This window comes from Pipistrellus kuhlii, unplaced genomic scaffold, assembly GCF_014108245.1.
Source record: "Pipistrellus kuhlii isolate mPipKuh1 unplaced genomic scaffold, mPipKuh1.p scaffold_m20_p_2, whole genome shotgun sequence".
Taxonomy (NCBI): Eukaryota; Metazoa; Chordata; class Mammalia; order Chiroptera; family Vespertilionidae; genus Pipistrellus; species Pipistrellus kuhlii.
Genome location: NW_023425515.1, coordinates 92417753 through 92561931, shown reverse-complemented (window position 1 = coordinate 92561931; position 144179 = coordinate 92417753). Strand labels below are relative to the sequence as shown.

The 144179-nt window shown below is 38.4% G+C and overlaps 1 protein-coding gene and 1 long non-coding RNA gene across 12 annotated transcripts; one reads left to right on the top strand and one right to left on the bottom strand.

Moving 5' to 3' along the window:
* Nucleotides 1-52664: 52664 nt before the first annotated feature.
* On the top strand, nucleotides 52665-120259 carry TSC22D2 (TSC22 domain family member 2). 11 transcript variants are annotated; one of them, XR_004989732.2, is made up of 4 exons: nucleotides 52666-55631; nucleotides 68216-68287; nucleotides 84355-84512; nucleotides 111934-111985. XR_004989732.2 is itself a non-coding variant. In XM_036448698.2 (4 exons), exons 1-4 carry the CDS (start codon nucleotides 53674-53676, stop codon nucleotides 113169-113171), a joined length of 2343 nt encoding a protein of 780 aa, XP_036304591.1. In that variant the 5' UTR covers nucleotides 52669-53673; the 3' UTR covers nucleotides 113172-114487. The 11 variants fall into 11 exon arrangements, 7 of the variants coding, with proteins under 7 accessions (XP_045440045.1, XP_036304593.1, XP_045440046.1 ...); XM_036448698.2 differs by lacking the exon at nucleotides 84355-84512 and adding an exon at nucleotides 112911-114487 and having other exon boundaries at nucleotides 52669-55631; XM_045584089.1 differs by lacking the exons at nucleotides 84355-84512; nucleotides 111934-111985 and adding an exon at nucleotides 69437-69526 and having other exon boundaries at nucleotides 52665-55631.
* LOC123652657 lies at nucleotides 97453-118365 on the bottom strand. The gene is made up of 3 exons (XR_006742107.1): nucleotides 118234-118365; nucleotides 112328-112332; nucleotides 97453-97499 (listed from the first exon to the last, which is right to left on the bottom strand). It is a non-coding gene; the product is annotated as an uncharacterized LOC123652657 (long non-coding RNA).
* Nucleotides 120260-144179: the final 23920 nt, after the last annotated feature.

Below are 144179 nucleotides of genomic sequence, written 5' to 3'. Positions count from 1 at the left end.
CTCCATCCCTGCTTGAACACCTCCCCCTCAGTTCCCCAACCCAGACCCAGCTATAGGTCAAAATGAAGGCAGCTGCCAACACTATGATGCTAGCTTGTTCACACTGACTAATGCTTTTCACATGGTAGGTTACAGAGCAGTAGGGGAAAGGGAAGTGGTGATATAATATCTAATAAGCATGCTGGGGGACCAGAAAGTTGTTAGGAAAAAAATAAGGTGCAGACAGTGGAGGGTAGAGTGGGGTCCTTCTCACCTACAGTCATATTGTAGAATGTGCACGCAGGTGCTATGCATGTTACAGAGGAACAATAAATGATGATACAAATGAGCTTTCATGTATGCAAGTTATTTGAAAACCCAGAAATTCTCCAAATATGAGGGATTAATTACAACTATGAAGATAAATGCTTTAGGGACTTTCAGGGCAACTCATATATTTAAAAAGATATAAAAACTCAGGAAATTAACAGGCATCCTAGACATTTCCCCAACAGAAACTCTGAAACCTGCATCTAGACTTTCCATTTCAGAGACAAGGATACTGAACCTAGCCAAGTGAGTAGAAAGGTCACCTCCCCCAAATCTGCAAATGTCTAAAATCCCCTCATGCAGGTGAGACTCTAGGCCAGAACCAGGAGCTCAAGACTCAGTGAGGGAAGCTGCTCTCTTGGTCCTGTTGACACAGCAGCCCCACAATACAACACAGCAGAGGAGGACTGTGTCTGGCTTGACCATCCTGCTAAACCAGGTAGGGGTGAGAAAACGGCCTCAGGGCACTGCAAGGTTTGAGTATTTGATGTCTGAGGGTGAAGCAGAGAACAAAATGATTTGATAGCAAAACTATGTAGGCAGATGAGAGAGACAAGATAGAAGAGGGTTACTAACTATGAGAAAGTGATGGTCAGCACGTTGAGAGACAGATGACAGAAATGGGTGGAGAAGTGGGGAAGGATAGAGGGGAATGAGGAAAATAGCCTCAGAAGGAGCAGAATTCACTGCAGTACACAATTGAGCCCCACATCTGAAACTGTTTAGGCCCAAGAGCTATAGTTTGGGATAACCTTATATTGGCCTGAGGGGTTTCTTTTTAAATAAATTAATCATAAATGATTCAAAATATTTTTAAAACTTTTTATTACTGAAAATTGAACGTCCAAAAAAAGCAAGCAGGACATAGTAATGACTTTCATGTACCCATTATACTGAATCAATAATTGTCAAATCCCAATTAGTTATGTATCATCCAACCTCTATCCATTTCCCACCTCATATTAGTTTCTTTAAATTGTTGTGGTTAAATATAGTTTCATATTAGTTTAAAATGCATTCTATATATTGTTTCATTCCATTCATAAATATTACAGTATAAGTCTTTTAAAAATAAGGATAATTTTTATCTTTTTAAATAATCTTATCATTATTGTATCTTAAAAGTTATTATATGCTAGAGGCCCAGTGCATGAAATTCATGCATGGTGTGGGGGAGTTGTCCCTCAGCCTAGCCTGCACCCTCTCCAATCTGGGCTCCCTCTCACAATCCAAGACTGCTGGCTCCCAACCGTTCACCTGCCTGCCAGCCTGATCACCCCCTAACCACTCCACTGCCAACCTGATCGACACCTAACTGCTCCTCTGCCAGCCTGATTGCCCCTAATTGCCCTCTCCTGCTGACCTTGTCACCCCTAACTGTTCTCCCCTGTCAGCCTTGTCACCCCCTACTGCCCTCCCCTGCTTACCTGGTCACCTCTAACTGCTTTCCCATGATGGCCTGGTCATCCCTAACTGCCCTGCCCTGCAGGCCTTGTCCCCCCCCAACTGCCTTCCCCTGCAGGCCTGGTTCCCCCCAACTACCCTTCCCTGCAGGGCTGGCCCCCCCAACTCACATTCCTTGCAGGGCTAAGTCCCCCTACCCCAGCTGTCCTCCTCTGCAGGCCTGATCACCCCAATTGCTCTCTCTTTCAGGCCTGGTCCCCCCAACTTCTCTCCCATGCTTGCCTGAGCTCCCACAACTGCCCTTTCCTGCCGGTCATCTTGTGGTGGCCATCTTGTGTCCACATGGGGGTGACCATCTTTGACCACATGGAGCAGCCATCTTGTGTGTTGGAATGATCACAATTTGCATATTATCTCTTTCTTTGGTAGAATTATTGTATTCTTCAATATCAGGAGATATTTTGGAGAAATTTCCACAGTAAAGCCTCTTCCATTACTATACCTGCATTGAGAGTAGCTTAGAGGGTGAGAGAATATGTTACTGTAAGCAGGGGCCAGGACAGGGAAGTGTATCAAGAACTCAGGGAAGGGCAGAGGTTCAGCAAGAGAATCTATATTCTACAGCTTCTCATATAATACTGCTTCTTCTGGGGCTGCATAGTGGAGGACAAACCTTTTATGGTTCCATACATTGCTCTAGAACTGTGGTCAGCAAATTGTGGCTTGCAAGCCACATGTGGCTCTTTGGCCCCTTGACTGTGGCTCTTCCACAAAATACCACAGCCTGGGCAAGTCTAGTTTGAAGATGTGGCGTTAGAAGAAGTTTAAGTTTAAAAAATTTGGCTCTCAAAAGAAATTTCAATCATTGTACTGTTGATATTTGGCTCTGTTGACTAATGAGTTTGCAGACCACTGGCCTAAAAGACTGCAATTATCAGTTGGCACAAAAGCCAACATTTGAGCTGCCTTTGGTGACAGTAAGAATTGAGATCTAGGTGATGGGAAAAAGATGTTCTATGTTCTGCCTATCTCAAAGGTTGTGAACATTTTAATGGTGTATCCCCATCTGAAAAAAAGGGGGGCTATTATAATAATACTAGAAGCCCGGTGCATGACATTCTTGCCTTTGGGGAGTGGGGGTGGTCCTCAGCCCAACCTGTGCCATCTCATAGTCCAGGGATCCTCAGGGGATATCCTACTGCTGGCTGGGGAGTGGGCCTAACTCAGCAGTCTGACATCCCCCAAGGGGTCCTTAGTGCTGCCACGGAGGTGGGAGAGGCTCCCACCACAGCCATTGCACTCACTAGCTGTGAGCCTGGCTTCTAGGTGAGCAGCGTTCCCCCTGTGGGAGCACACTGACCACTAGAGGGAAGCTTCTGCTTTGAGCTTCTGCTCCCTGGTGGTCAGTGCATGTCATAGCAATCTGTTGTTCCACTGTTTGATAGATTTGCATATTAGCCTTTTATTATATAAGACTAGGGGCTAGGTACCTGAAATTTGTGCACTAGGGGGAGGTTTCTCAGCCCAACCTGCCCCCTCTCACAGACTGGGAGCCCTCAGGGGAGCAGTCCTAAGCTATAGTCTGGCCTCCCTCTGTGGGAGGCAACCAAGCTGATCAGGGGAAGGCACTAACCCCATCACTCCATTGCTGCAGCCACTGCCAGCCACTGCCAGCCACTTCAGCCACCAAGGTTTTTTCATCAACATGGATTCCAGTCCCTTCACCATGAAAAAATGACAACTTTCTTTAGGCATTTTCAAGATATGTCTTTCATAGGAAATGACATTTCTTTCTTTTTTTTTTTTTTTTTTTTTCCTCAACTGAGGATATGTTTCCATTGATTTTTAGAAAGTGTGGAAGAGAGAGGGAGAGACAGAGAGAATCATCAATGTGAGAGGGATACATTGATTGGTTGCCTGTTGCATGAGCCCTGACCTGGGCCCTGGCCAGAGAGAAGCCTGTAACCTACATACATGCCCTTGATCAGAATCAAACCCAGACCCTACAGTCAGCAGGGCAAGGCTCTATCCACTGAGCCAAACTAGCTAGGGAAGAATATGACATTTCTTAGCCTCTCCAGCAGTGGGCCTTCATTTTTTCCTCCAGAAGTATAGTGGAAAAACCCTAGATCACTTTCTTGGATTCTTATAACCCAAGTTACCAAGAACACTGTAAGTGGCAGCATACAGGAAGCTTAGCCAATCAGCAGTCAGAAAAGGTGTTTACGCTTGACTGGTTTGACTCAGTGGATAGAGCGTTGGCCTGCAGACTGAAGGGTCCAGGTTTGATTCCTGTTAAGGGCATGTACCTTGGTTGGGGGCACATCCCTAGAGGAAGTATGCAGAAGGTAGCTAATTGATGTTTCTCGTCGATGTTTCCAACTATCTATCCCTCTCCCCTCTTCTCTGTAAAAAATCAATTAAAAAAAATTTTTTTAAAGAAAGAAAAGGTGTTTCCCCTAAAGCTCATGAGCAAGGGACCCCCTGCTTTGTGTCCACTGGGCTAGGGGGGTGTCCCCATGGCCCGGGGGGGGGGGGGAGGGGAGTGAGGGTGCAGGCCCCCCCAGGCCAGCAGACCTACATTGTAGGTGCCACGTTGGGGGAAGTGCGGCATTACGGGTGCCAAGCTAGGGGGCGTGCAGACCCAGGCCATGTGGCAGCCACCGCTGTCCGAGCACACACCCCAGGCTGGCAGCCCCATGTTGTGGTCACTGAGCTGGGGGGCATACGGCATTGTGGGCGCTGGGCTGGGGGGCATGCAGACCTGGGCTCTGCATTGTGGTCACCAGGCTGGGGGACATGGACCCGGGCCGCTTGGCACCAGCACATGCACAAGCAGCCACAGAGCAGAAATGTTAAGCAATTGGCACCTATGCCTATAGGCCAGAATGTTAGGGGGCATTTTGGGTCCCCGGCTCCTCAGGGCGTACGTGTGGGCCTACAGACTAGGAGCAGCCTGGGTCCCAAGGATGTTCCCAGGACCCAAGCCACCTGCTCAATGCCTGTGTATGCAAATTAATCTGCCATCTTTGTTGGGTTAATTTGCATACTCATTTCTGATTAGCTGGTGAGCATAATGGAGGTACGGTCAATTTACATGTTTCTTTTTTATTATATAGGATAGTATGTGCACTATAAAGTATTCTAAACAAAAATAATGTTATGAGAATAAAAAAGAGACAGACATCCTCATATATTTCCCATACTCTAATAAAGCATCTTGAGTCCCTTGCTTTGAGTCCCTTACCACCCACTTAGCAGTTCTAAGTGGGTGGTAAGGAATCAAGCTAGGCATGTTGAAAATGACCCTGGGAATACCTGTACAAAGGACAATAGAGGTCAGTGGTCTCAACTCTGCTGCTCATTAGAGTCACCTGGGAAAGTTTTAAGACGTGTGAACATTCAATCCCCACCCCATACCAATCAAATCAGTAATTCTCAGGGTGGAGTCTGTGTTGTTATTTTTTTAAAAGCACCCCACATGATTATAAAGCACAGGCAAGGTTGAAGAACCAGTGGTATAGGTATTTAAAAACACAATTGCTTAGTTGAGAATATTATTTGTGGCTTGAAAGCATCCCATTGACTACTTTCCCATTTAAGACTAGGGAGGCCTAGCAGGTTTGGCTCGGTGGATAGACGATGGCCCATAGACTGAAGAGTTCCAGGTTCTGTTCCAGTCAAGAGCACATACCTCAGTTGCAGGCTCAATCCCCCAGCCCTGGTCATGACTCATGCAGGAGGCAACCAATTGATGTGTCTCTTTCACATCAATGTTTCTGTCTCTCTCATATCAATGTTTCTGTCTCCCCTCTTTTTCACTTTCTCTAAAAAAATCAATGGGAAAATATCCTTAGTTGAGGATTAACAAAACAAAAACAAAAGAAGACTAGGGAAAATGTTTCACTCTCCAATAAGGGATGCTGGAAGTAAGAAGAAAGAAATGCAGAGAAACTTAACAATAAAAAGTAAAAATCATACCTAATAAAATAATAGTGAGGTTCAGAAAAAGGAAGGTTTTCATTTTATATTTCAGATTCCAATTTACTACATCTTAATCTGTTCCAATTTTGACAGACCTTATTTTCATTTAACCAAAAACACAGATGCTATTATATTATTAAAATTATCTAATGACTATTTCATATTGCAGGTATGGGTATTTCCTATGTCAGAATAATTAATTCTGGTTACTTAAATCTTTTCTGTTTAGTCAGTTTATCTCTCAATTGGGGAAAAAAATAAAAACAAACTGACCTTCAAAAATAAAAGACGTTTTCTATCTCTGAGGAACTGATATCATCACATTATCCTGGAGGGAAAAGCAAGTATAAAAATGTGAACTACAGGCAGCTGGAAAGCAAGATTCTGTACAATGAATGACACACCAAATCCTGCAGGGAAATGTGCACTACAATACATTATTTCCTGTGGCTTCCTGCCTCCGGAACACTGAAGAACAATAAAAATTATTCCTGAAATTATTTCCTCAGCTGTGTCATTGATGGATTTAGCATAGGTATTTTGTTAAATCCCTATCAAATCTAACCATGTTTGTTTACAAACGTTTTCATATCTAATCATTGGTTCCTCAAAATGAAAGTTAAACTCAATCTTGATTCCATTTTGTTACCAGCCTGGATGCTGAAAATGCTGTGTCAAAGCCTGTGGCATCTTTAGCCACATCTTTAAATTTCACCATTTTACCAATTCCACCAAAGATTTATTGACATTTTCTTTTGTGCTAAAAGCAGTTAATTGGCTTCTGCAGGACAGTTAAAGAACACCAAATGGTCAATATAAGTTTACTTCATAATGTTTAAAGAGACTAAAATGAGCTTGTTCCACAAACAGCCTTCATAATCAATTCTGAGAAGTCACGAGGAGACTGATTGAGGTGTATACCTACTGTAGATGGCATTGTGCTTTAGATTGGTCAAACAAAATATTTATTAAACTGAAGATGGATGCCATAACAGACTCCAAGTAAGGACAGATAATAACACCAATAATAAATATATATATTTATGATATACCAATAATAAATATATATATTTATGATTTTACATAGTACTTTACATTTTAAAATGATTTTAATTACTTATCATTCCCCTCCTTGCCATGCTTATTATCATACTTCAGGACCTTCCTATATCTCACCTGAGCTACTCCTAGCTACTCTCTCACCTCAATACATTTTAGAGCCTACCACTCCTCTTACTTACCTAAAGGATTTTCTATCTCCTGTTTCTCACCTCTCACATCTTCCCTTATGCACTCCTTACCCTAACACAGTGGTCAGCAAACTCATTAGTCAACAGAGCCAAAATCGACAATACAATGATTGAAATTTCTTTTGAGAGCCAAATTTTTTAAACTTAAACTTTTTCTAATGCTACTTCTTTAAAATAGACTCACCCAGGCATGGTATTTTGTGGAATAGCCATACTCAAGGGGCCAAAAAGCCACATGTGGCTCTCGAGCCGCAGTTTGCCGACCACGGCCCTAACACATGGTTTCTCATGCCATTGTCTCAACATACTGCTCGGTTCTAAACTTGATTCCTTACCTTATGCTGTTCCTTTGCTGTCCTTCACAAAGGTTCTCAATGTCCTGTTTGCCTGACTGGCAAATTCTTGCAAGGCTTTTGAGACCAAGCCAAAACTTAACCTCATCTGGGGGGGCCTTTCTGGAAAGCCCCAGAATTGCTAGTTTAACCTTTGTACCTGCTTTTATTGTAACTTTTATCATCATGGTCTATTACCAAATCTAGTGTCCTCTCCCTTCACCATTATCCCTAATTAGAAAATGAGCTCCTCCAAGCCAGCTGCTACTCTGTCACAGTCATTTGGTATCCCCAGAGTCCATGAGGTGCTCAATGCAGGGAACTGATGAATTCAATTAATAAAATATTAGAATAATTTTTATTTTTATAAATTTATTTGAGCCAAACTGATGAAACATACTGGGGAGCAAGATCTCAAATGCTCCTGAGAACAACAGTGATGTAATTTCTTTTATGCATTTGGCATTAAAGAGGGAACATACATAAAGGCAGGAGAAAGCAAAGCAGGGATTGGATTATAAAACAATTAGATGCTTTCTTGGGGGTGGTTAACTATTTCAAAGGTGTGAACAGGACTTGCTTAAGTTAAAGATAAATCTTTTACTAAAAAGTTATATGCCTAGAACATAACTACTCATCATAACCTGCCCAGGAATTTATGATAAGATCAACATGTGAGGTTACTTTCCATAGAACCCCCTTTCTTAGTCCACAGTTCTCTCTTTTAATCATAAGTCAATCCAAAAAATACATTGATGACCAACCCTTTAATCAGATGGTATAGTCTCACGGTGCTAGGAAGGCTCATTCTTCAGAAGTCTCAGTATTGACATCATCTTAATGACCATTGGGTCAGAAGCAATACCATATCCCTAAGATCTGAGTTGAGGCCAAATTTTTTCCCAAAAATGGAAGAGCAGGTAAATGGAAGGAAGCCAAATCTTTTGGTCTTCATTAAGAAAAAACACTCTGGGTCTCAGTTGGGTAGCTCCACTGGTTAGAGCATCATCCCAATAAGCTAAGTCTGCAGGTTCAATCCCAAATCAGAGCACATACAAGAATCCACCAATGAATGCATAAATAGTGGAACAACATATCACTATTTCTCTCCCTCCCTCTCTCTCTCTCTCCTTTTCTCTGTCTCTCTAAAATCAATGTATAAAAATGTAAAAGGAAAAAACATACGCTCCAGGTCATTTCTATCCTTTGAACTATCATGATCCAAGTTTTGCCATTCATCTCTTTTTTTCGTGTTTGGCATGTCCTATAAAATTTACATTAGCCATGAAAGGGTATTTAGAGTTATCTTATACATATTCAGTAACCATAAACACTTGGATTACATAGAAAAACTCAAATAACAAGTGTAACTATTATTATGACTTAATATCATCAGCAGACAGGTAAAGACAATCAAACTAAATAGATTCTGAATTGAATGCCAATCCATAGATATGCAGGCTTGCCAATATCTTGAAAAAGCTGATTGAAAGGATTTTTGTTTCTGTTTTAGATTTAAGAAAAGGGGGATGGGGGCTTAGGGAATAATACTAACTAGGAACTCGTCCCTGGCCATTGTGGCTCAGTGGATTAAGCGTCCTTCTCTGCTCCAAAAAGTTGATGGTTCGATTTCTAGTTCAGGGCACATATTCAGGTTGCAGGTTTGATCCTCAGTTGGGTGTGTGTGGGAGGCAACTGACTGATGTGTTGTTGTTTTTTTCACACTGATGTTTTTCTCTCCCCCCATCACTTATGCTCTCTCTAAAAAATCAACAAAAACATTTTTTTAAAGTAGGAACTCAGTGCTCTTTCACACAGATCAAAAGTGAGACATCTGGAAATCCATTTGGGACAGAATCACAAAACTGAGTAAGTGGCAGGTTGCTCTTCATCAACCAGGATCTTTTATTCTTGGCATCTCTACTGTGAAAGACCATGGGCCACATGGTTCCTGTCCCCTAGAAAGACTTTCCTTCAAAGGCATATCTCCTTTTGCCATTCATCCCTCTTGCAAAGGGCCTCTTCAGCCTCTTTTTCTAAGTGGATTTTTCTTCACCCTCCCAGCTCTCTGTCTTTGTGAGCCAGTTGCTAGAGTTAATACTTAGCAAGACAAAATAAAGAAGGAAAGGGGGCGGGGGGATGGAGAGAGGGAAAGGGAGGGAGGCAGGGAGGAAAAGGGAGGGAGGGAAAGAAAGAAAAAGAAAAAGAAAAAGAAAAAGAAAGAAAAGAAAAGAAAAGAAAAGAAAAGAAAAGAAAAGAAAAGAAAAGAAAAGAAAAGAAAAGAAAAGAAAAGAAAAGAAAAGAAAATTGCTCTTTAACAGCCTCACATAAATAATACCTTAAGGCTTAAAGGAAATACTTGTATTTATGAATAGTTGTTTATAAACCATGATCCACAAGGTCTCAGGGGTTATGGAGCAACTTGGGAGACTGGCTGGATGGAGCATGTTTTAACTATTTCATCACCTACATGCCTTGATCATTTCTGAACTCTTTAGGTTGTGTCTACCGAACATCAAAATAGTTATTTAATTTGTGCAAATCAATTTTTTATCCTTACCCGAGGACATTTTTTCCATTGACTTTTTTCTTAGAGAGAGTGTAAGGGAGGGAAGAGGAAGGAGGGAAAGGAAGGAGAGAGAGAGAGAGAGAGAAAGAGAGAGAGAGAGAGAGAGAGAGAGAGAGAGAGAGAGAGAGAAATATAGACATATCGTGCCCTGGTCAGGGTCTGGGACTCAACTTGTAACCAAGGAACATGCCTTTGGCCAAGAATCAAACCAAAGACCCTTTGGTCTGCAGACTACTGCTCTTACCACTGAGAAAAGCAGGCCAGAGTGACCAAGTCAATTATTTTTAAAGTATATTCATCTAGCATGGCTGCATGAGAGAACTAGTTGTTTTTGCATCATGTAAAAGGTAAAACAAGCATGTACTTAAATATATATCTTAATTCTCTACCTGATTGTATTAGTGTTAAATAGACACCATCACAATAAGATTCAACTGATTACTGCTCTGAACCTGTGAGGGGAAGGAACTAATATTTTTTGAGCTTAGTATTCTGTCCTTCACACTTCATCTCTGCCAGTGGCACACAGAGTTATAAGGAACCCAGAAGAGGAGCAAGGGAAGTGCACTCAGGCCTTACCCCATAACTGCACATGAGGCCTGCCAGCCTGTTAAGTTAGTCCCACACAGCTTCAGGAAAAAAAATGCCTCATCTGTTCAGAAACCTCTATAGAACAAACCTTACCAGAACACAGCATGAGCCAAAATCCTGACTTCCCACATAACCAGTAGTTGGTTACCACCCTGAGAAAAGACAAATTTCCCTACATTTGGATATTATTAGGTCATCTCTTAATTATATTGTTATGTAGTTATATAATTTGATTTCTTTTTTCCCCCACTTATTTTAATCAAAGTTATACAGTACATACACATCGTTTAAAAAAAATCCAATTTAGCCCTGGCTGGTTTGGCTCAGTGGATAGAGCATTGGCCTGCAGACTTAAGGTTCTCGGGTTCAATTCTATGTCTGAGTTGCAGGCTAGATACCCAGTAGGGAGTGTGCAGGAGGCAGCCAATCAATGATTCTCTCTCATCATTGATGTTTCTCTCTCTCTCTCCTCTTCCTTCCTCTCTGAAATTATATACATATATATATACATATTATAAATTATATACATATTATCAACTATATATATATATAGTTGATATATATATAGTTGATATATATATACATAGTTGATATATATATATATAATTGATATAATATATATATATATAGTCCAATTTAGCTCAGCCCATGTGGCTCAGTGGTTGATAATCGACTTATGAACCCGGAGGTCATGATTTGGATTTACAGTCAGGTCACATGCCCGGGTTGTGGGCTCAATCCCTGGTAAGGGTATGCAGGAGGTAGCTGATCAATGATTCTCTCTAATCATTGATATTTCCATCTCTCCCTCTTCCTTCTCTTCCTCTCTGAAATCAAAACATATTTAAAAAAAAAAAAGATTACCTTGTGATTACTGAATTTGGTATTCTGAATTCCTTCCTATCACATTTGTGTATTATATTATAGTTATATATTTATCTTTTTTGCCCACATGCGTTACTATTTAGGATTAACAACTTTCAATTTTTGCCAAAGTCACTGTGAATTCCATTTGTATATTCTAAAGTGCTAATAATCCTGTATCTTAGCATCAGCCATAAACTGAGTTCATAAATATAATTTAAAGTACTAATAAAGCATACAAAGTGCACGACTGGCATGGCTCAGTAACTGAGCGTATCTATGAATCAGGAGATCACGGTTCTTTTCCCTGGTAGGGCAAATGCTTGGGTTGCGAGCTCAATTCCCAGTGTGGGGCATGCAGGAGGTAGCCAATCAATGATTTTCTCTCATCATTTATGTTTCTATCTCTCCTTCTCCCTTCCTCTCTGAAATCAATAAAAATACACATGATTTTTAAAAACATACAAAGTACTTCTAGAATTTCAAACTTGCTTCCATCTCTTCTAAAGGCCAATTCAAAATTACAGTGGTGCCTCACACAACGAACTTAATTCGTTCCAGGAGCAAGTTTGTTATGCGAAAAGTTCGTTATGTGAAACGCGTTTTCCCATAACAATACATGTTAAAAAAAATAATTCGTTCTGTAGCATAAAATATGCTAAGATGACATAAAAAAAGATAATTTTTTTGTTATTATTTTTATTTAGATACATCTAAAAACATAATTTTTAAAAAAAAAACCACACATTTTTTTAATTTTAAGACAGACTAAGTAGAGTCTACCGAATCTTGCACATCTTCATCCATTTTCTGCTTTTTGGCCGATGGTTTCATGAAAAACCTGTCCAAAGTCGTTTGTTTTTCTCTTTTCTCCAACATCTGCCGGAAATAAAGGACAAGAGTATCGGAGTAAAGATCGTTGATCCTGTTTGCTTCAGCTGAATCCGGATAGTGGGCATTGGTAAACTCCTGAACTGCTTTCCATTTGACCAGGATGTTCTTGATGTCAGCAGTTGGGATTGGTTGATTGTTTGATTGTTGCTCCTCGTTATCAGATGACGCTTCCCTTTGAGCATTGTCCTGTTTTTTAGAAGCCATGATATAAAAAAAATATTGAGTTTAACTTAAAAGGACGACTGCCGTGATACGTGCGTGATTTAATTCGTAATGAAGAACGATTGCCGCGATACGTGCTTAAGTTAAGCGCAGTGACTAACGACTGCCTGCAGTGCCTGCGCGGACAATACATCGGCAGCGATTGTGGAAGCTCGGGCGAAGCAGTCGTGGAAGCTCAGGCAAAGCAGTCGTGGAAGCTCAGGCGACTTCGTTGTGTGAAACGAAGTTCGTTGTGTGCAGCGTTCGCTGTGCGAGGTGTTCTTTATGCGAGGCACCACTGTATTTCAAACCATTAAACCATGAAAAGGCTTGATACATCTGACAATTGTTTTCTTCATAAAGAAAAGACTACTTTGACAGCTGAGTTTCAAGGTCTGAGTATTTTTTCAAGAGTGTTCAGTTTCTGCTTTTGAAAACAATCTCTTTCCTTATTCAAAAAATTGGGTAGTACAAAATTCTTTTCTAAGACCGTAAGTATCCATTCTGTTACTATTAAACAGATACAATTAAAGAAGCAGCAAGATATGGTGAAAGACCACTTGCTTGAAGAGTGAGAAGGTTAATTCTACTAATGCTTGTCTGTGATCCAGTATTTGTTGGATTTACTAATAATCCAATAGTTACAAATCGATCATATGTGTATTGAAAATCTATTGTGTTCCAGTTTCTGTGCTAGGCACTGGGCCTACAGACTAAAAAGGATAGACAAGAAAAAGTCCCAGACTTTGTTCAATATGGCAATTACTGACCAAGTAATAACCAGTTGATTATTATAATAACTTAATCTCTATGAGACTCAGTTTCCTCATGAGTAAAATAAAGGAAATAATATCACCTCATTGATTCATATGAGGTAATAGAGTAGAAAACTGACGAACAACATCTTCTGCTAGCTTTGATTTTCCCGGGGCAGAAACATATCTAACTCATCTGTGTAACCTCAGCAAGTAGGCAGTGCTCATTAAGTTAGCAAGAACTCAACACAGATGTGCTGAGCAAATGCAACTCTAGAAGATACATCCATATTTTCATACAACTAAAAGTCTTTTTATTTTCTTACCAAGATTTCCTCCCATTTGTGAACTAATGAGCCTTATGCAGTAGAAAAGCATACACTGATACTATAGTAAAACATTTCCATTTAGCATGTAATCATCATTAAAGTGTATGCTTCAATAACAAAAATACCAAAACATTTAAATTTTTATTTATTCACTTTCGTATAGCAAGCAATTGTCCCTAAAATAACTTCCAAGGGCAGAGTATAATTTTTGGAGTGTTTGGCAAAATCATATGAGATTTAAAAAGCACCAATGTTAGATAATACAAATAAGTCAATTACTTGAAATTTCAAAATGAGATGTAAAAAATATCTTTCTAAATTAACTTCCAGCAAAGTTTCAGCCTACAAACAATTATCTAGCAATGCTAAAATACATTCATATGTGTGTAGAAATATCAATGACCTGCTTCCTGTCAGGTCTGCAGGATTAATGGACTTTAAATTTTTTAGACACTAAAACTTAAATAGCAGACAGAGACGTTTACCATGGAAGGTACTTGTTTTGGTTTTATTCCCCTAGATGCACATGTGTCAAACACAAGGCCCGCGGGCCAAATCCGTCCCGCCAGGCCTTGCAATGTGGCCCGCACCGCACTGTCATCACTGCACTCCGCTGCGTTTCCATCACAATGACAGTTTATGACTGTTCAGTAAACCATTCGGCCCGCGATTTAGGCTGGATTTTAGATTTTGGCCCCTTCTCTGATTGAGTTCGACAACCCTACCCTAGAGTGTCTAAGGGATAAACTGTGATTACTGTTCTTTGGGAATCACAAAGCGGAAGATCTGGAAGGGGGTCTAGGAATTGGTAAGATGATTTGCCAGTTGCAGACCTGGGCCTAGAACCAAAGATTCCTCTTCCCTGGGACAGGAAGCAGCAGCAGCCTGCTGAAAACATTGCCTGTATCCTGGGAATTTGCTTGTCCGCTATGTAGAGATAGTTTGACCCTGGAGTGTCTAATTTCAAGACAAGTACACATGCATTCCAGCTAAAGATGCATTTTTATTTTACTTGAAAGAGAATGGCAGACCAAATACCTCCAATTGTTCTGTGGTTTTTTTAGAACTAAAAAAAATAAAGTTATCTCATATTAAGCTCTACACCTTAATATAAGTGCACAGACAGTCTTCCAGAGAGTCTCATCCAACAACAGTAGTTCCAACCACCAGCCTAATTACTTGGTACAACCCAAAGACTGCACTGGTTCATTCCTGATTTCACATGGCAAGCAGCTACCTCCTGCCCACTTCCTTTCCCACTTAAGAACCTCACTGCAGCAGTTCATCTCTTTGAATTCATCTACAAGAGTTTCAACACTTTTTTTTTTATCTCTTCTTCCACCACCATAAGATCTCAAGATAAAACAAAAACCTGCAAAGTAGTTCCTCTTCACAAGTTTTGGAACATCTAATCTGGTGGCTCATATATTATAAAATGGGATAAATGGGGAACATGGACCCAGGGAGCATTCAAGACCAGTTCAAACATGGCTCTGATCCTGAACTCTTGAGGAAGTACTCAATATCTTTGAGGTTCAATTTCTTTATTTCCAAACTAAAGATGACAATGCTTATCTCATGGAGTTGTGGTAGTATCATAATTAAATGAATACAATTTAGTAAGTATCCTGCACACTGGCACATACAAAACACTCATTCTTTTCCATTTCTCCCTGATGCTCACTTTTTTCTCCAGTTTCTAGGAACCCAACTGAAAATGTAAGTATTGTCATTATTATACAATTCTTTCAACTTTATATATAGTATTAAAATTTCTATTTTAAAATTTTTAATAAAATAATTTAAAATGATCATTTCTGATGTTAGCAATGTTTAGTAAGTACAAATAAAGTAGCAATCACATGGGTTTGGGTAACAATATATTTTTTAAAGAACAATAATTTGCCCTTGCTCCAGTGGCTCAGTTGGTTGGGCCTCATTCCGTGCACTGAAAGGTTACCAGTTCAATTACGGTCAGGGCACATGCCTGGGTTGTGGGCTCAATCCCTGGTAGGGATCATGCAGAAAGCAGCTTTCCCTCTCATATCAATGTTCCTCTCTCTTGCTCTCCCTTTCCCTTCCTCTCTCTCTAAACAAATCAATATATTTTTTTAAAAGAACAGTAATTTAGAAGCTTGAGAATATCATTTCATATAAATTGAGATATTAAAAATAGTTAATGTTCTTAAGAAGGTCTTATTTTAATAGTAAATCGTATCACTAACACCTTCACTATTGCTTATGAAATAGTTTTCTGGTTATATATGAAAAATACTATTTTTATAAAAAATATTATTTATTTCTTCCATTTATGCAAATTATAACAATTATGGGAATAATTACCACCCAAAATGGTTATTTTTCAAACAAATTGGTTTTGTTATCAGTTGTCAAATGTAACTTGAATGTTGATCAATAACTGATGAAATCATGTTCAGTTTTATGGACTTAAATAAAAGTATTGAACTCGTGGTTCAGAATGAATATTTTATTATATTTTTTAGAAAATACTATTACCATTTAAGAGAAAACAATTTGTCCTTTGTCATTAAATCTCATGATTTTTATCAAAGTTGTAAAATATAAACATTTTAATTAAACCTTTATTGTTGAAAGTATTACATATATCACCCTTTGACCCCTTTCTAGCCCACCCCCACTCCCACCCCAGGCCTTCACCACCTATTGTCTGTGTCCATGGGTTATGCATATATGCATATAAGTTCTTTATTGATCTCTTCGCACCCACCCACTGACCACCCCCTGTACCTTCCCTCTTAGATTTGAAAACTGTTCCATGCTTCTATGTCTCTGGATCTATTTTGTTCAATTGTTTATTTGTTCATTAGATTCCACAAGTAAGTGTGAAACTTGTCTTTCTTTAACTGGCTTATTTCACTTAGCATAATACTCTCCAGGCCCCACCATGCAGTCTCAAAAGGTAAGAGATCCTTTTATATATATCTGCATAGTTTTCCATAGTATAAATGTACCATAGCTTTTTTTTATCCACTCATCTACTGATGGGCATTTGGGCTATTTCCAGATCTGAGCTATTATAAATTGTGCTGCTATGAATACAGTGGTGCATACAAGTATATTTTTTTCAGATTGGTGTTTAGGGTTTCTTAGGATATATTCCTAGAAGTGGGATCACTGGGTCAAGTGGTAAATGCACATTTAATTTTTTGAGGAAACTCCATACTATTTTTTTAATATATATTTTATTGATTTTTACAGAAAGGAAGAGAGAGAGATAGTTAGAAACACCGATGAGAGAGAATCATCGATCAGCTGCCCCCTACACACACCCACATTGGGGATGTGTGTAAGGTACATGCCCTTGCCCAGAATCGAACCTGGGACCTTTCAGTCCGTAGGCTGACACTCTATCCACTGAGCCAAACGGTTTTGGTGCCATACTATTTTTAATAATGGCTGTACAAGTTTGCATTCCTAGCAGCACTATACTAGGGTTCCCTTTTGTCCACATCCTCACTAGCAGTTGTCATTCATTGTTTTGTTGATAGTAGTCATTCTGACAAGTGTGAGATGATACCTCATTGTCATAATTTGCATCTCTCTGATTATCAGTGAATTTGAGCATTTTTCATGTCTTTTGGCCATCTGTATGTCCCCGTTAGAGAAGTGTCTATATACGTCCTTTGCCCATTTTCCCCTCATTTTTTTAATAAGGAATTATACATGTACATATCTTGCCATTGCCTCTCCCCCGCCCCCTTCCCCTGTCACTACTGTCCATACATGCCCTCTACCCCAATGTTTTTCATCCACTGGTTATGCTTATATGCATGCATACAAGTCCTTCGGTTAATCTCTTATCTCCCCCACCTCTTCCTAACCTTCCCACTGTAATTTGACAGTCTGTTCGATGCTTTACTGTCTCTGTACCTATCTTTTTGTTCATCAGTTTATAATGCTCTTTATTATACATAAATGATTGAGGTCAGGTGGTATTTTTCTTTCATTGACTGGCTTATTTCACTCAGCATGATGTTCTCCATTTCCATCCAGGTTGCTGCAAATGGTAAGAATTCCTTCTTTTTTATGGCAGCATAGTATTCCATTGTGTAGATGTACCATAGTTTTTGGATCCAGTCATCTGCTGAAGGGCACCTAGGCTGTTTCCAAATCTTAGCTATTGTAGATTGTGCTGCTATGAACATAGGGGTGGATATTTCCTATCTGATTGGTGTTTCTAATTTCTTGGGATATATTCCTAGGAGTGGGATCAGTGGGTCAAATGGGAGTTCCATTTTCAGTTTTTTGAGGAAACTCCATACTGTTCTCCACAGTGGCTGCACCAGTCTGCATTCTCACCAGCAGTGCACAAGGGTTCCTTTTTCTCTGCATCCTTACTAACACTTGTCGTTTGTTGATTTGTTGATAACAGCCATTCTGACATTTGTGAGATGGTACCGCATTGTCATTTTGATTTGCATCTCTCGGATAATTAGTGACTTTGAGCATATTTTCATGTGTCTCTTGGCTTTCCTTCTGTCTTCTTCCCAAAATATTCTACTTAGGTCTGTTGCCCATTTTTTAAGTTTGATCATTTATCTTCCTTTTATTAAATTGTATAAGTTGCCTGTAGATGTTGGAGATTAAAACTTTATCAGTTTGCAAATATGTTCTCCCAGAGAGTGAGCTTTCTTGTTGTTTTGTTGATGGTTTCTTTTGCTGTGCAAAAGCTTTTTATTTTTATGTAGTACCATTTGTTTATTTTATCTTTAGCTTCCATTGCCCTAGGAGCATATCAGTGAAGAAGTTCTTTTGGCATATGTCTGAGATTTTGCTGCCTCTGGTTTCCTCTAGTATTTTTATGGTTTCCCCTCTTACGTTTAAGTCTTGTATCCATTTTTAGTTTATGGTGTAAGTTGGTGATCTAGTTTCATTTTTTTTTGCATGTATCTGTCAAAGTTTCCCAACACCATTTATTGAAGAGACTGTCTTGGCTCCATTGTATGTTCATGCCTCCTTTGTCAAATATTAATTGAGCAGTTAATTGGGTCAATATCTGGTTTCACTATTCTATTCCATTGGTCTATATGTCTCTTCTTGTGCCAGTACCAGGCTGCTTTGAGAACAGTGGCTTCGTAATACAGCTTGAAGTCTGGTATTGAGATCCCTTCTACTTTATTCTTTCTCAGGATTGCTGTGGCTATTCGGGGTCTTTTTTTATTCCAGATAAATTTTTGGAGAGTTCTTTCTAGGTCTGTGAAATATGCAGTTGTTATTCTAATGGGGAGTACATTGAATCTATAAATTGCTTTGAGTAGTATGGACATTTTAATGATGTTGATTCTACCAATCCATGAACATGGTATGTTCTTCCATCTGTTTACGTCTTCCTTTATTTCTTTTTTCAGTGTCCACAGATAAGTCTTTTACCTCCTTGGTTAAGGTTATTCCTAGGTATCATAACTTTTTGGTGCAATGGTAAGTTAGATTGCTTTTTTAGTCTCCTTTTCAGTAAGTTCACTATTGGTATATAGAAATGCCATAGAATTCTTGGTGTTAATTTTGTTTCCTGCTACATTACCGAATTCATTTATTAAGTCTGTTAGTGTTTGATACAGTCTTTCGTGTTTTTTATGTACAATATCATGTCATCTACAAATAAGGACAGCTTTACTTCTTCTTTTCCAATTTGGATGCCTTTTATTTCTTCTTCTTCTTGTCTAATCACAATGGTTAATACTTACAGTATTATGTCAAATAGGGGTGGTGAGAGTGGGCATCCCTGTCTTGTTTTAGTTTTTGTCCATTGAGAATGTTAGCTGTGGGTTATCATATATAGATAGCCTTTATTATGTCGAGGTATGATCCTTCTAGCCTCACCTTGCTGAGAGTTTTTATCAAAAAAGGGTGTTGGATTTTGTCAAATGATTGATCATTTGATATGACTATGTGATTTTTATCTCTCAATTTGTCTATGTCTTTTTTTAAATATTTTTTTATTGATTTTGTACAGAGAGGAAGGGAGAGAGATAGAGAGTTAGAAACATCAATGAGAGAGAGTCATCGATCAGCTGCCTCTTGCACACCCCCTACTGGGGATATGCCCGCAACCAAGGTACATGCCCTTGACCGGAATCGAACCCGGGACCCTTCAGTCCCCAAGCCGATGCTCTATCCATTGAGCCAAACCGGTCTCAGCTGTCTATGTCTTGTATCATGTTTATTGATTTGTGGATATTGTACCATCCTTGCATCCCTGGGATAAATCCTACTTGGTCATGATGTATGATCCTTCTGATGTACTGCTGGATCCGATTTGCTAGAATTTTGCTGAGGATTTTAGCATCTATGTTCAATGAGGGATATTGGCCTGTAATTCTCTTTCCTTGTGTTGTCTTTATCTGGTTTTGGTATTAGGGTGATGCTGGCTTCATAGAATGATCTTGAAAGTGTTCCTTCCTCTTGAATTTTTTGGAATAGTCTGAGGAGGAAGGTTTTAGTTCTTCTTGAATGTATAGTAAAACTCCCCTGTGAAGCCATCTGGCCCCGGGCTTTTGTTTGTTGCAAGCTTTTTGATGATTGCTTCAAGTTCTTCCATAGTTATTGGTCTATTGAGCTGTATAGATTCTTCCTGATTGACTTTTGGAAGATTATATTTCTATAGGAATATCTATTTCCACCAGGTTGTCCAGTTTGTTGAAATAACGTTGTTTGTAGTATTTTGCAACAATCCTTTGTATTTCTGTGGGGCCTGTTGTTATTTCACTTCTTTCATTTCTGATTTTGTTTATTTGGGTACTGTCTATTTTCTTCTTGGTGAGCCTGGCTACAGGTTCATCAATCTTGTTTGTTCTTTCAAAGAACCAGCTCTTGGTTTTGTTGATCTTTTTATTTTTTCTTTGGTCTCTATGTCATTTATCTCTGCTCCAATCTTTGTTATTTCCTTCCTTCTGCTTACACTGGGCCTTTCTTGTTGCTCTCTTTCTCACTCTTTGAGTTGTAGGGTTGGGCAATTTATTACCATTTTTTCTTGTTTTTTTTTTTGTTTTTTTTTTGTTTTTTTTGTTTTTTTTTTTTGCAGTAGGCTTGTAGAGCTTGAACTTCCTCTCAAGACTGCGTTAGCTGTGTCCCATAGATTTTGGATTGTTGTGTTTTCATTGTCATTTGCTGCCATGGTGTTTTTTATTTCTTCCTTGATCTTTCTTATAACCCAGTCATTGTTTAATAGCATGCTGTTTAGTCTCCATGTGTTTGATTTTTTGGATTGTTTTTATTGTAGTTGATTTCCAGTTTTATGCCACTGTTATCTGAGAAAATACTTGGTATGATTTCTATCTTCTTGAACTTGAAGAGACTTTGCCTATGTGGTCTATCTTTGAAAATGTCCTATGTGCACTTGAGAAGAATATATATTCTGTGGCTTTGGGGTGAAATGTTCTGAAGATGTCAATTAATTCCATCTGATCTAGTGATTCATTTAGGATTGATGTTTCTTTGCTGATTTTTTGTTTAAAGGATTTTTCCAATGGTGATAATGTGGTATTACAGTCTCCTACTATGAGTGTATGGCTGTCAATCTCTCCCTTCATATCCTCCAGGAGTGTGTGTGTGTGTGTGTGTGTGTGTGTGTGTATTTAGATGCATATATGTTTACCAGAGTTATTTCTTCTTGTTGGATTTCTCCCTTTAGTATTATGAAGTGGCCTTCCTTGTCTCTTGTTATGTCCTTCACTATGAGATCTAATTTGTCAGATATAAATATTGCTACCCCAGCTTTTTTTTTTTTCTTTTCCATTTGCCTGGAATACCTTTTTCCATCCCTTCACCCTCAGTCTGTGTGCATCTTTTTTTCTGAGATGGGTTTCTTATAGACAGCAGATATATGGGTCTTGTTTTCTTATCTAATCCGTTAGCCTGTATCTTTTGATTGGGGTGTTTAATTCATTTACATTTAAAGTTATTATTGATAGGTACTTATTTGTCACCATTCTTATTCTTTACCCCTGGTTCCTTCTTCACTTTCTATGTTCTTTTTTACAGCAGACCCTTTAACATTTCTTGAATTGCTGGTTTAGTGCTGATAAATTCCTTTAGTCCTTTTTTTGGTCTGTGAAGCTCCTGACTTCACCTTCAATTTTGATTGATAGCCTTGCTGGATACAGTATTCTTGAATTCAGACCCTTTCTTTACATGACTTTGTATATTTCATTCCATTCCCTTCTGGCCTGATGATTTTCTATTGAGAAATCAGTTGCTAGTCTGATGGGGGTTCCTTTGTATGTAACTTTCTGTTTCTATATGGCCGCTTTTAAGATTCTTACTTTGTCATTGGTGTTTGCCAATAATTAAATTATAATTATAATTATAATTATAATTAACATTATAATTATAATTATAATTATAATGTGCCTTAGTCGGTCTTTTGGGGTTCATTCTACTTGAGACTCTGTGAGCTTCTTGGATTTGTGTTGGTTTTTTCTTCCCTGTATCAGGGATGTTTTCTGTCATTATTTCTTCAAACAGATTTTCTATTCCTTGCTCAGTTTCCTCTCCTTCTGTCACCCCTATTATGTGGATATTGTTTAGTTTTGTATTGTCCCATAGTTCCCTTAGGCTCTCCTCCTGCTTTTTATTTTTTTTTCTAGGAGCTGCTCTACTTGGGTATATTTTCCCACCTTGTCTTCTAGCTCATTGATGCGGTCCTCTGCTTCTTCTAATATACTCTTGATGCTTTCTATTGAATTCTTTACAGCAGCAATGTCATTTTTCATTTCTTCCTGGTTCTTCTTCATTTCCTCTTGGTTCTTACTCATATTGTCAGATTTGTCTTCCATTCTTTTCAGCCACCTTATGACCATTTCTCTAAATTCTTTCTCTGACATGCTGTTAGTCTCTTTTGTTTACTTCATTTTCTGGTGATGCCTGTTTTTCTTTCATATTCAGGCTGTTCCTTTGTCTCCCCATGGTCTCTCTTCTCTGGATGTTGGGTTATATAGTTCTCTCTCTCCTGAGGATATTTTCCCACTGATTTTTATCACCTATTATTTGCCAGGCACTGTTCTATATACAGAGGATACACCAGTGAACAAGAGAGAGAAGGTTCCTGCTTTCCTAGAACTTACGTTTCTTATAAAGATCATGGTTGCTCCCGTACTTATTTGTTCTTTCTTCATATCCAATTAAATGAAAATACTAGTTTTTCCGAAGCCCAACTCTCTAGGCTGGTTGGGTCTAGCTCTGGAGAAAGGCAGCGGGATCCATTGGATTTAAACAGTTTGGAGGAATTCTTCTCTAGGCTCTGTCTCGCTATCCGGGGATGTGGTATCAGCTACCTAGGGTATTCTGTTCACGCAGTGCCAGAATTAATCCCTTTGCCCATTTTATATACAGATTGGATTGTTTATCTTTCTTTTGTTAAGTTATATGAGTTCCTTATATATTTTGGAAATTAATCCTTTATTGGATGTATCATTGCCAAATATGTTCTCCCATATACTGGACTTCCTTTTTATTTTATTTAATTATATGTATCATTGCCAAATATGTTCTCCCATTTACTGGACTTCCTTTTTATTTTATTTAATCATTTATTTGTTTGTTTATTTATTTGTTTATTTTTCTGTGCAGAAGCTTTTCATTTTGATGTAGCCCCATTTGCTTATTTTCTCCTTAGTTTCCTCTGCTCTACAATGTATCTGCAAATATATTGCAATGAGAGATGTCTAATATTTTGCTGTCTATGGTTTTCTCTAGAATTGTTATGATTTCCTGGCTTACATTTAAGTTTTTTTTGTTTGTTTGTTTGCTTGTTTTTTATCCATTTGGTGTAAGCTGGTGATCTGGTTTTCTTTATTTTCTTTTCTTTTCCTTTTCTTTTCTTTCTTTCTTTTTTATTTATTTATTTTTTTTATGTATCAAGTCCAGTTTTCCAAACACCATTTATTGAAGAGACTATCTTGACTCCATTGTATGGTCTTGCATCCTCTCTCAAATATTAATTGAGCATAATGGCTTGGGTTAATTTCTGGGGTCTCTGTTCTGTTCCATATATATATATATTCCTTTTCTTGTGCCAGTACTAGGCTCTTTTGATTACAGTGGCTTAGTAATATAACTTGATATCTGGTATTGTGATTCCTCCAACTTTGTTTTCTTAAGATTGATGCAGATATTTGGGGGTTTTTTTGGTTGCATATAACTTTTTTGAGTATTTATTCTAGATCTATGAAATATTTCATTGGTAATTTAATAGGAATTTCGTGGAATCTGTAGATTGTTTTGGGTAGTATGGACATTTTATTCATGTTAATTCTACTAATCTATGAACATGGCATTTTCTTCTATTTGTTTATATCTTCCTCAATCTCTTTTTTAATCATCCTGTAGTTTTCTGAGTATAATTATTTTACCTCCTTGGTTAAATTTATTTTGAAGTATGTTAATTTTTTTGTTTCAATGGTAAATGGGATTATTTGTTTAATTTCTCTTTCTGAGAAGTCATTATCCTATCTAATAAAAGAGTAATATGCAAATTGGCCATCACTCCAGGACACAAGATGGCCGCCCCCATGTGGTCAAAGATGGTTGCCCCCACATGGACACAAGATGGCCACCACAAGATGGCTGGCAGAGGAGGGCAGTTATGGGTAATCAGGCTTGCAGGGCAGAGCAGTTGGGAGTGACCAGGCTGGCAGGGGAGGGCAGTTAGGGGTGACCAGACTGGCAGGGGAGGGCAGTTAGGGGCAATCAGGCCAGCAGGGAAGCAGTTAGGCGACGATCAGGCTGGTAGGGGAGTGGTTATGGGATGATCATGCTGACAGGCAGAAGCGGTTAGGAGCAATCAACCAGGCAGGCAGGCGAGTGGTTGGGAGCCAGCAGTCCTGAATTATGAGAGGGCTGTCCAACTGTCCTTGAAGGATTCCAGATTGGAGGGGGTGCAAGCTGGGCTGAGGGACACTCCCCATCCCCATGCACAAATTTCATGCATAAGGCCTCTAGTTTAATACATAATAGATCTAGATAACAGAGATGCATAATATATATATACCTACTGAATTTTTATATTGCTAGTTTTAATTGTGCTTCTCACTGCTGAGTAGAGTGTTCCCCTTCACTTAATCTCGGTGAAGAGACAACTTAGCCACCATTGGCACAGAGCATTGGCTCACAATACTTTTTTTTTTTTAATCTTTTTTTAAAAACAATTTTTTTACCATTTTTTAAATTAAATTATTATCTTTGTACATATCTTACCATTGTCTCCCCCCCCCAATTCATGCCCTCCCTCCCCAGAGTTTTGTGTCCATTGGTTGTACTTATATGCATGCATACAAGTCCTTCAGTTAATCTATCTCCCCCAGATCTCCCTAACCTCCCCACTGTAATTTGACAGTTGCTTTACTGTCTCTATATCTATCTTTTGGTTCATCAGTTTATAATGTTCTTTATTATCCATAAATGAGTGAGGTCATGTGGTGTTTCTCTTTCATTGACTGGCTTATTTCACTCAGCATGATGTTCTCCAATTCCATCCAGGTTGCTGCAAATGATAAGAATTCCTTCTTTTTTATAGCAGCATAGTATTCCTTTGTGTAGATGTACCATGGTTTTTGGATCCAATCATCTGCTGATGGGCACCTAAGCTGTTTCCAAATCCTAGCTATTGTAAATTGTGCTGCTATGAATATAGGAGTGCATATATCCTTTCTGATAGGTGTTTCTAGTTTCTTGGGATATATTCCTAGGAGTGGAATTACTGGGTCAAATGGGAGTCCCATTTCCAGTTTTTTTGAGGAAGCTCCAAACTGTTCTCCACAGTGATTGCATCAGTCTGCTTTCCCACCAGCAGTGCACGAGGGTTCCTTTTTCTCTGCAACCTCGCCAACACTGGTCATTTGTTGATTTGTTGATATTGGCCATTCTGACAGGTGGCTCACAATACTTTAAAAGCATAGAAAAATATTTTTTATTTCTTTTTAAAGTCAGAAGAGCCCTGTCCAGTGTGGCTCAGTTGGTTGGAGCATCATCCCTTACATTAAAAAGTGGCAGGTTCAGTTCCCAATCAGGACACAAACCCTGGGCCAGGCACGTGCAGGAGGCAATAGATTAATGTTTCTTCTATCAGTGTTTCTTTCTCTTTCTCCAAAATCAATTTAAATAAAATCAGAAAAAAAATAACTTTAAAAAATATTTTTACTGATCTTAGAGAGGAAGGGACAGAGATAGAGAGATAGATGCACCAATTATGAGAGAGGATCATTGATTGGCTGCCTCTTGCACACACCTTACTGAGGACTGAGCCCACAACCCAGACCAGGAATCCTAACCATGATCTCCTGGTTCATAGATGGATGCTCAACCACTGAGTCACATCAGCCAGACAGAACTTTTAAGTTGAAAAAAATATTTTAATACACAATGGAAGTATATTTAAGTTTATTCCAGTGCTGGCCAGGGAGCACTTAGGCATTGATCATGCTGGTAGTGGAGTGGTTAGGGGGTGATCAGGCTGGCAGGAAGAAGTGGTTAGGGGCATTCAGGCAGAGGCAGATGAGAAGTTGGTAGCCAGCAGTCCTGGATTGTGAGAGGGATGTCCGACTGCTCCTTTAGGCCCAATCCCAGATCAGGCCTAAATGGACAGTCAGACACCTCTCAAAGGGTCCCAGATTGGAGAGGGTGCAGGCTTGGCTGAGGGGCACACACACACACGCACACAGACACACACCCATGCATGAGTTTTGTGCACCAGGACTCTAGTCTATATATGTAAAAGCCTAGCTAATGAAATAGCAGAACCACCAGAATGACCAATGGTTATAACATGTACTGCAGCAACCAACCAGCTTATCTGGTCCCCATCAGCCCACAGCACCTTGGTTAGGAGTGGGGTCAGCCGGCCAACCTCCTAGGACCACCCCCTAGCCGTCCCCAACACCTTAATCGGGGGCAGGTATGGCCTGCCAACTTCCTGTGGCCCCTCCCCATCAGGAAGGGCCAGCTGGACTCCACCCATGCACAAATTCATGCACCAGCAGTGCACGAGTTAGTATATAAAAATGTATATATACGTTAGTATATACTCTAGTTAGTATATAAAAATGCCATAATTTCTGAGTGTTAATTCTGTATCCTGCTATATTGCCAAATTTATATATTAAATCTAGTAAAAAAAAAAAAAAAGTAGTTTTTTGATGGAGTCTTTGAGGTTTTCTATGTACAATATTATGTCATCTATAAATAATGACAGTTTTACTTCTTCTTTTCCAATTTGGATGCCTTTTATTTTTTCTTCTTGTCTGATCACTATGGCTAGCACTTCTGGTAATATGTTGAACAGGAGTGGTGAAAGTGGGCATCCCCATCTTGTTCCTGTTCTTAGAGGAAACGGTTTTAGTTTTTGCCCAATGATGTTGGCTGTAGGCTTATCATATAAGGCCTTTATTATGTTGAGGTACAATTCCTCTATTCCCACTTTCCTGAGAATTTTTATCAAAAAGTGGTGATGGATTTTGTCAAATGCTTTTTCTGCATCTATTGATATAATCATGTGATTTTTTTTTTGTCTTCCAGTTTGTTTATGTGATGTATCACATTTATTGATTTATGAATATTGTACCACCCTTGTGTCCGTGGAATTAAACCCAATTGGTCGTGCTATATGGTCTTTTTAATATATTTCTGGATCTGATTTGGTAATATTTTGTTGAGGCTTTCAGCATCTATGTTCATTAGGGATATTTGACTGTAATTCTCTTTCTTTGTAGTATCTTTATCTGGTTTTGGAATTACACTAATGCTAGCCTCATAAAAAGAGGTTGGAAGTGTTCCTTCCTCTTGGATTTTTTTTTCATAGTTTGAGTAGGATAGTTATTAAGTATAAACATTTTAATCCATGGTTCTATGTGTTTCTTGGCATCAATGTGGTTAAATACTTAAAGTCAACTCACATAGGCTCTCTAATTTTATTTCCCAAGTTAGAGAAATAATAATACCTTACATTTATAATAATTCATTTGTTTTTAAAAGTTCATAATGCATTGAACTACTCTGTTATTAATTCTGAATCATTAATATAGACCTTGTAGAGGGCATCTATTAAATTCTGCTTACTAAATGGAAGCCATGCCCATGGGCTGAATGACTTGCACAAGGTCATACAGGTAAAGGGTAATAAGGATCAAATTATATGAAGCATGGCAAGAGTTTGACAATCATAAAGTGTTCCAGCCAAAACCAGTTTGGCTCAGTGGCAGAGCGTCAGTCTGCGGACTGAAAGGTCCTAGGTTCAATTCCGGTCAAGGGCTGGGGCACGATGCAGGCACATCGCCGGTAGGGGGTGTGCAAGAGGCAGCTGGTCGGTGTTTCTCTCTCATCGACGTTTCTAGCTCTCTATCTCTCTCCCTTCCAATCTGTAAAAAATCAATAAAAATATTTTTTTAAAAAGTGTTCCACAAATGAAAGATATGATAAGAGATATAAACAGATCTGTAGTAAGTTCTTACAATTATTGACTGCTATTCATAATAGTTGTTCCCCTGGACTTTCTGGCCATAACTAAAATAATACTTGCCACTACCGAAAAAAAAAAAAAAAAAATCTCATGGAACATAATGAGAAATAAGAAGTTGAGATGTATACAGAACTCCTTGGAAATATGGTGCCATGTGATTTTTATGAATATTAATAATAACCCTGCTATTCAAATAACCCCCACAACTCATTTATTTATTTAAAGAATAAAACCATTAAGTTTGGAATCCTGGTTAAACTCTAATTTGGTGATTAACTTTCAGTACTTCTGAATCTCTCTTCTGCATCTACTCAATTTCCTACTTGGCTGGAAAATTCTTGAAAAATCTTGTGCTTTTAAAGTACTTACTACATGATGGTCTCTACACAGCTACAGAATACCAGCAAGACTTGTGTATTATTCTCCTTTATTTTCAGAACTTTCCAGAATATAATTATCTGCTTCAAAGGTGTTCAGGATGTGCCAAATACCATGGTTGCTATGAAAATTATCAAACAACTAGAAACATTAGCTATTTTATGCCACAAAAAAAAAACCAAGTGTTTTAACAATGATTCACTTTTGGTCATTAACTGATTATTTGGAGTTCTCATTATCTTGAAACTATATTGACCATAAGAAAAAAATGTAATTTTTCATATTTGGCTTCTTTTATATAGTTTCATCTCTCATGTACCAACCACAAATTCTTTGCCTTTGGGACTTCAAATGCTTCAGGATGTAATGGAAAATTAGTATCACATGGCAAGATATTTGTTCCTATTGCAGAGTGGGCCAGCCCTGAAATTCAAGCCCTAATGAGAACAAGTATGTAAATGAGAGCAGCCAAACCAAACAGATGAAAAACAAAGTGAAAGGAGTCTATAAAAGACATTTTTTTAGCCAAGGTATTCATTAATCCACAGCTTTTAGACTGTGAATTCAAAGTAGAGCCCCTTTTCCCAATAATTTGTTACTATAGTAACATATCTATAGACTTACATTTTAAAAAACTAAATGATAACTTTTTATCTAGAGTGACTCTATTTATTAAATTTTATTGTAAAAATGTTATTTAAACTAGACTAGTATATCAAAAAGATTTTAATCACAGTAAATTAAATATGAATAAAAATGGCTTGTATCAAAGGAATGTGTATCTTGATTAAAATTTCAATCTTATGCTTTTACAGAATACTGAAGTGCTACATTCTCAGAATACTAATGATACTTTTTACAGAAACTTCTGAATATGACCTAATATACAGCTTTCATATTTTCTGAAATGTCTGGAAAGAATAAAATTGCTTCAATAAATTTTTATATCTTTATCTAATAATTAAAATGATTTCTTTTTTTCTCTTAAAGATACATCTATACTAATAAAAGCTTAGGTGGGCCTCTCATCCTCATGCGATGCCCTCATGTCATCACAAAATGGCTGCCACAAGACAGCTGCCCTCATGTCATCACAAGATGGCCACCACAAGATGGCAGGCAGGGGAAGGCAGTTGGGGGTGAACAAGCCAGCAGGGGAGGGCAGTTGGGTAGGACCAGGCCTTCAGGGGAGGGCAGTTGCGGGGGGGGGGGGGGAGCCTGGGGGGATACCAGGTCTAAGGGGAGAGCAGTTTGGGGTGATCAGGCCTACAGAAGAGGGCAGTTGTGGGCAACTGGGCTGGCGGGGGAGGGCAGTTGGGGGCAATTGGGCCAGCAGAGGAGGACAGTTGAGTGTGATCGGGCCAGAAGGGGAGGGCAGTTGGGGATGATCACGCTGGCAGGGGAGCAGTTAGATGTCAATCAGGCTGTCAGGGGAGTGTTAGGGTGGGAATCAGGCTATCAGGCAGAAGTGGTTAGGGGAAATCAGGCAGGCAGGCAGGCGAGTAGTTAGGAGCCAGCAGTCCCAAATTATGAGAGGGATGTCTGACTGCCAGTTTAAATAGGCAGTCATATATCCCCCAAGGAATCCCAGATTGAAGAGGGTGCAGGCCAGGCTGAGGGACACCTCCCCCCAGTGCACAAATTTCATGCACCAGGCCTCTAGTGTTTAATAAAAATACCTAGACTATACTAAATGTTACATGATTTTTGGGAATGTTTATTACTTTATTTTCATAATATTGAATGAAAATGCAGGATTTTGTAAAAATGGAAAATGTATTTACTAGTATTTATACAATATTTATTGATAATCTAATATATGCCACATCTGTTATAGGCATTGGGAATATAAGAATGAACAAAACAGATGAAAGCCTTTGTCCTCCTTAGAGTAAGTAATTTTAGTGTGGGAAGATAGACAACAAACAAAATAAGTAAATAACAATATATTGGAAGTTTGAAAGTGCTATAGGGAAAAATATATCAGGAAGAGAGAATTGGAATGAGAGTCTTACAGTTTTGTTTGGGTTATTTTTTGTTAATCCTTACATGAGGATATTTTTTCCATTGATTTTCTGAGAGTATGGAATGAGGAAGGAATAGAGGGAGGGACATTGATGTGAGATAAACACATTAATTGGTTACCTCCCTAACCAGAGCAGTGATCAAACCTGCAACCCATATACATGACCTTGGCTGGGAATTGGACCTGCAACCCCTCAGTACATGGCTGATGCCCTAACTAGTGAGCAGCACCAACCAGAGGAGGCAAGGCTTGTAGTTTTAAATAGTGTAGTCAGGGTAGGTCTCAATGAAAAAGTGACATTTGAGCAAAGACTTGAAGGAGGTGAATAAATTAGGCATAGAATATTTCAGGGAATAAGAGGCAAGTACAGTGAGTGCAAAGGTCCTGAGGTAGAAGAGTACTTTGGAGAATCAAATAATAACTAACAAATGTGGTGAGGGTTACCAAAAATGAAGAAAAAAGTTTTGTGGAGCCATTCATATGCTGGCTGTTTCATGCAAAACTAAGACTCTAAATTTGTCCTTTGAGAGTTTAGATTCATAAAATTATAGAACCAAAAATAGTCTTCTCAACCTCTTTATTTTACAGATAGAGATATGAGGCCCAGAAAGATTATGACCTCTTCAAAAATACATAGCTAGCTGGAATGTTGAAAAGCCCACAAACAGATCAAAAGTTTCCTGATATCCCATTTTCTTTCAATTTTCCTTCTCATATTTTAATTGTTGTTCTGTCATCTGTGTCCTATTAATTCCTTTTTATACTTGATCTTAGCCAAAAAGTTGAGAAGCAATTAATTCATTTTTAATTCCATAAATTAGTGTCTTTGCATTAATTTAATTCAACTGAAAAAATAATTAATTATTCCTAAATGTTATTTTTTGATGGCATTTGAAAATATACTATTCCTGAGGAACAATTTGGAAAGCAATTATAAAGTGACAACTATCACATAACTAAAATTGTAGTCTTGTCTATTGTTATAACTTTACTTTGGGTTTAGTTGATTTATGTCAGTACATTTTTTACATGCAAATCATATGTGATTATTGCAGAAAATGTGGAAAAAATTTAAAAATCAGGCAACGAAAGTCTCTAATTTCATCATCCAGAGATACCCACTATTTAAAATCTGATTTTCCCCAAAATTCTTTTATTTTCTTTTTTCTGTTTATTAAATATTTATTGTTCAGATTATTACAGTTGTTCCTCCCCCCCACCATAGCTCTCCTTCACCCAGATAACACCCCACCCTCTGCCCTTAACCCCCCTCCTCTGTCCTCATCCATAAGTATATGATTTTTGTCCAGCCTCTTCCCGCACCCCCCAAACAATGTTCCCCCCAAGGATTATCAGTCCACTTCCTTTCTTTGTCCCTGATTCTGTTATATTCACCAGACTATTCTGTTCATCAGATTTTTTTATTCACTTGATTTTTAGATTCACTTGTTGATAGATATGTATTTGTGGTTCATAATTTTCTTTACTTTTTTCGTCTTCTTCCTCTTCTTAAAGAATACCTTTCAGCATTTCATATAATACTGGTTTGGCAGTGATGAACTCCTTTAGCTTTTTCTTATCTGTGAAGCTCTATCTGACCTTCAATTCTGAATGATAGCTTTTCTGGGTAGAGTAATCTTGGTTGTAGGTTCTTGCTATTCATCACTTAGACTATTTCTTGCCACTTCCATCTGTCCTGCATAGTTTCTGTTGAGGAATCAGCTGACAGTCATATGGGTGCTCCCTTATAGGTAATTAACTGTTTTTCCCTTTTTCTTTTAAGATTCTCTCTTTGTCTTTTGCTCTTGGCTTTTTAATTATGATGTGTCTTAGTATGGTCCTCTTTGGATTCCTTTTGTTTGGGATTCTGTGTGCTTCCTGGACTTGTAAATCTATTTCTTTCACCAGGTGTGGGAAGTTTTCTGTCATTATTTCTTCAAATAGGTTTTCAGTATCTTGTACTCTCTCTTCTGGCACCCCAATAATTCAGATGTTCATACACTTGAAATTGTCCTAGAGGCTCCTTACACTATCTTCATATTTCTGGATTCTTTTTGCTTTTCTGGTTGGGTGTTTTTTGCTTTTTTGTATTTCAACTCTTTGACTTGATTCTTGCGATCCTCTAGTCTGCTATTGGATCTCTGTATGTTATTCTTTATTTCAGTCACTGTATGCTTAATTTGTAGTTGGTCCTTTTTCATATCCTTGAAGGTCTCACTAAATTTATCAGCCTTTTCTAGGAAATTCTTTAAAAACCTTATAACCATGGTTTTTAACTCTATATCTAGTATTTGATTCTTTTATTTGTGACCTATTTCTTTGTCTCCACATTTTGGCTGCTTCCCTGAGTTGATAGAGTGGTTTTGTGTGCTAGGTATCCTATAGGGCCCAGTGGCTCAACCTCCCCAGTTACCTGAGGTGGAATTTCTTGGTGCACCCCTTTGTGGGCTGTGTGAACAGCAGTTAAGCCTTGATTGCTGTTGGTATCACTGGGAGGAATTGACCTCCAGGACATTTGGCTGTGAGAATCAGCTGTGTCTATGCTGGGAGAACTTCTGTGCTGGAGACACTCTTATGAGGCAAGACTTGCTTCAGTGTGGCTTTGGTGCTCACTAAGTCTGCCTCCTAAGTGTGTCCTTTTTTTTTTTTTATAATATATTTTATTGATTTTTCACCAAGAGGAAAGGAGAGGGATAGAGAGCTAGAAACATCGATGAGAGAGATACATCGACCAGCTGCCTCCTGCACACCCCCCACTGGGGATGTGCCCGCAATCAATGTACATGCCCTTGACCGGAATCAAACCTGGGACCTTTCAATCCGCAGACCAACGCTCTACCACTGAGCCAAACCAGTTTTGGCAGTGTGTCCTTTATAGATATGAGTAGTTGCAATCTGGATGGTCCTACTCTGACCCCTGGGTACACTGGCTCTTGGATCTTGAAGAAGGTGATAATTTAGACTCTGCCTGAGGCCACCCAGTAGGAGCTACAGAGAGATCTGCAGATTCCTCTTTTTTGTTTGAGTTTTGAAGGTGCCCAGATGAGGCCCAGCTGTGAAGCAATGCAAGCTGCTAGGGAACCTTTGGCCTTCTTTTGGATGTTCAGGGTCTCTCTGACTCAGCTGCAGTTTGTTAGGTAATTTAGATTTCAAAGGACCAGGCCATTCATATGTAAAAGCCTCTGCACACAGATTGGATGGGGAAGTATCAGGGCAGAGCAAACAGCAATGGCTTCCTGTCAGCCCTGCCCTAAGAGGTCCCTGGGTCTCAGTGTCCCTTGATAATGGCTGCAGGCAGCCCTGAGAGAAAGCCACCCTCAAGTTCTGCCTGCTGCTGGCAGTCCAGTTTCTCCCTGTATAAGTCTAGATCCCCAGAGTCTCACCCAGAACTGGATTTCAGAGCAGTCAGGAGTTTGTGTCTCCCTCCCACTTGAAAAAGCCAGCCACATACTCAGTTGCCAGTCCTCTCCACATGTGCACCTCCATACCTCTGCACTTTAGTTCCACAGCTCCTCTGAGTCTCAGTATGCTTTTCTCTTCCCTTCTAGTTGTAGAATTTTCACTCAGCCAGCCTTCCTGTGGTTCCGGATGATGTCTGTTTTGTCTTTTAGTTGTAGTTTTGAAGTGGTGTGAGAGGCAGTAAGTTCAGGTGTTTACCTATGCCGCCTTCTTGTTTTCTCCTCCCCAAAATTCTTTTCTATGTATGCAACTTTTTTCAAAGATGAGGTATAATTTTAATGTTGTTTTTTTTTTAAGTATACTTATTGATTTTTCACAGAGAGGAAGGTAGAGGGACAGAGAGCCAGGAACATCGATGAGAGAGATACATCGACCAGCTGTCTCCTGCACGCCCCCCACCGGGGATGCACCTGCAACCAATGAACATGCCCTTGACTGGAATCGAACCCGGGACCCTTGAGTCTGCAGACCAGCGCTCTATCCACTGAGCCAAACTGGTTTTGGCAATTTTAATGTTTTTAAATAGGATATTCTACCATATTTAACATTTTTAAAATATTATCAAATAATAACAAACATTTACCTTTAAAATAGTTTTGATTTTTGAAAATAGAATACAGCTAGAAACAAAGTTCATTAGTAAGGTGGGCTACATAAGTTTGGGTAATATTTTCAACCCATAATAAAGTGCTATTGTAAAGTAATATGATCAATGGTCATAAACTTCATAAATTAGTTGTAAGATAATTTAAAAATTTTAGAATTATATTTAATAAAAATACAATGCTAGAACATGTCATTCCCTCTAAAAGAAAGGCAACCCACCAATAACAAAAAATGTTTAATGTTGCCTCTACCTCTGCCATAAAGTTACCTCCTCTGTGGCTCTTTTAAGACTTGCTGAATGTTTCAAAGCATTCCTAAATTTATCTATGTGTATTTTTATCTATTGGAAAAATGAGGCTCAGCCTTGAAGTTCCCTAAAATTAGCTCTACTTGTTATAAGTTTTTCTTATCAGGTGGCCTACCACTCTTATCTATTACTAATTACATTTAAACAAAATTGTTCCCTTTTTAACTGCTGTTCAGAGTTGCTTGTTGTTGGTTTTCAAGTGGTGCATTTCAAGTTCTTGAGTAATCAGAATCACTGCCTTAAGTTACTCAGGGTTTCGTTGGAAAAAGGATTTCTCTCTTATAGGTATTTAATTAGTTGTTTTGCTGCAAAGTTATTAAACCTCTGTATAAGAAATGTCATGTAAATTCTTAAATATTTCTACCATATTTTGAATGATACAATATTATGTCCCTATAAAGGTAGACTTATATTTGACAATGTAAGAGAAGTTTTGTGGGTTTTTTTTAGACTTTTCTACATAATACTCAACATGTTTTAAACTATGAGAGTTAAAGAAAATAAAAGTGGTTCTTTTTTTAATATAAATTCTCTTTTGGCTTCTCATTACATTTAAAACACACTGCAAGTTCCTTTATTTGGCCACAAGGTTTATAAGATCTGGCTCTTGACACCTCCAGATACCCTCTTAAATGCCCTGCTTCCTTTCAAATGCCCTGAGTTTCCCCACCACACACTAGGTTCTACCACAGGGTCATTGATCCCATCTCTCTCTTCCTTAAATACTGGCTATCCAGGAACTTGCTCTTGGTTCTAAGAGCCTTTCCTCTCAGGTCCAATTACCAGATGCCTAAGGTGCCCTTGTCCTCACTTTCCACTGTTATTTTGTTTCTTCTTAACACTTATAAGTATTTGAAATTACCACATTCAGTTGTTTATTTTTTTGGTATCTGTTACCCTATTAAAATATAAGTCGTATTAAAACAAGGGCTTTCCTTTTGTCGGCTAGTTCATAACTGTTTTCCCCAAGTCTAGCAAAGAGGCCTGCACATAGGAGGTTTCCAAATATATGCTGAATGAATGAACAGATAGTTGGAGCTGCTTGTTCATAATATAAGGTTGTTGTTACTGAATTTTTTTTATTTTTTCTTACACCAAAATAAAATATTTCAAGTGAAATAGTAATAAGCAAAATTATTTTAAACACAGTAGTTAAGCTTAAAGAAATTCAGTGGTGGATACTTGACTAATAAGAATCATCACTACATAATCTATCTTTCTTGAAAAGATGTCTTTTTGTGGGATAGGTTGACTTTTTTTTTCCTTAGAGAGAAGTATTGTATTAATGGTATACGTATAAAATAGTCAAGGATGTAAAATTTATAAACTAAAAATCTAGAATCAGATCAGTTTTTGAATAAATATACATAACATTCAAAAAATAAAGATTAGCATAAGAATCCTGAAAAAATAGGGTGAATATGGGAAAATATTTTAAATATTTGAAGATGAAAATGTATTTTATATATCAATTTAGTTTAAAAATAGATAAGTATCACAAAATGGATATCATAATAATGCTGTTCTAATTACTCATTAGGACTTTGATGACCACAATTGGAATGACCCTATGGCTAATATTTGACCTGAATTTTGCATCTTATCCCTATTTATAACTATCTTCTTTTCCAAAGTCCCATGTTACAGATGGGGAAGCAGAGTATTAATTTTCAGAGAAGCAGCTTATTACACAGCCATTTTAACTATGGAAACATAGATCTTGTATTGAGCCTTTAATGAATATGAATGCTTTCAAAGTAGGATTTCAAGTATTCTAAAGTTATATGGTAAGTGTTTTACTTCCAGTGACAAAAGAACTAGTTATTTTGTAATTAAAACATAACCGGGAATACAAGGTAATCAATACTCTATCTGTACCTTTTAACCTTTATTCCTATGAATGACCTTCACATAGATAATCAATTGAGAAAACAGAGAAAGGACCAAACAAATAAAATTATAAATGGAAGAATAGAAGTAATAACTGAATCTACAGAAATACAAAGGATTGTAAGAAAATATTATATGCCAATAAATTGGACAATCTGGACAAAATGGATATTCCTAGAAAGATACTATCTTTCAATACTGTATCAGAAAGAGTTTGTCTCAGTGGATAGAGTGTCAGTCTGCGGAATGAAAGGTCTCAGTCTATTCCGGTCAAGGGCATGTACCTTGGTTGTGGGCACATCCCCAGTAGGAGGTGTGCAGGAGGCAGATGATCAACTTTTCTCTCTCATCAATGTTTCTAACTCTCTATCCCTCTCCCTTCTTCTCTATAAAAACTCAATAAAATATATTTTTAAAAGAAAATCTGAATATACAGATTACAACTTGTGAAGCAGTATTCAAAAAACTCCCAACAAACAAAATTCATAGATAGGTTGACTTTACAGGTGAATTTTACCAAACATTCTAAAAACAACTTACACCAATCCTATTCAAACTAGTCCAAAAAATACAAGAGGAGGGAAGACTCTCAGGCTCATTTTACAAGGCCAGCATGATCCTAATTCCAAAATCAGATAAAGGGCTCACAAAGAAAAAAAACTGTAGACCAATAACATTGATGAACGTAGATGCTAAAATCCCCAACAAAATATTAGCAAACCGGATCTAGCAATACATGAAAAAAATCATACAACATGATCAGGTGGGGTTTATTCCAAGGATACAAGGTTGGTATGTTATCTATAAATCAATAAATGTTATATTATGTATATATGTATATACCACATACAAAATAAAAGATAAAAATCACATGATCATATTACTATATACAAAAAAAGCATTTGATAAAATCCAGTATCCATTTATGATTTAAAAAATATAAAATCTCAGCAACATGAAAATAGAGGGAATATACTTTAGTGTAATAAAAGCCATATATGACAAATGCTCAGCCATCATCATACTCAATGGGCAAAAACTAAGTTTCCCTTAAGATAGGAAATAAGACAGGGATATCTGCTTTCACCACTCTTATTCAACATTGTACCAGAAGTTCTAGCCACAGTAAGAAAACAAAAAGAAGGAATAAAAAGCATCCAAATTGGAAAGAAAGAAATAAAAGTATCATTATTTGCAGTTAACATGATGCCAAAAAACAACTAAAGATTAGAAAACCCTAAAGATTCTACCAAAAACTACTAGAACTGACAAATGAATTCAGGAATGTAGCAGAATATACAATAAATATCCAGAAACCAGTTGCATTTTTATACATCAATAATGAACTATCAGAAAGGAAAACTAAGAAAACAATTCCATTTTCTTTTCTTTTTTTTTTAAATCAATCTTTATTGTTCATATTATTACAAAGATTCCTCATTTCTTCCCCCCTCCACCAGATTCCCACCCCACCCTCTGCTCCCTCCCCATCCTCCATTGTCCTCACCCATAGGTGCACAGTTTATGTTCAGTCTCTACCTCCCTCCCTTTCCCTGATAGTAAATCCCTTTTCAGATAGTAAATCAGTTACTTAGCATTTTCTCATATCAATAATACCTCCACATGCCCAATGATACACTTCACACTAAAGATATTTCCAAATAGGTCAACCAGCCTCATCCAGGCCCCACCCAAGGCACTCACAGATCAACACCCCAGCACTATACTAACTCAACACATCCAGATCTAAGCCTTCATCACTTGATTCAGCAGACCCTCAAGTTCCCACAAAAGTTTCCAGCCATGTCTGAGAGGCAGCCATGGGGCAGGGGCAGGCGAGGAGTGAGCTGCTCCGGGCCTGGTCTCTATTGCTCTGGTTCATTCCACAACCAGCTGCTCTGGGTCTGGTCACTACAGCTCCCGACCTAGTTGCTCTGGACTTGGCTGCTGCTGCTCCGGGCCTGGCCGCACCCAACCCAGCTGCTCTGGGCCCGGCTTCTCCGGGCCCGGCCACTCCAGGCCTGGCCGCTCCCAGCCTGGCAGCCGCTGCTCCGGGCCTGGCTGCTCCCAGCCTGCCAGCCGCTGCTCCAGGCCTGGCCGCTCCCAGCCTGCCAGCTGCTGCTCCGGGCCTGGCCGCACCCGACCTGGCTGCTAACAATTCCATTTTCAATTGCATTTTTAAAAAAGAAATAAAATACCTAGGAATAAATTTAACCAAAGATGTAAAAGACCTGTTCTTAGAAAATGGTAAGACATTGAAGAAATTGAAGAAGGTACAAATAAGTAAAAGCATATCATATTCATGAATAGGAAGAATTAATATTAAAATGTCCATGCTATCCAAAGCAATTTATATATTCAAGCAATTCCTATCAAGATAACAACGTTGAATTCACAGAACTAGAACAAATATTTTAACATTTATATGTAACCACAAGAGACCCCAAATAGTCACAGCAATCTTGATAAAGAAGAACAAAGTTGGAGGAATCATGCTACTTGATATCAAACTATACCACAAGACCAAAGTAATCAAAAGAAAATTGTGCTAGCATATAAAAAAAAAGATATATAGATCAATGAAACCAAATAGAAAACCCAGAAATAAACCCAGGCCTTCATGGTGAAGTAATATTCAACAAAGGAAGCAAGACCATACAATGAGGTAACAATAATCTATTCAATAAATAGTATTGGGAAAATTGGAAAGATGCATGCAAAAAATGAAATTAGACCATTTTCTTACACCATGCACAAGAATAAACTTGAAATGCATTCAAGACTTAAAGGTTAGACTTGAAACCATGTAACTTCTGGAAGAAAACATAAGCAGTAAAATCTCAGACATTTTCTTATAGCAATATTTTTGTCTGTTATATCACCTCCAGCAGGGGAAATAAAAATAAAACTAGACAAATGGACCTACATCAAACTAAAAGTTTTTGCACAGCAAAGGAAACTATCAACAAAATGAAAAGACAAACCCTGAATGGGGGAACATATTTGTCAATAATACATCTAATAAGGGTTAATATCCAAAATTTATAAAGAACATATAAAATTTGCCGAAACCAGTTTGGCTCAGTGGATAGAGCGTCGGCCTGAGGATTGAAAGGTCCCGGTTTCGATTCCAGTCAGGGGCATGTACCTTGGTTGCGGGCACATCCCCGGGGGGGGGGGGGGGGGGGGTTGCAAGAGGCAGCTGGTCGATGTTTCTCTCATCAATGTTTCTAACTCTCTCTCTATCCCTCTCAATTCCTCTCTGTGTAAAATCAATAATATATATATATATATATATATATATATATATATATATATATATTTTTTTTTTTTAAGAACATATAAAATTTAACACCAAAAAGCCCAAACAATCCAATTTAAAAATTGGCAAAGGATCTGAATAGACATTTCTTCAAAGAAGACATACAGATGGCTAATAGACATATGAAAAGATGCTCAATATCACTAATCATCAGAGAAATGCAAATGAAAGCCACAATTGAGATATCACATGTCAAAATGGCTAGCTAGCATCACTAAATCAACAAACAATAAGTGTTGGCATGAATGTCGAAAAAAGGGAACCCTTATGCACTATTGGTGGAAATACAGATTGATACAGTCACTGTGGAAAGCAGTATGTCATTTCCTCAAAAAATTAAAAAGGGAGCTGCCTTATGACCCAGCAATTCCAGTTCTGGGAATATATCAGAAGAAGCCCAAAACACTGATTTAAAAGAATATAATAGCCATGATTTGGAAGCAGCCTAAGTGTCCATCAGTAAATGAGTATATATAAAAGAGCTGTGGTACATAAACAAAATGGAATACTACTCCGCTGTAAAGAAGAAGGAAATCTTACCTTTTGGGACAGCATTGATGGATCTGGAAATTATTATGTTAAGTGAAATAAGCCAGTCAGAGAAAGAAAAATACCATATGATCTCACTTTTATGTGGAATCTAATAAACAAAATAAATTTTAAAAAATAGAAACATATTCATTAAGAAAACAGACAGCTATTAGAGGGGAGGGAGATTGGAAGGCTGGTGAAAAAGGTGAAGGGATTAAGAAAAAAACACACATAAAACATCATAGACACATATAACAATATGGTGATTACCAGAGGGAAATGGGGTTAAAGGGATGGGAGATGTAAAAAAGATATACGGGGGATAAATGGTGATGGAAAGAAATTTGACTTGGGGTGGTGAACACACAGTACAATATATGAATGATGTATTATAGAATTGTACACATGAAACTTATATAATTGTATTAACCAATATTACTCTAATAAATTCAATACAAAATTATATATATATATATATATATATATATATATATATATATATATATATATATATATATATATATAGAAGCCCTATGCATGAAGAGTCATGCAATAATGGGCCTTCCTTCCCTGGCTACCGGCACTGCCTTGGCTCCAGCTGGAGCTGCCTTTCCACCTTCCCATGCAGCCCAGAGGCCCACAGTGGCTGGGGTGATGTGGAATGCCTGCGTTGTCACCATGGCAATGACACAGGCATCCTGCCCCCGACAGCACAGTGCCTTGTGTACACAAATTAACCTGCAATCTTTATTGGGTTAATTTGCATATTCACTCCTGATTGGCTGGTGGGCATCACAAAAGTACCATCAATTTACATCTTTCTCTTTTATTAGTGTAGATGTGTATATATACATATATAAGAAAAAAGAGCACTTAGACCGTGGCTCACGATTTGTTGCAAATTGTGGCTCACGATTTGTTGCTCTTACACATGGCCTGGGTGAGTCTATTTTGAAGAAGTGGCATTAGAAGAAGTTTAATTTGGCTCTCAAAAGAAATGTCAATAGTTGTACTGTTGATACTTGGCTCTGTTGACTAATGAATTTGCCAACCACTGACTTAGACCATTATTTATATCTAAAATCAGTTTATGCAAGTTTCTACACCAAAATACATTTTCCCTTTTTAAAATTTTGTTTTCAATTACAGTTACATTCAGCACTTTTTTTGTATTAGTTTCAGGTGTACAGCACAGCAGGTACACATTCAAGTTACAAAGTGTTCCCTCTATTAATTCAAGTGCCTAAGATAGTTATTACAGTACTAGAGGTCCAATGCACAAAATTTGTACAGGGGTAGGCCTTCCTTCCCCAGCTGCCAGCACTGATTTCCGTCTGGCACCAGGGACCCTGGGTTCCCTCTGGTCACTGGTAGGCATCTGGGACCCGGGATTCCCTTGCAGCCCAGGCTTCATCCAGAGGTCATCCAGAAGGATGTATGGTCTAATTATCATATTATCGATATGTTTGTATTATTATAGACTAGAGGCCCAGCGCATGAAATTCTGTACAGGAAGGGGTGTCCCTCAGCCTGGCCTACATCCTCTCCAATCTGAGACCCCTCAGGGGATGTTCTTTTCAAAATCTGGGACCACTGGCTCCTAACCACTCACTTGCTTGCAGATCTGATCCCCCTAACTGCTCTCCCCTGCTGACCTGATCACGCCTAACTGCCTCTGCTTAGGCCCCACCACAGTGGCTTTGTCTAGATTATAGGGGTGTCGAACTCAATCAGAGAAGGGGCCAAAATCTAAAATCCAGCCTAAATCGCGGGCCGAATGGTTTACTTAACAGTCATAAACTGTCATTGTGATGGAAACGCAGCGGAGTGCAGTGATGACAGCGCAGTGCGGGCCACATTGCAAGGCCTGGCGGGACGGATTTGGCCCGCGGGCCTTGTGTTTGACACATGTGGTCTAGAAGGATGTCCAGAAAGCCATCCAAAAGATGTGTGGTCAAATTAGCATATTACCCTTTCATTAGTATAGATTGTTAACTATATTCCCTATATTTCAGTGTTTTTCAACCCTTTTTGGGAAAAGGCACACTTGTTTCATGAAAAAAATCACGAGGCACACCACCATTAGAAAATGTTAAAAAATTTAACTCTGTGCCTATATTGACTATATATAAAGTAATTCTCTTGAATAGGAATCAAATAAACACAAAGAAAGTATTTTATAATTACTTTATTATGAAATATTAAGTAAGCAAAATAGTGAAAAATTATAAAATTCTTGTCTTGTCTGCACCTACGGCACACCAGGCAACATCTCGACAGCGGTTGAAAAACGCTGCTATATTTTACCTTACATTCCCCTGCCTATTTTGTAACTATGAATTACAGTATTTTTCGGACCATAAGACGCACTTTTTTCCCCCCAGAAGTGGGGGGAAAAAGTCCCTGCGTCTTATGGTCCAAATATAGCCTACACATATACTTTAAAAAAAAAAGTTTTTTTACTTGCCCGGCTCTGTGTGGTGGTCTCTGTGTGCTTGCCCGGCTCTAAAATGGTTCTAAATGCTGCTGTTTACTTTACAGGGTTGATTACATGTGTTTATGACTGTGATGTTGGGTTTTAATGCACATAAAATATTTTAGGACACTATTTGTTTCAGAATCTTTTTTTCTTCATTTCCCTTCTCTAAAAACTGGTGCGTCTTATGGTCCGGAGCGTCTTATGGTCCGAAAAATACAGTAGTACATCTTAATCCCATCACCTTTTCTTTGCCTCATCTCCCAATACCCCTCTCCTCAGGACTCCATCAGTTTGTTCTCTGTATCTGTAAGTCTATTTCTATTTGATTGTTTATGTTGTTCTTTAGATTCCACATATAAATGATATAAAATGGTATTTGTTTTTCTCTGTATGGCTTATTTCACTTAGCATAATATCCTTTAGGTCACCAATTTTCAATTAGTGTGCCACAAGAATTTTTAAAACATGCAATTCCTGACTATGTAGTCAGGGGTACTGACCTCTTCCTTTTCCATTAGATTGAAAAAAAAAAAATGACAACAGTCAACACAACCATAGTCATCTGGTGTGAATGTCTTGTCTTGAACCATATACATCTTATTGGTCATGTCACATAATAAGGTTGCATCTGATTGGTTAATTCTTGGTACCAGAAATCCTACATACAAGTATAGGCACCTGATTTTTGTTTGTTTGTTGTTGTTTTTGTTGTTTGTTAATCCTCACCCAAGGATTTTTTTTTTCCATTGGTTTTTAGAGAGAGAAAGGAGGGAAAGAGACAGAAAGAGAAACATCACTGTGAAAGAGACACATCAATTGGTTGCTTCCTGCACGTGTCCCAACTGGGGCTGGGGATCCAGCCTGCATCTGAGGTACATGCCCTTGACCAGAATTGAACCTGAGACCCTTCAGTCCACAGGCCGACACTAACCCCTGAGCAAACTGGCTAGGGGAGCACCTGATTTTTTAAAAGTCACTTTGAAGCAAAAAGGGTAGGTAATTACTATTATTTATTTGTTTGTTTATGTAAACACTAAAATTATACCTATTTTTTTGTCAGATTAGCAAAAAGTATATTTTTTTGGTGGGCTGCAGAATTTTAGTAATTAGTTTATGTGTACCACAAGATGAAAAAGGTTGAAAATCAGTTGGTTCCATAGTGTAATGGTTAGCACTCTGGACTCTGAAAAAGGTTGAAAATCACTGATCTGGGTCCATCCATGTTGTCACAAATGATAAAATTTCATTCCTTTTTATGGCCAAGTAATAGTCCATTGTATATATGTACCATAAAAACTTTTTTAAAAAAAATATTCTTATTGACTTCAGAAAGAAAGCGAGAGAAACATCAACAACGAAAGAGAATCATTGATCGACCACCTCCTACATACCCCATACTGGGATCGAGTCCGAAACCCAGGCACGTGACCTGACTGGGAATCACACAATGGCATCTTGGTTCATACATAGGTCAATGCTCAACCACTGAGCCATGCCAGCCAGGCCATAAAAACTTTTTAAGCTGATAATAGTAACATTCAGAAAGAAGTATAACCCAGAAGTCTAGAAATTGGCAATGTCTTTCAATGTTCTTTTATGTTAAAGTTACAACTTAAAATTACAAATATATTACCCACCACTTAGATATACAAAAATCATGCCTACCGGACCTGTTTGGCTCAGTGGATAGAGCTTCGGCCTGCAGACTGAAAGGTCCCGGGTTCGATTCTGGGCAAGGGCATGTACCTTGGTTGTGGGCACATCCCCAGTAAGGGTGTGCAAGAGGCAGCTGATCGATGATTCTCTCTCATCAATGTTTCTAACTCTCTATCCCTCTCTCTTCATCTCTGTGAAAAATCAATAAAATATATTAGAAGAAGAAGGCGGCGGCGGCGGCGGCGGCAGTCCACCTGGCCCCAGCTTTAAGAAAAAAAAAAAATCATGCCTGCTAATACACCAAATTCATATACACAAGAAAGACAAAATAGATGGTGATGACTCACCTTTCCAAAGAATATACTACTAAATATCTATAAATAACTTCATCTATGATAGAATATGCCTTCCTCATAAAATCATGTAGCAGAAACCAGTTTGGCTCAATGGATAGAGCGTCACCCTGCGGACTGAAAGGTCCCAGGTTCAATTCCAGTCAAAGGCATGTACATTGGTGGTGGGGGGTGTGCAAGAGGCAGCTGATTGATGGGCAACCAATGTACATGCCTTTTACTGGAATTGAACCTGGCAGGAGGCAGCCAATTGATGACTCTCTCTCATTGATGTTTCTAACTCTCTATCCCTCTCTCTTCCTCTCTGTAAAAAATCAATAAAATATATATTTTTTAAAAAATCATGTACACCTAGCAACTGTTTTCTTTTTTAACTAACAAATGACATTGAAAATATTATCAACTAGAGGCCTGGTGCATGAAATTCATGCATGGGGCTGGGGGGAGGGTGTCCCTCAGCCCAACCTGCACCCTCTCCAATCTGGGACCCCTTCGAGGGATGTTCAACTGCCCGCTTAGGCCTGATCCTACCCATTTAGGCCAGTAGGATTGGGCCTAAATGGGCAGTCGGTCATCCCTCTCACAATCCAGGACTGCTGGCTCCCAACTGCTAGCCTGTCAGCCTTCCTGATTGCTCCTAACCATTTCTGCTGCCAGCCTGATCAAACCCTAACCACTCCCATGCCAGCCTTATTGATTTCTAACTCCTCCCTGTTTGCCAGCCTGTTTGCCCCCAACTTCCATCCTTTGCAGGTTTGATCAACCTCAACTGCCCTCCCCTGCAGGGTTGATCGCCTCGGACTGCCCTCCTTTGCAGGCCTGGTGCTTCCCAACTGCTCTCCCCTGCTGGCCATGCTGTGGTGGTCATCTTATGTCCACATGGGGGCAGGATCTTTGACCACATGGGGCAACTATTGTGTGTTGGAGTAATGGGGAGTGATGGTCAATCTGTATATTACTCTTTTATTAGATAGGATAGGGGCCTGGGCCATGGATGGGGGCCAGCTGGTTTGCCCTGAAGGGTGTCCCGGATCAGGGTGGGGGTTTCCTTGGGGCATTGGGCGGCCTGGGCGAGGAGCCTATGGTGGTTTGCAGGTCAGCCATGCCCCCAGGCAACCCAAGTAGAGATCCTGGCATATGGAATTTATTTATCTTCTACAATTGAAACTTTGTAGCCTGGAACAGAGCCAAACCTCCTGCTCGCTCTGTGGCCACCACCATTTCTGTTTGGATTTGTTTACCTTCTATAATTTAATCTTTGTAGCCTGGAGTGGAGGCTTAGGCCGACTAGGGCAGGCAGAAAGCTTGACTTCCTCCATTGCCTGGGAAACCCAGGCCTCCCTCTTGCTCTCTGTGGCTGTAGCCATCTTGGTTGGGTTTATTTGCATACTCACTGTGATTGGCTGGTGGGCATGGCTTGTGAGTGTAGCGGATAAATGGTTAATTTGCAAATTACACATATCAATAGTATCACATTGAGTTGTACTCTTTTCTTCCAAACATGCCAAAACACTACCACATGTGTTATATTTTCCCACGCACTCTTTCAATGGGATTGGTAGTTTAAGAACTTATCAGCACCATGTTGCTTCTTTTTAGTAATACAAAACTGAATGACTAATAGGCTTATGAGCAGTCACAAAACAAGTTTATAGAAAAACTGGAGTGGGCTCTTGATCTCAATTTTTTTTCTAATTAGGCAATAGAGATATCTTTAATTTTATCCCAAGTGGTCACATCTATAATATTAGGTCTAGTAATAATTAATGTCGTTTTCTAATACTTTTTTAAATCGAATTTATTTAAACAATACAACAAAATTTAATCAACAATATAGTTGCCGTTGTTTTCTACTACTTGTGCCCAATGCTCAGGAAGAATTTTAATCCCTCTGTTGTAAAATTCTTGTGATTTTGATGCAAAAAGTTCGGTCAATGCATTTTTGAGGCATTCTTCATTATTAAATTTTTTTCCAAGAAGAAAGTTTTGCAAAGAACGAAACAAATGGTAATCGGAAGGGGCAATATCAGGAGAATATGCAGGTTGAGGGAGAACTTCCCATTCCAACTGGCGCAGTTTTTCAGCAGTGATTCTTGCAGTATGCGGTCGTGCGTTATCGTGGTGAAGAATTACGCCGTTCCGATTAATCAGCGCGGGTTCTTTTTCTCTTAAAGCTTGGGCTAACCTTTCCAATTGGGCACTATACACTGCACTTGTAATGGTTTGGTTAGATTAGGGGTGTCGAACTCAATCAGAGAAGGGGCCAAAATCTAAAATCCAGCCTAAATCGCGGGCTGAATGGTTTACTGAACAGTCATAAACTGTCATTGTGATGGAAACGCAGCGGAGTGCAGTGATGACAGCACGGTGCGGGCCACATTGCAAGGCCTGGCGGGACGGATTTGGCCCGCGGGCCTTGTGTTTGACACATGTGGGTTAGATGGTAAAAGTTCATAATGAAGAATTCCTTTAAAATTCCACCAAACACACAACATCACTTTTTTCGCATGCAAGTCAGGTTTTGGCGTGGGCTGCGGAGCCTCATTTTTGTCCAACCATTGAGGCCGCCTTTTCAAATTAACATACAGTACCCATTCTTCATCTCCGGTAACAATTTGCTCTAAAAACGGCAAACGGTTTTGACGAGAGAGGAGCGAACTGCAAATTGTGACTCTTTGATTACGGTTGTTGTCGGTCAACTCATGAGGAACCCGTTTTCCAAACTTTTGGACTTTGCCAAGTGCACGCAATTGATTGGAAATTGTTTTTTGTGAACAATTTAAAGTTGTCACAAGCTCTTGTTGGGTAATTTGAGGATTTTGCACCAAAAGAGCTTGAAGAGCTTCTTGATCAAAATTGGACACACGGCCTCGACCACTCTTGTCATCTAACGAAAAATTTCCCTCGCGAAATTTCTCAAACCAACGCTGGCATTTTCTGGCGCTAACTGCATCTTGACCAAGAGCACTACAGATGTTTTTTGCAGCCTCACTTGCTTTTCTTCCTAATTGGAACTCGTAAAGCATGCAGTGCCGAATATGCTCTTCATCTGCCATCTTCTTAGCCCTAGTTTTGCAACAAAAACCAAACCAAACACAAACTTTTTCAAGCAAAACTTGTTAATTGCACTTCACACATTCTGTAGATACCACGTATTTGAAGGTTATGTCAATACAAGTCAACGCCAAGCAAGATTTCAAACGAATGTTTAAAATCGACATTAATTATTACTAGACCCGATATTATAATAAAAGCATAATATACTAATTAGACCTGACAGCTGAACAACCTTCTGGACGAATCTGGGACTGCAAGGGCCAAGGCAAGCCATTGTGGCTGCAAGGGTTGAGCCCCTTGCATGAATTTTGTGCATCAAGCTCTCTAGTGTAATATAAAAAAAGAAGAAATATAGTCATTATCGGATTTTTCTATTGAAGTTGCATACATTGCAGCATTTAAACTAGATTTCAGAACTGCAGAACTAATATTTTTTATTCTAAATTAAATTCCATAATAAAAGAAAACAGGCTTTTATGGGACATTATATTTATTATTAGTTCAAAATGCATCCCCTCTCCCCCCCCCCCCCCAATTGCTATGTTTTGCCTGACCTTCAAAGGACTTTGGGACTCAAGGAAATCTTCACTATTTAAAAAACATATCATTGTTTCATAGTATAGCAAACTCTAGAAGAGTATCCTATAGAAATTACCTTAAATGTGGAAATTTTACACACTTCATTCTCAAGTAAAATTTGTGCATCTCAATCAGATTATGTTTTCTTTTTTGAAGAACTGACTTTTTAAGTATTTCTAAGTAAGTTTTATATATATATAGGTAGATAGATAGATAGATAGATAGATAAATTATTGATTTTAGAGAGGAAAGGATAAGGATAGAAAGATAGAAACATCAGGCTGCATCCTGTACACCCCCAACTGAGGATTGAGCCCATAACTGGGCCATGTGCCCTGAGCAGGAATAGAACCAGCAATCTCCTGGTTCATGAGCTGACACTCAACCACGGAGCCACACCCGCCAAACAGATTGTTTTCCTTTATAAAAGCGTTCATGGAATTTCATTAGCCATAGTCCTTCTTTCATTGCATTTTTTTTTTTTTTTTAGCTTTTTGGATAATATTACACAATGGCCTTACTGAAAGGGGTTATTAATAAGATATTGTTCCAGAAATGGAACCCAGATCATAGTAATAAATCAAGTACTACTTGTTTAGACAACTCATATTTTTTTCAAGTAAATGCTTTTTGGGACCTGAAAACTATCTTTCATTTTTTATTTTTCTAACAATTTGGTCATAAAAACATAGAAAATAAATATAATCTATGTCTAAATCCCAGAAAAACTTGTTGGCTGGAATACAGGCCATCCAATTCCTTATGCACGTTGGGAGTGCTCAATAAATGTCACTGTCTGAGTGATAGTATTACTTCTTAAGATTTTCTTCTCTTAACCCAAGCAGTTGCTTAATTTGTACTGAAAATCTGGTTTTCTTTTCTCTATCCCAGCATATTTTGATTAATATACCATTACTATTTTAAATTAATATACCATTACTATTTTAATGCATTTATTTTTACACTTGATCTTAGCCAAAAGGCCGAGAAGCGATGATTTTAATGCATTTATTTTTAAAAACAGTTTTTCTTAAATATCTGCAGATCACATTCCAGGATCTTATGACTATGAAGCAATTTACCATCTGGTACTATATCCTATATAATAAAAAGGTAATATGCAAATTGACCCTAATGGCAGCATGACCAGAACGACCAGTCAACCAGTCACTATGAGGCCCACTGAGCACCTCTTGGTCCCTTTCCCAGGAGGCAGGCTCCCATCACCAATGGTGAATGGGGAACCAGTGGTGGATGGTGGGGGACAGAGGTGGCACCAGGCCAAGGTCCCAGAGCCACTGGTCACCCCCACACAAAGGGGGGCAGGGCCAATGAGTGGGCTGGAACAACCAACCTCTCGGCTCCTATCAATGGATAGTCTGATGGCAAACAGGGCGGAGGGGGGCCGGAGTGGGGCCGGCTATGGGCAGCTGGGGAAGATGGCCCTGATCGTAGGCCAAGCCTAGGAACCATACTCCTGCACGAATTTCGTTCACCGGGCCTTTAGTGGTAGGATAATAATCTAGTAAAAATTGGGAGTATGGTATTCTCAACTGATGAAAAGATCTGGCTGCAATAGTTTTTTTCCCAGCAATAAAAAGTCCTTCCTCCACCCCCACCCGTTTTGTTCTTCCTAAATATACTGCCCATATATTGCTTCAAATTAAGTCTTTGAGGGAAATACCAGTTATAGGACAGTCAAATTGGGGGCTCTGGAGCAGTAATCGAAGTTTTTACCTACAATTTCTGGGTGCAGGCATGGAGCTAGAATTGCTTAAGACCCCTGGTTTTGAGGTTTGGGACTCCAGGGACCTCCCCATTTCCAATGAGTTAGGCTACTATGATTATTTGCTATCAATTCTCCACAGATAGAACACAGAGCACCTGGACATAAATCCTGCTTTCTATAATTTTAATTATTTATGCAAAGTCTTTTAATCCTTTGTGAATCAAACATGAATCACATAGCTTTTTGTAGTTTGATAGTTAAATAATTTTTTGTCCTCTGTAAAATGATTTCAAAGCTATTTACAACAATCAAAATTCTTGCCATTCTTCATAAGAGTTTTATGCAATAAATACTCCCACATTTTCAAAGAGCAAATGTATAAAAGAAACTAGGACCTTTTAAACCCTTGGAAAATTTACCTTTAAGAGAACTATTTTATTGGTTTAAACACAGACAAATCTTTGAACATATAAATAAGACATTTAACTTTATAAATCTTATTTTTTGCTAAGATGTCTTTTGACATTTCTAACCCCATCTTACCAGAAATATAGCTCACTAATGATCTCTTCTAAATTATCTTTCTCATCACTTTAATTTCATAATACATCCTTTAAATGTTAATCAAGAAGAAATGGTCTTTCATATTAAGATTTTTCCTTAAACTGTAATTTAGAAGTACCATAACAAGAAATCAAGAAGTTTATGTAAAAAGAAGGTAATGGGACAAGTAGGCAAATGATACTTATTTTTCCAAAAGCTGAATGCATTTATCACCACTTTTAACAATCTGGTAAATCAATACAAAATTACATTAAGCTTTCATAAATTCACATTTTATTTAACCAGTTGATCTAACTTACTGATGAAAAGTATCTTTAACAATTACTGAAATTACAGATTTAAAAGTGAAACATTCCATTAGCTATCTGCCACAAAAGCAGCATAATGTTACACTTTGTTCCTTTTATTCTCCCATCCCCTTAAGAAACAGGAATATTATGCATTCTTATTTCATATCCTGATCTGAGGATGGTTTTAGAAGACATGGTTTTACTAAGATATCAGACATCTCTGTATTATACACACTAAGGACCTAAAAAATTCTCTATAAATTTTAATTATCAAAACATCCTTTGGGTTAAAAAGTCCTTCTATTCTTCAAAGATTAAATAACTGAGTATTATGACTAACTGATTTATGTAAGTGATCATATGACTGTTAAAGCTGTAATAGAAATGACATTTTGATTTGTATCACGATGTCTTAAACTTTACCTAAAAGATGCATTAGAATGTCAAAGTTCAAGAGCCTTTTTTTTAAATTTTTAAATGGCTTTACCATTTTCATTTCCCAGAAAGTCTCCAAAAGATAATAAATTTGCCAGTACTTTCATAGTTGCTCTCTGTACTGGGATAGGAAAGGGTGCTTGCTGAATTGTTCTGGTTTTCATGACCCAATCCAAACCATATAATACTCTGGCTTCAACTAAGAATTTTAAAATAAACAAAAGAAAGAACTGTAACTATTTAACGCAGTAGGTTCTACATTTATGGAGCCCATAAGCTGATTTCCTGGGGAAAGTGAAAACAGTCTCAAGACTTTAAATGAAGTCTTGGATGCTGGAATCACAGCAAATACAGGAAAATTAGGAATATGTTGGTAACCTCTAGTCTTTTTTTAAACTGACCTCACCCTGGGCAAGTAACCATCTCCTGATGCCATTGTTGGAGACAATTTCTGGCTGAAAGATCATTTCTGACTCAATCTGGCTTGCTATTCTTGGTTAATCATCCCCATTTCTCTCATCATTTCACTCCTCAGACTATTACATTTCCTTTCAAGAAAGACTTTTTAAGAGAGTCGGTACTTCCAGCCATCTCCCTCTTTATCCTAGCTAAATCCCCCCAGGCCTCATTCCTATCGCCCTCATTTCACTAAGATTTCGCTAAACATTTTTAGACAGAGCACATGACCTCTATCCAGTCTTTCAATGTCTCGGAACAGACATAAAAACACTTGATTGGTGCGCTTGCAACTTCTTATTCTAAGAATTTAAGAGCCATTAGCTCTTTTATTCTACTCTTAAAGACCTGCAAGGCAAAATTTAAATTTAAAAAATTTTAAATAAAAAACCGCTCCCTTTTTTTTTTTAACCTTTAGCCACGCCCACTGCCTCCCTCAAGCGTCCACGCGAAACTGCAGGAAACCGGAGGGGGCGGGGCGTTACGTCATGACGCCCTGCGTCAAGGAACGCCGGCGGCTGCGGCGCTGGCGGTGACTGCGGCAGCGGCGGCATTTTAGTCGAGCGCGGCGGCGGCGGCGGTGCTGCTGCTCCTCCCAGCATCCCTGGCGCGGCCATTTCAGCCCCATCTTGGCTGAGGGGAGGGAGCTGCAGCCGCCGCTTCAGCAGTTTGAATTTCAGTTTTCCCAGGGCTTTTGAACCGGGCGCACCGAGGAGCAGTCGAAGAAGCTACCGCCGCTGCCTCACCCGACCCGAGCGCCTCTGCTCGCCGGCCGGCCGGCCGCCGCCCCTCACTCAAGAGCTGTGAGGGGAGGCCGGGACTGCCGCCGCCGCCGCCCGCGGGGGTGGCTCCCCCTGTGAGGGGGGGACCGAGCCGGCTCTCCCCTCCCTCCCCCGGAGAGGGTTTCCGCCCGAGACGCTCGACATGTCCCTGGGGCTGAGCTCCGGCTAGTGCCGGGGAGGGAGGGCCTCCCGCCCGCGCCGAAGCCCTGCTGCCGGCCCGCCGCGGACCTCCAGCCAGCCCAGCCCGCGGCTCTGGGCTGAATCCGAAACCCCGGCTCCGGACCCGCCGCTCTTCGCCGTCTCTCAGCGCCCGAGCCCCGAGCTGCCGCCGGCACCAGCCGGAGAAGCCCGAGCGGGCAGCACCGCCCCTCACGCCGCCGCCGCCTCCGCCCTCCGCCCTCCCACTCCCGCCCCCGGCCAAGGCCTGCGAACCGCGCGGCGCTGGACTGACCACGGCGGCCCGGAGACGCGAGGAGAAAGCCGCCGGCTCGCCCCTGGGATCGCACTCGCCGCCGCGGAGGGGATTGAATTGAGGCGCCGCGGCTGCGGGAGGCGAAAGAGGAGGAGGAGCAGCTGCCGCGCCTGTGAGACGGGGGCCGAGCCGGAGACTGACACAGAGAAGTGAAGGGAGAGGAGGATGTCTCCCGGAGCGGGCGCCCGGATCAGCCCGTGACTGCCGGCGGCGGGCCTCACACCAGCGGGGACTCAGACTTTGTCTTTGGGGGCCGCGCTCTGCCCTTCCTGGTTTCCAGCAAGTTCGCAGAGGAGCCGCAGTGCCCCTCTGCCCCAGCCCTCCTCACCATGTCCAAGATGCCGGCCAAGAAGAAGAGCTGCTTCCAGATCACCAGTGTCACCACGGCCCAGGTGGCCACCAGCATCACCGAGGACACCGAGAGCCTGGACGACCCGGACGAGTCACGCACCGAGGACGTCTCCTCTGAGATATTTGACGTGTCTCGGGCCACGGATTATGGCCCCGAGGAGGTCTGCGAGCGTAGCTCCTCTGAAGAGACTCTCAACAACGTTGGGGATGCGGAGACTCCCGGGACGGTCTCCCCAAACCTCCTCCTGGACGGGCAGCTAGCGGCCGCGGCTACTGCTCCCGCCAACGGAGGAGGAGCCGTTTCGGCCCGGAGCGTGATTGGGGCGCTGGCCAATACTGGGGCGACAGCTGCCACCGCAGCCCCCTCTTCGGGGGCACCCGGCGCCCCCCCGGCCGCGGGTTCATCCGCGGGGCCAGCTCCGTCGCAGCCCACCACCACTTGTAGTTCCCGGTTTCGCGTGATCAAGCTAGACCACGGGAGCGGGGAGCCCTATAGGCGCGGCCGATGGACGTGTATGGAATACTATGAGCGGGATTCGGACAGCAGCGTCCTGACCAGGTCCGGTGATTGTATTCGGCACAGCAATACTTTTGACCAGACTACGGATCGAGACAGCGGCCTGGGCGCCACCGGAGGGTCGGTGGTGGTGGTAGTGGCCTCCGTGCAGGGGGCACACGGGCCCGACTCGGGAACTGACAATTCCCTGACTGCTGTGTCACAGCTACCCCCGTCGGAGAAAATGAGCCTGCCCGCTCCGGCCCCGCCGCTGAGTTTTGGCGTCGGGCAGCTCCAGCCGCCGCCGCCGCCGCCTCCGCCCGTAGGTGGGGCTGTGGCTCCAAGCTTGGCTTCGAGGCCATCGTTCCCGGGGGCCGCAACCGGGCCGCAGCAAGTGATGGCGGCTCCGCAGCCCAGCCAGCCCCAGGGAACCGGGCCGGGCGTCATCCCTCCGGGGCCCAATGGACAGGGTCTTCCGCCAACGAATGTAACCCTGGCGCAACCCGGCGTGTCTCTGCCTCCTCAGCCTGGCCTGGCCGCCAGCGCTTCTACGACGCCGCAGCCTCAGCTGTTCGCGTATCCCCAGCCTCAGATTCCGCCGGGGCATTTGCTGCCCGTCCAGCCCTCCGGCCCTAGTGAGTACCTGCAACAGCACGTGGCCGGCCTGCAGCCGTCGTGCCCCGCTCAGCCCTCTGCCGCCGGCGCTGGAACGAGCCTCGCCGCAGCGGCCAGCCTTCCGGTGGGCACTGGCCAGAATGCCCCCTCGGGGACCGCGCCGATCATGGGCCCCTCTTCCCTGCCAAATGAAGCTGTGGCTCCGGGGCCGGGAAACGCGCCAGGCGGACAGGCCGTGCCTAGTCAGCCGGCTGGAGTTCCCCCCGCTCCTGTGGGAGGCACGTTGCAACCGGGCCTGGTTCCTACCGGGGCCGGGCAGCCCCAGTCCGCGCCTTCGCCGCAGGTGGGAGGCAGCGGTGGGCCGACAGTCGCGTCTGGTGGCCCTCACACCACGGTGCCCGGAGTTCCAAACGTGCCTGCCGCCGTGCCCGCTCCAAGCGTGCCCAGTGTGTCTACCACATCTGTTACTATGCCACATGTACCCACGGCGCTGGTCCAGTCGCAGCAGCTGAGCAGCCATACGCCAGTCAGCAGGAGCGGCAGCATAATCCAGCAAGGCACACCCAGTGCACCAACAAGTCTACCACAGTCTGACCTAAGCCAGTTTCAGACTCATACCCAGCCTTTAGTCGGACAAGCTGATGATACTAGAAGAAAATCAGAACCCCTACCTCAACCACCACTTTCTCTCATTGCTGAAAATAAGCCTGTTGTGAAGCCTCCTGTTCCAGATGCCCTGGCAAATCCCCTTCAGTTAACACCTATGAACAGTCTGGCCACCTCTGTATTCAGCATAGCTATTCCTGTTGATGGTGATGAAGACAGGTATGAAAATCTTATATAAAATATTTTATAGGAATGTTTGGTCAAACATTGTAGTTTAGGGTGCAACTTTGGAAGAGTTCTTTTTTCAATTTGAGGCTGTTAGCATTTTAAATATAGCAATTACTGTTTACTAAAGTTGATTTATCAATTCTTAAAAAAATACCTTTAGTTTTAAAGATTGCTCATGTAAAGGTGGCTAATAAGAGAACTAGTCTTGTCACAGTTGCTCAAACATACTAAAATGGATAGGAATGCAACATTGTTTATTCAAAATGATGGATTTTATCTTATTCCTCTCAATTTAAAGGTGGTAACTAGTAGGTTATGCCCCATAGGATTGTCCCTTTTTTAGATGTCAATCACACTTGAACACTTATGGCAGACTTTTGTCAGTGTGAGTTTTGAGATGAAACAATTAGAAGTTTTCCATTCTGGAAAATCAGAAGGCCCTTTAGTACAGAGAGATCCATGTGAGATATATATCTCTGTATCTGGAAAGGCTGGAGAGATAATCTTGAAATGTCAAACCCAGCTTCGAAGATCATATCTTCGTTCAGCCTTTTAATGAAAGAGAATAGAAAGTCAAGAGGCTTCCCAGTGACTTACTTTTTTTTAGATACTATTTTTTTAAAAAGTAAAAGTGTATCTGAAAATACTTCCATCATCAGTCTTTGTACTATAGGAAAGGGTGATATGAGCTGTAGTAAAAACCTGTAGTTCTTTAAATTAGAGTAATTTTATAGTAAAGGGATAAATGTCAGCAATTGGCTCCCTCTAAGGGAAGCTTCTTTAATTGTTTAAGTGAAAATTGGTGTATTTGCCATATCAATCCTACAACAGTTGATGTTTGGTTATTGCTTAATGAGAATTTTAAATGGTTTTGACGAAATTCAAATGAAAAGGACATAATATACTTAACAAAAGTTTTAAAAACGGATTTGTCACAGCTTTAAAGTTATATTTTAAAACTACAGAGAAAGTTCCAGGTACTTCACAGGTAGACATTTGTTTGTTGGAAGTTTTGTTTTCAGAAAGGTTAATATTAGATGTGTTAAAAGATCAAAGCTGTTTTATGGAATAATTGGTATGTAGAATACAATGAGATCTGTTAAAGCTTTTTCTTATGTTTCCTCTGGGTTCCTTCATATTCTTAACTTTTCATTTCTGTTTAGCCTTGTATTTTATATACTTCTGTTGGTTGGTGTGAAAAATGCTTACTGAAATTCATCTTCTCTGCTTTTTGTAATTCAAAGTTCATCTTTTTTTGTAGGTGACTTGCTTGTGGGGAGTCTTTCTTCTATTTGAGAACTCTTAGAGAATTCCACGTGTCCATAAGTGAGCTCAGCTAGCTAGTCATTGTGAAATTTTATGTGGATGGAACTACAAAGTAAAGAAACTGATTCCACAAGCCACTCAGAAAAATCCCTTTTTTGCTCCCATATTTTCACACATAGGGGCACACACCTAAAATGCAGATTGTTCACCTTTGGTAATAGTCAACAGGTGACTTTCCCCTTTCTAGCTGCCAGAAACTTTTTTTTTTTTTTTCTGGTGGGTTAATAAATAAGCATTTGCTTACCTCCCTGTTCCTGTTTTACACTGCCCCCATATTTCTTCAAGAAATAATGACTGGTTTCCTAACCCACTCCCAAAACACCTGCACACCTGTGAATGAAGAATGTATTTTCTATTCTCTTCACACCTCTCTCAGGTTAGAGCATATGTAATTGCATTCCTCATGACTCTAATATGATGATGATAGGGCATGAAACAGAAGTCTATTGACAAATGGAAACTCTGGGATGTATTTTTAGATACACCTCTGGGCTGCACCTCTAAGATGCATTTATTTCTCCTCTCCTTATGAAAAGAGTTGATAATCCCATCTCATTTCTAAACATGTAAATGTTTGAACTGCAGATACTACTGTATCAGTTGTAACAGTTAATCCAATGTAGGAATTTTGATGTGTCTGCAGTCCTATTTTAAATATGGCACTTCCCTCTCCAACCCAGCCTTTTAAAATCTGTTGCTTATCTAATGTTCATTTCTAATTTTTGTTATAGTCTTTCATTGGTTTTCAGTTAAACAAGCTAGTTTCCAAGATGTAATGTTACACATTTGACTATTTTGTCACTGCAACAAACATACCTGGTGAAGGAATAAATCCATTAACTAGAAATAGTTGTGTGTTTTTTAATGGGAAGCCTTTGGAAAAGAGACATTTTAAATTATGTGCTTGAAATTAAATAACACAGTTTTTCTAGGTGTATGTTTAAATTACTGAGTCAAGTATTTTTGAGGATAAGTACTACTAGCACAATCGTAATTTTAATATGGTGATTTTGGGTTGCCTTACTAAATTAAAATCTGCATACAGTTTTTAAAAAGTTGTTTTGAATTTATTGGGGTGACTGATTAATAAAACTACATAGGTTACATACAATTTTATTTACAGTCATTCAAATGTAAAATAAAATGGAGTGAGAAGTCTTGAGTAATTATGACTTAAATTTTATGAATAGGTTGAAACAAATTTTAGATCTTACGAAAATATTTGTAAAGTAAGGTGTTTGCTTTAAAAACATGTTGAGAAAAGAAAGGAAAATGCAAGATTAACAAAAATGATTGAGGTGATTTTGATTGATATATTGAAAACTTTTTGTTGTCATTTTGGTTCCATTACTAATACAAGGCTCTCCATATTGGCTCATTTTGAGACTATTTTAACAAATCAGAAAAGACCTTATATTATTACATCATAATATTATCATGCCTTTAAAAAGGCTGATGTGTGTTTATACAAAGTAAGAAAATATAAAGTTCTTGGTTAAAGTTGCCCTTGGGCCATATATTATTTATCACCATAAAGTTAATCTATTATGTTAGCTTTTCTCATTAGGCAAATGATCATTTGTTGAGATGCACTAAATTGATTTTGTATAAAGTGGAGTCTATAATGGTGGTTGAAAATATAGAAAAATGTGTAGCCATTTTTACAGTGAACGTTATAAAATTTGTATAAACTACCTATATACTTAACAGGCTCCTTTTTGATAAGTGGGTGAGATACAAAATATTACTGGCCTTTTTTTGAAAACGAATGCAGTTCAGATAATTTTCCATAGATAGCTGACCAATGTGAACTCTGTAAGTCACATTCCAGGAACTCATGAATGGCTGCAATTGTGAACTGTCAACTGCAATCAAAATACTGTTGAAAACATGATTGTAAGTCCTAAATCAAGGAAGGGTATTAGAAGGGGTCAGGTTCAGACAAAGAACTGCAGAATCTATAAACCAGAGACAAAGGGACACAAAAATTTTTTTAGATTAATTTTCCTATTAGAGAGAGAGAGCAGGCTTTTCCCATTTGGGACTCCTCCCCAGGGGTTCCCCTTTGGGGATACCCCTGCCCAGATGGAGTTTGTATATGCTTCCAATTAACTTCTACATATTTATTTAAAAACACAAAACAAAACATGATTGTAAGGATCTCTTAGTGGCAAATATCTATATTTTGTTCATGGTTTTGTGTTTGTTATTACTGGTAAGGTATTATAAATTTTTTGTAATACCTTACTAGTAATTTTGTAATTGGTTAGTGATGTGTCCTGGTATGTGCTATAAATAGAAATTTTGTTAGTACAGTTCTAGACATATATATGTAAATGTATATCAGGAGGCAGCACTATAACTCAATAGATAGAGTTTATTTTTCTTTATATTGAATTGTGGAGGTAATTTTGCCCTTCCAGCTTTATAGTTAATATTTAAATCACACAGTAGATGCCATCTATACTTATCTAAGTACTCTTACCAAGGATTTTGTAATCCTAGTATAAAATCATGTGTTTGAGTGACACATTATTTACTAAGAACTGATGTTGATGCACACTCATCAGAGTGCCATGTTGATGACTAAAATTAAGGAAATTATCATTGATTTCCAGAAAGGCTGATGATCACAAAACCAAGAGTTGTATGAGTAGGAATGTGGCCTTTTAAATTCAGAGACACATACATTGTTTAAAAGTTTAGACTAAATCATATAGGCAGAACATTAACTCTTTAGAAAACATGGGCTTGTATGTGTGAGGATAAGACATACTCGAAGTAACTATTTTAGTTACCCCTGTTTTTTCCTTGCAGGGGAAGGAGTGGATCTTGAACTTTTTATAGTTCTGGAAGTGGGGTATATATGTTCTCTTATTCCTGAGAATAAATTTTAATACCAATGTTTTGATATCACTAATTTGGAAATAGTAAAACATAATACTGGATTTATGGATCTGGTACTTGCCAATTTGGAGTGGTGTTTAGTCTTTCTCCATACCAAAGGAGATTGGAAGCAGTCATACTCTCTCTAGTGCCCTCCAGCAGCAAAGAGCAGCCCCACCTATTAGATGATAAAGAAACCAAAATGAATCTCTTTCCTGAGGATTGTTTGCTAGGGAAGTATTAAAAGATCTTGACTTTTCTTTCCTAAAATAGGAAAATTGGGGGGGGGGGGGGGGGCGGGTGGCGGTGGATGTGAGGATAGAAAGGGATGGCAGATAACCAAGACAGAAAATATAGTGAAATGACAAGAAATGTGATCTCAGAAGTAATAAGAGCACTTGTTACTAGTGAGGAACCATGGTCTAATTACTTCTTCTAATAGTTTAACCAGTATGTATTTCCTTTTCTAAACAGAAATTGTTTTTCTTAATTGCATTATTCTTGAGTATGAGGAAGAGAAGCTTTAAATAAACAGGTCTGGTTAAATGTAGCCTGAATGAATATGTATCCTAAGTCATTTCCTATTAATGGGAAGAGCAGATTTTTAATAAGAAATCTTTATAATTGACAGAGTATATGTAACACAATTCTTGAATTAGAATAATTCATTCAAGTTTGTTTGTTTTAAATACTAAACCAGTGGACTTACGATTAGATGGTATAATATGAATTACTACATCCACAAAGAATATGCATAATTGAATTGTTATAATTTAGATCTTTCCACAGCATTCTTGAACATACCAAATTACTCAATATTTATTATATTATTTTTCCCCCATTGACCCTCTCCAGTCCCCTCCCACCCCCCATTCTCCTAGGCCTTCAGCACCCTATTGTCTGTGTTCATGCATATATGCGTACAAGGTCTTGGGTTAATTACCTCCCACTCTCCTTCCCTCTGAGATTCCACACTCTGTTCCATGCTTCCATGTTTCTGGATCCACTCCTATTTATGATATTCTTAATCTTAATTCTTAAGACAAATATTGGGACTCTTTCATAAAGATTTAGCAATAGTAACCAATTTGTATCATTACCTGACATTAACATGTCTATATGTTAATGTATATGTTAATGTATACACTTTAAATTTGACTGATAATGTTAAAGATATATTGATTGCTTTACCTGTAAAAGGTATGTGTATAATTTCTACTTCTAAGACAGGTGAATTAAATTTCACCTGTACACTTGGATTATTTACCTTTCAAATTTAATGTCCAAAATCAGATACAAGTTTTTAGTTTTCTTGTACTCAAGCTAACATCTGTTTTTAAAAATGAACTCTCTTCTATTAAGTAGTACATTTACATATGATGGTTATGTGACAGTTCTGCAGGTCATTGAGTTAATTTTAATAAGTTCATCTAGTATACAGATTATTAGTAAATGCCTTGCTAACATACCAATCAGAGCAGACAAGACAGGTAAGTTTGAATGTTAAGTTGCGTAAAGCCTCTTTTCCCATAAACTTGCTAAAATTTGACTAAAGAATTATTGATGTCTACAAGAGAAACTGATTATTATAAATGCTGTTGGTGTATCTTAAATGTTTTTTTTAATATTTTAGGCTATCTTCGTTATCACACAAGTTAATTATTTAATTTGTGAATGAGGGATACCCAAAACAAAGTTTAAATTAAACTTTGTTTAAACTAGTTTCTGAAGTAGAATTAGAATTTAGTTTTTAGTTTTACTTAATGGTTTTGTAAGGTAAACCAAAACAAATCTTCGCTTGGTATATGGTCTACCTGGATTTTGAAAACAAAACCAAAAAGGAGAGCTGTTGTTCAAAGAAAATCAATGGTGTGCTTAATTATAGCATTAGCATGTTATATGACTGACAATTACAGATTTTGGAGTCGGATATGCCTGGGACAAAATCCAACTTTCTTCATACCTGAGACATCTGTCCTTGAGCTATTTATTTAGTCCTCTAAGCTTCTTGTTTCTTCCTTTGAGAGTTTGAGAAAATTAAATAACTTATGCAATTTGTGAACAATCCGTTATAACATAAGGCAGTATGCATGGCAAGCATACATCATAGAAATGTCAGTATTTCAGTGTCCTAACTGCCCTCCCAGATCACCTCTTACATGCTACAAATCATACCAAGAGTCTTCTGTTTTATCTGAAAGTGTAATTGCATGCATGGTATGGATGTAATCAGAAGAAGAGCTATTGTTTTAGGCCAGAAGTATGGCAAATTCTGTTGTAATACTGGCTCTTCTACCACTTAGCTCGTTTCTTTGGTCAGGTCATTAATGTCTCTCAGTTTTCCTCATTTGTAAAATTAGAATTTGAAACTTGGTCAAGTTTTTTAAGATCCCTATTATGAGTTCATATATTTAGACATATTTCATAATAGAGCTGCCTACTTAAGCCTGCCCCTCGTCAAACTCTTTCCCTACCACCTGATTATTGTTTGACCGAAAAATGATGTTTACAGCCCTGGGTGGTGTGGCTCACTTGATTGAAATGTTGTCCTTAAGAAAGGGTCTCGAGTTCAATTCCCAGTCAGGGCATTGATCCCTGGTGAGAGAGTGTACGGGAGGCAGCCAATAGATGTTTCTCACATCAATGTTTTTCTCCCTTCCTTTCTCTCTAAAAATCAATAAATAAATATCCTTGTGTAGCTAAAAATCAATAAATAAATATCCTTGGGTAAGACTTAAAAGATTTTTTTTTTAAATGAAGTTTACAAATAGTAAGTAGGTTGGATTTCCAAGAAACATTTAAAGCAATGATACATCATTCAATTACCTTTGTGCTCTCTGAGTCTGAGTACTGGGATACAGAGATAGGACCATTCTGTCCTTAAAGATCGCAAGCTGTCTGAAAATAATTAGTAAATATAAGGTGCTGATGGAAACAATTTAGGATATCCATATGTCATTTTGGGGTAGGGAGGATGTAATTAAACTGACTTACAGTTTAATTTACCCTCTGCATAGGTAATAAATATATTTATACAGTTTAAAAGTCAAAATGTAGAAGAGTAAAAATTAAAAGCGTCTCTGACATCTCTTTCCTCTAGCTACCCAGTTTCTGCTTTCAGAAGCAACCCATTATTACCTGTGCATTCTTCTGAAGCTAACTCTTGAACTGAATCTTAAAAGGCTCATTCATATTAGGCCACTGATTGAAAAAGAAAAAAAGGGATTTTCCAAGTAGAGGGAGAAGGCAGTTTGTATAATAGTGTGGAAGAGTGAGACTATGTCAGATTTGGGAAATGATGCGATTAATTTGACAAGAACCAGAGTGATGGGCTAAAATGTCATGGTAAAAAATTGAGATTTTTATCATGACTATGGTTGCTGTTGAAGATGTTCCTTGAAGTGTTTATAATTAAAGTAGTATGTATATATTGAACCCATTGCAGAACACTTTTCAGTGAGTATTCTATTTTTAATTAAAATCTTATGATAAAATTGTGTACTAGTATAAGGAAATCCTAGGGAAGCTCCAAATCAGGATTCTCATTCATTGGAAAGTACTAAATAGCTCAGTATACCTAGTTCTAGCTTAAGTATTCTGTTTACTTTAAGTAGTTTGTTTGCCTAAATATTACCTTAAAATGATTAAATATTTTGATATATGTTAAGATAGTCTACCAAAAAATATTTTAATACAGTATGCCTTGGAAACTAACTCTATATTAAACACAAACCAAGGTTGTTTTAGGCTCTATGTATATGTAATCTGATTTGATCTGTTAAGCAACTCCAAAGTGTTTCTACCCCTTTTTTATGAATTAAAGAAACTGAGGCTCTGAGGATTTGAGTTTCATAGATATTAAGTGACAAAGCATAGATTCAGACTCAGGCCTTCTGACTCAAAGACTCTTGGATATTCCCAGAGTTAGTTTATTATTATTATTATTATTGCTTTGCTGGCTGTAATGAGGAAGGAAAAACTTACTATAGCCACTGATCTGTTGTATTGTTACTTTTTACCTAAAGTACATATTTAATCATTTAAAATCCCTAGATAATAGATAATGTTGGAAGTGGCCCTTGCTATTCTTCTGCTTATTGTATTTCCCTGGTTTTTATTTAGAAATCTCTAAAGTTGAGTTTTGACCTAGAGAAGAAGAAATTTGCTGAGTTCTGGGCTCATGTGTGTACTTCATCCTTTAAACTTCTAGAAGTTTTGTAGCTTAGTTTTGAGGTATAGTATATATGTATGTTTGTTTGTTTTTTTCTGTCTGTTATAGTTAGTTAACCCTACAAAGGTAGTACTTTAGTAAAGCAAGTAGACAAATGTCACATTTGAGTCAACTTTTTGATCTATTACTTTCTCTGATCTATTACTTTTGTGTCCTTGAAAATTAACACGACAGACTATTTAGTATATAAAGTGAGAGAAAAGAATATGTTCATTGGTTTTGAAAATGATCAGGCCTATCTGTATTTACAAATGGCTCTTTTGAAATTCTTGGTCAGCTAGGTTTCACAGACTTGACTCCTTTAACCTATGCCTGTTAATGTTTTGAGACTAATTCTTGTTAAATTTGCTAAAAATCCCTCAGTTAATGGGTAACACCCCAGCTGAAGTATTCCACAAACCCAAAATTTCATATCTTATACTACTGTCTTTATCCTTGGAATATACTGAGTTTTTCTGTAGTACATAGATTGTATGACTTCATATAATTCCTTCATTTTGAATATATGTAGGAAGTGATTAACTGCAAACTTTAGCAACCTTAGTATTAGTTCTGACATTTAGGTTCATTTATAGTAGGGGTGGGGAACTTTTTTTTGCCAATTGCCACTTGGGTATTTATAACATTATTCACAGGCCATACAAAATTATTACCTTAAAAAATTAGCCTGACCGAAGCTGGTTTGGCTCAGTGGATGGAGCATCGGCCTGCGGACTGAGGGGTCCCGGGTTCCATTCCGGTCAGGGACAGGTGCCTTGGTTGCGGGCACATCCCCAGAGGCGGGTGTGCAGCAGGCAGCTGATTGATGTTTCTCTCTCATCGATGTTTCTGGCTCCCTGTCCCTCTCTCTTCCTCTCCGTAAAAAATCAATAAAGTATATTAAAATATATAAATTTGCCGAACCCGGGTTGGCTCAGTGGATAGAGCGTTGGCCTGTGGACTGAAAGGTCCTGGGTTTGATTCCGGTCAAGGGCATGTACCTTGATTGCGGGCACATTCCCAGGAGCGGGTGTGCAAGAGGCAGCTGATCGATGATTCTCTCTCATCGATGTTTCTAACTCTCTCTCTCTTTCTTTTCCTCTCTGTAAAAAATCAATAAAATATATATTTAAAAAAATAGCCTGCTAGCAAACTGGCAAGGGTTAATGGGGGTTGGGGGCAGGAGTTTGAGATTTAATACTTCCAACGATAAAGAATTATTATTTTTTTTAAATAGCTTGCTATATTTGGTCAACAATTTAATTAACTCACCCCTAATGCCTTGACAGGACCAGACCAAATTATTTCTTGGGTCTTACACGGCCCTCGCCAGACATTCCCCACCCCTGAATTATAGTATTTATTTCACAGGTTCTTTTCTCACCCCAAGATATATGACTAATGAAGATAACTTCTTTTTTCACTTCTACATTTGACTTTGAGTACATTTTATTATTAGTTTATGCTGTAAAAATACTAGAATTTCATAACTTAAATATGACTATTTAAAACCAATTTATTTGGCATATGAATTTTATTCAAATTAAATATATGTATGTTTTTCCAAAGTCAAGATCTGAATTTCTTTTAAAGAATGCTATCCTTATAAATATATTGTAAATACTCTTTAATGATTTTTAAATTTCAGACTTTCAGAATAACTTCCAAGTTTACTCTGTTACTCTTTTGTATTTACTACTTTCCTTTTTTTTTTTTTTTAAGTCAATCTGTTTATTTTAAACCCAAGGTCTCTTAACTAACCTGTATGAATAGCATACTTATTCCCATGTGGTCCTGGGTAAGCCTTGTAAAAAAGCCAAATTGAGTTTCCAGTTGGTTTAGTTGTCTTTCATTTAATTTGGCAGACCAATTCTAAGTACAGTGGAAAAAAGAGATCTGACAAATATATCTTGAGAGGATACAAGCTGTTAAATAAACAATAGTTAGCAGTTAGCAGCCTCTTAATCCTTTCTTGCTATCTAATCAGTGCCTTTGATTGCCTTAGCACTAGTCAAAGGAAAAATAAAAGGTTAAAAGAATAGAAAGGAGTTGAAGTAGGACAAGCAAAAAGAAGTGCACATACTGAAGACTCCTAATTAATCAAATAGTTGCTTTGGTGACATTTTGGCATCTGCTGTGTGTCTACCTTTCCTAGTTTTGGATCACCTTAAGAAGTACCCTACCGTTTAAAATTTTTAAATGCCTTTTAAAAATGTTTTTTTTGTGTGTTTTCTTTTTAACTCAGTAGATAACACAGTGGGTCTTAATCTGATTTTTGAAGTCATGGAATTTTATTATTTTGTTTGATGGTCATTGATATTTAGTTGCTATTCTTATAGAACTTGGAAATAGTTTTTTTATTCTAATACTGCAGAGACTCTCTTAAGTCTCTCTTAAGTCTTAAGGGTCTCAGAAATGTCATATTGTATCTGAACCTCATTTTTATGATAAAATAATAGCTGTCATTTATGAAGCATTAACTATCCACTAGGAGCTTTCCATATAGTCTTTACATATGAATCACTCTGCATTATTTAATTGATAGACGGACATAGAGAAGTTAAAATTTAACTCTGCTATATATTTAGCATAGTGATTTAAGAGTATAAACTCTGGGACCAGATTGCCACCTAACTAACTCTGTGACATAAGGCAAGTTACTTCTATCTGACCCAGTTTTCTTATCTGTGAGATGGGAATAGTAATAGTACCTACTCTTAGGGCTGTTGTAGAATTGAATTAATAAATATAGAATAGTTAGTGTTGAGTATATAATCACTCATATTCTTAGTGTGTGCTGCTGTTATTCTGCTAAAGCATGAATCAAGAATTTTGGACGTGATATCTCAAGTTTTTGTTAGTTCCCTAAAGTTGGGAGTTGGAGAGACTTTAGAAATATGCTGAACTGGAGGGGAACTGTAAAAGCAGGTTTGTCAGAAGTTTAGTCTCCTGCCAGGCTGCCCTGGCTCAGTGGTTGAGTACCTACCTATGAACCAGGAGGTCACGGTTTGATTCCTGGTCAGTGCACATTCCTGGCTTGTGGGCTTGATTCCCAGTGTGGGGCATGCAGGAAGCAGCCAATCAATGATTCTTCTCACTGTATTTCGATCTCCCTCTCTCCCTCTCCCTTCTTCTCTGAAATCAATAAAAATAAAAAAATAAAAATAGAGTTTAGTCTCCTGAAAAGCCATTACTGAGATGTGAGGTAGATCATGTTACTGGGAGCTTGCCCAGATGAACCCATTAGTTAAGATTCTATAGTTAATAGCCCTAGGGAAAATGTCCCTGGGGAATAGTAGAGATGGAAGGTAATTAAGATGTAGTACAAATTATTACACCTTAAAGGGGCATACTACTAATACTAGAAGTTAGAAAGCTTCCATACAATTCACCATTTTTTGCCCTACCTGAGAACCACACATAAATAAATAGACTCTGAAGGTGAACATTTTGTTAATTTGGAAAAGGACTCATTGTTCATCATCAAACAATATCAAATAGATCCTATGAAGAATTTTTTATTATGAAGGTACAACTTATTTTACATGTCCCTCACAACAGCTTTATTAAACTGCTAAACACATAGGGATTTATGAAAGTATCTAACAAAGGGTAGTGTTGATTAGGCAATGAACTGGTCACATTCATGTATATTATATATAAAGGTGTATCCACAAACATAATTGAATACTAGCTAATATTTGATTTGATTTTTATTACCCTTTTCTTTTAGAACTGTGATCCCAAGTTGTCAGGGTCTGCTGGATTTTTGTGCAGTTTTAATTTTATTCAGAATGCTTTTTTTTTTTTAATTTATTGATTTTTAGAGAGGAAGGGAGAAGGAGCGAGTGATAGAAACATCAATGATGAGAGAGAATCATTGATCCTGCAACCCGTGATGTGATATTGACCGGAATCGAGCCTGGGATCCTTCAGTTCACAGGCGACACTCTTAGTCCATTGATCCAAACCAGCTTGAGCTCAGAATGCTTTTAAGCAACCTTATTATGGCTCTCACTCTCCCTCTCTCTCTCTTTCTTGAAGCTGTTACACTGTATTAAAAATCTGAAATCTTCCATCTTTTTTTTTTTTTTTTTAAGTAGTGAATTTACTATATTTTCTCAACCTCATCTCAAATTCTTGGATCTCACAGGAATCCTTCAACTGCTTTCTACCAAGCGTTCCATTTGAACACGTTTCAGGAATCAAAGAACCTCTGGGATAGGTATGAATACTCACGTATGGAATGTGTACATGCAAAGGTGTATGCATGAATTGCTTTGCACTGTACTGGTTTCTCATCACTAAAACTGATCTTTCTTATTTTAGAGGGGCACTCGTGTTTAGCATGGGGAAAAGCAGCAAAATAAACCAAAAGGACAGTCTATATTTTATATAGGCTATAAACATTTCTTCTTACTAAACTTTTAATTATATTTATTTTTGCAAGGATTTACATATTCTGTTGGATTTTATTATATGAAATATTTACTAACCCTTGTGTTATTTTAATGTTAAAATATATTCTATAAAATAAAGTGCCTACAGTCATTTTAATTTTGTGCTACTTTTATTTCTCTGTAAAAGCCTTAGTGACTCAAAGCAAAATGTTATTTTATATTAAGAAATTGGAGGAGGGACAAAACCAAGGAATCAAAGTAGTAGTCATTGTTTAACTCTTGGCGAGAAACTTTACCATCAAACTTGTTTGCTAGAATTCATTAGATCTGCATCACTGTTTTATAAACCCCAAAAATGGTTTGTTTTCTCACAGAAATGTGTACATTTTATTACTTTTAACTTTTAAAAATATTAAATGAAGTCGAATTCATTTATGGTTAAAAAAAATACTTTGGTTTATCTTTCTGCATAATACACATTTTAAGTAGTATATGCTCTGTTGAGTTATTTTGCTAAATGTTTATTAGCACTCCATCATTCTGTGTCTAATTAATAGAAGTTGAGCTCAAATAATGTTTTTTAAATTCTCACAAAGCTTTGTAAAGTTCTTTTAACTCTGCCTGGCAACGCATTTGTGTCCTCTGGCATAGTTGAGATAATACTCATGGACTCAACTCCATCTCTTTCGTTTGGAAAGAGTATTGCTAAGTGCATGTCATGCTTAACATGTTAAGACATGGTCTACATTGCCTAGAAATGGTACCAGTCTTCTAATTCTTTGGCTTGATTTGCTTTGTGTGTCACTTGAAAGGAATTTTCTAACAAGTCTTTTTTGTGATGTGTTCCTTACTTTACTAAAAATGTTTTTAAAATAGTTAATTGTAGAATAAGACATTTTAAAATTTACCATGTTTATAAATTCATTTTTTAAATTGTTCAGCTAAAATCAATAAGTAAAATTGTTCCACTATAACAATAAATTAAGGCATAAATGTAAATTATGGCATGAAACAAGCATGAAGGTTTAATCATTCAAATGGCTTGCCAGATGTAGCCAGCCAGGGTGAGTACTTTGGTGTATATTTTATACTTTTCCCTTAGAAAAAGGAAGAATAGCACTCGATATAGAAATGTAAGAATAGTTTTCACATGTATAATTTATTTCAAATAGTTAACTTTTGTGAGCTGCCATGACATCAATATGTAAGATAACTACTTTCATCAAATCAATGTAGAAAGGTTTTACCTTTTTAAAAATATAATTTGTATTTAATATTAAAAGATTGCTTTTGTTTCATTATAAAACAACCATAGAAATTGCCTGCTCCTCATTTGTTTTTATGCCTAAATGCTCTTTACCTATTTTGTTTTGGTTTTAGATACCAGAAACATTTAAGGTATCAGAAATGAGGCAAGTTACTATATCTGTAGTTCCTTATGGGTTGAAATATATTCTCTTTTCCTTGGAGCCTGTTGTCCAGAGCCAACGAAATTAACAGATTGTTGTCTATAGTATGTTAAAGCCAAAACATAATTAGAATTTATATTCTAGATCAGCTGTATTCAATGTAAATTGGCTTGTTGGTACTGAGGCTACAGGCCTGACCTGGTAGAAACTGATCAGTGGCTTCCTTTTAACTTTTAACCAGCTTATTAAATTTTCAATTGAGAAGAGTAGTAGCATCTAGCTTTATTAGTTCCAAAACATCTACCACTTCACTTGGCAGATATCTAGACTTTTGAATTAGCTAAAAAAGTACTGTGGGACTATTTATTATTTTTCATTGCAGACAGGGATTGAAGATTTGTCTGTGTTAAGCTTTTAAAAGTATAATTTTATAACTTTTCCTAATCTCATTTGTATTAGATCTCACTAAATTGTCTTATTCATTTTTACTACTATTAATTTTAAAAAAAATTTACAACTAATTTGGCAAGTAAGTATGTAATAGAATCATTCAGTACTTAATAACTTTTAAGGAACTATAAATCCTTTACATCTTCTACATGCTTTGAGGTATAAATTTGCCTATTTAAGTCTCCTATTTATGAAGTCTTGGAAATCATTTTCGGTAGCTTTTAAGCCCTGTGCCAGTTTTCATTAAGCCTGCCCTAGAAATCGGAAGAACCCTGGTTTTGCCTATGTCAAAGACTGAGATCTTTTTCTAGGATTCTTTTCATGGAGTATCTATTAATCAAAATATAAGTAACTAATTTACCTTTCTCACATTGACTTAGAGTTCTCTCATAGTCCCTCTGTTTTCTTCTCTATTTTAATTAGAATTACCAAGTTGAGAAGCTTTTCACCAGTCTGCTTCTGCTATTTATTTATTTAAATCTTTATTGTTCATATTATTACAAATGTTCCTCATTTTTCCCCCCTCCATTGCTCCCCTTCACCAGGTTTCCACCCCACCCTCTGCCTTTTCCACACCCCCCATTGACCTCATCTATAGGTGCACAGTTTATGTTCAGTCTCTTCCCGCACCCCCACTTCTCTTTTCCCCGAGAATTATCAGTTCACTCCCCTTCCATACCTCTGATTCTATTATATTCACCAGTTAATATTGTTCATCAGATTTTTTTAATTCCCTTGGTATTTAGATTCACTTGTTAATAGTTACATATTTGTTGTTCATAATTTTTTTTATTAAGGTATTATATGTGTATAAATCATTCCATTGCCTCCCCCTTCACTCCCATACATGCCCTCCCTCCCCAGAGTTTTTCATCCATTGGTTTTCCTTATATGCATGCATACAAGTCCTTCCGTTGATCTCTTATCTCCCCCAGATCTCCCTACCCTCCCCGCTGGAATTTGACAGTCTGCTTGTTGCTTTACTGTCTCTATATCTATCTTTTGGCTATTCATAATTTTTATCTTTATTTTCTTTCTCTTCTTAAAGAACCTGCTTCAGCAGTTCATATAATTCTGGTTTGATGATGAGCTCCTTTAGCTTTTTTTTAATTTGTGAAGCTCTTTATCTGGCCTTCGATTCTGAGTGATAGCTTTGCTGGGTAGAGTATTTTTGGCTGTAGGTTCTTGCTATTCATCACCTTGAATATTTCTTGCCATTCCCATCTGGCCTGCATGGTTTCTGTTGAGAAATCAGCTGACAATCGTATAGGTGCTCCTTTATAGGTAACTACCTGCTTTTCTCTTGCTGCTTTTAATATTCTCTATTTGTTTTTTGCTCTTGGAATTTTAATTATGATTTGTCTTGGTGTGGTCCTCTTTGGATTCCTTTTGTTTGGGGTTCTGTGCGCTTCCTGGACTTGTAAGTCTAATTCTTTCATCAGGTGGGGGAAGTTTTCTGTCACTATTTCTCCCAGTATGTTTTCAGTATCTTGCTCTCTCTCTTCTTCTGGGACTCCCATAATTCTGATGTTGGTTCGCTTGAAGTTGTGACAGAGGTTTCTTACATTATCTTCAACTTTCTGGATTCTCTTGTCTTCTTGCTTCTACGGAGGAGTATCCTCTGGCTCTTTGTGTTCCAATCTTTGACTTGATTCTTGCAATCTTCCATTCTGTTTTTAGGACTCTGTATAATAATTTTTTATTTCAGACAATGTATTCTTTATTTTTAGTTGATCCCTTTTCATATCCTCATAGGTCTCATTTATTTTATCGGCCTTTTCTAGGAAACTCTTGAAAAACCTTATAAGCGTGGTTTTGAACTCTATATCCAGTCTCTTTTTGTCCCTCATTTCTTTTGTTTGTGATCTGTTTCCTTGTGTCGGCATTTTCGCAGCTTCCCTGAATTGGTAGGGTGGCTTTGTGTGTTAAGGTGTCCTATATGGTTCAGTGGGTCAGCCTCCCAGTTACCTGAGGTGGACACTCTTGGTGCACCCCTTTGTGGACTGTGTGTACAGCCTTATTGTAGTTAAGTCTTGATTGTTGTTGGTATCCCTGAGAGGAACTGACCTCCAGGCCAATTGACTGTGAGGATCAGCTGTCTTTCCCTTTTATTGTAGGTGCCATCATTGTTTTCTGCCTCCCCATTTGTCATTTGCAAGTCCTCAGAGAATCATTCATCTGAAACTGTCACTAAATGTGTATAAGGACAGTAGATACTGATATGTCAAAAATAGAACAGGCCTTTCTTAGGAAGCCCAAATGTTTGTGTGGACTATTTTGTGTGTTTGTGTGTGTGTGGGGGGGGGGGGGGGGGAGAGGGGGGGAGACTATTTATTAAAATGAATAATGTAACTTCCATAGTTAGCTTTGTGGGGATTATTTTACCATGAACAGGTTTATTTTTAGTGAAAGCTTAGCCCAGTGGTCGGCAAACTCATTTAGTCAACAGAGATAAATATCAACAGTACAACAATTGAAATTTCTTTTGAGAGCCAAATTTTTTAAACTTAAACTTCTTCTAATGCCACTTCTTCAAAATAGACTCACCCAGGCCATGGTATTTTGTGGAGAGCCATACTCAAGGGGCCTAAGAGCCTCAATTTGCCAACCACAGGCTTAGCCTATTAACATTTCATTATAGTAGCTTTAAATTTTGACTTCCTATTTTCCTGCTTTAAAGAAGGGTATCCAAATTTAAATATTGGCATTGCTTTGTTAAATCAATAGAATTATTTTTTTAAATGACCACTAAGGAGCAGGCGCTAATTGTGAGTCTTTCGAATGCAAAGACTTGAGTAAGAATTTATAACAATTTTATTCTCTTGTAAATATCAGGTCAGTAAGATAGAAAGTACTAGAGGGAAGAAACATTAGCTTAGGTAGATTAAATAGGAAATCAGGTAGCTTGTAAGGATTTAACCTAATTGATAAACAACTTGCAATATTTCTGCCTTAGTGAAGAAAATGCATAAATGTGGTTAACAGATGAGAGTAATAGTTGGTAGTTGTACCATCCCCTTGAATCAGCTTGTCCTTTTTTATGATAGCACCAATATTTTAAGAGAAATAGAGAGTAGTACACATGGGTTATTAACTTAATGTCTAAGAAGTTTATGGTATGTCTTTTACTAGATACTTGATGATTTTGCTTAAATTTTATATAGTAATTATTTATAACTAGTTTTAAAGTTATTAGATTAGGAAAAACTTGTGTTTAAATAACCTAAAGTATTTTATGGTAGAAAAAGCTTCCAATATTTTCTATTACTTTTCAGATGAGATTTTATGTTTGAAATTAGGAGTAAATCAAAACTAAGCTGCTTGTGTGAGACTCTTTGTGATGTTTTACTCATCCTCCAAGTAACTTTGATTCATTATTAACACCCACCAGTACTTGTTAACCCAAATGGTAAAACTCAGGTTTCGGAACTTGGCTAATCTAATCTATATTTTGAATGCTTAGTGATATGTCTTTGTAAAAATCATTTTATGGAAATATAATTTGTATCAGAAAAGTACACCATTCATAATTGTACAGCTCAAACTGAACACACCTGGGCAACCAACATCCAAATCAAGATGCAAAATATTATAAGCTTAATGACCCCTTTCTATCACTTCCTACCTCAAACAAACTTCTAATTAAATGAAATCATTCACTATATATTTTTTGTGCCCTTTGATCCAGTATTATGTTTAAGACCATCCATATGATTCAGCATAATTGTAGATCTGAACTACATACTTTTCAAGAATCACAAATAGTGGATAATTTGTTTGAGATTGTTAATGGTTTAATGTCCTCTACTAGTGGTTATATTAGTTCTTTCATAGCCCCTCTGTTTTCTTCTCTATTTAAATTAGAATTACCAAGTTGAGAAGCTTTTCACCCGTCTGCTTCTACCTGTATTTAGATATTCTCTTTCCTTTCCCTTGAGTATATGAATCTGAGCTGTTTTATAACCACTTTAAATATATTCCTTAATAATTTGTATCTAGTACTTAGATAATTTATTATCTGATTATATTTTTACCTATTCTAGTTAAGGATATCTAATAGATAATAATCAAAGAAACTAAAAATTACAGGACAAAATTTCAATAACTTGTCACCTTTTAGTACTAGATCTGATTTCGATGAAAACCTAAGGACATGCCGTATTTTCCGGCGTATAAGACCACACTGTGTTCTAGTAAAAAGCCTGCTCAGATTGGCCAGAGTCAGAGAGGCGGTCTATTAAAAAAGAACTGGTGTTGCCTCGGAAGTGGGGGGTAGTCTTATACAGTGAATATGGGCCTAAACCTATGTTTTAACTGTAAAATTAGGGGGTTGTCTTATAAGCCCGGTCGTCTTATATACCATACCGGAAAATACGGTGCTTATAAAATGTTCAGATGACATTAAAGCAAGAAGTCATAACTATTACTGGATGATAGCATTTATAAATTTAATAATCTGAAGTGTGAACAGAAAGTGAAAAATTGAAAGAACTTGTATGCAAATTTAGGAAGGTTGAATAAGTAGAGTGTATTAGTTGACAGCATTTATAGTTTTAGTTAGCAAGTGACAAGCCTGCTACAAAAGCTAATGAAATTTTAGGCAGTGTTTTTATAACTAGAATAAATAGGAAAAGATGGTGGCAGGCCTATTGTGCTCCATTTCCATATATATATAGTATGTCTAATGCAAAGCTAACTAGACAATCTACTTAGCATACTCTATCTGGACAACCAAGTGGTGTTTCAGCAGGCAGGCTGGAGCTAATTTTCTGAAAATGGATGCCTCCCTGGGAAATAGTTTTGCCATCACTAGAAATAATAAAGCTATCTTACTGGCTTTTAATTAGGAATGTTAATTTTGAGTAAGATTTAGAATCAATTACTTTTTTTTTTTTTTTTTGCCAATGTATATGTTTAATGCTATAACTTTTCCTCTCAGCACTGCTTTAGCTGCATGCCAAAATTTTTGGCATGTTTTATTTACTTTGATGTTTATCCAGATTAAAGTATTTTTTGTATTGTCTAAAGTTTTACATATCTCCTTTTTTATAAGCCAGTTGGAAAAAGATAAATATCACATGATCTAACGCATGTGGGATATAATGATCAACATATATAGATATTTTTAATATATTTTATTGATTTTGTACAGAGAGGAAGGGAGAGAGATAGAGAGTTGGAAACATCGATGAGAGAGTCATCCATCAGCTGCCTCTTGCACACCCCCTACTGGGGATATGCCCGCAACCAAGGTACATGCCCTTGACCGGAATCGAACCCAGGTCCCTTCAGTCCCTAAGTCGACGCTCTATCCATTGAGCCAAACCGGTTTCGGCATGATCAACATAATTTGATGAACAATAATAGATCAATATAAGACAAATGGTAGGGGAGGGAGGAGAACATCCAAAGGACTTGTATGCATGCATATTAGCATAACCAAGGGACACAGTCACTGGGGTGGGAATGGCTAGGAGAGGAGGATCAATGGGGGGAAAAGGAGCCAGTTACTTTTTAATTCTTAATTCTAAATGGAAAAAAAGGCAAGAAAAGCATTAGAATTGAGTTTCTTTCTTTCTTTATTTATTTTTTATTTATTTTTTGTCATTATTGGCCATGTTATTAGAAAGTTGTATATATTTGCTTAAGGAATGGAAGGCTAGCAAACTATTCTCCGTTCAGAAAGAATCCCATATCATAGACAATTAAGTGGTGGTCCCAAATTGAGAAGCCAATGGCTGTGTCTTAATATGGAAAAAATTAAAAACAAACAAACAAAAAAAACGGGTAAAAACATCATCATATGATTATAAGTGATAACTATCATTTAGAATTCAAGCATTTTATACCTCATTGTAGCTGGAGGAATTGTTCAAGGCTTCTTCGTTAGGAGGTGGCTTTTTAAGTTGAAACCTGAAAGGTGAGTAGAATTTTGTCATGAAGAGGTAAAGAACTGAGGGAAAAAGGGAGCATTCATTCCAGTTAGAGAAAATACTGTGAACCAATGTGAAAGTACAAAGCTAATCTGATAAAGGATAAGGATGATTAAATTTGATTGGTCATAAAATAATTGAATATAACAGAAGAGATCTTGGATTGGATACTAGAAAGGTATGAAGGCATTAGGCAATGAAGATAAAGAGAGTAGTTATCAGAAGTTAGGAATTACACAATTTTGCAACAGATTAGATATAATATGATAGGGAAGTCATCAAATTTGTCTGCTTAATGTCAAACCTAATTGAATGGGGAAATTATGACACTAGAGGAAGAATTGGTTTGAAAAGAAGAAAATAGTGTAGAGATTCTGTTTTTAGCTACTTTTGGATGAGTTGAAGGGCTGATGGAAAGTCAAGGTGGAGAGGATTAGAGGATCCAAGATGGCTGCACAGGTAAACACCCAGCCGCAGCCGCAGCCGCACACAACAATTTCAATAAAATACAACTAAAATATAAAATGGACATTACCCAGAACTACAGGAAAGTTGACCGACTAGAAATTCTACGAGAAGCAAGGAGAAAACCAGAAGGAAGAGCGGAGGAGCTATAAAAGCCTAAGGTACGGAGACACATGGCACACACGGAGAGGAGGGGAAGGCTGAGTGCCTGGCTGGCATTCCCTAGAAGGAAGGAGATAAAAGCTCCGGACTGTGCTGAACCCCAGTTCTAGGCCAGACCCTGGGGACCCAGGCTCAAACAGAGGGAGCCTGGGCTGTGAGGCGGAATCCCAGGGGAGTGGTGAAAGTCAGAGCTCCTGGAGGTGCACACATTGCGCGCAGAGAAGGGACTGTTGGCTGTACCACGGGATTGCCCTGGTGGGAAGGAGACGGGCTCCAGACTGCTCTGAATGCCTCCTCCAATCCCACTTCCAACTGAACTGAACCCCAGTTCCGGGCCTATTGGGGGAGAGACTAGACTGTTTGGTAGCAGGCGAAACTCGAGGGCACCTCACTCTCAGAGGTGCTTGCAGAGAGTACTGAAGGACCCTGAGGAATATGAGACTCGGAAGCCGCATCGGGCGTGGCTGATGGAAGCCAAGCCTGTAGGGTCCACCCTGAAACTCCGCCCCATCAGGGAAGCTGCGAAAATGCCGAGACAAGGAAATAGATCACAAACGAAAGAAATGGAGGACAAAAAGTGACTGGATATAGAGTTCAAAACCATACTTATAAGGTTGTTCAAGAATCTCCTAGAAAAGGCCGATAAAATAAATGAAACCTATGAGGATATGAAAAGGGATCAACTAGAAATAATAAGGGATCAACAAGAAATAATAAGGGATCAACAAGAAATAAAGAATACATTGTCTGAAATAAAAAATATTATACAGAGTCCTAAAAACAGAATGGAAGATCGCAAGAATCAAATCAAAGATTTGGAACATAAAGACTCTCCACAGAAGCAAGAAGGCAAGAGAATCCAGAAAGTTGAAGATAATGTAAGAAAACTCTGGGACAACTTCAAGTGAACCAACATCAGAATTATGGGGGTCCCAGAAGAAGAGAGAGAGCAAGATATCGAAAACATACTGAAAGAAATAGTGACAGAAAACTTCCCCCACCTGGTGAAAGAATTAGACTTACAAGTCCAGGAAGCGCACAGAACGCCAAACAAAAGGAATCCAAAGAGGACCACACCAAGACAAATCATAATTAAAATTCCAAGAGCAAAAGACAAATAGAGAATATTAAAAGCAGCAAGAGCAAAGCAGGTAGTTACCTATAAAGGAGCACCTATACGATTGTCAGCTGATTTCTCAACAGAAACCATGCAGGCCAGATGGGAATGGCAAGAAATATTCAAGGTGATGAATAGCAAGAACCTACAGCCAAAAATACTCTACCCAGCAAAGCTATCACTCAGAATCGAAGGGCAGATAAAGAGCTTCACCAATAAAAAGCTAAAGCATCACCACCAAACCAGAATAATATGAATTGCTGAGGGGGTTCTTTTAGAAGAGAAAGTAAATAAAGATAAAAACTATGAACAACAAATACGTAACTATCAACAAGTGAATCTAAAAACCAAAAAAATTTTTTTTAAAAATCTGATGAACAATATTAAACTGGTGAATATAATAGAATCAGAGGTATGGAAGGGGAGTGAATTGACGATTCTCGGGGAAACAGTGAGAGGGGGATGTGGGAAGAGACTGAACATAAATTGTGCACTTATGAATAAGGACAATGATGGGTGGGGAAAGAACCTGGTGGACGGGAGCAACGGAGGGTGGGGGGGGAAGAGGAATATCTGTAATAATATGAACAATAAAGATTAAAAAAAGAAAAAGAAAAGAAAGTCAAGGTGGAAATACTTGGGATATCGCCGGAGCTGCAGATCTACAGCTTGGTAGAGAAATTAAGGCTAGAAAAGATTGAAGGTTGATTGACATATTTATATATAGCATTTCTTCTCTCAGCTTTGCTATTGCTAGCTAAAATGGGACACCTGACATGCTGACATTATTTTCAGCACATGACAGAACTTCAGAATTGGTGATGAGAAATTATTAATTGCTCATCTATTATTATATGCTTCTGCACATATGTTTACCACTTTCCTTTTTACTTAGTAATTTTATTTATTTATTTATTTATTTATTTTTAAATATATTTTATTGATTTTTTTACAGAAAGGAGGAAAGAGGGATAGAGAGCTAGAAACGTCGATGAGAGAGAAACATCAACCAGCTGCCTCTTGCACACCCCCTACTGGGGATGTGCCCTCAACCAATGTACATGCCCTTGACCCGAATCGAACCCGGGACCTTTCAGTCCGCAGACCAACGCTCTACCACTGAGCCAAACCGGTTTCGGCTACTTAGTAATTTTAACATAAGTTACCACACCCTACTCTTGACAGGTCATGATAATTGTTTTCAGAAGAAACAATTGAAAAAGGTGGAAATAGTTGGTAAGGTGTTTATTTTGTTTTTATTTTTCACCAAATAGGTTTTAAGTAAATCAAGACTTTGAAAAGAACAGAGACTTGTTGTGTGCTTTTGTTTTCATTAAAATTTGAGTTGATAGTAGTAAGATGAGAGAAATGGCTAATATTCTAGTTCAATGATTGCCAAACTGCAGCTCCCGAGCCACATGCAGCTCTTTGGCCCCTTGAGTGTGGCTCTTCCACAAAATACCATATTTGTGCGCACACATACAGTGAAGTTGAAACTTCGTGGCCCATGTGCAGAAATTGGTTTTCGGCTCTCAAAAGAAATTTCAATCATTGCTCTGTTGACTAATGAGTTTGCCGACCACTGTTCTAGCTGATATGTATGTGTGTATGCATACATATTAATATTCTAAATCACTTAAGTCAGGATCTATATTAGATCTTGTGATTGATTAGAGCAGTGTTTCCCAACCTTCTCTCATGATGAGAATCACCTGGTGGAGTTGTTAAAACACAGATTCCTGAATCCCAACTAAGAAGTGCTAAACTAGAATTTTTGAGAACATATAGGTAAAATTGCATACCTAACTTAGTGCTCTGTATATAAAATCTGTCTTAGAGCACTAGTTAAGTATACAATTTTACCTATATGTTCCCAAAAATTCTAGTTTAGCACTTCTTAGTTGGGATTCAGGAATCTGTGTTTTAACAACTCCACCAGGTGATTCTCATCATGAGAGAAGGTTGGGAAACACTGGATTAGAGCATGTAAATGTGTTAGCTTACCAAAAGTTAGCTTCTGTGTTTAGGTATCAGTTGACTACTTCTAAAATATTTTTCATATTTGACAAATTAATTTAAATGTGATAATTTAAATGTATCATTGGTTAACATCCTTAAGAGCCAGCATGTCTATACCATTTCATTTCCTGATTGTTTCTAAGGTTGAATATCATTATAAATATTTAACAATTCAGAAGGTGCTCACTGTCATCTTTTATTTTTTAAGTTTTTAATTGTGATAATTGGCCCAGAAATATTGATGTATATATAACCTGTGTCCTGGAATCCAGAAATACATCTTTCTACATACTTACTTGGTAAAAGTATAATATGCTAATTAGACTGGACAGCCGGATGACCTTCCTGATGTCCTTCCAGATGAAGCCGAGGCTGCAGTTGCAAGGGCCACGCCCTTCGCATGAACTTTGTGCATTGGACTTCTAGTATCAAGATAAATAAGGTAGTCTCTCCCAAAATCCACACACTAGTAGAAGGGGGAACAAGGAAGGAAAAGAGTTGATCTGACTAATTCCATTCCTTCTATTCACGGTGACTATTAACCATTGAGCTTTAGAAAATTCTGTCTTTATTTGGAGCAGCTGTTTCTGTTTTATTTTTATTTTTATTTTTATTTTATTGTTTCAAGTATTCCAGGTCTCCCCTTCTTCCCCCATTGACCCCTCCCTGGCCACTCCCACTTCCCAGGACAAATCCCAGTGTGCATGCCCATTGGTTATAATATGAATCCGTACAAGTCCTTTGGTTGATCTCTTACCCCTCACCTCCACCCTCCCCTGTCTTCTCTCTGAGGTTTGACAGTCTGTTCAGTGTTTCTCTGTCTCTGGATCTATTTTTGTTCATCAGTTTATGTTGTTCATTATATTCCCAAAGGAGTGAGTGCAGATGATATTTATCTTAATCCAACTGGCTTATTTCGCTTAGCATAATGCTCTCCAGGTATGTCCATGCTGTTGCAAATGATAAAAGTTCCTTTTATAGCAATGTAGTATTCCATTGTGTTGATGTACCACAGTTTTTTTAATCCACCCAACTGCTGTAGGGCCCTTAAGCTGTTCCCAAATCTTAGCTATTGTAAATTGTGCTACTATGAACATAGGAGTGTATATATCCTTTCTGATTGGTATTTCTGATTTCTTGGGATGTATTCCTAGAAGTGGGAATCCTGGGTCAAATAAGAGCTGTTTCTGTTTTAGATACTGCTTAGTTTTTCCAGAGGGAAAAAGTTGTATGTCTAGGATAATCATACTTTGTTTTAAGAAATGAGGTATCAATTCTTAAAGATGTAATATATGGTGATATCTTAAATTTCAAGAACAGTTACCTCTCCTTTATGTTAGCTGTTATCGATAAAAGCTCAGAGTCAAGTGTTCAACTTTCTGTTAGCAAAGCCTGCAGGTCCTTATTGCATATATTTGAGTGATATATAACTGGTTTCTACTTTTCTATTTTTATCTTCTTTTCCCACCCCCATTTTCTTTCTTTTTTTGTATCTCTATAAAATTTTTACTTTTGAAAGAATGAGTAGTATAAGTCATTTGTGAATAAATATGGTCTATTAAAAATATTGCTAACTTATTAGACCTTTTCATAACTGTATTAATGAAATTTTTTAAGCCATACATTGTATTTCTTCCACCAATAGATGCATTTGATATAATGCATAACATGCTAAGTAACTATGTTTTATATTTAGTATCTTGGTTCAACCACAGATATATGGGTTTCCTGTAATTGTGTATGTCTTTTTATATGTGAATTTCTTGGAACACAGTCTTTCTAGTGTTTTCATTCTAATAGGTACCTTTGAACTGATTTTTTCCATAAGTTTATCTTTGATATTTCTAGCATTATTTCTTCAATACATAATGTATGGAAAGACTCTATGTAATTTATTGAAGGCATACAGAGTTACTCCATTTTCCCTTTTCTCCATTCAAAAATAAGGATTTCTGACCTTTAGAGAAGCCAGCATTGATTTATCATGTCCAGGATTCCTTAAAACAGTGTGTAGTGAACTTTTCAAAGAATGTGGTTTATACCTGAAAATTAAATTTTATATCAAATGAAGCTAAGCATATTTATTCAAATAATTTTCTTTAGGAACATTTTTAAGTTTGTTTGATTTCACTTAACAGTTTTGAAATAATGACTTGAAAATTAAATCATCTACCTTTTTGCCCCTCTGCTATAATATTTTGTTCAATTAATATCAATTTGCCTATCTAAACTCTTAAAACTATCTAAATAATGGTGAATATAAGCCTAGTTCTTGCTGGATTGTACTATCAGGACTTTTAATAGCATATTCTCAATTAAGTGGGGTTTTTCCTCCCAAATTAAAGGAGAATGATAACTATGAAGGTGATCAGAATTTGTTTTTGAGACAGAATCAAGATTATGATTGATATATATGAATAGATCTCTAAGTAAATATTCATTTTTAGGAGACTTCTAACTTCAAATTAATTTTTAGGTGATCTCTAAATAATCTTAATTAATCCACAAGCCCTTCCGTTACCTGAGTGTATTTTATATTTTAATAAGAATTTTTTACATGTTGGAATTTCATGATTTGAAATCAAGTGTGACTCCTGTACTTAGAAGCAACTAATTGTGAAAACATATGCTCAGGAAAATTTTGATATAGAAGTTTTATCTTTTTTAAATGTATATAGCTCTTAAAGTCACATTTTGCTATGCATTTGTGTAATGCACACACACTTTAAATTTTTTTTTTTTTTTCTGTAAGCTGCATTAGTGAAATAGCTAAATTTGCTTTTTATGGCTGGTTTCTTTTCTGGTTTCCAAGGCTTTCCAGGCATTTATCATAACAATACTTGTTGGCAGGCCTTTTAAAACCAAGTGTCAGGTAGTTTGCCCTTTAAATGATTAGCTCATCAAAGCCTTACAGACAAGCAAATCACCAGCATACATATATTTCAGGAAAATTTTACTTTGCTTAATATGGCTGGATTTTGTTTCTTCTCTTGAGACTTGTTTCACAAAAGAGTAAATTATAAAAATAACACTTTTTAAAATGTAGTACTTTAATGGTGGTATTTTGGTTGAGAGGAGACAAGAGTTGCATTAAACTTTCAAAAACCATTTCGGTAATATGATGATGAAATGACCAACTTTAAATTATTATTTATCTTCATAAACATGGATTTTTGCCTTCACCAGGTGATTACATTATAAGGCTGTGCTTTGACAAATGACAGTAAAGTTGTATGATTTTATTGAAGTCAAATGTGTTGTGAGATTACATTTGGAAAGATTTATAAATTGGAAAAATCCTAATAGTTCTTCATATTAGAGTCTTAAATGACACTTTGCAATATAAAAATGCCATTAAAAGTTTAAAACTTATAATAGCCTAACACCAACCCCTGCATTTGGGTCAAATATCTCTGGAGATGGTTGCAGAGTTTTCTATACAATGCTGTCTTTGAGTCTTCTATAACTTTGCACATAAGTGGCCTTCATCCACCCCTCAGCCCCATGACATCATTAGATAGTTAATTTAGGCAAAAATATTCCTATAAATATGTGGTTTGCCTTTTCTGTGGATTACTGGCAACTGAAAATATAAATGAGCATTCTTATCAGGAAGAAATTTTTATTAATATTACTCTTCAGTGATTAAAACAGACACCAATTTAAAGCTTTCTTGTAAAAATTTAATAAGATTATATTCTTAATGAAGCAATTGATGCCATTATTAACTCTTCCTACTCCAAATTTTCTTAATGTGCCATACACAGATGAACAGTAGGACCACTTCTGAATAGGACACAGTTTATGTGTCCTATTATAAAAACATATAAAATAACATTTTATTCTTTCTGTCATGTCTAATTTTAAATTGGGGGTGGTAGAGACAGACTAGGATTTAGGTATAAAAATTGCTGTCTTGAGCATTTAAATAGTCAGTATAGATCATAACTAATCCATCACCTGTGCTATAAGTCTACGAGACTTATAGATGGATGTGGACCAAACAATAGAATTCCAGTGTCATTCTAAAGGACTACAAAGCTGTCTATAAGAAGTTATGGTGTTAAATCATAATTTCTGGATCATGATCTTAAACCTATAATTGATTCCATTTCTGTTGACTCTTTACTAACAAGTATTCCCGATGGCCTCAAAGTCCATGCTGAAATTTTAAAGTTTGAAGTATCCAGATTAAATATGAACTTATTTTATATTAAAAAAAATACTTTAAGTGCAAAATATCAGTTGTGTCATCATGGTAAAGCATAAAACGTTGCTATAAAAGATTTTTAAAGGCTATTTGATTAAAACATTTATTTACTTAAACTCTTTGCTAGAATTTTTTTTAGAATTCAGCATCGGAGGAGGAATATGACATAATAATGATGAAAGCCGAAAGTTTAAAAGTTGTGATGCCCTCACATGGTTGGAGGGTAATTCTAGCTTCTAAGGACTGAATGTTGTCCACAAGAGTGTCTCATCAGGTCATAAATTGGTAAGACATAATGGATTAGATTTTATGTATTATACCTGATGTTATTGTATTGAGATGGCTATTTATGAACAAAATGAGCACATTGTATAACTAAATATAGTATTAAATATAAGTTAAAACTTAGAATTTTAAATACTTGATGTAATCCTTTCAAAGTTTCATGAAGCTAAAGGCCATATGTTTGCAGTGGTGTTTAATAAATAATAATCAGGTTTTAAAATAAAGAGGCATCCTATATTATAGTAAGGTTATGTAAATATTGCTTTTGCATCTGCTATGGATGCTTACTATGTAGGTAAGAGCCCCAAATACTTTCTAGTTATTATTACAGGAGATAATTTGAGAAATAATATATTGATTTTTTAAAAAAACTTACATTTATTTTCTTCATAAACTAGTTTAAATTAGTTTATTTCTTTGGGGATTTTATTATTCTTAATAAAAGGCATCTTTCTTCTTGATCTCTCTAAAAATAAAGCCAAGAAAATTTTCTCAGTTCTTGCACTGAGAACACCTAAGATGCCATTATCAAATGAAAATATGTTAGAAGTCAATATACATTTTTTGTATGCCCTGAAAATTAAACTGTTTCCTTTCAGATTATATTCAGCTTAGAAAACAATTTTTTAAACTGTTTTGTGTGCCTACTTACTTTGCTTTGTTTCTTACACAGCTATATTTTACAGGGGTTTCTTGGAATAATACAGTTTAGATTAGGAAATCTTGATCTGCAATCTGAAGATAATCATATTTTGCAAATGAAGAAAAAGAATTTGTTTTAAGTTATAAGTCATGGTCATGTAGTTGAAGAATTAATATTTCATTACAGTGCGCTGCACAGATCCTGCACATCTCTTAAAGATTATTTGATATTATCATGTAAACAGGCTACCGTATCTACTTCTGACTTTATTCTTAACCAGAGATAGGTTATTCTGTTTCTCTCTCTCTCTCTCTCTCTCTCTCTCTCACTCTCACTCTCACTCTCACTCTCTTATCTCTTTTTCACTCAATCACTCACACCCGTCCTTATTTTTAAAATAATGTTCTACATTGTTTCTGATACAATATTTCCATGACTTTATATGGATCATATTCTATAAACTTAGATTTCTTAAACCAGTCATTGTAGTCTAGAAGGAAATACAATAAAGTAACAACAGTTGTCTGTTATTTTATATACCCCCTTTTTTTTTTTTTTTAACTTTCTACCATAAATTGTGTAACTTTGGAAATTAGGAAAATAATTTCTAACTTCCAGTGTAGCTTGTCCATATTTAGTAGTCAGTGAGTGAGCTTCAAAGGATCACCACCCCTATGGAATTTTGGGTTGAATGTTACGTATGTTCAGTTTTCAGTGAAAGATTCCGAGTATTTGTCAGATTTTCAAAAACAGTTGAGTAACATTGCTATTGAATATTTGTGTCTAAGGGCTGAAGCTTTGGTAGACAACTCAATGTGTAACTTATAAAGGAAATTTTTAATGAATATACAGATTGTAACTATTATTGATATTTATCTAAGACTGGTTTATTATAAATGACCATTAGACTGATGGAACAAATAGATTCTACCTGCTTTTTAATGTACTGTCAATCTATGTGACCAAGTTTGATTGGATTTATCCACAGAGTAGTTGTTTTTAGTACTGAGTGATTACTACAGTCACACATAGCTGAGTATTTTTGGCATGTTATTTAATTTTCACAACAGCCATGTTATATTAATACTATCAATTTCCTCAGTTTATGGAGAAGGAAATTGAAAGTTTTAGAGAGACTAAGTAACTTGTTCAGGTCACATAGCTGTTAGCTTTGACGCAAATCTAGCTTTCTAACTGGATCTTGGGCTCTCAGTTGGTATGGCAGTATGAAAAGTAACCCTGGAAAATTTGAAGGATAACTTAAGAGAATTTTAGTGTATGTTGATGTAGATACATGAATTTGATTTCCTTTGAACTTCAATAGTGATGGCCCATCCTCTATTACAAAAGCATCTTTTAAAGCACTTGCCAAAAAATAAATTTGGTAAGTTGCTTACTATCTAAAATTAAGTACTTATTGTATTAGAAAATAACGTGTTTAATACTTATAATTATAAGCACATTTATTATATATTATTAAAAAGTTTTAGTACTGACTAAAATGCTAGTGTAGTACTAACCACTAAGGAACTCAGCCTTTAATATTTAAGGTTTAATAGCAAACACTGGAAGGGGTTTTAAAACCTACTTTAAACTACAAATGTTTCTTGGTAGAGGAATGAATCCCAGGTAAAACCCTTTACTAAGTGCTGAATTAGTTTCCTATTTGTCCTTAGTTGTGAATAATTCTATTAAAATCTTCTTTTATGTCTACTTTTAAAATAATTATGCAGCAAAATTTATTTTTTGAATATGTGGAATTTTTTATTGAGCACCTACTTTATGTGAATTCTTTAGGTTAGTTTAATTTTATTCTCAAATGACCTCCAAATCTTATAACCATTTTCTTGTTTTTAAGTGTTTATAACAGTGGTCGGCAAACTCATTAGTCAACAGAGCCTTATATCAACAGTACAACGATTGAAATTTCTTTTGAGAGCCAAAAACCGACTGCTGCGCATGGGCCTCAAAGTTTCAATCGCATTGTATGTGTGCACGTGGTATTTTGTGGAAGAGCCACACTCAAGGGGCCAAAGAGCCTCATGTGGCTCGCTAGCCCCAGTTTGCCGACCACTGGTTTATAATAAAGTTCCTTTGTCTAAATATGGCCTAAAGTTAAATACACAATAATACTGCTTTTAAAAAAGGTGAAACCATAAGAACTTATTTTTTCAGTTAAATTTAAATAGTCTCCAGAACAAGTATAAGCTTAATTTCTTCAGTGCCATGGTTTAAAATATGTAGACAACTTGATATGTCATCAGAAAATGAGAATTCTATCTTAAAAGTCTTCTTTTAGATAATACATTTGTACATCAGCTCTTTAATCAGTACTTAAATAGTTGCCTTTTCAAAATTGAAATTATGGAAGGTTTGAGAAATAAAATCAAACTTAATACTTTCTCTGACTTATTTCACTTAGTATGTAATACCTTAATCAATAAAGAAATTTTTTTTTTGCCGAAACCGGTTTGGCTCAGTGGTAGAACGTCAGTCTCCAGACTGAAAGGTCCCAGGTTCAATTCTGGTCAAGGGCATGTACATTGGTCTCGGGCACATCCCCTTTAGGGGGTGTACAAGAGGCAGCTGGTCGATGTTTCTCTCTCATCGACGTTTCTAGCTCTCTATCTCTCTCCTTTCCTCTCTGTAAAATATCAATAAAATATATTTTAAAAAAATAAAAATTAAAAAATTTTAAAAAAAGAAAATTTTTTTTAAAATCAAACCTAGTCCAAGTTTTTAACACTATTACTGTTACAATGTTCACATATTCCTTTCCTGACCTTGAGTATATTTGTATGGGCGCTAATAGTTGGAGTTATGACTAAGTAGCTCTTAACTAGTTTTTAGTGTTTCAAATATCTGTCTATTTGTACACAGCTAATAGTAATATGTCATAATTTTGGACTGATATTCTGACATCTTTGAAATCATCCCTTCCGGTTTATTTGTGTGTTTTTTTCCTACCTCTGGTTATTTCTCCTCAGTACTCTTAGCAGACTTTTCCTTTCTGTTTGACCTCAATATTTTTGGTGTCCTCAGGATGCTGTCTAGACCTTCTTTTCACATTCTTCTAGGTATCTCTCCTTACATTCAAACTTCCCTTATATCGCATAGCTAATTAATCATATAGTACTGCCATGCTTGTCTTCTGAGTATTTCTTTACCCTTTTCACTTCTTTATTCCCATTAAGGGCACAATCCTTTCTTATGAGGAAATTCAAAACTGGTCTTCAATTATTTGAATTTTCTAACATGGTCAACTGTACCTATTGTTTTTATTTGGGATATTTTTGTGTGTGCTCTTTTCATCTCTGCCCAACTGTGGCACTTCCTTTACTAAACATTCCTTCCTGACCCTAAATCTTGAGATGTGCCCCCAAAATACCCTGTAAAATCTTCTTCTGTCTTAGCATTTCTCAAATCTCTATTTTGTCTGTCTCCTGCACTAGACTGTAAATTCAAACTCAGGGATTTTGTTTATTTGATATTGTAACCCTCTAATAAGCATTTAAGTACATTAAAATCCTTTGTAATATAGTATCTGGAAAGAATATTAGAAATTATTACATATAATTAGAGCAATGAGCCAGATCACCTGACTCCTAAGTCAATATTCTTTGTGTATTTCATTATATTTAGAGTTTTACCATAAGCTTTACTAATATAAATTATATAGTTAACATATTGAGTGCTTACCATGTTCAAAACACACAAAACGAATGCATTATTTCACTGAATCTCGGTATCTAGTCCTATTATCCTTTGGAGAAGCTAAGTAACTTGGTAAAGTCATAGTATACAAGAGATAAAGTTTGGACCATCTCTGAGTTTATCTTCTGGGTCTAGATTATAAATCTGACTTGGAAGAGAATTTAGTATTGGGTCTAGTAATAATTAATGTCGTTTTCTAATACTTTTTTAAATCGAATTTATTTAACAATACAACAAAATTTAATCAACAATATAGTTGCCGTTGTTTTCTACTACTTGTGCCCAATGCTCAGGAAGCATTTTAATCCCTCTGTTGTAAAATTCTTGTGATTTTGATGCAAAAAATTCGGTCAATGCATTTTTGAGGCATTCTTCATTATTAAATTTTTTTCCAAGAAGAAAGTTTTGCAAAGAACGAAACAAATGGTAATCGGAAGGGGCAATATCAGGAGAATATGCAGGTTGAGGGAGAACTTCCCATTCCAACTGGCGCAGTTTTTCAGCAGTGATTCTTGCAGTATGCGGTCGTGCGTTATCGTGGTGAAGAATTACGCCCTTCAGATTAATCAGCGCGGGTTCTTTTTCTCTTAAAGCTTGGGCTAACCTTTCCAATTGGGCACCATACACTGCACTTGTAATGGTTTGGTTAGATGGTAAAAGTTCATAATGAAGAATTCCTTTAAAATTCCACCAAACACACATCACTTTTTTCGCATGCAAGTCAGGTTTTGGCGTGGGCTGCGGAGCCTCATTTTTGTCCAACCATTGAGGCCGCCTTTTCAAATTAACATACAGTACCCATTCTTCATCTCCGGTAACAATTTGCTCTAAAAACGGCAAACGGTTTTGACGAGAGAGGAGCGAACTGCAAATTGTGACTCTTTGATTACGGTTGTTGTTGGTCAACTCATGAGGAACCCATTTTCCAAACTTTTGGACTTTGCCAAGTGCACGCAATTGATTGGAAATTGTTTTTTGTGAACAATTTAAAGTTGTCGCAAGCTCTTGTTGGGTAATTTGAGGATTTTGCACCAAAAGAGCTTGAAGAGCTTCTTGATCAAAATTGGACACATGGCCTCGACCACTCTTGTCATCTAACGAAAAATTTCCCTCGCGAAATTTCTCAAACCGACGCTGGCATTTTCTGGCGCTAACTACATCTTGACCAAGAGCACTACAGATGTTTTTTGCAGCCTCACTTGCTTTTCTTCCTAATTGGAACTCGTAAAGCATGCAGTGCCGAATATGCTCTTCATCTGCCATCTTCTTAGCCCTAGTTTTGCAACAAAAACCAAACCAAACACAAACTTTTTCAAGCAGAACTTGTTAATTGCACTTCACACGTTCTGTAGATACCACGTGTTTGAAGGTTATGTCAATACAAGTCAACGCCAAGCAAGATTTCAAACCACATGTGTCAAACACAAGGCCCGCGGGCCAAATCCGTCCCGCCAGGCCTTGCAATGTGGCCCGCACCGCGCTGTCATCACTGCACTCCGCTGCGTTTCCATCACAATGACAGTTTATGACTGTTCAGTAATCCATTCGGCCTGCGATTTAGGCTGGATTTTAGATTTTGGCTCCTTCTCTGATTGAGTTCGACACCCCTATTTTAAACGAATGTTAAAAAACGACATTAATTATTACTAGACCCGATAAATACTATATGTTTTACCCCATCTTTGTCTTCAATTAAGTGTTTATTATGTTATATACAGAGTGTTGTAATTTAAAAAACCCTTGAGATAGATAAAGTTTCTACCTTTAAGGTTTAATTCAAGGAGAAGAATCCTAATATATAAAAAGCCAGGGGCCTTCATGACCAAAACAACCGGACAGATGACCAGACTGGCAGGAGGGGCAGTGAGGAACAACCAGATGATCGAACAGCAGGCTGTGTGGGGCTACCAAGCTGGCAGGGGAGGCAGTTGGGGGTGATCAGGCCAGCAAGAGGAGCAGTGAGGGGCATCCAGGCTGGTAGAGGGGGGCAGTTAGGGGCCACTAGGCAGGCAGGCAGGAGAGCAGTTAGGAGCCAGCAATCCAGGATTGTGAGAGGGATGTCTGACTGCCGGTTTAGGCCCTATCCCCAGGATTGGGTCTAAACGTCAGTTAGACATCCTCCAAGGGGTCCCATATTGGAGAGGGTGCAGGATGGGCTGAGGGGGCTTTCCCCCCCATGCATGAATTTCGTACACTGGGCCTCTAGTATTCAATAAAGGCAACAAAAAATTATCTGTGGAAGTATCCCAGAGGTTGAGCCTGCGTATTATAGAAATAGAGTTCCGGTGCACGAAATTTGTACATGGGTGCGGGGGGGAGCGTGTTCCTCAGCCCAGCCTGCATCCTCTACCCTCTCCAATATGGCACCCCTTGAGGGATGTCCGACTGTCCACTTAGGCCCCATCCTACCCATTTAGGCCAGTAGGATTGGGCCTAAATGGGCAATTGGACATCCCTCTCACAATCCAGGACTGCTGGCTCCCAACTGCTTTCCTGCCTGCCTGATTTCCCCTAACCGTTTTTGCCTGTCAGCCTGATCACCACCTAACGACTCCCCTACCAGCCTGGTTAATGCCTAACTCTCCCCTGCTAGCCTTTTTGCCCCTAGCTGCCCTTCCCTGCAGGCCTGGTTGCCCCCAACTGCCCTCCCCTGCAGGCTTGGTCACCCCTATCTGCCCTCCCCTACAGCCTTGATCGCCCCTAACTGCCCTCCCTTGCAGGCCTGGTCCCTCTCAACTGCCCTCCCCTGCTGGCCACCTTGTGGCCACATGGGGGCAGCCATCTTGTGTGTTGGAATGATGGTCAATCTGCATATTAATATTTTATTAGATAAAATAGAAGCCTGGTGAATGGGTGGGGGCCAGCTGGTTTGCTCTGAAGGGTGTCCTGGATCAGGGTGGGGGTTCCCTTGGGGCATAGGGCGCTCTGGGCAAGGGGCCTCTGGTGTTTTGCAAGCTGGCCACACACCCCGGCAACCCAAGCGAAGCCCTGGTATCTGGGATTTATTTATCTTTTATAATTGAAACTTTGTAGCCTAGAAGGGAGACAAACCTCCTCCTCGCTCAGTGGCTGGAGCCATTTTTGTTGGGATTTATTTATCTCCTATAATTGAAATGTTAAAGTCTTGAGTAGAGTCCAGGGCCTACTAGAGTGTGTGGAGAGTTTGGCTTCCTCCATTGCTGAGGAAACCCAAGCCTCCTGCCATACTTGCTCCTGATTGGCTGGTGGGTGTGGCTTGTAGGTATATCGGAGGTAAGGTCAATTTGCATATTACTCTTTTATTAGATAGGATTATTCCTTAGAATTTAAGAATATGAATCTACTAGAGGCCCGGTGCACGAAATTCGTGCATGCGGTGGGGAGGGGATGTCCCTCAGCCTAGCCTGCACCTTCTCCAATCTGGGACCCCTCGGAAGATGTGCTTTTCCAATCTGGGGGCTTCAGGGGACATCCTTCTTACAATCCAGGACGCTGGCTCCCAACTGCTTACCTGCCTGCCTGTCTGATTGCCCCTAACTGCCTCTGCCTGCCTGATCGACACCTAATTGCTCCCCTTCTGGCCCAATCACAACCAACTGCCCTCCCCTGCTGGCCTGGTCACCCCCAACTGCCCTTTCCTGCCGGCCCAGTTGTCCCTGTCCAGTCCCCAAACTGCTCTCTCTTGCAGGCCTGGTCGCCCCTAGCTGCCCTTCCCTGTAGGCTTGGTCACCCCCAACTGCCCTCCCCTACAGGCCTGAACCCCCCCCCCCCCAGCGGCCCTCCCCTGCAGGCCCGGTCGCCCCCAACTGCCCTCCCCTGCTAGCCTGATTGCTCACAGCTGCCCTCCCCTGCTGGCCATCTTTGGGTAGCCATTTTTTTTACCACATTGGGGTGACCATCTTGTGTGAGGGTATCATGGTCAATTTGCGTATTGTTTCTTTATTATATAGGATATTAAAATGAGAAAAAGTTGTTAAAAACTTTTTGTCACTGCAAATGTACCTATTTGAATACAGTTACACTTGAGTGAAAAACATTAAAACCCTTTATATTGTATAGTAATGCTACTTTCTACTTTTCTTTATTGTCCTGTACCAGAAACCCTTTTTTAATTTAATTTCAAAGCAGTGATCCTCAACTATAGTAAGCAGCATGTTATCCTAGTGTTTTGATTCATGTTTAGTAATATTCATTGTTGAAATTTCATATAACACTAAAGGAAGGCATGGGATATTTTTAGTTAAATACTGTTTCAGAATTTATTTATAATCAAACTAGAGGCCCAGTGCATGAAATTCATGCACGGGCCTGGGGGAGTGGGGGGGGGCCTTGTCCCTCAGACCAGTCTGCACTGTTTTCAGTCTGGGACCCCTCAAGGAATGCCCAACTGCCCATTTAGACTCTATCCCACTGGACATCCCTCTCAATCCAGGACCGCTGGCTTCCAGCCACTCACCTGCCTGCCTCTGCCTGATTGACCCTAACTGCTCCTGCTTGCCTGCCTGCTCACCCTCTAATCACTCCCTGGCCAGCCTGATCAATGCCTAACTGCTCCCCTGCTGGCCCAGTTGTCCCTAACTGCCCTCCCCTGCTGGCCATCTTGTGGTGGCCATCTTGTGTCCACATGGGGCTAGCCATCTTGTGTTTTGGAGTGATGGTCAATTTGCATATTACCCTTTTATTAGATAGGATTAATTGTTATATCTCAGTGGCCTTTGAAAATTTTTCTATAGGAAGTTAAAATTATTTTTATCATTTACGATGAAACATTGAGATCTTGGAGAGAATCAATAAGAAATTTATTAAAGTGCAGTTCACAGGAATGCTGTGCTAATCAGTAATACTGTAAGTTTAAATCTCAAGTTAAATAATTTTTACTAGAACATATTTTGTTGATTGCATTAAATCTTTAACATGTGACTGATTACAAAGAAATCAAAATAAACAAGGCATAACTAGAATTATTTCATTTTTTGGAATGAGACATACATAGAAAGGCTGTGAGGTTTTTTTGTTTTGTTTTTGGGGGTTTTTTGTTGTTTTAATCTTCACCTGAGAATATTTTTCCATTGATTTTTAGAGAGAGGGAAAATCAGAGAGAAATATCAACGTGAGAGAAACACATCAGTTGATTGCCTCCTGTACGACCCTAATCAGGGCCTAGATCAGAGAGAAACCTGCAACCCAGGTATGTGTCCTTGATCAGGATCTCACCCAGGACCCTTTGGTCTGCAGGCCGACACTATATCCACTGAGCCAAAATGGCTAGAGCCAAAGGCTGGTTTTTAATACTGATGATACTAGATGTGTATTTATACCTCAATGCTTCATTTGTAACAAGATACACTGAGGTAGTAGACCTTATATAGTGTCCAATTCTAATTGATTCAAACAGTAGAAGAAATTAATTTATAAATGTTTACTATTGTAAAAAATCTCATATAATCCTCACATTAGTTCCTTAAGGTAGTTATAATTATGATCCCATGTGACAGATGAGGAAACTGGCATAAGTATATTAACTTGGTAGGATCACCCACTAGTAAGTATAAGGCTAAAGCCTGTCTTCTTAAGCAACTTTATTATTCCTTGATAATCCAGCCTTTTGCTTAAACAGATGCTAAAAGAGGTAAGCTCTCTTATCCCCAAAATGAAGTAGAAAGCAAAAGAGAGTTAAGCCTAGTGGTAGTAAATTGATAACCTAGAAAACTAATTCTGTAGGGCATATGTTCCCAGTACTATCTCTATGTTTATTGAAGATGAGCAATGTATTTTTTTAGTCAAACCCAAGCCAGTCTAAATCTTTAAACATTCCAAATGCAAAACATTCATTGATTGAGTAAAAGTAAAGTAGAACAGATCTCCCCCCCCCCCCCATACAAATTATTTTTTTATTAAGGGGTGATGACCATGCTTGGTGCTGTTCCTTTGGTCTAAATCTGAATGAAACAACTGTCTTTTTAAAAACCTCATGGTACTCTCATTCTTCTGGTTTTATATGTTTTGAAACAGTTCCTCAATAACCTCTATTTTTATTCATTACTGTCCCTGAACTTTGGGGACAAATTAGGAAGGAATGTAAGGAAGCAAAGAAAGATTAGTTAACAACTTAGGAACAAAAGCTGGGTTTGGACCAGATCATCCTAATATAATTTTACTTGTCAAATACATTGCCTATAGAATTATGCTTTTCTTATAACATTATTTTAAGTATCACCTCTACATAAATATGCATAAATGAAATGTGCATAAATGAAGAAAAAAAAGATGAGTTATGATGTGAGCAAAATTATCTATGTGCTCTTCTCTAATATTTGGCATTTGGTATTATAGGGGATAGTCTTATTTCCACACATTTGGTTAAGCCTCATTGTGGAAATGGGATTGAAAGGATTTGTTCAAGAATAGCTGTTTAATTGGAAAAAAAAAAAAAAAAAGTAGTAGAATGCTTGAGGGGGAAAAAAGAGGGAAATATGAAGGCAGTCAGTGAAATAAAAAAATTTTAAAAAGGTTTCCAAGAAGGTTAGTTTCCGTAACTCTTCCTTAATTATTTATGTGTTGGTGTTTTGAACCCATTTGATTTCTCACTGTTTAAAGCAAGCTCAACTCACATTTGGGCAACTCTCAATTCTAGACCTCTAGGTCAGAAATTACTCCTGAGTTCTAGATGCCTATTTCCAGCCACCTTCTTTCTATATTTCCAGGATCTATAATTCAGATGTCTCAAAATTCAATCCCAAGTGAAACTTGTATTTCTCATTTTCTCATCTTTATTCCCAGATTCCTCTGCTACTCACACTAACAAAATCTAGCTTTCTTCTTGTGAAGAAATTAGCCATCTCCCCAACTCCTAGTTGCTCCAAGCTAAACACTCCAGTCATCCTTGGCTTTTATGTGTATTTTTTGTTGTTGTTGTTGTTGTTGTTTTTATTTTTGTCTTTTAATCATCCCTCTGGTCTCTCACAGATTCTTTGTGCTTAATTGTAAAAACTATCATTTTACCTTGCTTATTCCCATGACCAAGCATTTTGTAGTCATATCCTTTCCCCTTACTTAGATAACTTCTTTTCAGTATCTGTCTTGAATGTACTATCTTTTCCTCTCCCCCTCTCCCCATCTCCTCCTCCCAAGACAAAAAGAGATCACATTTGAGTGGTTGGTTACACTAAGTTCTATAAAAATTTTTGGAACTAATGTTGAGGGAAAAAAGCCCAATGAGAGTAACCTGAATTCCACATCAGGTGATCTTCCCACTTGTGGACACTGTCCAACTTCATATCATTCCAACCAATATTTATCAGGTGTTGGCATTGTGCAGAGGAGACAAACTTGGATTTATCATTTTTCACTAGAAAAATAAGTGTTATAGAGATTTGGCTCTATAGGAAATAGGAGGCAAAGTTAGTTCAGTTCGGTACTTATAACCCATTGCATCCAAAAGAATTTAGATTACCTAGATGTATGAATTATATATTAGGTAGCAAAAATATGTGGCAAGTTTGGTTTCAGACTGAAAATGAGGAATGAGATTAAATAATTTTTCCTTAATTATTTGTTTTTAATTAAAATGATAGCATTACCGCCCTAGCCAGTTGGCTCAGTGGATAGAGCATCGGCCTGTGGACTAAAAGGTCCTTGGTTCCATTCTAGCCAAGGGAACATGCCTGGGTTGCAATCTCCATCCCCTATAGGATGTGTACAAGAGGCAGTCAATCAATGATTCCCTCTCATTGTTGATGTTTCTATCTCTCCCTTCTCTTAAATCAATAAAAATACATTACAAAAAAAACAAACAAAAAAACTTTTTCTTTAAAAAAAAAAAAAAAAAAAATAGCATTACCCATCTCCAAGAACTGCTTGGAAAATAATTTTGCTGTTAAGGAAGCAGCTTTGAGGGTAATCCAGTAAGTACAGCTACGTCATTGTTATAGCTAGAGAAACTACAGTTGTAATATATTTAGGATTCAAATTCCAGGTATACAATTTGCGAGTCCAGGCTTCTATAGCATATGAATCCTTTAGTAGATGGTGCCAACCTTATAGTAAATTAGAGGCTGGTGCACGAAATTCGTGCACTTGGGGGAGGGGTGGTCCCTCAGCCCAGCCTGCACTTCTCACAGTCCAGGAGCCTTCAGGGGAGGTCTGACTGACAGCTTAGGCCTGCTCCTTGCCTAAGCCATCAGCTGGACATTCTTAGCGCTCCCTCAGAGGCAGGAGAGGCTCTCACCACTACCACTGCACTAACCACCAAGAGGCAGCTCCTTTGTTGAGCATCTGCCCCCTCCCTGGTGGTCAGTGTGTGTCATAGCAACTAGCTGTGCTGCCATTTGGTCTATTTGCATATTAGCCTTTTATTATATAGGATTTTGTATGCCACTTAGGCCTTTGTCTAGTAATAAATAGAAGCAACTATTATTATTTTTTTTAAATATTCCTTTTTTTTAAAAAAATATATTTGATTGATTTTGTACAGAGAGGAAGGGAGAGAGATAGAGAGTTAGAAACATTGATGAGAGAGTCATCAATCAGCTGCCTCTTGCACACCCCCTACTGGAGATATGCCCGCAACCAAGGTACATGCCCTTGACCGGAATCGAACCCGGGACCCTTCAGTCCCCAAGCCGACGCTCTATCCATTGAGCCAAACCGGTCTCGGCAATAGAAGCAACTGTTAAAACACAACCTTGCACTAGCTGGTTTGGCTCAATGGATAGAGTGTCAGCCTGAAGGATCCCAGGTTCGATTCCGATCAAGGGCACATGCCCAGGTTGCGGGCTCGATCCCCAGTAGGAGGCATGCAGGAGGTGGCCAATCAATGATTCTCTGTCATCATCAATGTTTCTGTCACTCTTCCTCTCCCTTCCTCTCTGAAATCAATTTAAAAATGTATAAAAAATAGAAAACACAGCCTTATATGATTAGTGCCATAAAAGTAGTATGGGACATGACTCACTATACTACTTCTGAAGGAGTTAGAGAAGCTTTTACAGAAAATATTTTAGCTAAAGCTATAAAAGAATGATAGAATATTCACTGAAGTATTTAGGTAGTAAGAAACAGTATGAGTAAAGAAAGTGCAAGTAAACCATGGAGGATCTCAGTGAGTTTTGGATATCCAATTTAAAAAGTTGAGTTGGCATTTGGAATGGGGGAAAGACATCAATTAGTAAAATAGTTTCTGATTTCCTACCCTTTTTGGCCCATTATGTCATTGCTGAAGAATTCTGAATTATTTTTAGAAATGATAGATGGATTTAGCTTGCATTAAAGTTTCTATACCTATTGCTGGGTGAAAGTTTATTCAGTGTTTGTTGGTCCCTGAAAAGCATCAAATCTTAAGAGTTATTTGTATTTCCCTTGATATTCTTTTCTGTTGTGTCTTTTCTCTAGTTTTGTTCATTTTTTCTATACATTTACTCTACTTAAGTAGTGAAAGTGCTATTATTTGCTTGTAATCAGAGGGAGGGAATGCTATTATCACCCTTTTGAAGGATTATTAATTTTTATGATAAAATGGCAGTTAAACATAGTCCTTTCCCTCGATGGTCATTTCTAAATCTTTATTATTTTCCTAACACAGCTGAAATAATTTAAATTCCTACTTAGGTTTTTAATGCCTTAATTTATATTAACAATTCTTGATTTTTTTTCCTTTTAAAATTTTGTATTTTCTAGGAAAGATGGTTCCTAATATCAGTATTGAAAAACATAGATCTTGCCCTGGTCTGTGTGGCTCAGTTGGTTGGGCATCATCCCAAAAGGTTGCTGGTTAGATTCCTGGTGAGAGAATATACCCAAGTTTTTGAATCGATCCTCAGTAGAGGGTGTGCAGGAGGCAGCAGTTGATTGATTGATTGATTGATTGATTGATTTGATGTGTTGCTCTCACATCGATGTTTCTCTCTTTAAAAATAAAGTATCTTTAAAAGGAAAACATAGATCTTTTACTATTATATATTAAGGTATACTTTAATTGCTAAATTCTGATGTTTATAGAAGTTGGGTATCAACAACTTCCATCCCAAAAGACTAAAGGAATATTTTTTTAAATATCTAGAAGGAATATATGGAACGATATCCACTTCATTCCTTTCCAGTATAACTAGGTTATTCAGATTTTTGTTCAGTATTCTGAGCTAGACACCAACTGGCAAAATTTGAAATCCTTTCTAATCCCTCTCCCCTTTTTTACTCATAGGTACCAGTGTATATCTCAGTCTAGATAATTATCAGTCATATACTATTTTCAGTCTCCCAGGAAATAATTTAAAGTAGCCAGGACTATAGTGTCAAATTTTTAATTTGGACTTAAGCCCCTTAGCGTGTATCCTTCATTCTCTAGTAATGAATTGTGCTATCATCAAATGATTGCTGCAGTGTAAACAGTACAATGCAATCTCTTGTCAAGAGAGCCTGCTCTAAATGTAAGCATTCCAACATTGAGGAAATGCCACCCTCCTCCCACCCCTTTCTCATACCCTTTCTTATTTCATTCTGACTCAGAGGAAGGAAATGCATTTTTCATCCGGTCAAACCTTAATGTTAGTCTAATAAGAAATAACTAGCTAGTGGATATGCTCATTTATCTTAAGTAGGTATGATTTCATGTTCTTATACCATTTAAGTATTTAACTTGAAATAATATATTAAACTTTATTAATTTATTTGAAATATTTGAGTTGTAATGCTGTATTGTATTTCACTTTCGTATCAGTTTTTAGTTTTTCCATACTGAACTTTTATATCTCTCATCTTGAATGTTTTAATAGAATTTTAGTTCAGTTCGTTTTTAATTGTTTACTTAGAGTGGCTCTACAAGAAAAAGCTATAATTATATCAGAATTTTATTACCAAATAATAAAATAATTTCCCCCAAAGATCATAACTTAGAAATGTTAAAGAGATTTGGAAAAAGAAGGTAAAGTTAGGCTCTAGCCAGTTTGGCTCAGTGAAGAGAATGTCGGCCCACCGACTGAATAATCCTGGTTTTGATTCTGGTCAAAGCCACATGGCCTTGGTTGCAAGCTCCTCTATCTCCAACCTTGGTCAGGCTTAGGAGCAGGAGGCAACCAATCGATGTGTCTCTTACATCTGTGTTTCTCTCTATGTGTCACTCTCCCTTCCACTCTCTCTAAAAGTCAATAGAAAAATAGCCTTGGATAAGGATTAACAACAAAACACACACACACACACACAAAAGGTAAAGTTAATATTAATCTTACCTACACCTTCTTTGAAATGCATTTTTATGTAACATTTTTTATTATGTAAGTTTTATGTAGCCTATTGTATTATGTTTATTATAAACTTTTACTGTTTACTTACCAGAATCACTATAAACAGAAGTAACTATACTGGGCATTATAAACATTATTTATACCAAATTTTTAAGTGACTATAATTCAACATAAGCCAAGAAAATAAATTTTACAAATCACAAATATAACATTTATTGTTGTTTCTTATGTTGACCATAGTACTTTTATCTTCTGGAATGAAACATTTCTTAAAGAAAATGGAGTTGTTGGCTCCTCTTCCCTCCTTTCCCCTTTTTCAGTTTGCCATTTGTTCATGTCTTGTACAGGATAAAAACTCCATTAGTTACTTTCATTTTGGAATATTTTTCATTATTCTCCAAAATTTAATGAAAATAGTCTTAATTCTGTCCCTGTCCCCTATCTACCTGCCTTCCCAAACATATAACCACTTTCATAAAGTGTATGTGTATATCCTTCCCATTTCTTTATTCGTATACAACAAATACAATATACATTATTATCTCCTCCTTTGACAAATACTAATATATACACATCTGTATCTTTACTTTTAAAGATCTCCAAGGCACATTGTTTCCATTTCAGTACACAGAAAAGCATCTTTGTGGGTGTTTTGTTTTGTTTTATAAATGGGTAGTATTCAGTTGAATGGGTGCTCTACCATGATACACTCACTGCTCTATCAATTCCCTGTTAATAGAGCATTGCTGTTATAAACAGTAATATAATGAGTACCCTTTTAAATACATTATTTCTTGTGTATGTATAAATATCTATAGGATAAACCCAGATGTAGGATTGCTGGCTCAAAGAGTAAATGTGTGTGTGTGTGTGTGTGTGTGTGTGTGTGTGTGTGTGTAAAATTAAATAAAACCAAATTGCTCTCTACACTAGTATAGATTATACCACTTGAAGCAGTGCTGCATGAGAAGGCCCATGTTCCTACAGCCTCCCTAGCAGTGTATTAAATTTTAATATGTTTGCCAATCTGTGTAGGCAAGTGGTATTACATTATAGTTTTATTAGAGGCCTGGTGCATGAAATTCATGCACAGGGGGTGGGGTGGGATGGGGAGGGTTGTCCCTCAGCCAAGCCTACACGCTCTCCAATCTGGGGTCCCTCTCACAATCCAGGACTGCTGGCTCCCAACCACTCGCCTGCCTGCTTGCCTGATTACCCCCTAACCACTCCCCTGCCAGCCCGATTGCTCCTAACTGCCCTCCCCTGCTGGCCATCTTGTGGCAGCCATTTTGTGTCCACATAGGGGTGGCCACTTTGTGTGTTGGAGTGGTGGTCAATTTGCACATTACCTTTTTATTATATAGGATTTTGTATTTTTATTATGAATGAGATGTTGAGTATTTTATGTCATTTCTTGTAAACTGTCCATGTGAATTCTACCCATTTTCCTCATAGATTTATAGTATTTTATATTTAGGGAAATTATTGAAGTTTTTTTTTATTTTGAGACATAATAAGAAAGCCTCTCCCACTCCAAAGCATTAAAGACTTCTCCCAAAAAATGGGCTTTTTTTTGTTTGTTTTTTTTGTTTTTTTTAGAATATATGAATTGACTTCAGAGAGAAAGGAAGGTAGAGGGGGTGAAGAGATATATCAATGATGAGAGAGAATCATTGGTCAGCTGCCTCCTGTATGCCCTCTACTAAAGTTTGAGCCCACAACGCAGGCATTTGCCCTTGACTGGAATTGAATCCTGCAGTCCACAGGCCGAGGCTCTATCCACTGAGCCAAACCAGCAAGGGCCATAAATGGGCTTTTTAAATGGTTGTTAATATAGAGCCGGAGGTAGGAGAGGGACTTTATTGGTTGTATACCCTTTTTGTGTATACTCTTTTGAATTTATTTTTTACCATGTGCATGTATTGTTTTAATTTTTATTTTTTAAATAATTGTAAATTATAATTATAGAGTAATAAGAAGTTGCAAAAAAAAAAAAAAAAAATCCAGGGAGGTCTCATATATTCCTTCACTGAGTCTCCCCCACTGGTGACGTCTTACATGACCAGAGTATAACAGTCAGAGCCAAGAAATTGACATTGATTCCTTTTTCCTCTCTAAGCATTCTTTTCTGGCCAGGATTTTGACCTAAAATTAATTAGATGAATATAAAAATATGTTGAGGGCATTGGTGAACAAGGTTTTTGTAGAACTGTCAAAAAGAAATATCAATCTTTATAAAAATATTTACCTGGGCCGGGACCAGTTTGGCTCAATGGATAGAGCATCGGCTTGGGGACTGAAGGGTCCCGAGTTCGATTCCGGTCAAGAGCATGTACCTTGGTTGCGGACATATCCCCAGTGGCGGGTGTGCAAGAGGCAGCTGATCGATGACTCTCTCTCATCGATGTTTCTAACTCTCTATCTCTCTCCCTTCCTCTCTGTACAAAATCAATAAAATATATTTTTTAAAAAAATATTTACCTGGGTTTTTAATAGTTCCTTGGTAAAAGCTTTTTTCGCACCATTGTAAGATTGGTTACAAGAAAATAATAGTATTTTGATGGGAGGATCCAAGATGGCTGCTGGGGTAGACACCTAACCGCAACAGCTCACAACAATTTCAATGGAATACAACTAAAATGTAGAGTGGACATTGCCCAGACCTACAGGTGGTCGACTGACTGAAAACTCTACAATAGGAAGGTGGGAGAAAGCCAGAGGGAAAGTCAGAGGAGCTGAAAAAAGAGCCTAAGGTACGGAGACATGCTGCGTGCTCGCAAGTACGCGCGCACCGAGAGGTCGCAGCCGGAGAGGAGGAGAGGGCTGGATGCTGCCTGGCGTTCCCTAGCAGGAAGGAAATGAAACCCCCAGCCTGGGCTGAACCCCCGAACCGGCAGCGCTGAGCCCCATTATGGGCCAGATTCTGGGGACCCAGGCTCCGGCAGGGGGAGACGGGGCTGGGAGGCTGAATCCCAGGGGAAAAACGAAAGGCGGGGGCCCCCCGGAGTCGCGCACTTTGTGCGCAGAGGACTGAATGTAGACTCTGATGCTGGATTACCCTAGCCGGAAGGAACAAAGCCTCCGGCGGCGCTGAGCCTCAGAACGGAGCGCCCCGAACTCCCGGTCTGGGCCAGTCCCTGGGGACCCAGGCCCGGGCATGGGGAGACGGGACTGTGAGGCGAAATCCCGGGGACGGCGCAAAAGGCGGGGGACCCTGGAGTCGCGCGCTTTGTGCGCAGAGGACTGAATGTTGACTCTGATGCTGGATTACCCTAGCCAGAAGAAACAAAGCCTCCGGCGGCGCTGAGCCTCAGACCGGACCGCCCCAAACTCCCGGTCTGGGCCAGTCCCTGGGGACCCAGGCTGGGCAGTGGGAGACGGGGCTGTGAGGTGGAGTCCTGGGAGAGCGGCGAAAGGCCGAGCCCCCGGAGTCGCGCACACTGCACGCAGAGGACAGTCTGTTGACTCTGATCCTGGACTCCCCTAGCAGGAGAGAGAAAGAAAGCTCCAGACTAGAGGATCGTGACGAGGAGCAGGAGCCCCCGCTGGACACCGGCCAGCCGGGCGCCAGCAAGGAGCCGGGCGACGGGGCCCCCAGGGGGGGGAGGGTGCCCCTGAGCCATCGACCGCTGAGCGCAGGCAACGGAGCCAAGGACCGGGGATGCTTCCTGGGCGGCGCCAACCCCGGCAACAGGCTGAAGCAGCGCAGGAGCCCGCGGAGAACAAAGGGGTGCCACAGGCCAACCTGCTGAGATTCCAGGACGGGGAGAAAGAAACCATAGAAGTTCTCAATGTGAAGAAATCAAGTGAGAGCAAATGATAATAAAATCACTTAAGAAAGAATGCAAAGAATATCTTGAAAAATCAAAGACTAAATCAGAACTCAACTCACCAGCCAACATTACAACATAAATGCGTTTAAAAAAAAAAAAAAGAAAGAAAGAAAGAAAAAGGGACAGAATGTTGGAAAAGCGGCGACCAGGCCTAGAGTGGCCAGGCACAAGGCAGTGGCAGCCGGGCCCGGAGCAGCAGTGGCCAGGCCCCAGAGTAGCAGCAGCCAGAACCAGAGCATCAACGGCCAGCACTGGAGCAGCCAGACCTGGGGCAGTGGCAGCCAGGCCTGAGGCAGAGGCGGCCAAGCCCAGGGTGGCCAGTCTAGGAACACCCAGACCTGGAGTGGCCGGGCCCGGAGAAGCCGGGCCCAGAGCAGCCGGGTTGGGAGCAGCCAGGCCCAGAACAGCAGAAGCCAAGCCGAAAGCATCCAGCCCGGGTGCGGCCAGGCTCGGAGCAGCCGGGCCCGGGGCAACCGGGCCCAGAGCAGCCGGGTCTTGTGCAGCCAGGCCTGGAGCAGCGACTGCCAGGCTGGGAGCAGCCAGGCTCGGAGCAGCGGCTGCCAGGCTGGGAGCGGCCAGGCCTGGAGCAGCGGCTGACAGGCTGGGAGCAGCCAGGCCCGGAGCGGCCGGGCCCGGAGCATTGGGCCCAGAGCAGCCGAGTCGGGTGTGGCCAGGCCTGTAGCAGCAACAGCCAAGTCCAGAGCAACTAGGTCGGGAGTGGCAGTGACCAGACCCAGAGCAGCAACTGCCAGGCTGGGAGCGGCCAGGCCCGGAGCAGCCGGGTCTGGTGTGGCCAGGCCCGGAGCAGTGGCTGCCAGGCTGGGAGCGGCCAGGCCCGAAGCAGCAGCTGCCAGGCTGGGAGCGGCCAGGCCCGAAGCAGCCGGGTCTGGTGCGGCCAGGCCCGGAGCGGCTGGGCCCGGAGCATTGGGCCCAGAGCAGCCGAGTCGGGTGTGGCCAGGCCTGTAGCAGCAGCAGCCAAGTCCAGAGCAACTAGGTCGGGAGCTGTAGTGACCAGACCCAGAGCAGCTGGTTGTGGAATGAACCAGAGCAATAGAGACCAGGCCCGGAGCAGCTCACTCCTCGCCTGCCCCTGCCCCATGGCTGCCTCTCAGACATGGCTGGAAACTTTTGTGGGAACTTGAGGGTCTGCTGAATCAAGTGATGAAGGCTTATATCTGGATGTGTTGAGTTAGTATAGTGCTGGGGTGTTGATCTGTGAGTGCCTTGGGTGGGGCCTGGATGAGGCTGGTTGTCCTATTTGGAAATGTCTTTTGTGTGAAGTGTATCATTGGGCATGTGGAGGTATTATTGATATGAGAAAATGCTAAGTAACAGATTTGCTATCTGAAAAGGGATTTACTATCGGGGAAAGGGAGGGAGGAAGAGACTGAACATAAACTGTGCACCAATGGATGAGGATGAGGGGGCAGAGGGTGGGGTGGGAACCTGGTGGAGGGGGGAAGAAACGAGGAACCTGTGTAATAATATGAACAATAAAGATTGATTTAAAAAAAAAAAAGAAAATAATAGTATTTAGTTTTGTGAGTGTCCATTTTACCTGCTGTGTTTAGCATGAATAGTAGCCTTCATCATTCACAAAAATCAATTAGTTTATGTTACCAATAATAAAAATCTCCCTGGGCAATTTTGTGAGTTTTTAAAATTATGAAATGTAGCACATTATTTGTTTTTACATTGGTATAATTAGAATACACAAACATTTGAGGTCTTGGCTTAATTTTACTCTTAATCACAGAGGTGAGCATTTGGCCAGAGATTAAGTCTACATGAATTTTATCTATTTGGAATCTTTTTTGAAAGTAGAGTTGTTTGCTGTTAAATTAAGTGTTAAGCTATAAATTTCTCTTACAGAATAATGATGGATTTTTTTTTTTCTCTTTAGCCTTCACAGGCTTACTAAGTTAGGTTCATTAGATTTATTTTTTAATCAGCTTAATAGTTTCTTTTTAAAAAACAAAACATTCCTTTTTCCCGGGGTAGAATTAATGCATTTTAATAGTAATGATGTTATTTATAGAGCTTACTTGGGATGGGCGTGTTGAAGGTTGTAGATGATATATTAGAAACAGTAGGTGATTCCTGAGCCTGGCCTCCAAAAACGATTGTAGCTTCTACTTGAGTTTATAAAGAATCATTTTTACCTGTGTTGGGTGGGGCTTGACACATAAATATATCAGATTTGCTAGCTCAATCAAAGAAGTTTTTAATAATAAAGATTTGATTTTGTAATTTGGGAAATTTCTATAGTGGATTTTGTGATTGTAGAAGTTAGAAGCGTCTTTGGGTAAAGCAAGGTAATTTTTTTTTCTGCAATAGTCTGCGTATAGATACATATATTTTGAAGATATCTTCAGCTTTCTAACAAACCAAAAGAACATTAGTCCTTAGCGAATAGGTAAACTGTACTGGCTGTTGAAAGATCACTGAGCAAGTGCCTTTTCCAAGAAGTTATCTCCCTTGTTCTTAGAGCAGAATCTCTTCTAGGAATGTGCTAGATAAGATAAATGGCAATTATGAACATTTTTAGTCTATGGATCCATGCTTATGGTTGGTTTTGCAACTAGCATGCGCTGCTTAGTCAAAGCACTGTTCATACACAATTCTTTATTTCAGGTCATTGAAGGTACTTGCTTTCTTTCACAGTCTTACTGTTATGGTAGAAAAAGTATGTGTTTTGGCATTAGTTAGATCTAGGTTTGAATCCTATCCCTAGCATTGTGTCTTTGAGTAAGCTACTTGACCTCAGTTTTCTCAACTGTAAAATGAGATGTTTGTAGTAAGGACTCACTAAAGTGATGTGTGCCTGCTATAAAGTAGGCAGTCGTTTAAGTGTTGTTCTTTTTCTCTACCTTATTGCTTTAATTAGCTTCTGTGTTCAGGGAAGAATAGAAGAAAGACAAAGTATCAAAAAGTAAAAGAAGAAATTTGCACTGTTTTTAAACAAGTAGCCACGATATCTTTGTTCACATTATTAAAGAAAAAAAATGGGTTCCTCATAGTTGTTGTGTTTTGAATTTTGTTGTGTATGTTTTTTGTGGGGTTTTTTGTTTGTTTGTTTTATGTAAGATCAAATAGCATGACTCTCTGGTTTTACTTTTTAGAAAGGAAAGACTGGAGATGGTTTGTACAAAGTTGTTGAGCTGATAGTATGAATGAAGCAGTTGGTTCTATTAAGAAGGATGTCCCTAACCGGTTTCCTCAGTGAATAGAGTCTCGGCCTGCGCAATGAAGGGTGCCAGGTTTTCTGGTCAAGGACATGTACCTAGGTTGCAGGTGTCTGGCCCTGGTTGGGGGCATGCGGAAGACAACCAATTAGTATGTTTGTCTCTCCCTCCCCCTCCCACACTCCCACACCTTCTAAAAAGCAATGGGAAAAAATATCCTCCGGTAAGGAGTAAAAATATATATATATATATATATATATATATATATATATATATATATATATATATATATATATGGAATATGAGGAACTTGTGAAGCTGGAGGTTTATATCTTGCCTCCTCTTCTCAGTAAAGTTGCAAGTGATGTGATGTAGTAAAAGCAAGGAGGCTTGGGAAGAAAAGCTGTGGTCAGGAGCCAGTTGGGATGAATTAAAACATGAACATCAGTATGGAAAGCCAAGCTATCTTGCATTCGCATTGATTCTTTTGAGTTTTACTTATCCTTTGAATGTGATTGTAATTAACTTTTTTTAAAACACTAAATTCAAGTTCATTTGATTCTTTGGGGGCTGCATTTCCAGTAAATAAAAATCCATTACACAAAAAATAGTTATTCTTATTCCCCCTCCCACAATTCTATATTTCTGTCCATTTCTCCATATCCACTGTGTGTGTGTGTGTGTGTGTTTTATTGATTTTAGAGAGAGGAAGGAAGAGGGATATAGAAACATGAATGAGAAACATCTATCAGCTGCCTCCTACATGCCCCCTACTGGGGATTGAGCCAATAACCAAGCATGTGCCCCACCAGCATTCATTCAAGGAACCTCTTGGTTCATGGGTCAGCAATCAACCACTAAGCCACACTGGCCAGGTTCCATACCCACAATTTTTAATTCATCTAGTAATGCTAACCAAGGTATTATTTTATTCTAAAAGAGTGACCCATGGTAAACAGGAAGCTTCTTTTAAAAAAGTTATCCCTTGCCTTTATACAGCACTTAAATTTTACAAGAATAGTTATAACGTCTTGGGAAGCCTTCCTTTAAGGAACTTAAGTTCAGAAACTAGTTAACCATTAAGTTCTAGTGTGGCGAGTGCAACAATAAAAAAAGAAACTAAGTAAAATACTTAGTGTTAGGTCAAGGAAGGAAGATTATCTGAATTCATCATTCCGCTTCAGTTGATCTTAGAGAACATGATCAAAGAGAACATGAAGCTCAAACCACTGTGTTGGCTTTGAACACAATAGAAAACTTGTCCTTATTGAAACAATATTCTCAAACCACTTTCTGGGATCTTAGAATACCCTCTTATCTGCTTTTTTAAGACCATCTATCATATAGTATCTTTGCTATAAGTCAGGCTATTTAAAATAGTGGTTCTCAAACTTTAGTTTTTATCACAATCACCTGGAGGAGTGATTAGTCTTCCTGGGTCCTACCTCAAAAGTATCTCAGTGGGTCTGGGATAGACCCAAATACATTTTTAAGTTCCAGGTAATGCTGATGCTGCTGGTCCAGGGACCGTACTTTTAGAATACTGATCTAGTCAAACTCAAAAAATTTTAGTGGCTCTCTAGTATAAGTCAGTAATTGTTTCAAGTCCAATTACTATCATATTGACTCTTTTAGCATGCATTTGAGCTTCTAATGTGCCAAGCGCTGTGCTCACTCTTCACACAGGTGAAGAAGATAAGCAGCCTCCCTCCACGAGCACAGTTAACAGTGGTAATATTGCTTAAGCTCACTTAATTGTCACAGGAACTTATGAATCAGGGCATGGAATCCTTATTTTAGATGGGAAAAAAAAAAAAATACGAGGTCTAGAAAGGTTTAATAATTTCCCAGAATTCACAGAGTGAGTAAAGACTTGTGGACCACAGGAGGGATGGAGTAATTAGTTTTACCTTAGGAAATCAAAATGCAGCACAGAAAAGATGGCACTGGAGCATCTAAAGCAGGGGTAAGGAATGTATAATGCCCGAGAAATCATTTGGACTGGCCCTGTCAAGGCATTAGGGGTGAGTTAATTAAATATTTGACTAAATATAGCAGGCTAATGTTTAAGTTGATAATTTTGTGTGTGGCCCTTGAATGATGTTAAATATCATCCAAATGGCCCTGGGCAGAAAAAAGGTTCTCCACCCCTGAAAGGAACAAGTGAAAGAGAACCAGGTGAATTAGAACTGTCAGCATTTCCAGTTGAGGGAGCAGTTTCTGCAAAGACATGGAAACCTGAGAGAATATGTGTTCCACAACCAAAAATAGTTATGTAAGACCATAGCACAATAGGCCAGATGGAGTATGAGAGAGGAGACTAGAAAGAAGGGTCCAAGGTCATGAAGAGTTTTGTATACCAGGCTAAGAAGTTTTTTTTTGTTTGTTTTTTTTTAAATAGAATTAGGTTTTATTATTCTTTCTCTTAACCACTTTCATCTCTGTAAGCCAGTGGTTCTCAAAGTGCATATGATATGGTCTGTCCGGCAGTGGGGTCAGCATCACCTGGACACTTGTTAGAAATGAAAATCCTAGCCCCATCCAAACCTGTATCAGAAACTAAGCAATCTGGATTTTAACTAGACCACCAAATGATTCTGCTACTAAAGTTTGAAAACCACTGCAATAGGTTCTAGAATTCACAGCCTTCAAAATAGCTAAAGGTCACCATAATGATATAGTATTTGTATCTGTGACTGATTTAATTCTGTTAAAGTACAATGCTTAACAAAATTGAAATAGTAATACCTTTTAAGTGACATACATATTTTCAGCATGATTTATTTATTTTTAAAAACCTATTCCTCTGTATCTGTTAAAAGAGGGCTGAGCCAGGATTAGAGATTACTAAATCAGCAAAGAATAGCATGCTAATTATTGTTTCTTAACTAAAGGAATGGTTTGGAAACATACTGATTTTAATTTTAAAAAGAGAACCAGTGAACCCTTTTTAGAGTTTGAGCTTTTTGTTTTTATTTTGTTGATTTATAAAATTGAAGTTAAAAGTAGCATTTCAGGTGTTTTAATTAAAACGTGTTGAAAGAATTGAGTGTATTTAAGTCATGATATGGCTAGAACTAATTCAGTTTTCCCATAGAAATAAGAAATATAGAAAGTATATTCTAAGATTCTCAGGCAAACTTTAAATGCCTATCACTATCTTTTTAACTAAGTTGTGGTCAGTGTAAATATTAATTATCCTATATAATAAAATGCTAATATGCTAATTTAACCGGATGGTGCAACCACCTTCTGGAACGACCAGTGGGCAGAGCCATGGGCTGTGGGGCTGCAAGGCAACCGGGCTGTAGGGGCTGAGGCAGCCAAGGCTGCAAGGACTCAGCCCCTTGCATGAATTTTGTGCATCGGGCCCCTAGTATATCAGTAGGTAGGTAGGTAGGTAGGTAGGTAGGTAGGTAGGATAGATAGATAGATAGATAGATAGATAGATGATAGATAGATAGCACTTTAGATATACAGAAGCCTTTTTTAATCTTAGAAAAAATAGCATAAAAAAGTGAGGTAGTATGCTGCAATTAATGTGGTTAATGCTCAGATAAACAAGCCTAGTGTTTTCCATGTATTGATTCAGAATTTTGAGGATTTAGAAGTGGCAAGCCCCTGCCAATTCTATATCCTCACCAGGCTAAGAAATTTTAAAAATAGAATTAGGTTTCATTATTCCTAGTGAGGAATTGACACCAATCCCTTCATTTTACAGATGAGGAAACTGAGGTCCTGGGAAGTTAAATTGTTGATTTGGTAGTAGTCATGTGGGTAGTGAGTAGCAGAACCAGGATTATGACCAGATCTACTTGGATTATAATGTAAAAGGCACTACTACTACATCTGATCCCCAATTTGGTATAACATTGAGGGTCCACATCATCTAAAGTATAGTAGTTAAGATATGTTACCATCTACATTTTCTTGGGTGGGGTATACTTTATAAAGAGTATTTAGTAAAGTTTTATAGAAAAGTTGTTTAAAGGCTTTTTTTTTGTATTGATACAGTGGGCTAAAGTATCATATTTGTCTTTATAAAAAGACCTAATAACTGTCCTTCAAAATTTACAAAAACCCCAAGGAAAGGATATAAATCCTCACTACTCCCAAAGATGACAGTTATTCAGCCTTCATTGTCACTGTCATACAGATGCTGAAATTTGAACTTGGGATGTACTTACCTGCTAGAATACTTCCAATTATTTCCAGGAAAAACTGGTCCGAACCACATACCTTAGTAAGTGATTTTGCCAGCTAGTAACCTTTAATCAAAGCTTATAGATCTGCCTGAATGTTGAGTTCCTTGTTAACACTGCAAGTGCTTTTTGCCCTAAAGCCCTCTGAATCATTTTTTATAAGCCAGTTTAAAAAATTTTTAAACCAGATGTTAAAGTATCAAATATATAGAAGAAAAGTCATCATCTGACGCTTAATGCAATAAGTAACTACTAGAATTTCCAACTGAAAGACAACTTAGGGTATTTAGTTGGTAAATGAAGTTTAAGAGGTGTGGAAAAGGTACAATTTATTCAAAATTTCTCTTTTTAAAGTCACTGAATTGAGAATAGAATAAAATTGGGAGTTACTTTTAAAGTAGCATGCCATAGGCAAATTAGAAAAGTTGAAAGTACAAAGGATTTTTAGAAGTCATCTATTTTGAAAATCTCATTTTCAAAATGAGAGCTCTGAGTCCTGAAATTGTAAGAATAGACTTAAATTACTATTTTTTGTTTTAAATAAAACCCAGATGTTTTTTTATTTTAAGAGGTGAAAGGGAAATTGCATTTTTTAGAATAATTAATGAAATATTATAATTTTTTCCAGTGCATCTGGGGCAGGTGGTGTAGCCATTGACAACAAAATTGAACAAGCAATGGTAAGTAGAAGTTTATAATCCTCTCATTTTATGGATTGTTGGTTCTATTGAAGCACTTGGTTTTTATCAGTTCTAAAAAACAAACACCTACTATTTAAAACAAGATGACCAAAGTACTTTTTTTTATAATGAGATTTAGTTTAAGTTGTTCAAACATTGAAAATTTTAGCCTAAAAATACCAATGGAGTTAATATTTTTTCCATTTTAGCATCTCACATTTCATGCATTACCATTGATAAAAGACCATCTTGGGAGATATACTTAATCAAAATGCATTATGTTCCCCCAAATATTTCAGCATCAAAAAGAGTTTAGAGACAAAAGAGCATTAAAATGAAAACTTCAGCTGGAAAGTTGTCATCCTTTGGTCATTTACAGGCACTATTTATACTCTCTTAATAAGTTCATTTGTTTCTATTGATTCTAGTTCTGATTTCTATTATTATTAAAACTTTTTGTTCCCTTAAAGATAGTCTGTATAAGGACCATTAGTCCCAAACTTTTTAAAAAACAAGGTTTTAAAGTTGGAAATTATAGATCCCCTATCTCTTAAAGTAGTACCATGTAACCAGTTTAATAAGAGAGAGTTTAAAGTCCTTTGTTCTCTTAGCCCAACATCTAAGCATATGGTTTTTCAACTTTGTTGTTGTTGTTGTTAATTCTAAGCTTATAATTGACAATTTAAGGAGCTAGTATTTTTGGAAATCTCTCCAAACTTTGGGGGGGAAATCCTGGGCTTGCAGCCCTACTTAGAAACTGAGGTTTTTTTTTCCTTGGGGCCAGTCATGATACAATAGACACATTAAAAACAAGAGCAGGAATATAAAAACAACTTACATTTATGAGGCACCAAGTAGGCTAGAACCAAATAGCAACACTTTTTCCTTTCTCTCTTTTTGACATTCCTAATTTTTATTTTTACAGGATCTGGTGAAAAGCCATTTGATGTATGCAGTAAGAGAAGAAGTGGAAGTTCTAAAGGAACAAATAAAAGAATTAGTTGAAAGAAACTCTTTACTTGAACGAGAAAATGCACTGTTAAAATCTCTTTCAAACAACGATCAATTATCCCAACTCCCAGCCCAACAGGCCAATCCTGGTAGCACTTCTCAACAGCAAGCAGTGATAGCACAGCCTCCACAGCCAACGCAACCTCCACAGCAGCCGAATGTCTCCTCAGCATAAAGCTTTCTTGCCTCATTAAGAAAAAAACTGAAAGCAGTCTATCCTGTGTGCCACTGGTGTTCTTTCCACTTTATATGAAAGCAAGTAGCCATGCTTCGGTTGTGTGTTTGGCCTTTTCAGTATTAGACAATCATTCTACAAGAGCTTTTCCTCTCTTTGAGATGTCATGCAGTGCTGTTGATGTCCAGCTTTATGTCATCAATACACAAGGAGCATAATAGATGGGGTTTATTAAAGCAAGCAAAGTCTGCATTTTACCTGGTGCGCATGAGGTTCTTTAAGAGCTTTAGTGGCTCTTCATGTGTCTGTCATCCATGGATTTACCCTGAGCCTTCCTATCATATTATAAATAACAGTTCATCTAAAGAGCCACTTTTCTTTCAGTATCAGTAACATTTGCCTACATAAGTTTTCATTTATTTGTGTTTTATTTATTACAGGGCTGCTATTTTCATAATGTACATGAACAATGTCACAGAACTTTTTTAATTTTTGAATAATTATAAGTATCAGTAAAGGAATTGAAAGACAGGATTGCATTTAACAGATAAAACGTTTAGGCAATAATTGAACAAAAGAATCCTGGCATATTTCTAACACTAATGGCAATTTACCTTCGGTATTTATTTTTAGTAGTAAAGACCCAGCTTGAATGTAAATTTTGTATAGTGTAAGTATGAAGAACATAGTGCAACTGTACAGGTAGTAACCAGTTATTGTGATATAATAAATAATTGGGCTATTTTGATGAAGAAAACTTTGTTCATTTGTTTCTACTTTCTAATAGAGAAATTGCCACAATTCCTCTGCTTTTCAACATTTCGTATGACTTTTTTTGGGGTAGGGGGTGGGAATAAAAAGCTGTGAAATTGTTCAACCTACTTTGTAACCAAAGAAGCAAAGCTGTGTAATGGAGTTGGGGAGGGCGGGGGGGGGGGGGGGGGGAGAGGGAGTTGTTTGTTTTTTTTATAATGCACATTCTTTATGTATTTTTATTTAGTGTTTTCTTGGTCACAATTTTCTTTGCTGTCTAGCATGATCTGCATGACCTATACTCTTTGAACCACTTTCGTACCTCATGTTTTTATTCAGCACTCTTATTGTAATATGTACTAGTCTGTGAACAATGTCAAATAAAAAGAAAGAACAGGTAGTATGGTGGAGCTTAGCTAGTGTATTATACACTAGTTGTAAAGTACAAAAAGAAGTGAGCCATCTTTTGTTCATTTAAAATGGTGTTTTGAATTTCATATGCAGAAGACGTTTTGTTACATTGCAGATTTTAATGTATTTAATAAATGCAACATGCAGATAAAGTGCAGTGTATACTGAGTATTTAAATTTAAATGTACATTTCATAAATACAGTTTCAAGAGAAAACATCATTTTGTGTATACTAACACATTAAGTGTATGTCAGAAATTGATGTATAAATATATATTTTAACACATTTTCTGAAATTAAACTGCAGTTTTGTTGAAATATTTGGCTCTATATGTGTTCAAAATTTAATTTGATTCAATTTGTATTTTCACAGTTCAAAATATTCCTTAAATGAAAACCTATGTTATTAATGACTTTATGATAGTTTTTAAACTTGCAGAGAAAAATAATTTAAAGAATGCAAGAATATTGAGCAATATTTGTACTTAATATTCATTATGTCGATGACTTTAAGTAGGAAATCCTTGTCTACCAAAACATTTACTTGAATTCAGAAAGGTGCCTATAAAAATTAACAGGCTCTGTATCTATAGCCAGCTAGCTAATCAGCTAGCTAATGTTCTTTATCTATTTAAAAATAAAAACTTAATCAGATTAGCCATAAACTAAATGTATAATATAAAATCAGGTATATGTGGGGTTACCAAATATTTTATATTCTAGTTGTGTTGCAGGATATATTCAGTATAAACAAATTTTATGTTAATGGTAACATTAAAAATAAAGGAACTAAGTACACAGGCTTGAAAAAGCAACCTTGAAGATGTGAGTGGAGTACGGTAAGATAGTGGAACTTCCATGTTGGAATGTTAAAAGGCTCACTAGTTGTGCGCCTCTGTGAACAGTGTGATATTTAATACAGATGGAGGAAAACTAGTATTAGAAAGTTAGGAATTTGTGAAAACACAGCTTTTGATTCAGGGGATAGAAAAACACTTTATAAACAAAAGTAATAATGTTAGTTTAAAATGGTAATTGGAAGCAATTGTTATCACTTTTGCAGTTTAAAAAAATAACAATAGAAATAAAAAACGGATAGTTCACAGAAGAAATGGCAGTTTCCAGTAACATAAGACAGGCAAATTAATATTTAGCAAATTGTTAAGATAGCAGGACCCATTGTAGAAAGAACTTTCCTGTGTACTTCTAGAAAGTAACATGTATCAAGAGTTTTAAATATTAATACACTTTTCAGTTTAATGACATGAGAAGTTTCTCAACTCGGCTCAATGTTCAAAAATTAGAAAATTATAATAGTCCTCTGCTCTTGTCCCTCTCTCCCCTTTGAATCCAACCTTCTTCCACATACACAACCGAAAGTAACTGAAAGGAAGCCTTCACATCCAAACCTACTCATAAGGCACGCCTCCACTCCAAAGTCAGGGCCAAACTTAAGGATGGGAAAACTATTGTACTTTTCAACATCAGATATACTGTATTTGGAAATATCAGGCATTCTCCCAATTAGTTTGTTTAAGATCTGAAGTAAATTTCAGTTTTACTTCAGAGGTTTAGGTTCTTCTGCTCCATATAGCTGGAATATTTATTGAGATGCCAGTTTGGGGGCATAGTCTTATAGGAGTGCCATTTATAAATAATTGGTAAGGTGCATAGGCCAGGGTGCCATAAAAGTTTTCTATTACTTTAGCCAACCAGAAAATCATAGGTAGAAAATTTTGTTTTTTATATGACAATGTGTAATACAAACCTAACTTTCCCCAAAGAAAATTCGTTTTAGCTAATTACAATGATATTACAGCTTGCTATAGTCCTCCCCGCTTTTAGATATTAAGTATGCAGTTGTTTTAACACGTATCTCCCAAATAGCTGGATATTTTTCAAAGTTCTAAGCCAAGTAGAAGTATTAAGAATGTTTTATCATCTAGCCCCCAATTATGGATAATCACAGACGCCATCATACAAGAATTGTCCCAGGTCAGAGATTGTGGTATTTCTCCAACCTCCAAACTATAGTCACTCCTGGACCTTTAAGAAAGGGGTGGGGGAAGATGCCTTAAGATTAGAATAATCAAAATATCTGTTCTTCGCCAAAGCCGGTTTGGCTCAGTGGTAGAGCGTCGGTCTGCGGACTGAAAGGTCCTGGGTTTGATTCCGGTCAAGGGCATGCACATTGGTTGCGGGCACATCCCCAGTGGTGGGTGTGCAAGAGGCAGCTGATCGATGGATGGCTCTCTCATCGATGTTTCTAACTCCCTATTTCTCTCCCTTCCTCTCTGTAAAAAATCAATAAAATATATTTAAAACAAAGAAAAAAATCTGTTCTTCATAGAAATATATCTGTGGACCCAGAAATAACTAATTTTCTGGAAACAAATTGTCAAGATCTGAAGTCATGTTTTTGTTGTGTGTGTTTTTTAATGGCAGTTTTGTAGTTGAATGGCAAGCACTCTGTGATGACTCCATTTTTTTATTATTGATTAAGGTATTACATGTGTACATATCTTCCCATTGCTCCACCCTCACCCCACTCCCATATATGCCCTCCCTCCCCAGTGTTTTGTGTCCATTGGTTGTGCTTATATGCATGCACAAGTTCTTCGGTTGATCTATCTCCCCCAACCTTCCCCAACCTTCCTGCTGTAATTTGACAGTCTGTTTGATGTTTCGCTGCCTCTTTATCTTTTTGTTCATCAGTTTATAACGTTCTTTATTATCCATAAGTGAGTGAGATCATGTGGTATTTTTCTTTCATAGCCTGGACTATTTCACATAGCATAATGCTCTCTATTTCCACTTTCTTAAATAATCCTGCTGAAAGAACAAAACCTGGCCCTCAAAATTCAGTTTAATCGAGGATATAGGCAAATCATCAGGTACAATGCAATAATAATAAAGACATACACAGTCAAGGATGGCTGTCAGGAAAGTTTTCCTCAAGAGGTGGCACCTGATTGACATTTGAAGATCACAAGAGTAAGAATACTGCTCAAAGTTTTACTGTAGAACATAGAGCCCCCTGATTAGCCACAGATTTGTTTCGCTGGAGGCAGACTGGCAACGACTGCCTTCCCCACCTCAGTAGTTTGACTTCTAGTCATTCAGAAAGTAAGAATGATTTTAAGAAGTGGGTTTGTGATCAGATTTGCATTTTAGAAAAATTAATCACTCCAGTAACAGATGGAAGGTAGATTGGGGCCTGAAACTGGAAGCTGAGAACTAACTGAGGAGGCACAAAGATTCAAAAATGATGAGCAAGTGAAATTACATAGGCAGTCTCGTGATGCTCATGAAGGAAGTCTGTCTCGGGTCGTTCTGTACCATTTTTTCCTCCACGAACATTCTATTCCCAGCATCAGGTTCCTGTTCTTTATTACTCCAAGGAGAGATCAGAGAGCTGTAAATCTTAGAAAGTCTGAGTCAGATGTTTCCTTCTAACAGTCATATATCTCTAAGAAATGAAAATCTTTGTTTCCTATTAAATAAATTTTCAGAATTTAGCAAAAGTGAGGTGGGAGTGAGGACTAGATGAGTCTTGGCTGTCACTTTATGCCTCTGCATAAATTCAGCCATATAGGTAAATCAAATGTAGTACTTTTATGGTGACTGGCTTTAGAGTGGCTCAGAAGCATTAGTTCATAGCTTGCCCCTCAGAGCTATCCCTTCTCCCCAGAAAGGATAATATGGGCTCTGGCCCCATTGCAGGTACTGGCAGCCAAGTCCGAATCGGTTTTGCTAGGCTCCAACCTTCTTTGCCATAGTTCAATTCAGAAAGCTGCTTTTTTTCCTTCAATTCCCTCACCTATGTGAGACTGGATCTTTTCTCCCACCTCCTCCTACCTCAAGCCTAGTAATCCATGTTTCTATTTTCTAGCAATACTAATAGTTTATTATTTAGTCACATATATTTGAATCCTATTTTCTCCTTTTCAACATTCCAGAATGCACCTGTTTCATCTACTGGTATTTCTGTACCAGGTCACAGAATTTCTATAGCAAAATCTGTTCTCTGAATGTATTTATGTATTTCCTTTGTAAGTGGAGAGAGTGCTATTTTACAATTTCCTTAGTGGGCCACAGTTGGTATGACATGCTGTGTCACATATGAAAAAGGCTAAGTGAGGCTATAAAAGCAATCAAGATCATAGACATTCTTTTTTTTTTTTTTTCTTAATTGAATCATCCTAAAGTAAAGACAGCCTTTCAAAATTGATATGGTAAAGTAAGAAGCTGGTATTCTGCACCGGCATAGTCTACGGTTATAGCATTTGTTCAACATGCTTAGATGGTGAATTTGCTTTATTTTTCCTTCTTTCTGAAGAAACTGATAGGTAAGGCAGTTTGAGGAATTTTCCCATAGTCTGACGTCATGGGTTGAGCTATAAAACACAGCATCCAAAGGTATCCCTTTGAAAGAGGGAAGGAAAAGGTGTGCTAAGTTAATCCATAAAAATAACAGAAGCAAATGCCACACTTCTTTCTCACAAAAAAAAAACACCTCAGTTTCCCTTTTCATTTCATTCTTTTGCATGCCTGAGATATTTCTACATAATAACTGTAAAGCATTCTTGCCTCCTGAAATCTAAAATGTTTTCCAGATCAGTTCTTGCTATCATTTCATAAGCATGTGACAAATCTATCGATAAACTACCTGAGGAAGTCCCCGGACAGCAAAGGGACATTTCCCACTTTTGGCCATGTGATAATATCAGGTTAGTGTATAATTCTACTGTTCCTACTTAAAAAAAAAAAAAAAATGAGAATTTTGGGTTTTATATTTTACATTGTAGAAACACTATTGAAATGTAATGGAATTCTATTTCTGTTCAGATGCACACTGTGCTATATATTTGGGGACAGAAAGATGAATGGAACATGATTTGTTCACTTTAGGAGCTTGCAGTCCAATATAAAAGTAAAGGTTGAAGTGCCATATTCAAAGTCTAAGTCATAGTTTATGAACCTCATATCATTCGTTGAATGGAATGTTCAAATAACTCAACAGTAAAATTGTCATGCCACATGAAACTCTGACATTCTGAGGAAGTAACTTAAACTCGCCAAGAAGCTTTAATATCAAAAGATGCTTTTAAAAGAGGGGAACTGGTAAAAAGACTCTCCCATCTCTGTTTTGAGCCTATGAGGTGTCCTCTACAAAAGAGGAACCAAACTGAGAGAGAAGTTTACACTTTTTTTTTTTTTAATACTTCAAGTTTGTAGGGAATGGAACTGAATTTGTGTCGAGAATTATATCTTTGTCTAACAAGCAACACATTTTCTTGGCTGACAAAATCAGCTACCATTCAATGAACCAAGTTAAAAAAAACTCAGGTGCCTGATGCCAAAAATATATTTGATAAGAGTTAGAAATCTGGAAACAAAAATATACATTGAGTAAATGATAAAAGTGACATGTCAAAGCAACAGTAGAAGAATAATATATTTGACAAATAGTATTGAAACAACCACTTGGGAGGAAAATAAATTTAGGTCTCTAACTCATAAAAATTAATTCCAGTTATATTAGCAGTGTGTCTTATGCTTTTCAGTCACATATCCCTTTTAGAAATCTCCTTGTGAAATGCACATAAAAAGTTTGTGGGGCTTTTTTAAGAAACTCATTCATTTTTTTTTTTCTTTTAATTAACTTCAGAGAGAAAGAGAGAAGGAGAGAGAGATAAAAACAATGATGAGAGTCATTGATTGGCTACCTCCTGCATGCCCCTCCTCTGGGGATCCAGCCTGAAACCTAGGCAAGTACCCTGATTGGAATGGAACCAAGACCTCCTGGTTAAAGGTCAACACTCAATCACTGAGCCATGCCTGAATGGCAAAAATGTTTTACAAAGAGGTTATGAAGAGATGTCCAATCCCAGAAAAATAAAGGAAATGCATATTAAAACACACAAAAAAAAACCTATCTCAAACCCAATTGTAAAATATTTCTGGCCAATCAAGAACTGGCCAGAGTGTGGAAACATAGGGTCTGACATTGCTGGTGAGTGTATAAATTGGTACGACCACTTTAAATGCAAGTAAGTGGTATCCATTAAAATTTTAATTCACATGCCCTTTGACTCAACAATTTCAGTTTTTAATGAAACACACTTTACTCATTTGTGTTCATAAGGTAGCTTGTACAATGATGTCGATTACCTCTTTGTAATAGTATAAACTTGAAAAAACCAAATACCCATCAAGAAGAGGGAGCATGGTATATATTATAAAATACTAGGCATCAATAAAAAAGAATGAGATCCCACTTATACTAATATGAAAATATCTCAAAGATACAATGTTAACTTTTTTAAGTTTTGGGGGAAAATTGAAGGACAAAATGTACTATTTATTACACCATTGATGTTAAAACTCATACTGCACATATTCACACACACAGCTACTGTAGCGTGTACTTCTTCAGTACCTAATTGTGTATAATCAAAATGTATAGAGAAGGTCTGAAAGAAATAACCCAAACAGCTAAGAGTAGTTTGATGGAGTGCATTAGCTTTAACTATAACATTTGATGTGTTTGAATATGCATTCATGTATTGTTTGTGTAATGACAAAATTAATAAATTAGAAATAAAATAAAATAGAGGGTGTTTTCTTCTTGTATGTGCTGATGTATCCCCTGGTGCTCTGGGCCTCGTCATCGTCAGCCCTCTCCACTCCCCAGGATATTTTCTCTCTTTCTCCTGTTTCTTCTACTTTGCCACCTTCTCTGGCTTCTTCTCATTAGTATTTATGCAAGCTCAATAAGTATATAAAGACAAATAAACAACCCTCCTCTCCTAACTGGGAATGTGCTCCTTCCACTTGCTTTTTCTGTTACCTTTTCTTCCCTTCCACTTCCTCTTCCACTCTGCTTGTCATGCACATTCTGGTTGGGCTCCCACTGTGCCACCAAACTTTGTGCTCATTTCATCTGATATATTTCCATTCTTACTGTATTTACTGTTTTACCCATTTCTATTTATCATTTGTTTAGTCTAATAGATTGTTTTTTATCTCATATTTCTCCTTTTCATTTTTTAGGATATATATATATATATATATATATATATATATATATATATATATATGAAATTTTTAACCAATCTATCTTTTAATAGATTAATCTGTTCCCATTTCTTAACATTAACATTACTGACATACTTGGATGTATTTTTGCCATTTTATTTTCTGTTATCTCCTCAAAATGCTGCGATTTTTCCCCCCTTTTTCTGGCTTTTATTTAATTTGTTTCCTTATTCATTTTTTTACCCCTCTAATGTTTGGGGAATTATACATTCCATGTCCATTCTCCCAGTGATTTAATCTTACAATGTATCATTTTGTGGAAATTTTCAATCATATACTGAAGTAAATCCTATATAATAAAATGCTAATATGCAAATAGACCAAACAGCGAAACAACCAAACAACCAGTCGCTATGATGTGCGCTGACTACCGGGGCATGCACAAAACATGGAAGGTGTTGGTGGAGCAGGTGAGCCGGGGCACCACACCAACACAGGGCACCAGTCACTGTCATCGGGGCAAGCCTCTGGTGGTTACTGAACATTCTTTGCTCCTGCACACTTCAGTCCCGCCTGGTGCTTGCACCTGTTGCTGGTGCCCTCCGTGGGTGTGAGCTGTGGCTGCGAGCTGTTTCTCCACCTCCCCATGAGGGGCAGTCGGGGACGGCAACCACTTCTTACACCTGCTGTCAGCAATGGCCCCCCTCACACCCTCTGCCAGTGCTGGAGCCACGGCTTATACCCACTGTCAGCACCGGGCCTGCTAGCACCTGCAGCCCATGCCCTGTGCCAGTTCTGATCACTTGGCACCATTAGCAGGTGCAAGTGGCAGCTGCCGGCCCTGATTACCCCTGGGGGCTTCTCCACCTTGCCCTGCTCCTGAGAGGTGATTGGGGCAGCAGCTGCTGCTTGCACCCGCTGATAGTACCGGCCCCAATCATTCGGCTCTATCAATGTGGGAACAGCAGAGGAGGCAGTGGGACTGCCTGCAGACAGGGGACTGAGGGCCGGGCATGGTGCGGAGGATGGACCAAGATCTGCCCCATGCCCACGGCAGCCTGGGAACTCACAGTTCCTTTCAAGGCTCACAAATTCATGCACTGGCCCCCTGAAGTATAATAAACTCCTATGTACCTATAAACCAGTTAACTGATTACCTAGCCCAGCCAGTATAGCACAGCAGTTGAGTGTCGATCTATGAACCAGGAGGTCACAGTTCTGTTCCTGGTCAGGGCACATGCGCAGGTTAAGTCTCAGTCTCCAGTAGTGTGCATGCAGGAAGAAACCAATGGATGATTCCCTCTCATCATTGATGTTTCTATTTCTCTTTCCCTTTCCCTTCCTCTCTGAAATCAATACATATATTTATATATTTTAAAAAATGATTACCTAGTCATGGCTAGTTTTTTATTACTTATACTCATACCCATTTACCCCACTGTCCTCTGGATTATTGCAAAAGTAATTCAAGATATCATAATATTTCATATATATATATATATATATATATATATGTATATATATATAATATTTCAGTATATACCTCTAAAATGTTTTTATTTTTAAAGCCTCTTTATATTTATTTTTTTAATGATCATCATTTTTACTTTTTTAATAAATTTATTATTTTTTTTTTTTTTTAGAGAGACAGAGGAAGGGAGAGGGATAGAGAGGTAGAAACATGAATGATGAGAGAGAATCATTGATAGGCTGCCTCCTGCATGCCCTTTAATGGGAATCGAGCCCAAAACCTGGTCATGTACCTTGACCGGGAATCAAACACTGACTTCCTGGTTCACAGATAAATGCTCAACCACTGAGCCTCACTGGCTGGACTGTATTTTCTGTAAATTTTTTAGGTGTAGAAGTTTAATCAGATTTGGGTTTATATTTTGTCAATATTAATTCATAAATAATGGTGTATGCTTCCATCACATAATGTCCAGTTATCTCAATTTTGTGATTTTGATAATCATTGATAATCATTGCCTAGACACAGTAGCCTATTAATTCTATCATTCCTTCTCAGTCACTAGTGAAATATTTCTTTAAAGAGAAACTTGTCTTTATCAACTGCTCAGTTACCTTGAGCTATAATTCCTATATGGAAGGCAAGGTTTAATCCTTTCCTTTTATTTCTAATTTATTTCTGAGTTAAGTAACCAAAATGGAATAAAAATAAATAAGGAGCGATTGATGAAAACTTACTCTAATATTTTACTCTGAGAATAAGAATGAGAAAGAAGAAAGTGAGTTGATTTAGGATATATATTTCAGATGTTCTTGGGAAGATGCCAGGAAATGATAACCCCTAAAAAGTTGATGACAGGAGATGGCAACATAAAGACTTGTCTGTTTAGTGCTGAATCTGGGAGTAACTTCTGAGTCAAGAATACCTTAGGGTAGGAAATCCACGTATGGGAAAGTGGGAGATAGTTCAGAAGCAGCATCAGCAGCCCCCAAAAAGCAGGCTAGGGTGCCCGGAGGATCCAGGTAGTGAAGAGTTATACAAATGAGCATCCTTTGCGTGCACTTAATTTCTGTCAAATGGAGACTGGAGATATTCTCCATAGAAGCTGACAAGCCAGGAGGTTTCCTAAGAAACCAGCAGGGGATGGGTAGCGATTTAGCTTATGCAGCTTTACTTCTAAGCAAAGCAATAAGGACAAGCAGCACAGTGACCATGTGTACTGCTGCCTTTGCTAACCAGACCTGACTCTGGAAGGATGGGTTTCTTCCTATGGTCTTGCCCTGGACACAAGAAGAGGTTTCAGTGCTGGGACATCAGCTCTAAACCCAGATGTCTGACACAGAATCTCCGTCTGTGTGGTCCTTACAGTAGCCACCTCTCATACCCACCTTTCCCCAGCCTGGATTCTTTCCCTTCCTTCTCCCCAGCACATCCTGCCCAACTGTCCTTGTTAAACACTCAGAAAGATTGAAAAGAAGGCCTCCCTTCCCAGGAACATCAGCTTCTTTTTTAAATGGAATTCTTAAAAGCTACCCTATCCTCTCTCCAGAAAGAACAAGCAAAGACTTGGCGCAGGCTGCAGAGACAAGGCCAGTGGCTGCAAGCCGAGTTCCAAACCTGTGAGGCTTTGCTTTTTCACTGACGTCAGCTTCCCGAACTCGCCCAGTTCAGTATTAGGTAATGGCTGTGATGACAGCTGACTCACACCGAAATGCAGCTTTCCTGGAAGTTTCCTTTGCTCAGATAACCACCCTGGGAGGAAAAACTGGTTAATACAGTGTTGGCACAGAATGGGGCGTCTCAGGGGAGGAGGAGAGAGGGCATCAGAGTTCTGAGAGCTACATGAGGGACTTAAAGTGACCAATGCATGGGTGGGAGGGTGCCAGTGCTAGAGCCGGAAGTGGAGTAGCATAAAACTGAATGAGAGTCCCCTTTGCCCTTTGATAGCTGGGAAACTTCAAACCATGTTGCCTTGAAAGTAAGATCTGTGAGAGCAGGAACGTCTAATTTTATTCAGTTGCATTCCTGATACCTACTACTATTATTAAGTGGATGGCTGAGGGTTCACATTTATGTCACACATTATTTATTCTTCAGTGTTCTGATCTGCAAATGTAGCCTGAGACAACTAAATCATAGGTTTGTTGTGGGGATTAAATAAGATAAAAAATATATATCACTTAACTGGCACCTGGACAAGAATAAGCATGCAATAAATGCTTGTTATGGCTTTTTTTTTTTTTTTTACCACTTTTTTGAAAAATTGATTTGAGAGAAAAAAAACATCTATTTGTTGTTCTACTCATTTATGCATTCATTGGTTACTCCTTGGTGTATTGGGACAATGCTCTAACCAACTGAGCTACCCGGCCTGGGTCTTTTTACCTCTTTCTAGGCATCTGGTTGAGGTCATGCTCTTCTTCCTCATCACTTTTTGACCAAAAGCTCTAGGGAAAGATTGGGTGATTTTTAGGCCCTAGGAATGGCACCTATGATAATTCTGGTGACCTAAGTAAGTTAAATCACCTTCTTCAAAATCTTTTCTGCCTCTTTATCTCATTAGGTCCTCACAACTGCCATAGTCTCAGGAAAGCAAGCATTTTACTCATTTGACAGACAGGTTCATGGAATCCAGAGAGCATGTAGCCAGCCTGAGATCCAGACTTGGTTAGTAATAGAACTAGATTCTAGGCTGTCAGACAACATAGCCTGTTTTCTTCCCTATTGTATTCAAATGGGTTAGAGGTCACAAGGGCAAAATAATTCTATTTCTGGAACAAATTACAATGAAAGTATATACAAAATATTCCTAATCATTGATTCATCTATTTGATTTCATTAAGGCAGCTCAGTGATTCAAAAGGTAACTTTTGGGATAGACAAAATGAGAACAATATATGACAAAATATCATCTTTGGAATGAAGAAAGGTAAATTTCCATCCACAGAATACCAAACAGATTGTAATCAGCTTACTGATAGCTCTGAGTTTTGCAGCCTCAGTGCAAGAGAGGAGTACTGTTTATTTGTTAGAAATGTGTATTTTCTTTCTTGTTTTTCCTTTATTGATTAAGGTATTAGATATTTGTCCTTATCCTCCCATTGCCCCCCACCCACTCCCATTCATGCCTTCACCACTATCACCACCACCAACAACAACAACAACCCCCTCCCATTGTCTGTGTCCATTAGTTAGGTTTATATGCATGCATACAAGTTCTTTGGTTGATCTCTCTCCCTTACCCTCACCCTCCCCTACTTTTCCTCTGAGGTTTGAGCATCTGGTCTATGCTTCTCTGTCTCTGAATCTGTTTTTGTTCATCAGTTTATGTTGTTCATTATAATCCACAAATGAGTGAGATCATGTGATATTTATCTTTCCCTGACTGACTTATTTTGCTTAGCATAATGCTCTCCAGCTCCATCATGGCACTGCAAATGGTAGAAGTTCCTTCCTTTTTTACAGCAGCGGAGTATTCCATTGTGTAGATGTACCATGGTTTTCTAATCCACTTATCTACTGATGGACACTTAGGCTGTTTCCAAATCTTAACTATGGTAAATTATGCTGCTATGAACATAGGGGTTTATATATCCTTTTTGATTGGTGTTTGTAGTTTCTTGGAATATATTCCTAGGAGTGGGATCACTGGGTCAAATGGAAGTTCCACTTTTAGTGTTTTTAGGGAACTCCATACTGTTCTCCACAGTGGCTGCACCAGTCTGCATTCCCACTATCAGTGCAAGAGAGTTCCTTTTTCTCTGCATCCTCTCCAGCATTTGTCATTTGTTGATTTGTTAATGATAGCCATTCTGACATGTGTGAGATGGTACAACATTGTCGTTTTGATTTGCATCTCTCAATGAATAGTGACTTTGAGTATGTTTTTATATATCTATTGGTCTTCGGTATGTCCTCTTTCAAAAAGTATCTATTTAGGTCCATTGCCCATTATTTTTATTGGTTTGTTTATCTTCCTTTTATTAAGTTGTATGAGTTCCTTGTAAATGTTGGAGATTAAACCCTTATCAGAGATAATAGTTGCAAATATGTTTTCCCATGCAGTCGGCTTTCTTGTTGTTTTGTTGATGTTTTCTTTTGCTGTGCAGAAGCTTTTTATTTTTATGTAGTCCCATTTGTTTATTTCCTCTTTAGTTTCCATTGCATTAGGTGCTGTATCAGTGAAGACATATTGCTTTGGCATATGTCTGATATTTTGCTGCCTTTGGATTCCTCTAATATTTTTATAGTTTCCTGTCTTACGTTTATGTCCTTTATCCATTTTGAGTTTATGAAATGTGTGTTTTCTTAATAAGTAGCACACGCTTGCTGAAAAATTCTAAGTTTTTTTAAAGGCAAAACATCTCCTTCTTACTTATCTTCAGAGTTTTCTCTGCATATAATTGAGATATACACACATGTCCATGTTTGTTTGTTTGTTTTATCATGAATTGGATTATACTAGTAGTAAATATGTTTTTCTTCAACTTGCTTTCTACAAGTCAACAGTAATGGACATCCTTCCATAGCAGCACAAAGATCATCTTTATTCTTTTCAATGTTTGCATAGTATCGTATAATAAGCCACCTGATGGCATGCATCCCCCTATTTTTGTTGTTATTGTTGTTGTTGTTGTTATTAATCCTCATCTGAAAATATTTTTCTATTAACTAACTTTTAGAGAAAGTGGAAAGGAGGGGGAGAGACAGAGAGGGAGAAACATCTATGTGAGAGAGACACATCAATTGGTTACCTCCTGCACTCATTTTTCTATAACCAGAATTGTTTCTCCATATATCTTTGTCCAGTTTCATGAGAACTTTTTCACAATAATAATGGAATTAGCCAAAATTTCTTGAATCCTTTGCCTTTACATCACGTACATAAGACAAAAAGATGGCTGTAGGTTACATCCCCATGACTTACTTCTTTTTTATAGTGGTTTATACTTCTTATTCCCCTTACTTTAATTTTATAAAAATTAAATGAATAAAAAAAAATTAAAAGACAAGAGGATGACTGAGCCATGGGTGTAAGATCATTTCACTATTAAAAAAGTAAGAAACTAAATAAGGCTCATAAAGGGTAAAGCCAGAGTTTTTTGATAACTAATTAGAGCAGATAAGTAATCAGTTTCCTAGTTCCAAAACCTAGTTTCCCTTTATCCTCCAAATAAATTGATACTGTATTGTAATGATAACATGTCAAAAAACATGTTACTTGAACCCTTTGTCTCCCTTCACTCCTGTTAGCTTCACAACTGCTTGCATCCAGGAGAAAAGCTGAGTGAATATAAAAGCAAAAATGGTACTCCCAGAAGACTCACTGAAACACAATTTAAAATAGCCTCTTATTGTAACACTAGAGACCTGGCCCATGAAAATTGTGTACTCGGGTGGATTCCTCAGTACTACCCTCTCGCAGTCCACGAGCCATTGGGGGATGTCCGACTGGCAGGAGAGGCTCCCACCACCGCTGCTGCACTTACCAGCCCTGAACCCAGCTTGTGGCTGAGCAGCGCACCCTCTATGGGCAGCTCCTGCCCCCTGGTGGTCAGTGCATGTCATAGAAACCAGTCGTTCTGCAATTTGGTTGATTTGCATATTACCCTTTTATTATATAAGACTAGTGACCCAGTGCATGGATTTATCCACATTGAAAGAAAATTGATCAAAATAAAGTGATTAAATTACTGCAAAATATTACATGTCCAAATAATATATATAAGCCCTAGATGGTTTGACTCAGAAGATAGAGCATTGGCCTGTGGACTGAAGGGTCCTGGGTTTGATTCCAGTCAAGGGCATATGCCCAGGTTGCAGGCTCGATCCCCAGTAGGGAGCATGCAGGAGGCAACCGATTAATGATTCTCCCTCATTATTGATGTTTCTAGCTCTCTCTTTCTCTTCCTTCCTCTCTAAAATAAATAAAAATATATTTTTAAATAGTATATATAATGTAGTATTATAAAATTAAAACACACATGCAATTGGCACAAGTGAGAGCTTTATATGTATCATGCATGCATGAGTCAACGTTTATTTTTAAGTTGCCAGTGTGAGTTATATGTACTGACCAGTAAGATGGTCAGATGGTCAGATGGATGGTTGGTCACTTAGCTATATATATATATATACATATATATATATAATTTCATTGAGGTATAATCTAGTTACCAGGCACACCAGTTAATTATGCAGATTTGTAATCAAAGAAAACACAATAATTTTAAGAGAAACATCAAAAGTGCTTTATTCAAAGTAATGTCTATCACTAGCTATACATTTCCCCCGTCTTTCAGGTAATTTGTGGATACTGTCCCAATAGAACTTTTCTTATTTTGAGGCAAACCATTCATTCAGAGACCCAATTTTCCACTTCTTTATAATTTTAAAGTGCTGTTCAGAAAGTGCGAGTGCCATTGATCAGAACAAGTGGTAATCTGAAGGAACAAGGTCTGGTGAATATAGTGGGTGCATTAATACTGTCCAGGCAAGATCTTTTAATTTGTCTTTAACTGGTTTTGAAGTGTGTGATGGTGCGTTATCATGAAGCAAAATTACTTTGCCGTGTCTTCTGGCACATTCTGGTCATTTTACAATCAAAGCTTGGTTCAAATTGATTATTTTTTGTCAGAAATGATCAGTATTAAGGGTTTCACCTGGTTTTAGAAGCTCATAATTCACCACACCTTTCTGATCCTACCAAATGCAGAGCACTGTCTTCTTTGTGAAGCGATTTGGCCTTGCAGTCTATGTTGATGGTTGACCTGGATCAACCCATGATTTTGTGCATTGGGGATTCTCAAAATAAATCCACTTTTCATCGCTAGTCACAATTCGATGCAAAAAAAGACTTCTTTCACACCATTGAAGCAACATTTTACTGATGACTTTTTGGTTTTCCATTTATCTTTTGTTCAGTTGATGTGGTACCCATTTTCCTTTCTTTAAAATCTTTCCCATTGCTTGTAAATGATCTAAAATTGTTTGCTAAGCAATGTTTAATCTTTCTGTGAGTTGTGTTTGTGTTTGACACACATCTTCATCCAATAATGTTTGTAATTGTTGGTTTTCAAACTTTTTTGGTTGAACTGGACGTTCTTTTGTCTTTCACATTGGAATCATCACTTTTAAAGTGTTTAAACCAGCATTCACAAGTATCTTGAGATGGAGCATGTTCACCATAAGCTTCCCAAAGTATACAATAACTCTCAGCATTACTTTTCTTCAAAATAAGGTAATGAATGAAAACTTCCCGCAAATGCTCTTCTTTTGGCATGAAATTGATCATTTTTAAGTGTAAAAATATCTATGATGTTAACACCTTCAGCAAATTTGACATATGAAGTTTTGAAGCTTGCTATCAATACAACAAAATAGCATACCGGTATATATCAAATCGCATATATATCAACATATTTGTAACTCTATCTATTGAAAAAATCTGCTTTATTAACTGGTACACCTGATATATAAAAGCCTAAGCGACGGAACAACCAAGCAACTGAACAACTGGTCAACTAGTCACGATGACACGCACTGACCACCAGGGTGCAGATGCTCAGTGCAGGAGCTGCCCCCTGGTGGTCAGTGCACTCCCACAGCAGGAATGCCACTCAGCTGACTACCAACCCAGTGGCAGCCACACACTCCCTCAGTAATCCTGCAGGTTCAGTCTCTGGAGAACGGGCCAGGCACTGATGAACTGGCCTCCTGGAAGTTAGCCTCGGGCACTATTGCCACTTTTCCTTCATAGATGCTCCATAAGGAAGAAATGACATAAAAGTGGTCACCAGGTGGCTCCCCACTGTCAATGGGACAGATCTGGATCCCTGTCCAAAAAGGGTGTCCCATGTCCACCCAGAGGGCTGATCACTACCTGGGTCCCTTCCCGCTTCAGGAGGGATGCCAAACACAGGATTCACAGCTGGCATGCAACACTGCAGAGGTGTGGGCCCACAGCAGGCACAGCAGGGCTGGAATGAGCAGGAGCAGCAGGCAGGACTGGTAGGTGGTGTTGGACTCCTGGTTTCAGCCCTATCCCCACAGCCCACCCCAAGGGACCCTACTTGTGCATGAATTTGTGCACCAGGCCTCTAGTCTATAATAATAAAAGGTAATATGCTAATTAGACCAGAAGTCCTTCTGGATGTCATTCCAGACAAAGCCAGGGCTGGAGCAAAGCCTGGGTCCCAGGTGCATGCCGGCAACCAGAAGACAGCTGCCTGGGTCCCAGGTGCCTGCTGGAAGCTGGACCAAAGCAGCCTGAGTCCTAAGTGCCTGCCGACAGCCCAAGGGAAACACAGGTCCCGGGTGCCAGAGGGAAGCCAGTACTGGCAGCCGGGGGAAGGAAGGCCTACTCTTGCATGAATTTTCATGCACTAGGCCTCTAGTCTATACAATAAAATGCACCATTTAAAATGAACAGTTTGAGGACTTTTGACAAATGTCTGTAGTCATGCAACCACAACCACAGCCAAGCTGAACATTTCTGTCCCTTTAGAAAGTTCCCTTCTGCTCTTTAGAGCTGAGTCCCTCCCATTCCAGTTTTTCTCTGCTTTTTTTTTAAATAAATCTTTATTGTTCAGATTATTACAAATGTGATCCTCTCCCCCCCCCCACCCCTCAATTGCTCCCCTTCACCAGGTTCCCACCCCACCCTCTGTCCTTTCCCCATCTCCCATTGTCCTCATCCATAGGTGCACAGTTTTTGTTCAGTCTCTTCCCACACCCCCACTCCCCTTTTCCCCGAGAATCATCAGTCCACTCCCCTTCCATACCTCTGATTCTATTTTATTCAACAGTTAATATTGTTCATCAGATTTTTAAATTCCCTTGGTTTTTAGATTCACTTGTTGATAGCTACGTATTTGTTGATCATAATTTTTATCTTTATCTTCTTCCTCTTCCTAAATAACCTCCTTCAGCAATTCATATAATTCTGGTTTGGTGGTGATGAACTCTTTTAGCTTTTTTTTATTTGTGAAGCTCTTTATCTGTTCTTTGATTCTGAGTGATAGCTTTGCTGGGTAGATTATTTTTGGCTGTAGGTTCTTGTTATTCATCACCTTGAATATTTCTTGCCATTCCCATCTGGCCTGCATGGTTTCTGTTGAGAAATCAGCTGACAATCTTATGGGTGCTTCTTTATAGGTCACTACCTGCTTTTCTCTTGCTGCTTTTAATATTCTCTCTTTGTCTTTTGCTCTTGGAATTTTAATTATGATATGTCTTGGTGTGGTCCTCCTTGGATTCCTTTTGTTTGGGGTTCTGCAGGCTTCCTGGACTTGTAAGTCTATTTCTTTCCCCAGGTGGGGGAAGTTTTCTGTCACTATTTCTTCTAGTACTCTTTCGGTATCTTGCTCTCTCTCTTCTGGAATCCCCATAATTCTGATGTTGGTTCACTTGAAATTGTCCCAGAGGTTTCTTACACTATCTTCAACTTTCTGGATTCTTTTATCTTCTCCCTTCTGCAGAGGAGTGTCCTCTGGCTCTTTGTGTTCTAAATCTTTGTCTTGATTCTTGCAATCTTCCAGTCTGTTTTTAGGACTTTGTATAATATTTTTTATTTCAGACAATGTTTTCTTCATTTCTTGTTGATCCCTTATTATTTCTAGTTGCTCCCTTTTCATATCCTCATAGGTCTCATTTATTTTATCGGCCTTTTTTAGGATATTGTTGAATAACCTTATAACTGTAGTTTTGAACTCAATGTCCAATCTTTTCTTTTCCTCCATCTCCTTCCTTTGTGTCCTTCTTCTTGTCTGCATTTTAGTTGTTTCCCTGATTTGATGGAATAGCTTTGTGTGCTAGGTGTTCTGGTAGAGCCCAGTAGCACAGCCTTCCCAGTTACCTGCAGTGGACAGTCTTGGTGTAGCCCTTTGTGGGCTGTGTGTGCAGTCTTGTTGTTAAGCCTTGCTTATTGTTGGTATCACTGGGAAGTATTGATCTCCAAGCCAATTGGCTGTGAGGATCAGCAGTGACTCAGCTAGGAGGGTTTCCATACTCTGCTTGAATAGGGTGGGGTCTCGGGGTGGTGCAGACAATCTTTGGTTCCCTGTCAGTCTCGCCTTAGAAAAGTCCTGTTCGTGTAGAGTTTTGGAAGATTGGTTGCAGACGCGCGCGCACCTCTTTGGTAAAGGCGCAGACAAACTTTGGATTCCTGCAAGTCCCTCCTTAGAGAAAGCCAGCCCCTGGGAGAGCTTCTGTGCTCAGCCACAGGTAGGGCGGAGTCTCAGGTTGGTGCAGACAAACTTTGTTTTCCCTTCGGCTCCTCCCCAAGTCCCGCAGTAATGGCCTCTGGCTTCACACACCTCCAAGAGATCTCTGCCCACTGCCTGACAAGTCTTGCCTCTCCCTGTCTGGGGCCATTTATCAGAGCAATAGGGTGATTCTGTTTTCCTCTTGGACAAGAAAGCCAGCCGCATTAGCTGTTTGCCCTCTCCGCGCCAGGAGTAAGCCAGTAGCGAACTCAGCCCGACCCGCCCTCTCTGCGTGCAGGGAGTAAGCCAGCAGCAATCTCAGTCCAGCCCTTCCTCTCCGCACCGGGATTAAGCCAGCGCCTTTTCGCGCACACAGTTCTCTGTACCTTCACAGTTCCTGAGGTTCAGCGTGCCTTCTCTCTCCTTCCCAAATGGCAGAGTCTCCTCTCAGCCAGCCGTCTGGCGCTTCAGGGCAATGCCTCCCCTGTTTTTCAGTTCTAAATTTAAATTTGTTGTGGTAGGCTGCATTCGGGTGTCTACCCTATGCCGCCAACTTGGTTTCTCCTCTTGTCTGCTTTTTTGACACTTTAGATTTCCTGTTCCTAGAATTTCACATAAATGGAATCATGCAGAATTAATCCTTTGGGTCTGGCTTCATTTGTTCAGTGAAGTGTTTTTCGAAATGCACACATGTTGCTCTATTACTAATTTGAACCACTCAGCTTTCCCAAACACCAACCTCAGTCTTCTCAGTTCAGTGACACTGCTACTCCTCTCTCCTTTCCCTGTGCAGTGGTCAGAGATTACCTTAATGCAGAGAGCTAAAGTCATAGGGCTCATCTCACCTATGTTCCTTCTGTCAGTGGCCACAGATGTGCAATGTTTTCTGTCCAGTTTTATTTATTTATTTCTTTATTTAGTCTTTTGAGAATGACATTTTTTTAAAAAAATTTTATTAAGGTATTATATGTGTAATATCTTTCCGTTGCCCCCACCCCATTCCCATATATGCACTCTCCCCCCAGAATTTTTTGTCCATTGGTTTTGCATATATGCATGCATATAAGTCCTTCTGTTGATCTCTTATCTCCCCCATATCTCCCTATCCTCCCTGCTGTACTTTGACAGTCTGTTTGTTGCTTTACTATCTCTGAATCTATCTTTTTGTTCATCAGTTTATAATACTCTTTATTATCCATAAATTAGTGAGGTCATGTGGTGTTTCTCTTTCATTGACTGGCTTATTTCACTCAGCATGATGTTCTCCAATTCCATCCAGGTTGCTGCAAATGATAAGAATTCCTTCTTTTTTATGGCAGCATAGTATTCCATTGTGTAGATGTACCATAGTTTTTTTATTCAATCATCTGCTGATGGGCATCTAGGCTGTTTCCAAATCCTAGCTATTGTAAATTATGCTGCTATGAACATAGGGGTGCATATTTCCTTTCTGATTGGTGGTTTCTGGTTTCTTAGGATATATTCCTAGGAGTGGGATTATGAGCTTGAATGGGAGTTCCATTTTCAGTTTTTTGAGGAAACTCCATACTGTTCTCCATAGTGGTTGCACTAGTCTGCATTCCCACCAGCAATGCACGAGGGTTCCTTTTTCTCCACAACCTCGCCATCACTTGTTGTTTGTTGATTTGTTGATAATAGCCATTCTGACAGGTGTGAGATGGTACCACATTGTTGTTTTGATTTGCATCTCTCAGATAATTAGAGACTTTGAGCATGTTTTCATGTGCCTCTTGGCCATACTTCTGTCTTCTTTTGAAAAGATTTTATTTAGGTCCATTGCCCATTTTTTATTTGAGTCATTTATCTTCCTTTTATTTAGTTATATAAGATGTCTGTAGATGTTAGAGATTAAACCTTTATCAGTGATAACATTTGCAAATATGTTCTCCCAAACAGTGGGGTTTCTTGTTGTTTTGTTGATGTTTCTTTTGCTGTAAAAGAAACCATTTGTTTTGATGTAGTCCCATTTGTTTATTTTCTCTTTAGCTTCCATTGCTCTAGGGGCAGTATCAGTGAAGTTCTTTTGCATATGTCAGATATTTTGCTACCTGTGGATGCCTCTAGTATTTTTATGGTTTCCCGTCTTATGTTTAAGTCCTTTATTCATTTTGAGTTTATTTTTGTGTATGGTGTAAGTTGGTGATCTAGTTTCATTTTTTTTGCAAGTGTCTGTCCAATTTTCCCAACACCATTTATTGAAGAGACTGTCTTGACTCCATTGTATGTTCATACCTCCTTTGTCAAATATTAATTGAGTATAGAGGTTTGGGTCAATATCCGAATTCTCTATTCTATTCCATTGATCTATATGTCTGTTCTTGTGCCAATACCAGACTGTTTTGAGAACAGTGTCTTCGTAATACAGCTTGAAATCTGGTATTGAGATCCCTCCTACTTTACTCTTCTTTCTCAGAATTGCTGTGGCTATTTGGGGTCTTTTATTGTTCCAAATGAATTTTTGGAGAGTTCTTTCTAGGTCTGTGAAGTATGCTGTTGGTATTTTAATGGGGAGTGCATTGAACTTATAAATTGCTTTGGGAAGTATGGACATTTTGATGATGTTGATTCTACCAATCCATGAACATGGCATCTTCTACCATCTGTTTACATCTTCCTCTATCTCTTTTTTCAGTGTCATGTAGTTTTCTGCATATAGGTCTTTTATCTCCTTAGTTAAGTTTATTCCTAGATATCTTAGTTTTTTTGGTGCGATGGTAAATGGGATGGCTTTTTTAGTCTCTGTTTCTGTAAGTTCACTCTTGGTGTATAGTAATGCCATAAATTTCTTGGCGTTAATTTTTTATCCTGCTACATTGCCAAATTCATTTATTAAGTCAATTAGTTTTTTGATGGAGACTTTTGAGTTTTTTATGTACAACATCATGTCATCTGCAAATAAGGATAACTTTACTTCTTCTTTTCCAATTTGGATGCCTTTTATTTCTTCTTCTTGTCTAATTGCAATGGCTGGTACTTCCAGTACTATGTCAAACAGAAGTGGTGAGAGTGGGCATCCCTGTCTTGTTCCTATTCTTAGAGGGAATGGTTTTAGTTTTGCCCATTGAGTATGATGTTTGCTGTGGGTTTATCATATATAACTTTTATTATGTTGAGGTATGATCCTTCTATTCCCACCTTATTGAAAGTTTTTATCAGGAAAGGGTGTTGGATTTTATCAAATGCTTTTTCTGTGCCGATTGATATGACTATATGATTTTTATCTCCAATTTGTTTATGTGATGTATGACATTTACTGATTTGTGGATATTGTACCATCCTTGCATTCTCAGAATAAATCCTACTTGGTCATGGTGTATGATCTTTCTGATGTACTGCTGAAGCCGATTTGCTAGAATTTTGTTGAGGATTTTGGCATCTATGTTCATGAGGGATATTGGCCTATAATTCTCTTTCATTGTGTTGACTTTATCTGGTTTTGATATAAGGGTGATGCTGGCTTCATAGAAGGAGTTTGGAAATGTTCCTTCCTCTTGAATTTTTTGGAATAGTCTGAGGAGGATAGGTTTTAGTTCTTCCTTGAATGTTTGGTAAAACTCTCCTGTGATGCCATCTGGCACCAGGCTTTTGTTTGCTAGAAACTTTATGATGACTGTTTCAATTTCTTCCAAAGTCACTGGTCTATTAAGATTTTTAGATTCTTCTTGATTGCGTTTTGGAAGGTTATATTTTTCTAGAAATATGTCCATTTTCTCCAAGTTGTCCAGTTTGTTGGAATTAAGTTGTTTGTAGTATTTTTTTAACAATCCTTCGTATTTTGGCAGGGTCTGTTGTTATTTCACCTCTTTCATTTCTGATTTTGTTTATTTGGGTCCTCTCTCTTTGTTTCTTGGTTAGCCTGGCTAGAGGTTCATCAATCTTGTTTGTCCTTTCAAAAAACCAGCTCTTGGTTTTGTTGATCTTATGTATTGTTTCTTTGGTCTATGTCATTTATCTCTGCTCTGATTTTTGTTATTTCCTTCCTTCTGCTTACACTGGGCTTTTCTTGTTGCTCTTTTTCTAACTCTTTGAGTTGTAGAGTTAAATAATTTGTTACCATCTTTTCATGTTTTTTGCAATAGGCTTGTAGAGATATGAACTTCCCTCTCAAAACTGCTTTTGCAATGTGCCATAGATTTTGGGTTGTTGTGTTTTCATTATCATTTGTTGCCATGATGTTTTTTAATTTTTTCTTGATTTCTCTGGTAACCTAGTCCTTGTTCAATAGCATGTGTTTGATTTCTTTGGATTATTTTTATTGTAGTTGATTTACAATTTTACGCCACTATGATCTGAGAAGATGATTGATATGATTTCTATCTTCTTAAATTTGAAGAGACTGCCTATGTCCCAACAAGTGATCTATCTTTGAAAATGTCCCATGTGCACTTGAGAAGAATGTATATTATGTGGCTTTGGGGTGAAATGTTCTGAAGATGTCGATTAATTCCATCTGGTCTAGTGAGTCATTTAGGATTGATGTTTCTTTGCTGATTTTTTGTTTTGATGATTTGTCCAAAGGTGACAGTGGGGTATTAAAATCTCCTACTATGATTGTATTGCTATTAATCTCTCCCTGAATGTCCTCCAGCAGTTGTTTTTGTTTGTTTGTTTGTTTCTTTGTTTTTGTTTGTTTTTAAGGTATTTGGGTGCTCCTGTATTGGGTGCATATATGTTTAGCAGAGTTATTTCTTCTTGTTGGGTTGCTCCCTTTAGTATTATGAAGTGGCCTTCATGATCTCTTGTTATGTCCTTCACTTTGAGATCTAATTTGCCAGATATAAGTATTGCTACCCCAGCTTTTTTTTTTTCATTTCCATTAGCCTGGAAAACCTTTTTCCATCCCTTCACTCTTAGTCTGTGTGCATCTTTTTTTCTGAAGTGAGTTTCTTGTAGACAGCAAATATATGGGTCTTATTTTCTTATCCAATCTATTACCCTATGTCTTTTGGTTGGAGCATTTAATCCGTTTACATTTAAAGTTATTATTGATAGGTACTTATTTTATGCCAATTTTGTTCTATACCCTTGTGTTCCTTCTTTGCTTCCTATTTCTTTATTTTTACAATAGACCCTTTAGCATTTCTTGCATTGCTGGTTTGGTGGAGATAAATTCCTTTAGTCTTTTTTTTTGTCTGTGAAGTTTCTGATTTCACCTTCAATTTTGATTGATAGCCTTGCTGGGTACAGTATTCTTGGATTCAGACCCTTCCTTTGCATGACTTTACATATTTCATCTCACTCTCTTCTGGCCTGAGTTTCTGTTGAGAAATCAGTTGCTAGTCTGAAGGGGATTCCTTTATATGTAACTTTCTGTCTCTCTCTGGCTGTTTTTAAGATTCTTACTTTGTCATTGGTGTTTGCCAATTTAATTCTAATGTGCCTTGGCATCTGTCTTTTGGGATTCATTTTGCTTGGGACTCTGTGAGCATCTTGGATTTGTGTGGGTTTTTTCTTCTCTATCTCAGGAAAGTTTTCTGTCATTATTTCTTGAAATATGTTTTCCATGTCTTCCTCAGTTTCCTTTCCTTTTGGAACCCCTATTATTCTAATATTTTTTGTTTTGCATTGTCCCAAAGCTCCCTTAGGTTCTCCTCCTGCTTTTTAAATTTTTTTTCTAGAAGCTGCTCTAATTGAGTAGCTTTTTCCTACCTTGTCTTCTAGCTCAATGCTGTGGTTCTCTGCTTCTTCTAGTCTACTCTTGATGCTTTCTATTGAGTGCTTCATAGTAGCAATGTCATTTTTCATTTCCTCTTGGTTCATCTTTATTTCCTCTTGGTTCTTCTTCATTTCCTCTTGGTTCTTCATTTCCTCTTGGGTCTTACTCATATTGTCAAACCATTCTTTTTAACCATCTTATGATCATTACTCTGAATTCTTGCTCTGGTAGGTTGCTTGTCTCTAACTCGTTTACTTTTTTTTCTGGTGATGTCTGCTTTTCTTTCATGTGCAGGCAATTTCTTTGTCTCCCCATTGTCTCTCCTTGTAGGGTGTCTGGTTATGTAATTCTCTTTCTCCTGTGTTGATTTAAAGGCACAAAATACAACACTATCAGGTACAACACAAAAGGCACTGAACAGGAATATATTTGCGATATTAATAACATCTAATAAAGGTGACCACTAGAGAAAGGCAAAACAGGGGATAGGAGAGAAAGAAGAAAAGTAATAAAATAAAATAAAATAAAATAAAATAAAATAAAATAAAATAAAATAAAAAGAAGAGGAATAAATAAAGAGATAGAAAAAGGAAAAAAGAAATAGTGTCAAAATGAATTTGGGAAACGGGAGAGAGAGAGAGAGAGAGAGCGAGAGAGAGAGAGAGAAGAAGAAGAAGAAGAAGAAGAAGAAGAAGAAGAAGAAGAAGACTACTAAGAGAGAAAAGGGGAACAAACTATATATATATGTAGAGAAAATTCCAATAGAACAACCACTAATTCCAGCAAGTGCCAGCAACAATACTTGGAGATTAATACAAACTACAATACCCACTAATATCAAGCAAGGTTAGGATAAACAAAAGTAAAAAACAGCCGGGACCGGTTTGGCTCAGTGGATAGAGCATCGGCCTGCGGACTGAAAGGTCCCGGGTTCGATTCCGGTCAAGGGCGTGTACCTTGGTTGCGGGCACATCCCCAATAGGGGGTGTGAAAGAGGCAGCTGATTGATGATTCTCTCTCATCAATGTTTCTAACTCTCTGTCCCTCTCAATTCCTCTCTGTGTAAAATCAATAAAATATATTTTTTTAAAAAGTAAAAAACAAAGCAATTAAAAAATGCTAAGCAACAATAACAACAAAAGAATAAGCATATCAATGTCACTAAAAAGCATAAAAATTCAATATAATCAACATACATGCAAACAGCAACAAAAGGACAGAGAGGAAAACAGTTTTTTTTGTTTGTTTTTTTTTAAATAATTAATATAGCAAAGAGAGTGGTATTTATGCACTTGGAGCAGGGGGTTGGAAATTAGATATATAAGTAGGGTGAGAATTTTAGCAGGGGCTATACAGAAAGAATAGGGAAGAACTAAAGCAGGAAAGGGTTAAGATAAACAGGAGACGAAAAGGGGAAAGGTTAGTAAGAGAGTGATGGCTTAAAGGTCGAGTTGAGATAGAGTTGAACGATGCTATAGTAGAGGGAGATGAAAATAGAATGAAGAAGACTAATCCCAATGTAAAATAAAGAGAAAATAAAATGGTACTTTAAAAAAAGAAAAGGGAAACAAAAAATGCAAAAGAGCAGTAATAGTAATGATGATTGAAACTAAAAAATGTAATAATTTACAAAGGTAAAATCAAGTGAGGAAAAACGAAAAAGTTCGTTTCTTAAGTAAAAGATGTAAAAAATGAAAATAAAATAAAAGATGTAAAAAATGGGAGAATCCAAGATGGCAGCATAGGTAAACACCTAACTACAGCCTCACACAACAATTTCAATAAAATACAACTAAAATACAAAATGACATTACCCAGAACTACAGGAAAGTCAACTGACTGGAAATTCTACAATGAGAAGGAAAGAGAAAACCAGAAGGAAAATCAGAGGAGCTGTAAAAGCCTAAGGTACGGAGACACGGTGAGCACCTGGGGAGAGGACGGAGCCGGAGAGGAGAGGGAGGCTGAGTGCCTGGCTGGCGTTTCCTAGCGGGAAGGAGATAAAATCTCTGGACTGTGCTGAACCCCAGTTTCAACAGCACTAAACCCCAGTTCTGGGCGAGACCTTGGGGACCCAGACACATAAGGAGGGAGTCTGGGCTGTTAGGCGGAACCTCAGGGGAGCAGCAAAAGGCAGTCCCTGAGGCGCACATATTACACACAGAGGATGGACTGTTGACTCTGTTGCTGGATTGCCCTAGTGGGAAGGAGACAAAAGAAGCTCCGGACTGTGCTCAGCTGCAGTTTCGACTGCACTGAACCCCAGTTCTAGGCCAGACCCTGGGGACCCAGCTCATACAGAGGGAGCCGGGCTGTAAGGCGGAAACTCAGGGGAGCAGCAAGATGAAGTCCCGTAGGCGCACACATTGCACGCAGAGAACGGGCAGTTGACTGTGCCACTGGATTGCCCTAGCGGGAAGGAAGACAAAAGCTGCAGACTACTCTGAACCCCACTTCCAACTGAACTGAACCCCAGTTCCAGGCTCATTGGGGGAGAGCCTAGACTGTTTGGTAGCAGGTGAAACTCAAGGGCACCTTTCGCTCAGAGGTGCTTGCAGCAAGTACTGAAAGAAACTGAGGAACACTGAGACTCAGGAGCCTCATAGGGTTCCTGACTGAAGCCAAGGCTGTAGGCTCCACCCTGAAACTCCACCCCATCCAAGCTGAACACAGAGACTTTTAAGGCTACCAACTCAGGGAAGGTGCGAAATGCCAAGACAAGGAAACAGATCACAAATGAAAGAAATGGAGGACAAAAAGAGACTGGATATAGAGTTCAAAACCACGCTTTTAAGGTTTTTCAAGAATTTCCTAGAAAAGGCCAATAAAATAAATGAGACCTATGAGGATATGAAAAGGGATCAACTAGAAATAAAAAATACATTGTCTTAAATAAAAAATATTATACAGAGTCCTAAGAACAGAATGGAAGATTGCAAGAATCACATCAAATATTTGGAACATAAAGAGCCAGTAGACACTCCTCCGCAGAAGCAAGAAGACAAGAGAATCCAGAAAGTTGAAGATAATGTAAGAAACCTCTGGGACAACTTTAAGAGAACCAACATCAGAATTATGGGGGTCTCAGAAGAAGAGAGAGGAAGATACTAAAAACATACTGGAAGAAATAGTAACAGAAAACTTCCCCCACTTGGTGAAAGAATTAGACTTACAAGTCCAGGAAGCACACAGAACCCCAAACAAAATGAATCCAAAGAGGACCACACCAAGACACATCATAATTAAAATTCCAAGAGCAAAAGACAAAGAGAAAATATTAAAAGCAGCAACAGCAAAGCAAGTAGCTACCTATAAAGGAGCACCCATACGATTGTCAGCTGATTTCTCAACAGAAACCATGCAGGCCAGACGGGAATGGCAAGAAATATTCAAGGTGATGAATAGCAAGAACCTACAGTCAAAAATAATCTACCCAGCAAACCTATCACTCAGAATCATAGGCCAGATAAAGAGCTTCACTAATAAATAAATAAAAAAGCTAAAGGAGTTCATCACTGCCAAACCAGAATTATATGAATTGCTGAAGGGGATTGTTTTGGAAGAGAAAGGAAATAAAGATAAAAATTATGAACAACAAATACGTAACTATCAACAAGTGAATCTAAAAACCAAGGGAATTAAAAAAAATCTGATGAACAATATTACCGTATTTTTTGGACCATAAGACGCACTTTTTTTCCCTCAGAAGTGGGGGGGGAGGAAGTCCCTGCGTCTTATGGTCCAAATATAGCCTACACATATACTTTTAAAAAAAAGTTTTTTTACTTGCCCGGCTCTGTGTGGTCTCTGTGTGCTTGCCCGGCTCTAAAATGGTTCTAAATGCTGCTGTTTACTTTACAGTGTTGATTACATGTGTTTATGACTGTGATGTTGGGTTTTAATGCACATAAAATATTTTAGGACACTGTTTGTTTCAGAATCTTTTTTTCTTCATTTCCCTTCTCTAAAAACTGGTTCGTCTTATGGTCCGGAGCGTCTTATGGTCCGAAAAATACGGTAACTGGTGAATATAATAGAATCAGAGGTATGGAAGGGGAGTGAACTGACGATTCTCGGGGAAAAGGGGAGTGGGGGGTGTGGGAAGAGCCTGAACATAAACTGTGCACCTATGGATGAGGACAATGGGGGATGGGGAAAGGGCAGAGGGTGGGGTGGGAACCTGGTGGAGGGGAGCATGGAGGGGGTGGGGAAATGAGGAACATTTGTAATAATTTGAACAATAAATATTTATTAAAAATAAATTTTAAAAGATGTAAAAAATGAAAATAAAATAAAAAATAGAAAAATTAGCATAAGAAATGTGCAGTAGTGGTCATTGACTTCCTCTGTTATTCTATTTGGCATGCCTGTTTCTCAGTCCAGACAGTATTGCAGTTCCCTGCGTTCCACTGCACCTCAGTTTTGTAAACTAGTCCTTAATTTTAAGTAGGCTATTTCTTTGTTATTTGTGTTCGTTTATTTTTGATTAATTAAAACTAATAAAAAATAAAATAAAATAATTAAGTCAGTTTGTAATTCAGCCCCTAGGTGGCAGTGTTTCTGGGTTCACTTCCCCATCTTTTTGGCTGCTCTAGCCTTCTTTCTCTATGGCACTCTCTATAGTTTGTTGAGGTAGGCTACCTGGGTGCTGGCTCCCAGATAGTCTCTTCTCGTTCTGATCCCCTGTTTCCAGGAAGGCAATTTCCCCTTGCAATCTCCCAGGATATGCCAAACTGGGAAGTCCTTCCCTAGTACTCAGAAGCAATGGGGTGAAGGGGACCAGGAGCAGGATGGGTCTGCACCAAGGTGTCCAGATGTTCTGCTTTTGGCGGGACAGTCCCAATTCTTAACAATTTGCCCCGTGTCTCTTGGAATTTTAAAAAAGTCCCAATGTTTGAGAAGATCACGCCAAACCCAGCACTGAGTCTTGCAGCGCTCAATTCTCTCTGCAGCTGCTGCCTCTTCTGGAGCCGCTCTGGCCGTGCAGCTGCTGCAGCCGCCACCACAGCAGGAACCCAAATTCCCTCACGTGTTCCCGGCAAACTCTGACCTTTCCATGGGTGATTGAAGAACTCCCTTGAACCATGTGTTTGCGCCAATTGGGGCATCACAGCTGTCCGGTGGTCTCCACTGTTGTGGGTTTTTCAGGCCTCAGATAAGATCTTCTTTTCTTTGTAAGATGGAGTAGTTTTCCCTCTGAGCCCGTAGCTCCGGGAGAGGTCTCCACCACAGTGCAGACTGCTTGGTAAGGAAATCCTGTCCAGCAGACCCCTGCCTTCTTTTAGAGTTCTGCTACCCCTTAGCTTACCAACTAACTATCCCTGAGAGACTCTCAGGCACTCCTTCTATCTGCTCTGGGACGAGGCTCAGAACAGGTTCATCTGTTCGGCCGCCATTTTGTCTCTCCCCTGTTCAGTTTTAGAAGACAGTTGTTTCATCTATTCATCTAG

Bases quoted from the DNA above. Each gene is read 5' to 3' on its own strand.
- TSC22D2 (XM_036448698.2), top strand. From the start codon at position 53,674: ATGTCCAAGATGCCGGCCAAGAAGAAGAGCTGCTTCCAGATCACCAGT. The intron at 55,632-68,215 runs GTATGAAAATCT...TGGATCTCACAG, and splicing joins GTTGATGGTGATGAAGACAG to GAATCCTTCAACTGCTTTCT. The intron at 68,288-111,933 runs GTATGAATACTC...AATTTTTTCCAG, and splicing joins TCAAAGAACCTCTGGGATAG to TGCATCTGGGGCAGGTGGTG.